Below are 144,179 nucleotides of genomic sequence, written 5' to 3'. Positions count from 1 at the left end.
GATTTCATATTTCTATCTATTAATATTAAATATTGGTTATTTTGGATTTGTGAAAGAATTTAAAGTTTTATAGACAACTGATTCACACCCCCCCGCTCTCAGTCATCTGGACATTAAATAATTATTAGTTCTACTCACACACACACAATTTGGAATTAATGTGATCAACAATATATGCATTCCAATTATAATTACTTCATTTCAGCCTAGATCATATTCAATATTATCTATAAGTTGGCCACAATTAGGTTCCTTAATCAAACATGTAGTTAACTAGGTCCTAAAGCCCGCATATCGTACTAGGAGTGAGAACACATTGTGTCACACAACACCCAATCTATTGGCACCAATGAACATCCACATGCTTCATCCAACTGGTGTATAGTGCAATACTTCCGGTGCATTCATTTAGAACACCATAAATTACTATGAACAGGTCACAGAGAATATAAGCTCGACCTTAAATTTCCATGTTCTTGGTCTCCACCTCTAAAAAGTTGAATAGATTTGTCATTGTTTATAGCATTGCATATCCTCTAAATAAAAAACCATGAAATATCACTATGATAAAATGTGGTATAAATCAAACCACCAATGTATACATAGTTTTAAAGCAACAAACCTCGTCTAAACATACCACATATACTTTTGGATCTTTGCCAACAACTATAACATGATTAGGACAATACTAGTGACATAGTGCAAGGGAGAAATCTAGCATAACTTGACTTTGTTCATTCAACTCACAAATGCTCTATCATAACATTATAGTAATTAAAATTACTATACCTTTTGGAGAATTAAAATAGACAGAAACATAATGATAATTCACATACATCTATGACTAAATCTTTTAAATGATTTTCATGTCATTTCAAAAGTAATTAAACTTCAAACAACATCCTAGATATCTTGTCATTAGTAACAACATTGATTGCACCTTTGACATGAATGAAAACATAATGTTCAATAATCCCCTCCTTTGTCATTGATAGAAATAAACAAAATTCTACCACCAACAAAATGCTTGCCCTAAAAGCAATCCATGTATTTGTGCTACTTGAGAACTTCTCTGGAATCATCTTCCTTCTAGATCCTTTCTCTACAAATAACACAATATTTTGGCTTCCACTCTCCCCCTTTGAAAACAATGGCAAAGGGCCACACTAATTCTTCTACTATAGCTCTTCCTCCTTGTAAGATAGATGATTTGTGCAATGATACACTATGCTTTCTCGCAAGACCATCAAGTCTTCTTATGATATGGATTCAACACCCCCTCAACCCATACTCCCTTTTGATTCAAGAGGGAGCTACCGCTCCCAACTTTTGTGTAAGATACTCAAATGTCTCTTTTGAAAGGGGTTTTATAAATGGTGGGAAAATTAAGGTTTCACCAATTAAGATAATAAAACCACTAATTTCACCAAATCAACCATACATTTAAAAGGGGGTAAATCCAATAAACCAAGCCACAATTCAATTAGGGAAAAGTGTTGAGATGTTAATTAGATTTACTTATTTGTTGTCTCCTCTTTTAGAGTTGAAATTGGATTCGTATTGTAAATTTATAGGGTAAAACAATAGAGGATTGGAGTAAGATAATATCAACAAGTTGTTCTAGATGTTAGATAGAGCCACAAACAAATATCCGAGAGGAGGAAGTGAATCAAAACCTATAGCTGAAATTTAGGCCAAATTATCGAGACCAAGGTGGCAAGTTGCCTTAGTCCTACAACTTCTGGATGGGCAAATGGGATCTTTTTTGGATTAGGGAGATGCATAAGATTCACTATCAGAAGACGAAGCAAAATTCTTGAGACCAAGGTGGTAGGTAACCCTGGTCCTTTGCTTTTCGCTCTTGTAAAAGTTGAAGCTATTCGTCATAGTCTATTCAGTTAGAATATTTGATTGCAACTCCTGAATCAATTTCTTGCATGCAAAAAGAGAGAAAATGGGTTGTGGATAGGGGTTTGCCTTGGTTCAAACCATAGTTTAGGAATTAACCTTGAATTGAATTGAAGTAGGAAATGTAAATACTGAAATAAATACTAGAAGATATACCTCAGGTCTGCAATGGTTGATATGAGGATTGATGATGCAATGCTCTTTAGATGTGATCACAAATGTTGAATGCAATAACATAAAAAACCCATGAACAAGAATGACCTAATCAAACACACATGATTACATGAAGATTATTGTGAATTTGCTTCATTATGCTTGAAGGATATGGTGGGACAAAATGCTACCTTGAATGCTTGAGAATGCTTGATGTTGCATATGTGAATGCTATGGATGGAATCTTCTTCTAGGTCTAAAATGAATTGATAGGTTGTCCTTGTATAGGGTTCACATTTTAAATGGGCCATGTTTAAGAAGGACTAGGGTGGTATGGTGCCTTGGTCCAAATAGGGGTTCCACAATTCCCTTGTCCTCCAAAAGAAAGACATGCAACCGACAAATGAAAGGGGGGATGAGGTCTAGTTAGCTATCGAAATATGTGACATCAGATTTAGAGTAAAAGGGGGCCAAAGTGGGCCTAGAGGGAATGAAGATAGGATACACTAAAGTAGGAGCACAAATATAGGATGTGAATTGTACAAGGTTATAATTTACAATGCTACATTTAGCCCCCACTTTAACGAGAGTATGAGACTATGCAAATACTTGTAGTAAAGTAGAAAGATGAGGAAGAGAGAGAAGAGAAAGTAGGATTGATATTACAAAGAGATAAGATATCACTAATTTCGAGGAACCAAGCTCCCAATCTTAGGATCTTAACTCACACAATCACATGCAAGGACACACAAAACAAGACAAAGACACAATAAATCCAAGTAAAGATAAATGAAAGGAAAAAGACACACAACACAAGGGGTTAGTACAAAATACAAAATTCTCCAAGTCAACTAGATGAAGAGACCTTGATAGTTAAAATGTCTTAGCCACTAATCTCATTCTCAGAATGTTATTAAAAGAACACAAGTGGTCACATGAAAATAAAAGGAGCATGCATCGAGTGATGAACCATGATCTAACAAGTAGCAAATTTATGATCTCATGGGAAGGATAAAATAGAGAACATGGATGCCATAGGCTAGCAAGATGTGTTATTCTAGGTGATCCATGAGGAGAAAATCAAGAGAGATCATGGAATCCATAGGCTACCAAGTTGCATTATAATAGGTTATCCATGAGTACATGAATATTCATGGGACAAAAAGTTGTGTTATATTGTGTGATTCATGTAGAGAAGGAGAGTTGGAATAGTCTAGCATTGTGTTATGCTAGTTCCACTCATCTCAAAAATGGCGCACAAGGAGGGTAGAATAGTCTAGCAAGTTGTGTTATGCTAGTTAACCCATCTTAAAGAAGTTGAAAAAGGAAGAGTTGAAAGGTATAGAAAGTTGCATTATGCTAGTCAACTCATCCTACTAAATATGTCATCATCTAGTTTCAGGAGTTAAACATCTCATCTAAGACTTTAGGTTTGGTTTTGAGCATGCAACAAACTATATAAGACATGAAATTGAAAAACAATATGTTTGGTTTTGAGAATGTAAAAAATCTTGTCTAAGATTTAAGTTTGGTTTCAATATTTACACCCTATATAAGACATACAAAAGGACTATGTCTAGTTTTGGGAATGAAGCATCTCATCTAAGAGTTCTAGTTTCAAGAATGCAACAACCAATATGAGACATATAAAAGGACAACCAAGCAAGGCATTATGCTAGGAAATCCAATCGAAAATATGGTACAAGGAGGGTGTGATGTATGCCCCCCCTCCCACCAACCCCCCCCTAAAGATGTCAACATTGTAGTATATTGATGTATTAAGGAAGATAGAAACAAGGATACCAACATCTTTTCTAGTTTGAAGGAGAAGGAGGAAGAGATCTTTGCTCAAAGAGATCTCCTTTGAACAAAGATCTCTTTGAGTAAAGGGAATCTTTTGGAGGAGAAGGAGGAAGATATCTTTTCTCAAAGATACCTACCTCCAAAAGGAGATAACATCATTGACCAAAATAAAGGAGGGAGAACAAGAATTCATACCTTCTATATATTGTTAGGTAAAGGGATTCTTGATGAAGAATACCACACTTTTGACCCAAAGTAAGGGGTTCATTTATAATAGACATACATCATCAATTGAAGAAGAGGTTTTACTGAAGGATACACACCTCTTTCACTACAACCTCTTGCATAACAGATAATCCTTGAGAAAACAAACTTCACACAAGGAATGATATCCTATCCTAGGCAAACACCACTTATCATAGAAAAAGTGATTCCTTAGAAAGGATGGGATATAGAAGATAGAATCAATTCCCCCAAGCATAGGGACAAATCGAAGAATTTCACTCCTTCTAAAGAGAGATTATACATAAAAGATGTACCACTTCAAGAAAATAATGGGTCCTAACCAAGGAACACACATGTACTCGCATGAAGGATAATTCAATGCGAGAAAAGACATCAAGTTATGATAAATACAACTCAAAAGAAGAGGCAATCTTAGAAAAGGAGAGAGAGAGAGAGAGAGAGAGAGAGAGAGAGAGAGAGAGAGAGAGAGTTGAATATACAATCCTTTCTCCCCGAGAAAGGAAACAAAGAAAAATTATGTTGTTGTCCAAGTATAATTAAAATTGAAGATGCATCACCACACATGACAAATATCCCTCAATAAAGTTAACTTACTAATGTTATAGGGTAAGGAGTGTTGGAGTTTTTTCATTGATGAAGGAGAATGTTGTTTTGGCTACCGATTGTTATTGATGTCAAAATATTTATATTGACTTGTTCTAGTTGTTGCTCGAGTATTTTGGTGATTATGTCCATCATGTTTTTCTCTGTGTTGCTCTGTAGTTGTAGATATGGATATGCAGTTTGGGTAGTACACTCTTGCATATTAGAAGTACTTGTATTCTAGATTTCACATGTTTTAGATCTCCAGAAGGTGAGATAGTTGGTTCAGCAATTCAGTCTATTAGTTGCTTTGTTCCTCTAGAACAAAACAATTGGTTTTGACATCCACATTTATTTAATTGATTGTCTCTGATCTTGCGATTTTGGGACATGGTTGAACATTGTGGATAACGTGTGTATCTTAATTGGCATTAATTTTTGTTATGTCCTTGGTCGACCTATATAAGTGAAACATTTGAAGCATATTGTAATAGCATGTAAGGCATATATGGCTGACTTGAAATATGAATCGATATATATATATATATATATATATATATATATATATATATATATATATATATATATATATATATATATATATATATATATATATATATATATATATATATATATATATATATATATATATAGGGAAATGAATGAAAGAGAGATATAGATACAAAAGTGCGACATAGTGATCAAATGTGATTGAAGCAAATATTTGAAGAGCAAATGAAAAATGAGAAGTCTGTCTATTGAGCTTAATTAGAACTGTAATTCATGCATATGTAAGATACAATCTTAGCAATTCATTTTTTGTTTGTTCTCTTTTGGGCAGTAAGCCCTCTTGGTAGTGAGCCTTTTTTATTTTTGGCAATGAGCCCTATTAGAGTTATCTTGTATTAGCTAATAATTATTTATTTAATTATTAGTCTATTATACTCTACGCTTAAGCTAAACTTAGGCATTTAATAATATTGTAGGTATTTAATAATTATTCTAATTATTAAAAACTCTTTATCCCTTTAGAGTTTCTTTAGGGTTTCATATTCTCCTTTCATAAGGATTGTATTGTAATTTTCTTTTTCATTCCCTCTCTGAATGATAATCTTTTTCTTCAGAGCCTTTATTGTGTTTTTGTCTCCAATCTTCTCTTGTGATATGTATTTTTCTTGCAGGTTCTCTTGGGATCTTAGAAGTTGTATTTTCTCCACTTCTTCATGGTACCAGAGCCTACATTTGCTACTGCTTGTTCCTGATTTTTTTTCAGAAGATTTTCTCTGGAGGCAAGGGTTTTAGTTTTTTTTTCAAAGATTTTTAGGTTGGATCTGGGTTACCTCTTTTTTTTGGGCACTTTGAGCTCAAATGGACCTCACCATTGAGCTTAGAACACCCCAAAACCCCCATTTTCATATAAAATTTGTCCAATTTGGACAACTTTGGCTCTAGATTTTTTATTATTATTTTGGCCCTTAAATGGCACGCTTTTCAAGACTAAAATAAAATAAAAAATAAAAAAAAATTCGATAGTTTAATGGCTTGCCTACGTCGAGCCATCACGCGATGGTCTGTGGAGCTGTAGGCGGTCTCCCACAGCTCGTTGGCCGTCACCCTCCCGACAGTCGCTGTGGTTAGCAAACAGCAACCACATCGGTCTTCTAACCGCCCGACCACCTGTCGCTTGCCGCCCACCGCTTGTCACCTGGCTGCCACCCGACATCCACCGCCGCCTAGCCAACAAGCCACCTCTACCCAGTCTCCTCCTCTTTCTCCTCCTTGAAAACTTTATGACAGGGGGGAGGTTTTTTTGTCATAACTTGGGCAAATAGAGTTGGATTTTTTAAAACGAATAGGCGTCAGAAAGCTATTTTCGAGCTCTATTCAGATATGGAGGTGAGATTTTCTGATTTTTTCATCTAGTACCTATTTTGTTCCATCCAATTCAATGATTTTTTCTACACTCTGGGAGCCATAACTTGGGCAAACGGACTCTATTTTGGGAAAACGAATAGGCATCGAAAACGTCTTGGAGAGCCCTACTTATATTTGGAGTTATTTTTTCCATAAAAATCACCAGGTACACAAGATAGTGTCTGACGCATTTTTTAGCTCTTGTCTTCTTTTCTGGCTCTCAGATTGTACTAGTATTTTTGTTTTACATATTGTGGGGGTGTTATTTTTTACTATTTTTTGTAATTTACTTCAGAAAATCAGAACACCTAAAATAAAAATAAATAAATAAACTCCTTCTGCATCTTCTGTCTAGTCTGAAAGATCACTTAATTAAAAAAATCAAGAGCAGGTTCAGGTTCAGGTTCAGGTACATGTACACATGGCAGATTCTTCAGTTGAACTTCTTACATCCCAGAACTATCACCTCTGGAAAGTTCATATGATGAGGCTTCTTGGATCGAGAGGTTTGTGGTCTTGTTTGGATGCGAATCAACCTCTATTGCACTATCCTTTTGAGATTATTCAGCTCCAGAATAAGATGGATGAAGCTATGGGTGTCATCTCCTTACATGTTTCAGACAACTTGCTTTTTCACCTTGATGATTTTCTCACTCCTCAGGCTATATGGTCCAAATTTGAAACTCTCTTTAGTAATATCAATGAGTTTAGAGCATTATAGATTGAGGCAGAGCTCTCTTCCTTGTTGCCTAAGTCCTTTCCTCACATTGAGGACTTTCTGAACAAGTTTAAAACCACCAGATCTATCCTACACAATTGTGGTAAAAATAAAACAGACACGAAGTGTATCTATTTGATTCTCTCTAATCTTCAAGGTCCCTATTAGATATTTGCTTCCACATTTTATTCTACTATGGATGCCTTGGGTACAGGCTTCACCATGCCTACTTTTGATGTGTTATGTGATTGCTTGACTAGTGAGCAGACTCACCTCTCTCAGTTGGACACTCTCATAGGATCAAAGCAGAAAGCATCGGTTGCTCAGACATCTAAAGAGAACAAGAAGCAGAAACCAAAGCCTAAGAAGGATCCAGCTAGTAGTGATCGTCCCTCCAAGCCACCACCTAAGTCTGATTATAAACTAAAGTCTTATCCCAAACAAGACCACTCTTCTAAGTCTGGCGAGTCTTCCTCCAAGACTAAGAAGAAATCAGATGAACTTTGCAATTTATGTGACAAAGAAGGTCATCCAGTTTCTCGCTGTTGGAAATGATTAGAGGCTTTGGAGGAAGTCATGCAGCAACATCACATTTCTACTCCTCGGCCTCCATCTTCCTCTTCTATTGGGAAAGGACATGCTCTTTCTGCATGAGCTATTCCTTTTGCATCCACTTGGATTATTGATTATGGGGCTTCTCACCACATGACACACTCAAAGTAGCTTGTTACCTCACTTGCTCACAATAATACTTTACAGATTGCAGTTGGTGACTTAGCATAACTTTCAGTTTTAGGTTCAGGTTATGTTCCATTGAAAGGTGGTTGTTTTCAAGATGTTCTTTTGGTTCCTAACATTTCGACAAACCTCCTCTCTGTCTATTAGATTTATCATTCTGGCTCTAGTAAAATAGTTGAGCTCTCACCATATGATGTAGTTATTAGAGAGCTCCATGATCCTGATTTGGTTGTGGCTACTGGCGGTGTTGAGCCCGATTCTCAGTTATTCTAGTTTGATGGCTTTGAGAGTCCAGATGGTTTAGGTGTTTCTCTTGTAGCACATGCAGATTCAGTGAGCAGACTTTGGCATGAGTGTTTTGGCCATGTCAATTACAAATACTTACAACAGATGAGAACACGGGCACTTATTATTGGGCTCCCTCAGGTATCGTGTACTAATTGTGTATGTCAAGGTTGTGCACTTGGAAAGCATCACCATGATCCTTTTCCTACAGGCAGAGCCACATGTGCTAAGGCACCCTTGGATTTGATACACAATAATCTTATGTCATTTCCAACTCCATCTTTTTTAGGGTCCAAGTATGTGCTCACTTTCATTGATGACTTCTCCAGATGTACATGGGTGTACTTTCTTAAGTACAAGTCTGATGTATTTGATTCATTTCGAGTCTTTAAGATATTTGTAGAGTAGTCTGGTTTTTTTGTAAATAGGATACACACAGATAATGGGAGAGAATATGTAAATCAAGCTTTTATAGATTTCTGCATAAAGCATGGTTTGTAGCATCAGTTATCAGTTCCTCACACCCCTCAGTAGAATGGTGTTGCTGAGAGAAAGAACAAAACACTACGAGAGATGTCCAATTGTATGCTCCAGTCACGTTCTATGCAGCCTACTTTTTGGGCTGAGGGAGTTAATTGTGCCACTTATATTCATAATTGGATGCCTCATAAGGCATTGCGCCAGTTGACTTCTGAGGAGGCTTGGTCCCATGTCAAGCCTGATATTTCTTCATTCCAAATTTTTGGTAGTGAGGCTTGGGCATTTATTCCAGATTTTCAGGAGGAAAGACATGGAGAGGAAGAGCTGACCACTCATTTTTGTTGGCTGCTGTGAGGATGTTAAGGCGTACAAGTTGTTTGATCCTAATTCCCGAGAGGTCCTATTTAGGTGAGATGTCTAGTAAATGATGATCGTCTTCCTTAGATGGATCCTCCATCACCAGCTTCTCCCTCACTGCCTCCTCCTCCCTCTTCATATTTTGAGGATTCCTTATTCTTTGAGGATGATGTAGATGATGGTCCACGATCACCACCACCACCACCACCCGCAGCTCAACCTTTGCCCAAGTGGACCCGATTTACAGTTGATGATGTTGGTTATATGGCAAGTGATCCTTTTGACACTCATCATACTCGTGCACATACATCTGGTTCTAGTCTTTTGAGTCATGCCATTTCAAATGATCCTAAATTTTTTTCAAAGGTGACAGGTCACCTAGAGTGGGATAGGGCCATGGATGAGGAGTATTCTTCCTTGATGAAGAATCATACTTGGGATCTTTGTACTCTTTTGAAAGGAAGAAAGTTGGTTTGGTGCAAGTGGGTGTACCATACCAAGTATGTTGCAGATGGTTCTATTAATAAGTATAAGGCTCATCTTGTTGCAAAGGGGTTTTCTCAGGTGGAGGGGTATTGATTACTCCGAGACCTTTGCTCCTATCACCAAGATGAATTCTATTCGCTTTGTACTTTCTCTGGCAGCTTCACAGGGATGGACAGTTTTTCAGATGGATGTGAAGAGCGCTTTCTTGCATGGAGACCTTCATGAGGAGCTATATATGGAGAAGCCTTAGGGATTTATGCAGGATTCCTCTTTGGTTTGCAGATTTCAACGTTCATTATATGGTCTCAAACAGGCTCCTCAGGCCTGGTATGAGAATATGGACTCCTTTCTCTCCACACTCTTTACACGTTGTCATTTTGATCCCACAGTATATATACAGTGTTAGGGGTATGATATAGTTATTCTTGTGCTCTATGTTGATGATCTTAACATTATCGATAGCTATTCCTCCTTGATTCAGGATATTTAGAGAGCCTTGATGGAGCAATTTAAGATGATAGATCTTGGCCTTCTGCACTATTTTTTGGGCCTATAGGTTATTCAGTCTTTCGATGGGATTTCCATACTTCAGCAAAAGTATGCTCTTGATATGCTTCATAGATTTGACATGCTTACTTGCAAGCGTGCACCCACACCATTTCAGTCAGGTGTTGTTTTGTCTACCACTTGTTCTACACCTTCTGTGGATCCTACCTTATATAGGCAGATGGTTGGCAATTTGTTGTACCTGACACATACGCGCCCAGATCTTTCTTTTGTGGTTGGTCTTATCTCTCGACTTTCCCATGATCCTCATGATAGCCATTGGCAAGCAACCAAACGTATTTTGAGGTACATTCGGGGCACTACATAGTTTGACATTCACTATACTTTAGGATCTCCTCACATTGTTGGCTTCACTGACTCAGATTGGGCTGGTGATGCTCATGATCAGAAGTCTACTTCTGGCTTTGTTTTTTACCTTGGTTCTGGTCCTATCACATGGTCTTGCAAGAATCAGTCTGCTATTGCATTATCATCTATAGAGGTTGAGTACCAAGCAATGGTGTTATCTAGTCAGGAGGTTTTATGGCTTCTACAATTGATGATTGAGTTTGGGTTCCCTCCTATAGTCCCACTATTCTTTGGTGTGACAATTAGAGTTCCATTCACCTTTACCACAACCCAGTGGAGCACCAGAGGTCTAAACAGATTGAGCTTCACATGCACTTCATAAGACAGTTGATTCAGGATGGCTTTCTCATCTTGGAGTACATTCCTACAGAGGAGCAAGTTGCTGACATCTTCACTAAACCTTTTGCATCTCCGCGCTACCTTAAGTTGCGCTCTATGCTTGGGGTAAAGGAAGTTGTCCTTAGGGTGTCTCATTGAGGCCTTCCTTCCTTCATGTTTGGTTTTGCATATTTTTCTCTATTTCTTTGTTTCATAGATATTTGGTTGTGATTGGGTACCTCATCAGGCTTTGTTGCCGGGACCCAAATTTTGCCTTCTTCATGTAGTTGCATTTTGCTTTCTTGCATTTAGTTTTTTAGCTACTCCCTAAGTTCATCTTAAGGGGGGGTGTTAGAGTTATCTTGTATTAGCTAATAATTATTTATTTAATTATTAGTCTATTAAATACTTTGTGCTTAAGCTAAACTTAGGCATTTAATAAAGTTTTTTTTTTTGAATAAAGGGGTAAAAACTTTATTAATAATCAGAATACAACATTACAAAAGAAAACCAGAGCCCCAAAGCTCCAGAAGAGTACAACACTCCCAACCAAGGATCAACCAACTTCATAACTATCCATATCCTCAACAAAGATCTTATGCAAAAACCGACAGTAATTTAGGGGGAGATGCTCCCAACCCTCAACTTTCCAATCATCACCATTCCCTGAGGCCCACTTAGCTAAGCAATCGGCTACCCTATTCCCAAGGAATGTGGATGAAGGACACCTTCTCCATAATAGCACTAATTTGCAAAATCTGGTGAACAACCCTTGCTAGCTGCCAATTAATCCCACTCACCTTTCACTCATTCAATAGGTTAACAATAATCTATGAATCTGATTCGCAGATAACCTTACGCCACCCCAACTCAAAAGCATGCTTCGGGGCATAGAAAATTGATAATCCCTCCATAAAATTATTAGATTGCTTCCCTTTATGAACTAAAAAGAAGAAAAACACAAGCCCCATACAATCCCTACCAACCCCCCAATCCCAGCAGGGCCCAGATTACCCTGAGAGGAGTCATCAGTGTTAATCTTTATGAAATCATCCCGAGGGGGCAACCACCTTCCCTCCATTTGGACCTTCTACTTAGCACATCTACCTCTCCTGGAACAAGATGAGATAGGAGACATCTCCTACAAACCCAACCTACTCACAATATCAACCTCTCCTCTATCTAGAGGAAAATTCACCTCACATTTAGCTTCCACCATCTCTTGGATCATGCCAATGATTCTATTCCATACCTGCTGAACTAATAGTCTGACATCCCTAAAGATCCTCCTATTCCTCTCTAACCAAATCTGCCACAGTATAAAAATGGGCCCAATGTGCCAGACAGTCTGGAGAAAAGAGGACAAAATAGGAGACCTGCCCAAACTGCTCCAAAACTCCACCAAAGAATCTGCATGAACACAGAGGTGCTTCCACACCCCCCACCAGTAATGCCAAAGAAGCAACAAGAAAGGGCATCTGAAGAATAGGTGAGAGGAATCCTCCTCTCCATTACCACACAAAACACAGATGGAAGGACCATGGAACCCACGCTTGCGACTATTGTCCCAAGTGAGACATCTATTCCAAGCCAAAGTCCAAGCAAAACAATTACACTTCGGCCAAGAGAAATTGTTCCAAACATATTTCCACCAGTGCACCTCCCTCCCCTCCAAGCGATGGAACAACAGCTTCCGGTATCCACTGGCAACAGTAAAAACACCCTTAGTATTTAGGGACCAAGCAAGTCTATCCCTATCCTTAAGGGAACTACAATGTCTACTAGCCAAAATGCCATAAAGCTCAGCGCAGTCTTCCTCCATATCAACAACCGATCATTCATTAGGAACCTTCCACCACACCATCTCTAGTTGCCCATATCTATGACTAGACTTAAAGTCACTCACTCTAGACCACCCTACATCCAGGAACCTGTGGCAAAGATTCACTAAATGAGGAAACTGATCAATAATGGGCGGATAGCCATCCCAAGAATCAAACCAAAAAAGCACCTCTTCTCCCTTTTTACAGATCCAAAAAAGATGTTCTTTTATTAGTGTAGCCCCTTTCTTGAGAGTACTCCAAATTATAGAGCCTTAGACAAAATCCTAGCCCAACTTCAATCTTGTTCAGCACACCACCTCCAGTACAATTTAGCTGCCAAAGCCCCCCCAAATAAAGAAAACTGCGTTAAGCCAAGCCCCCCTATCTGCTTTGGGCTACACACCAAGTCCCAATTATCAAGACTCCATTTATGGAAGGACAGGTTGCTTGCCCATAAGAATTGCCTTACCAAAGAATCCAATTCCTTCACAAACCACTTTGGGGCCACTTGGAGCATATACCTATAAATCGAAAGAGCATGGACCACCGACTAGATCAATTGAACCCCCCAACAAAGTGTAACCATTTATGAGCCCAATGTTCAACCTTCCTACGAAATTTATCTAGAATACCCTGCCAAAACTCTTTGGGAGGATTACTAGTAGAGATAGGAATACCCAAGTAAGTCAAGGGAAGAGACCCAACCTGGAATCTCAAGATATTATCAATCCCCCTCCGAATAGTTATCGTCGTATTGAAGAAGATAATGGAATATTTATCCTCGTTGATCAACTGGCCCGAAGCCCCAAGATAGACATACAAAATTTTATGCAGATTTATAGCTTCACTGATCCTAGCCAGTCCCATTAGGGCCATATCATCCACAAAATGTAAATGGGACTGAGGGGGTATTCCATTACCCCAACTCCAAACATGAATAGTACCAAGCCCCACATTATACTTAATCAATCACCCCAAACCCTCATCGAGGAGAATGAATAAGTAAGGGGAAAGAGGGTCCCCCTGACAATGGCCCCTGGATGCACCAAACAGCTCCGTATGATCTCCAATAATTAGCACCGAGAATGAGGTAGACGAAACACAACTCATAACCCATGGGATCCAATAATCAGCAAAACCAAATTCCTTAATAATCTTTTGGAGAAAGGACCATCAGACTCTATCATAAGCCTTTGCCATGTCCAACTTGATAAGCATAGCTTTTTCCTTGGAAGCTGCCATAGAATGAATGGTTTGAGTAGCGATGACCACTCTATCCAATATTTGATGGCCCTGCACAAACCCATTCTTCTCTTCTGAAATGATGCCTTATTGTCTACTCATGGATGTTCCTACCGGGGGAGGAGACAGATAGCTTCAGTCGATCGAGGGTGAAGGATGTGGCCCCCCCAAGTCAATTCTTCAAGCTTTCCGCTATCAACTTAGAAATAATCTTATAAATCACATTACAAAGGGAAATAGGATGGAACTGGCTTAACCAGTCAACTCCATCACACTTGTGGATGAGCGCAATGAAAGTCACATTCAAAGCTCGAAGCATCTACTTACTCCTCTGGGACTCTTGGACCACCTCCAATAAGTGAAATTTGATAATATCCCAAAATTCTTGATAGAACTTAATTGGGAACCCATCTAGTCCCGACGCCTTCCCCTTCTTCATATGAAAAACAATCCTCTCAAGTTTGTCCAACAAAATGGGGCCCATTAGCTGCTCATTCATCTCCCTAGTAACTAGAGAAGGGATACAAGTAAGAGCTTGAATTTCCTCTTCCAATTCCCCCTGAGAATCCTCCCTAAAAAGGGATTGGAAATACTGCATAGAATCCCTAGAAATATCTTGCAAGGATAAACACTGCTCACCTCTATCATTAACCATGACAGAGATGGAATTGCCATGCCTTCTTGCTTTCACCGAATTGAAGAAGAACACAGTATTCTTGTCTCCTTCTTGAAGCCAATCAATCTGAGCTCTTTGTTTCCAGTAGATTTCCTCCCTAAGCTCCCACTCCTCTAAAACCTTAACTTCCCTAACTTCCTCCCTCAGCAAGGCTTCTGACAATCCATGCTCTCTAATCTCTCTACTAATTTCATTCTTCTCTAATTGAGTGGTTATCTTAACATGAGAGAAATTACCAAAACACTGATGATTCCACCGCTTAAGTTGAAACTTAACAAATTATAGTTTCTTGGCAAAAGTGTACATGGTAGTGCCATAGGCTGGCCTCCCTTTCTTCCACCACTCTACAACTTGAACCTGCAAAGAAGAGTCCCACAACCACATAAGCTAGAATTTGAAAGAAGGAGAGTGAGTGACCTGAGCAGAACACGACACCAATTTGATGAGCTAGTGGTTCGATCCTTTCCAATCTAAAATCTCAGAGAAAGTGGACCATCCCCTACCAATCCAAAAATTAGAAACCAGAAACCGATCCTGCCACTCCGCAATCCAATACTCCCCTAATCTCTTGTTGTTCCAAGTGAGCAGACCATTACTGGGCTTGATGTCAACAAGATTCAAGGTTGATAAACTATCTCGAAGAAGGAAGGAAGAAGCCTCCAGCCGCATAACACCTCCCTTCTTATCACTCAATTCTAAGATGTCATTGAAATCACCTGCCATAATCCACAGATGAAAAGGAGCAAGCCCACGCATAAAAGTAATATGAGACCATGAATTCTGCTTACTCTGAAGATAAGTGGGGGCATAAATGTTAGTAAGTAGGATATATTCCCCAGTCTCAAGACAAGAGGCCACCCCAGATAAGGATGATCTGGAAGAAACCCACCAAGTAGGGAGAATCCTCAAGGGGTTCCAAAGATAGACCACACCTCCAAAGGAGCCAACTACCCCAATACACTGACATTTGCCTCTACCCCAAAGCTGAGGCACCAGACCCAACATACAATCTACTGAAAGTTTAGTTTCTTGCAGGAAAAGGACATTAGGAGAATGACTCCTAATCAATTCCCGAACAAATTTTTGTCTAGGGCCACTGTTCAAGCCCCTCACATTCCATGAAAGCCCAATCATTTCGGGGGATTAGAAAAATGAGAATCTAGAGTCTTTACTGACCCTAACTCAACCAACTTCTCCCCCATCAATTTAATCTTGTCCAAATCCTTCTTTCTTCCAACCTTCGTGTTCTTCTATGTTGCACCTTTCTTGATATCTTTCTGAAGAAGACCCAAGTGTAAATAGATCTTATTACTTTTAACCCCAATAGAGTCCAATTTATGTATTGCACGAGAAACATCCCCACCAGCTATCTTCATTCTAGCACTAGAGATGGGTCCCATCTAAGCCAATACCTGCTGATCCATCTCCATTTGTTGACTTCCAACCTCCTGCAGACCCTGGGTAGGATCCAAGTTCACACTATCAGGCCTCAACGCAATTGCACTATGATCCAAGGGAATCAACCCTGGGTTCACCTCCTGCTGACTAAGGTCATCCAAAGCTGTTAAAAGTATCCTCTTCCTGATGTTCCTGCAGAGATCTCTTTTGTCCATGGTTCCTATTCTTTGTCTTAATTGGGACAAAGCCATCAGCTTCCATAGTCACACCAGACACATGAGCTTTACCTTTATTAGCCCCATCAAGGTTACGGGATGGCTGTTGAGGCTGATGCACAACCGATTTAGACCTAGGGCACTTGCGCTGCAAATGACCATACTCATGACATAAGCGACACCGAAATGGTAAGGTCTCATAATCCAGCTGTTGGACCCAAGAATAAGAGCTTGCACATATATCAATAACATCTGGCAAAGGCTTACTAAGATCAATTTCAACACAAATACGAGCGAAGGTCATTACCTTTCTCCCCAAGGTTTGTGATGAAGATCCAACAGGCTTCCCAAGCAATGAAGCTATCATCTGCAACACATCCTCCCGACAACATTCCATCAGAAAATGAGGTAATCTAACCCAAACTGGAACCCAATTCGGGAGTTCCTCCAAAGGGTTAAATACTACATGCCAGGTTTGATGAACAACCCCACCTGGTTATAAAAATTTGGGCCTCCTTCAAAGACCCTATTGCGATCCTCCATGCAATTGAATGTAACCATGAAGTAATTCTTTGCAAGCAACATGATATCCATTTCCCCTTCTGACGCCCAATTCCTCTAAGCCCAATTTTCCATAAATTGCAATGAAACCCTCATCCCCAAAAAGTTGCAGTAAAGTGAATGCTTTGAAAAATATTCAACATCCTATGTAATCATCTCGGGTGGAATTACCAATTTCGGCCTCTCTTTGCATCTCTCCAGACAACCGTAAAAATTTGAAATCTGGGATCCATTGGATACACCAGTGTCGGTAACCCCTGAGTTGGGAGCAAAAAGATTATTATCAAAAATCTTAATGCCATGATTTAGGGATTTCAAACCCAAAGTTGCTCAAAAATCCAAGCTAGGAGAAGCCTCTGAAGCTACTTCTCACAAACCAGCCATCATGCACAATAGAAAAACCCCCACCCCAAACAGAAATGGGAAATGAAAAACCTCCTCTCTGAAAATACCCACCCCTCTCTCCTCCCAATCTGCACCAAAGAAGGCTCCCAAACCCGAGCCCACCCAAACCCCGCCTACACTACCAACCACAACAACAGACTGAGACTCAGGGACCAAACACCTCGACACCCCTAACCTACCACTTGTAGCAACCAAAAAACTAAAGGCACCCCCTCACTACAACGACACTCAGAATCCCCCTACATGAAAGCCAACATGAGCTAGGGCCCAGATGCCCTAGCTCAGCCTCTATAAACGCCGACCTTGCATACCCTCACACACCATCAAAATGTTTCATTCTTGTTGATATGGTTAAGCTTGTCTTTCCTTGTAGTTTCATTTTGGTATTTAATAATATTGTAGGTATTCTAATTATTAAATAATCTTTGTCCCTTTAGGGTTTCATATTCTCCTTTCATAAGGATTGTATTGTAATTTTATTTTTTCATTCCCTCTCTCAATGATAATCTTTTTCTTCAGAGCCTTTATTGTGTTTTTGTCTCCAATCTTCTCTTGTGACAGGTATTTTGCTTGCAGGTTCTCTTGGGATCTCAAAAGTTGTATTTTCTCAACTTCTTCAAGCCCTACAGCGAGAACTTGTAATATTTTATGACTACTTATATTATATTGAGAGTTAACCCTCTCTCTGGTTTTTGCCTAACGGGTTTCCACGAAAAAAATTTGGTGTTATCTTGTGTATGTGGATGTGGATGATATCTATGTTTTGTTGTTCATTTAATCACTCATTATTATCTAATTGAAATAAATTTGTAAAGTAATAAAAGATTATTTTTAAAGATATTCAAGGAATATTGATTCACCCGCCCCCCCCACCCCCCCCACATATTCCAGTTGTTCAACAATGAGAAACATAATAATGAACATAATAATGTGAACTAAGTGCTAAAGTGCTACCTCTTCACCAAGAAACATTGCAAGATCAATTGTAAGAGCTATGTGAGGTCGATCATATTGTGCTTGAAAAAATTCTTTAAAAGCTTTGCAATTTCCAAGAGAATGAGAATAACAATGTTGAACAAGACAATACTCATCACCTTCTTTGTTCTTATTATTATATTTAATGAAAGGAAATCTAACATGCTTATCATACTTCAATCTCCAAAAGATTCTTGTAGCTATTTTTTCTTGATTGTCAATATGGCTAGGTCTTGTCTCTTGAGATGTAGGACAAGTTGTGCTAGTGGAAGGAGAAGGATTGTTTTCTTGAGGCAAAAGAATTAGTAAAGGAGGAGGACTATTTGATGTAGGAGAATGTTTGGATGGATGGTAGTTTTTGTCTTGCAAAAAAGTCTTTAAGCATTTGAACCTTATGAGCATCCTCTATAGATGTTTCAAAATTAGGATATCCTAGGCCTTCCTTAGTAAATTGAGTAGGAGGATCTACAAGGATCTTAATTCCTTGTTCATGTTTTCCAAGTCCTTGTCCTCTATAGCCTTGTTTTGAAAACATATCATATCCAACTTCATAATATGTTCTCAATTGTGAAGGAGAATGAATTTCATTGTGAATTTCTTTAAAATTTGTCGTGTAAGGACACATCAAAGGGTAAAAGAGATAATTAGATGAAGAAGGAATATCCCTTGTGAGGAGATTCTCCTTTCTATCATCATTATTCATGTCCTCTTTGGTAGGTTGGAAAGAAGGATCCTTATCATCTAAGGCTTCATCTTTGCTTAATGTTATGTTAGGATAAAGAACATGAACAAAATGCATAACATCATCTTTCTTACAAATATGTTGATGATTAAGATAAGCCCTAGTGTTTTATCAACAAGAGCTTTACAAGGAGATCTATAAATTAAATAACAAGCAGTACCAAAAGCTTCTGTCCAAAAACATTTATCTAGCTTATCACTACTTAACATGCTCTTGGGTCTTTCCATTAATGTATGATTCATTCTTTTTGCTACCCCATTTTGTTGTGGAGTGTAAGGTGTATTCTTTTGCCTAACAATTCCTACATATTTGCAAAACTCATCAAATTCCTTAGAGCAATATTTACCCCCATTATCAGATACCAATACTTTAATCTTATAATCTGAATGTTTTTCAACCAATGCCTTAAATTTCTTAAACTTAGTGAAAATTTCAAATTTTGAATGCATAAAATAAATCCAAGTATATCTTGAGACATCATCAATGAAGGAAACATAATATCGAGATCTATTCAAAGAGTCATCATCCACTGGACCACGTACATTTGAATGAATAATCTCTAAAAGTCTCTTAGCTTTATTAACTCCTTTAGGAAATGAAAATCTATTTTGTTTACCAAACACACAATTCTCACAAAAATCACTAATGCCAATAAAATAATTAGAAATAACCTTAGCTAGTTTCTTATCTAGAGTGTTCTTAAGAATTTTTTCACCAATGTGAACCACTCTGTGGTGCCACAACATAAATGCATTTTTTAGTCCTTGTTACAAAAGTTGAATTAGAAAGAGTAGAAGCATGCAACTTAAACAAATCCCTATTTGAGATCCTTTAGCAATTACCAAACTTCCCTTTACCAACCTGCAACTAGACTTATCAAATGCCACATGCATTCGAGAATCACTCAACTTGAAAACCAAAAGTAAAATTCTTGCAAGATCTGAAATATGTAAAACATTATCAATGGAAACAATCCTCCCATTACTGAAACACAAATTTACCTTTCCTTTGCCAATGGTCTTTACTAAGGTGTCATTAGCAAGAAAAACTTCTCCTCCATCATAACCTTTATACTCAAGAAACCACTCGTTATGAGGAGTCATATGGTAGGAAGCACCTGAATCAACAAGCCAAACATCATTACTAATAAAGCTAGCTGAAATAAATAGAGCATCTAAATCACCATCATCTGAGGACGTATCTATGGAAGTATCAGTGCCAATTTCCTTGCTTCTATACTTTTTCACATGCCCTCTTTTACCACAATTTTAACACTTGATTATATGCTTTACGGGGGTCTTAAAACATCCTTTTGACTTATCCTTCTTTTTATCCCCTTTAGGCCCTTTCTCCTTATGCCTTCCTCAAACATGCAATGCATCTTGGGAGCCAACAATCATGGTATTTCTCTTCATCTCTTCCAAAATAAGTAAGGGAACCACACTATCTATCTTAGGCTTTGCACCACCACTACACATGGCAATAGCTATATTTTCCCAAGAATTAGCTAAAGAGAAAATCAGTAAGATAAATTTATCTCCATCTTCAATGTTAACATCTATTGAAGCAATATAACTTATAATCAAATTAAATACATTTAGATGTTTAGCAATAGAATCACCTTCTTTCATTTTTAGATAATACAAATGTCTTTTCAAATACAACTCATTGGACAAAATCTTAGTTGAGTAGATTTCACCTATTTTCCTCCATAGATTTTAGGTTGTGTCTTTCGTAGAGACATTGAGGAGGAAAAAATATGTGAGACACAATTGAATGGTTCCCCATGCTTTGTCACTTTTCTTCCATTCTTCATTTGACAACTGAGAGTTGGCCAGTTTCTTTTCTTAAAAAATGCATACAACCACTGATCTCTTTCTTTAAGGAGATCTTCAACTTTCAACTCCACATCTTGTAACCAATGCCATTGAACTTCTCAATATATTGATGAGAGGTGGAGGCCATGGTATACAACCTTTCTCAAATTTGCAAAAAAACCCAAAAAATAAAAGTTCCCACTGCAATTAAAAATCTTCAACACCTATAGAGAAAGGTGTCCCTCCCTCAATAGAATTGTTATCTCTCATACCAAATATTGTAAAACAAGGTGAAACAAGATTGAAATATGAACTTTAAATGAATATTATTGAAAATATGAAACTAAAGATAAACCCTTGACAAAATGATTACAAAATCAAAACAAGAAGAAAAAAACCATAACACACGAAACACCAGATTCATTTGGAGAAACCCTTTTGAGAAAAAACTCCACCACCAAAGAGGATACTCGGTACCCCAACCAACAAGGATAATTGGCATCGATGCCCTACTCCCCCCACCTCGGGCGGTTGCCCGTTTGTCCTTTCCTATCCTATTAGTAATGAGAATTATTTCTTCTCCTATTCAGCCTGCCCTGAAGGAGATGAAGCGGTTGGGGATGGCCGGAGATGCTTGCAATGCATGAAATTAAGAATCATAGTTCCCCGGATCGTGAATCAATCTCCCATTCGATGCCATTTGATTCCTTAATCAAATGAAGATTACAACAACAATACACTTCTCTTGTTGATCTCTGTAATATCCAACAACACTTTGTTATCTTGCAAATTGAACAAGACTGAATGAATAACTCTAGCTTAAGCCCCCAATTTATAGAAACTTGTGAGCATGAATACCACCATGGTATCACCAAACAATAGGATTCAAAACCACCTAGAAAAATTCCCATCTATCTCCTTGAAATGAGTAAAAAATACCCATAATAGCCTCTTACAAATGCTCTTGCAATTTTCATAAGGCATCTCTCATGCATGTGCACCTACATAAGGATTTTCTCATAAATATTGTAATAGAATTAATAATGATTATCATAACCATCATAGGTACTCTTACAATCCCTAACAAGTGTCCAACCACCTCAAAATAGAAGCTTCCAAAAGGGCTCGCCTAGCTATTTCGTCCTTTTCCCCCAAGACAAATAGTAAAAGTAACTTTGCCTTTACATGATCTCTTTCACTATTGTTGGTTAAGAGCTTTAATCTCTTATGGGTAAATTACAAAATATATCAGGAAAATGATAAAGTAAAAGATTTACAAGGTTGATGGCACATAAATCCTAACAAATGTGTGGAGGCCTCTAGTTGCTTATGATCTCATCTAAGATCACTGTGCTTTTTTCAAACTTCAATTTTGGCTTATTGTTTTCTTTCTCCAAATCCTTTCTTAGGGATATAATTTTTTCTTCAAGTTTTTCAAAGTCCTTATCTCTTGTTAATAATCTTTCGATCACAACATCCTCTATCCTCTTTTCTTCCTCCACTTGTATTTTTAGATCAAAGACCAACTTTTTCTTTTTCAAGATTCTAAGATAACTTGGCCTTATCATTTACTTCCTCCATAATTCTTTTCTTTAGTATTTTTATTTCTTGGTTGGCACATTATAATTCTTCTATAATATCCACTTCATCCTCATCGCCTCTAAATTTTATATATCCTGCAATACCTAGGCCTTTTCTTTTTCACCTTCATTCATAAAGGTGCATTGATAATGTTCGTTAGATGAATAGATTTATTTATTAGAGAAGAAACTTTTCTTATTCTTTAAAAAAAATTCTTCTTGGGTATAGACTTCAGCCAATTATTTTGATCTTCATTATTACAATCTCTATATGGACACTTAGCCATGAAGTGACCTACTTCACCATAATTAAAACATTTGAAAGGTAACTTACTTTTGTAATTTCCATAACCTCTTTCTAATTTTCTAACAAAGTGTACTTCCTTCAAATCTGATTAATCATCGAAATTCAGATCTTCAAATTTCTTGGATGCCTTAAATGTTGAGCCTCTTTACTTGAAGGATTTTTAATATCAAACCTCATCTCATACATAATAAAAATTCCATGCAACTCATCCATAGTTAGAGTGTTTAAGTCTTTTGTTTCTTCAACTACAAAAATTGTTCGATCAAACCTTATTGTAATGCCCCACCTGGAAACCTCGAAGGGATAAAGCTAAAATATAAAAATAGAGTGCAATTTAAAAAAAAAAAGTTAAAACAGAATAATGATACATTAAATTATCATTAATTTCATAATTACACAATGGAAGACTTAAATAACACCTATAGAGTTTCCCAACGTGATTACTTGATTCAACACTTAACTCAACTCACACTAATTAATCCAATTAAGTTGATTAACTTAATGACATGATAATACTTAAAACAAGGATAAATTCGTTTGGTAGGTTAAAATATAGATAACATGATTAAGTTCCTCCATTACAATTTAACCATTCATTATGTTCAAACTTACAATAAATCATATGTCATGCATCTAATTTCCTTACACACTTGAATAGCATTAAAAACTAATGAATACTTTCCATTATACCAACCTACATGCTTCATGATCCAAAATACTACATTTAATAAGATGACTACATACATGCATTTAATATCAACATCATCTAATCCATATTATACATTTTAACCATAATACCATCCATACACGCTAAAATAAAAAGGAAACAAAAGAACATAATCACCACATAACACCGAAATGATATCGGAGTTCACCCCTAGTGGGCTACATCTCCGAGTTTGCTTAGCTGCAAGACTCCTCTGATAAATAATAGGGTAAAGAATACTTAAGGTTCATATCATTTACATCCTGTCATCTAGGTGTACATAAACCAATAATACATATGACCACATCGATCCAATAGATACCTAAATGATCCCAGAAAAAGGAAAAGGATCCATCAAAAACATGATAAGAAGCAATTACAAAAGAACAATTGGAGAACCCACGAGACTAGATCTTCGCAACCCATCATAAGCAACCCATGGTTTAACATAATTATCAGGTTCTCACAAGGGCATAAACAACCAGATATGACTCCACAACAATGCTCCTAGCGAAGACAACACAAACTGTACACTAGAGAATATAAGGGACAAGTGTCATTACATAACTTGGTATGGTTACTCTGGCAAGCCTCCATAGGTTCCTACCCCATCTACTGGGTTACTCTGGTAGCCTTTCTTGAACCTCTGGCCCATCCAAGTCTCATGCTGATCCAACACATCCTTTCATGAAGACAAGGTTGTTGGTTTGCCATTTCAGGCCTTCTCAATGCATGTCAAGTCTATACTAGCCCTCAACCCATGTGTGAGGCACAATTATTTTACTTAGCGATTCCATTAACTAACCTCTCAAATAGGCTATTAGGTTATCACTTATTTAGACACATTTTCGATGGGTTACCTTGCAACCACTTTGGGCACGACCCCCACTCGAAAGCCACTTTCCCATATGGCACTAGACCATAATCAAACGAACTCCTGAACCAAGGAATACACCAGGGCAAGCATTTAGAGTTCAATACAGTAGGAATACCTACTTGGCCAAACAAGTCCTCATACGAGGTGCACTGACTGACGGTTCTCTGACTAGAGACATGATCGGCTTCAGTCAACCACATAACAACAACCAACACTAGCAATCAAGGACATGACCAGATACAAAACCATCACATGAAAACAATCAATACTCGAGTTCAAGGACATAAGCTGATACCAAAATAATCATATGACAATATCTGACAATTACAATCAAGAACTTGCCATTTCTTAATCAAATGCGAATACAAAAAATTAACCACGCATAGACATAAATTTGAAACGACAATCTTTTTCCATATTGTTAGAAATACAAATCGATCAAGTTTTCTAATTGATCTAAACTTCCATAAACAGTTTTGGACAAAATCACTATTACATAGCAATTTCACTACCAAAATTGGAATCATATGATCGTGCCTATAATCCAATACATAAAATAAAAACATTATTAAATGTATTTTCTCATCATATATCCATCTATCTTCAAATTTTCCAAATAACATATTATTTAATCTTAGAAATATTCAACTAATATATTGTTTAATTTCCAAGAATTAACAATAAATGTAACATTTCTTTTTCCAATTTCAAATACTATATTATTTCCTTTCTAAGATTTTTCAAATAATATAAATATATCATTTCAATGCTTTGAAATTTACTAAATAACATAAATTAATTTCACTTTCTAAAGTTACCAAAAACCATATGTTATTTATTTTTAACGAGCTATATATAAAAATATATAATTTAAATCTCAATTTAAATATATTTTAATTAAAATTAAAATATCTATATAAAAAATATTTGTTAACACCGCAAGAGGGATTAGTGGGGGGCAACTACCTATCGGTAGTGCTGCTACCAATCGGTAGCAGACACTGCCCTATGATAGCAGTCACTAACCGGTAGGGTAGCAATCACTACCAACCCACGTAGTGGGTATACCCTGCCACGTGGGTTAACATAACATTATTTTATTTTATTTATTTTTTATAATTTCTTATTAAAATAAAACCCCTCCGATCCGCACAGTCTCATACCGAGACAAAGGAAATAAATTTAAATTTCTAGATTACCCAGGATTCCCATATCATAATTATTGTTTTGGTATAACCAGTCCCAGAAAGTTAAAAACTGGGAAGATTTTTCCAACGAAATTCCATATTGGGCAAATGGAAATCAATTTATTCACAATCATCCAACTAATTTGCCAAGCACAAACTAATTTCACAATTCATGAGCCAAAATAAGAGATTAAAAAGGAAATTTCTTAATCAAAACCTACACACCCATTTTCAGTATGAAAATCAATTTGAACAAATAAGAATTGAACTGGAGGTAGAGAAAGAAAACAAGGAGATTTTAAATTTGAGATTTAACTACTACTCTTCCTTATTCCACAAATCTGAAAGATTTTTCCAACAGATTTCTTCCAAATCAAAACAATCTATTTTAGCAACAAAAAAAAAAAAAGAGATAAACATGAATCCAACCTTTATCAACAATTCTGGAGAATGATTTGATGAAGAGCCCAACTTGCAAGCTCAAGAAAATCCTTCTCCCACAAATGCCCATAATTTTCCATTCCACAAAATAACTCCCCAGAAATATTTTTCAAACCTAGGTTAAAAGGGAAATTTTGACGAAAAGTCCATTTTTAGGTTTAAAATATTTTTAATCAAATAAAAAATCATCTCCCGATAAATTTAATATGCACAAATTGCTTTTCTTCCAAAAATAGATTTTCTCAATTGAATAAAAACTAACACTTCTATTTCAAAATGTCAAAGAGGGTAAAATATTAATTTTCCAATTTCTAATTAACCTTTCTTTCAAATACATACAAATGAATTAATGCACATTTAAAAACAACCATTTAATCAAACCTGCTACAAAAATGAATTTAGCAATCTGATTAATGATTAACCACACAGAGGGTCCTATTTAATTTAGTCCCTTAATTTACTAATGCGTAAAAAAACATTTAATCAAATTAAATACTCAAATTAACCACACGCAAAACACGCAACCCAAGAAAGCCAACCAGATACACGACCCGCATACCCAACCAAAGGGGAAACTGATGAACGACTGATGACTCTCACTTGAGCATGACTAGGGTAAAACGTAGGGTCTTATGACTACCTAATCCAATTACTTTGGACCAGTAAGGTACACTCAAACCTGCGAATCCAGGTGGAGAGGAACCTCGTACCTACATGGTATTGTACCTACAATCTCCTACAACCATGAGCCACACATGCATATATATATATATATATATATATTCCATGAAAGTGTTAGCCCGAGGTTAATAACACAAATCTAAAGAATGACTAATCATACATAATAATTGATGTGAAATCAACATTTACAGGTACACACAATAATCATAATACCTAACTTTAACATTACAACCCGGTAAATCAACCATTCAAGAATGCCACTTACAAAGTCAACCAAGGTCAAACCAGTTTTAAAAATCTGATTAGGGCAAGACTACTACATCCTCCCCCCCTAGGTTCTGACTTACTCCTGGAAGTCGCAAGGCTAGAAGGAGACATGCAACACACATAAGCCCTGAAACTCGTATAACAAATGTCAAATTGCACATATGCATCCTTTGACAAATAAATGAAACATCATTGCTAACTCCTTTATGAATGCCATTATCCAATGGTAAAATACATCCAAATTCATACATTTCTTATAACATTCAAGGAACTATCTATAATATTAGTAGTGAAACAAGAATTTTTTTCCTTTCATCACACCAAATTAAAGCATAAAAAGAGGTAAACAACAATTACCATACTCATCTACCAAATATGACAAGAAAATATGCCATCATGGTCAATTTCTTTTACCAATCCATACTCTTCATAAAATTTTATCGCATAGAACTAGCTTCAAATTTCAAATTCTACAACCAAGTTAACTTTCATGAAGTAAGAGCAACATAAATAACACAATTGCTTACACTTACCAAACATATAAAAACCTTTCCAAAGACTATGTCCCATAACATAGTGACAAAAGAACACATTTAATTCCAAGTTTACACATAAGATCCATCAACATAACTGGAATGTACAACTCATAAGGCCACATGCGAGCATTTCTAATGCTCAGTCATAGATAATATGCACAATCAACATCTCTATGCCCGATCTCAAAATAAATAACATGATAAAAAATATCCAACATCTCACTCAAGGGCTTGATGGTGCTAGGGCACACCATAGCAGTGCTACCTTCCATACAAGACCCTCGTGAACATCCCTTGTTGAGTAAGGTGGTTAGCCTCCAAGAGATAGTCACCACACATAGGTAGGTAGTGGATCCTAGTTGCATCACAACCTCACATACCCCCATCCTCAAGGTTCCCTATGCCTACTTCCTCGTACACACTCAACCATGACCATCTCATACTTCCTTGGAGAGGAATTTACATTTTAACACACGACCAGCATACAAAAACAATAAGGATAAACCAATTTAGCCACCAAAATAAAAATGAATAAAGATAATAAATCATCAATTCTAATAGTAAGGCAAGAAAATTCCAGAATTGCAACAACAAATCAAGTAAGCAAAAGATTGCAAGATCGTGGCTAAACCTTCAAAGTCAAAATAGAATAAATTGTTGGTCCATAAAGAAATAAATAAGAATATCATAATTGCACATAACATCACTATGTGATTAGCATCTAGCCACCAATGAGGAAGGAGAGAACAATCGTCTAGCTATCACAGTAGCTCATCATGTGGTGCGATATAGTCACACTACCCACATGGCATGGCGGTGTGCACCTTGACATCACCCTGCATCACCTCGTCACATGACTTGGCTCTACCCTAAACAAGCCGGTAGGCCGCATGGTAATGCCTACTACATCCTACATCGTGTCTCAACACGACATGACAATACTCCAAGCGGAGAAGGAACACAATGGATGCATCCCGCATGGAAGTGTACCTCACAAAATAAGGCATGTGTAGGTCACACCCCACATAGCGACATACCTCTCAGGATACTCGTCATAAGCCAATGGTATACATGGATAAGGTCCACCCACATGTCTACCAACGCCTGCCAACTGGTAGCTCATGTGGAAATAACATACCTTTCATGACGACAAGGCAAAAGATCTTCCAAGATACACCATCACTATGCTCAAGAATTGCCAACAATATGCTCAAATAAAAGAGGGGAATAGGCTGGCACACATAAACCTTATAGATTGGTTCATCAAAAAGGGAAAGTATTGAGTACACCTTTAATACAGTTTCATTATATAACTATATTTTTTCTCGAAATAGAGAAGCTAAAGTCACTTCGCGTTGACATTACTCGTACTATGATCCATACTATTCAAGGAATAGTAACTTCAGTACTACCCTTTAACATACTGAATTAACAACAATCTGGGGTTTGGTACTCAGTAGGGTAACAATTAAGAAACATCACATAAACAATATGGTTTCCCATACTCATAAGTAAACATATCCTCCATGGTTGATTACTTCACCATCCCATGGGCACATATAGAAAGCACTAGTTTCTTACAATACACAACGAAAGCACCAGTACTAGTTTATTCACATTTACGGGGAGTACTTTTCAGTACCCTATCATCTACTCAAGGAAGTTTTTAATTATGCTTCCCACATGAATAACTGAATAAAATCTATTTTAGAAACAAGTACTAAAATTTCTTTACAATTAAAAATTAAATGAGTAACGTCATTCCTATATCTTTCACTAATTCCACTAAGCATTCATATTTACATCACTAAGCATGCAAATTTCTTTTCAAAGCTCAAGACTTCCATCTTTCAATATGAAGCCAAAATGCAAAATTCTAATTTCATATGCTTAATATACATTCTATTTAAATCAATGCATTCTTTAGTAGCATTTCTAAAAATATTATAATCTAGGTAGGGAGAAGGGAAAGAGAGTTTGATAGTCAACCCATTTCATACATAAGCACAAAATCAACAAGTTCCCACAACATGCTAAAATTTCTCGCTATAAGCCTATCATCTTAATTGAATGGTTTTCATTTCACTACCGTTTAGAAGAATGCCAATTGGCCTACATGACATCTCCAAATATTATGGTAGCAACAAAATGTCCTAGTTTTCCAAACAACAGAAATCAAGATAGACAATATTTCATTTATGCAAGACCTCTTGCGAACACTCCCTACTCTTAATTGATATGAAATATATCATAATCTACAACCTTTCATAAAAAAAATCAAAGTACGATAAGAAGGTAAAAGAGGAGCTATCAACTAATTAATACATATTTATGCATGCACATCAACAAGCTTTTCATTTGCACTTTCTATTCATACTAAGTCAACTATATATATATATATATATATATATATATATATATATCCAAAAGCAAGTTCAATTTAGCATTGTTAAAATAGGTCCTCAATTGAATCGATATTATGAAACACATAAAGAAACCTTTCATGGAACACATTAACACACTCTTAGCCACTATAACATGTTCCCTTTTTATACATCTTATTACAAACAAGTCAATTTCACATATCAATTATTCGCACAATATTGCACATTACCTAAGATAGAAATTCATTATGTTACTCTTACAACACACACATGGTGAAATCCTTATGAAAACGTACAATTTTCCTCCCCATAACAAGTATGATCTTTTAAACCCATAGCCCTTTTATTATTCCAATACACAGAAGAATCATTAGGATTACGCAAGGGTTCATGAAGTCACAACCTTTCTCTCGCAATAAGAAAACTCACATAAGTGATAAATACACATCTAACAACCATTTTAATTTTCTATAGAGAAAGAGGAGAAAGGATGATAATCATTCAATTCGCTACATCATAAGCATTCAACATTTACCATACAAGTCCTTCAGATTAACAACACCAAGCTAAATCATAATCTCTCTTACAAGCACATTTCATACTTTCAGATTCAAAACAAGCATTGACCAACCCAAATGGATTAGTATAAAGAGTACAATAATCAATAAGGGAGGTACATATGACTCTCTCTGAATAAGAGTAATCATAGACCAAGATATCAATTAGGCAAACAAAGCACATTTAAACACTCAAAAGAACCAACATCAAGAAGGTGAAAGCAAGTTGTGAACACACATGCTACACACAATTAAGGTTTGCTTGAAAGAATACGCAAAAGAATAGAACACGAGTCCTTAAGATCTTCACGATCCTATGCCTAAATCACACGCATACAATAGGAGGACAAACATACAACATAAGGTCTATACACCTCACACCAATTAAGGGCACAAGTGACACCAGAGATCCCAGTGTTTGCAACATTGGCTCTGATACCAAATGTAATGCCCCACCAGGAAACCCCCGAAGAGAAAGCTAAAACACAAGAATAGAGTGCATATATATATATATATATATATATATAAGTTAAAACAAAATAATGATACATTGAATTATAATTAATTTCAGAATTACACAACGAAAGACTTAAATAACACCTACAGAGTTTCCCAACATGATTACTTGATTCAACACTTAACTCAACTCTCGCTAATTAATCAAATTAAGTTGATTAACTTAATGAGATGATAATACTTAAAACAAGGATAAATTCGTTTGGTAGGTTAAAATACAGATAACATGATTAAATTCCTCCATTACAATTTAACCATTCATTACGTTCAAACTTATAATAAATCATATGTCATGCATCTACTTTCCTTACACACTTGAATAGAATTAAAAACTAATGAATACTTTCCATTATACCAACCTACATGCTTCGTGATCCAAATTACTGCATTTAATAAGATGACTACATACATGCATTTAAGATCAACATCATCTAATCCATATTATACATTTTAACCATAATACCATCCATACATGCTAAATTAAAAAGGAAACAGAAGAACATAATCACCACATAACACCGAAATGATATCGGAGTTCACCCCTAGTGGGTTACATCTCTGGGTCTTCTCAATTGCAAGACCCCTCTGATAAATAATAAGGTGAAGAATACATAAGGTTCACATCATTTACATCCTACCATCTAGGTGTACATAAACCAATAATACATATGACCACATCGGTCCAATAGATACCTGAATGATCCCAGAAAAAGGAAAAGGATCCATCAGAAACATGATAAGAAGCAATTACAAAAGAACAATTGGAGCACCCACGAGACAAAGGAAATAAATTTAAATTTCCAGATTACCCAGGATTCCAATATCATAATTATTATTTTGGAATAACCAGTCCCAGAAAGTTAAAAACTGGGAAGATTTTTCCAACCAAATTCCATATTGGGCAAATGGAAATCAATTTACTCACAATTATCCAACTAATTTGCCAAGCACAAACTAATTTCACAATTCATGAGCCAAAATAAGAGATTAAAAAGGAAATTTCTTAATCAAAACCTACACACCCATTTTCAGTATGAAAATCAATTTGAACAAACAAGAATTGATCTGGAGGTAGAGAAAGAAAACAAGGAGGTTTCAAATTCGAGATTTAACTACTACTCTTCCTTATTCCACAAATCTAAAATATTTTTCAACACACACACTCGGATTTCTTCCAGATCAAAACAATCTCTTTTAGCAAAAAAAAACAAAGAGATAAACAAGAATCCAACCTTTATCAATAATTCTGGAGAATGATTTGATGAAGAGCCCAACCTGCAAGCTCAAGAAAATCCTTCTCCCACAAATGCCCAAAATTTTCCATTCCACAAAATAACTCCCCAGAAATATTTTTCAAACCTAGGTTAAAAGGGAAGTTTTGACCAAAAGTCCATTTTTAGGTTTAAAATATTTTCAACCAAATAAAAAATCCAAAAATAGATTTTCTCAATTGAATAAAAACTAACATTTCTATTTCAAAATGCCAAAGAGGGTAAAATATTAATTTTCCAATTTCTAATTAACCTTTCTTTCAAAATACATACAAATGAATTAATGCACATTTAAAAATAACCATTCAATCAAACTTGCTACAAACATGAATTTAGCAATCTAATTAATGATTAACCACACAAAGGGTCCTATTTAATTTAGTCCCTTGATTTACTAATGCACAAAAACACATTTAATCAAATTAAATACTTAGGATTAAATACTTAATTTAACCACACGCAAAACACGCAACCCAAGAAAGCCAACTAGATACACAACCCACATACCCAACCAAAGGGGAAACTGACGGACGACTGACAATGCTTACTTGAGCACGACTAGGTTAAAACGTAGGGTCTTACGACTACCTAATCCAATTCCTTTAGACCAGTAAGGTACACTCAAACCTGCGAATCCAGGTGGAGACGAACCTCGTACTTACGTGATACTGTACCTGCAATCTCCTGCAACCATGAGCCACACACACACACACACACACACACACACACATATATATATATTCCATGAAAGTGTTAGCCAGGGGTTAATTACACAAATCAAAAGAATGACTAATCATACATAATAATTGATGTGAAATTAACATTTACAGGCACACACAATAATCATAATACCTGACTTTAACATTACATCTTGGTAAATCAGCCATTCAAGAATGCCACTTAAAAAGTCAACCAAGGTCAAACCAATTTTAAAAATCTGATTAGGGCAGGGGTACTACACTTGGGGGAAGGGATTTGAGTGCCTTCTTCATGCTCACTATATCTTTCGTCTCTTCACCAAGTCATGTAATGGTATTAACTATTTCATCAACCCGAAGCAAGAAAGTAGCATTATTTTCTTCTTCCTTCATTTTTAGGCTCTCAAACTGACCTCAGTAGGTTTGATGCTTTTCATGTTTGACATTGTCATCTCCTTCATAGATATTATGCAATTTTTCCTTTATATCGTTTGCAGTTCTACAACGCATTATCTTTACAAAATTAGAATTAGATAAATCACATAAGATAAAATGTATTGCCTTGGCAATATTATGACAAGCCTTCTTTCCTATTTGACCTCTCAAAGGATTATAAGGAAATTCATAGTCATCCATAACTGCTTGCCAAACATCAAACCCTATAGCCATCAAATAGGATTCTATCCTTACACTCCAATATGCATAGTTTGATCCATCAAAAAGTGGTGCCTATTTTAAATAAATACCTTCTTGAGCAACTAAGTGTGACATCTCAGATCTGCCTCAAGTTGTTAAGATTCTTCCAAGGAGCTTAGCTTTGATACTAATTATTAAACACACAAATATACTGAGAGGGGGTGAATTAGTATATGTTGATTTCAAATTAATTTAACATTAATTATCATCAATAACTTCTCCAAGCATCACAAAGGTAGCTAAGTAAGAAACAAACACACATCATCACAAGGAACACCAGATTTATGTGGAAACCTAGAAGGCAAAAGCCATGATGAGAACAATTGCATGGATCTACTAACCAAATCCAACCTCGTAAAGAGTATTAAAGGAAATTATAATATTCAATAGGCACTAACCTATTGGAGATACTGATCCCCAAATACATTTGCAGGCACAAGCCTATAGGAGACACCAATCCCCTAATCTAAGATCTAAGCACCAACTCATAATATGAGACACTAATCTCAAATAGATTGAGATATAAAAAAGATATGCTATGAAGACCTTCAAGGATGAACCCTCAACATCTTGATATGATAAGCTTCAGAACACTAACACAATGTGCATGAGATGTTCAAGTAAGTTTGCACATTGAACATGAATTAATTAGACAATTTGATCAACTTTTACTAGTTATCAATTCTACTCTCACATGATAAATACACACAATTGAAATTAATCTGATCAACAATATATTTATTTAAAATTATAATTACCACTTCATGTCAACTTAGATCATATTAAATGCTATCCGCAAGTCAGCCACAATCAGGTTGCTTAATCAAACGTGTAGTTGACTAGGTCCTAAAGACCACACGTTACACCAGGAGTGATAAAATGCTATGTGTTCCTCAACACACACTCTATTGGCCCAAATGAGTATTGACACACTTCATCCATCTAGTGTATGGTACAATAATTTTGGCACATTCATCTAAAACGTCAAAAACGTCTGTAAACATGTCATAGAGAACAAATGTCAATCTTAGCTTTCATTTTTATTGATCTCCACCTCTAAAACTTGAGGAGATTTGTCTTCGTGTATAGCCTTACTTATCCTCCAAACTCAATCTATGAAACATCACTGGAATAAAATATGGTACAAAACAAGTTGCTATTGTATACATATTTTTTGAGCAACAAACCTTAGAAACACACCGCATATACTTTTAGATCTCTTTCAGTAGCTAAAACATGATTAAGATGATACTAGTGACATGTTGCAAGGAATAAATCCAACATGGATTGAATCTATTCATCCAAATCATAAATGATTTGTGATGACATGATAGTAATTAAAATTGTTGTACCTTCCAAACACTTTAAATCAAGGGGAACATAATGATAATTCACAAACATCCACGATTGACTCCTTTAGATGTTTTGCATGTTATGTCAAAAGATTAAATTTCCAACAACATCCTAGATACCTTATCGTTGGTAACAACAATGATTGCACCTTTGGCATCAATCTTGGATACCTTAACATCAATAACAACACTAACTACAACTTTAACATGAATGACAACATAATGTTCAGTATTATTATGTTACCAAAATTATTCTATAATTCAACACTTGTGTAGTCCTCGAAGGTACTTACTTTGCAAGCGTATGTAATCAAATTGTTTTGGATTAAGATAAAAATAGGTTTTGAAGGCACCTCAAAACCCTTTACAAAATGATTCTAAGAGAAATAGAATCAAAGATTAAAATGTAATCAAATTGTTACTATAATACATTGCCGAGGATTTTAGAGTGTGTAGTTTTTCTTTTGAAAGGGTTTTCCCATGTAAATTTTGTGTTGTGTGAATTTATTTGTGGTGATGTTTTTATATTTCTTTTAATGAGCACATTCTTCATAATAATTGTGTAAAAGTTTTAAAATAAAAAATTGCACAATATTTCCTTAGTAATTGGTGTAGGAAGTTGTTTTTACACACCTTGCTTCCTTTCAAATATCATTTTGTCTACATCTTTTAAATAGATTATGAATCAATTAAGAAAAGTATATATTTGAAACACATCTTGAAAATAATTTACTAGACATGTGCAAGTTGAAAAACATGGTGTATTTAAACTCATAACTCTCTATATAAAATACAATATAGTTATGGCTTTAAGATAATTTTGAATGACAATGACTTGTCTCATCAAAATACCAACCTCTACTCAAAGTTGTGTTGTCTACAAGTTTTCAACACATTATGAATCAATTAAGAAAGTCATACATTTGAGAGGCCCCTTAGAAATCATAAACTAATAACGTGTAGTCGAAAAACACAATGTGTATTCCAACTAGTAACTTTATATACAAAATCAAATGGTAACATAGCAAATAATATCTATATAACAATACAAAACATAAGATTAGGTTGCCATTTTAGTTGGGGTGTACATAGTTTCATTTGTCATTGATACTTACACCCTCGTTGAGATCTCAACTTAGAAACCTAGTGAAACATGGGAAGACCTCTCAAAGTGTGGGCTTTGATAGATAGAGGTCAACCTCTATAGAGGGTTAATTCCCTATTGTAATCACCTAAATTGACTAGCTACTATACTACATACTTAAGACTCCAAAAAGTTTCCACAACGTTGCAATTCCCTATTGCAAAAGTATTTTATAACTAGGTTCAATATACTTAAGACAACTCTTCAAAGGAGATGAAAAATTTCCCACAACTTAGACTCTATCCCTAGGTGGCTAACAAAAGTCATAACCTACATAGAGACAATGAAAATGAGACAAAAACCAATGACAAAAACACAATCACAAGATTACATCAATCATCTTAAATGAAATTGCACAATATAACAGCTTTGAGAGGGTAAAAAAGCTGATTTTTATTGATAAAAGGTGTTTACAACAGCTCTATAAAAATCTAAAATGTTTACTTCTCAGTTGAAACTAAGTTACAATACACAATAGACAATAAAGAACCTTGTTCTAGGTTACAATTTGTAGGCTAAACAACAACAACTAACTTGAAAATGAAACCTAAGGATGTTTTATAATGTGCAACAACTTGCTACAAGAAAGGAACATGTGTTGAGAGAACAAAAGACAAGAGAAGACGTGTTACATTACTTGCTTGGTTAAATCTTCTTGGGCATCTAGTTGATGTGTTGCTACTTTGAGGCCCCAAAAGTGCTCCAAAATGGTGGGAGAGTGAAGAAAATTCTCCTACTTTGACCCATTCATTGATGAGGGCAGCCTTCAATTAGCTCCCAGATGCTTGGATGATGCTCAAATTGAGTTAGAAGACCTCCAAAATCCTCTCAACTACTTGAAAAACTTACCAAACTGCCCTATATTCTCTCTAATGTTTAACAACTACCTTCTATTTCTCCTTGATTGTTGCAACTCTTTTCAGTGGTCATAGGACATGTGATTTTTGGGTGGATGGAAAGTAATTAGGCCATTTAAGGCCTTCAAAACTAATTCATACTACTCTTTAATGGCTTAGAAGTAACCCCCTTTACACCTATTACGCCTGCAGGGTCCCTACACATGTCAAAGTCTCAAGAAGGCATCCAAAATTTGAAGTTGGTATCTTTTGAAAATGACTCTCCTAGCTGCAATACCTCATAAGACCTCCATATAGTTGTCCTTTGTATGGTTATCTCTTCATTATTCTCATGAAATTTAGCATGCCACTGATTTCCTTGTTACCTTCTAGGGTCTTCTTGCATTTGAAAGTGAGACAAGAATTTTACCATAGTCACAAACTTGTGATTTGTCTAAACCTTTTACCATTAGATGTATTGACTCTTCTTTGTCATATTTGTTCCAGCTATGAGAATCTCATCTTGACTTTCATCATCACTCAATGCTTTTATTTTAAAAATTCTCTATTTCATTCACTAGTTCATATGTAGACGTAACTTTTCAATATAACTGTCATAGATTAGTTCTCATGACTCTCATTCATTCTAGACATACATGACAACTATAGGGCAACATATAACTTTCACAAAATATTCTTCTTGTAAACTTTCAATATCTCATGTTTCATATACCTTGAGCATAAGTGAGAAGGGAATACAAGTTACTTGTTACCATTTCTTTATTCACGAATTTCATTAAGGTATCCTAGTCTCTATAATCTCTTCACACCTCTATGACATCCCATTGTATACCATTCCTTACACATGAACATGATTGCCATCACTTGATTGCGCATTATAGACTTAGATATCATGTCTTTAGGTTCCTTTACCTGTCTAAATCCCTTTTGTTCTTTCCATAACTCTTCCTTGAGTTTTACTCGTTCATGATTTTTCTGTTATCGTGACCATGCTCTTAAGCCCTTCTATGAGCTCTATCAAACTCTTTTCTTAATTCTCTTTTGACTTAAGGAATTTACCTATGTACCTTGCCACCAAAACCTTCCCATTGGCTACCTATTTAAGGCTTCACTCTCATGACTATTCTTACATTTGTTTTTTATGACACACATGTGAATGTTTCTATCATATTAACCATCTTTTCTCACTATATTTTACATAAGGGACCTATGGAACTCAAGTATGCATGATGAACTATCCTCTTCTTCTCTCGTGGCTCTCTAATATTCTTTCTAGCTAAGAAGTCTTCATGATCCTTTGAGGATCATTCTTCTTGGTATCTTCTCTGTAATATTCTTTATAAATCATGAACTAAACATTGTAAATCAAATCTAATATATATTTTTTATGCAATAATAGAAAACATAAGATTAGGTCACCACTGAAGTCAGGGTGCACATATCTCTATCATATCAAGAGAAAGGTTGTGAAATCTAGCAATGTCCTTGAAATAACCTCGAGTTACAACCACTTATTGATGCCACCAACCTCAACTAAATACCACATTATCCACATCTTTTTAAAATATATAAATCAACGAAGAAGAATAGAATTGAAAGAGCTCTTACGAATCATGAATTAAGTATTAAGCTGAAAAATAAAATATATTTCATTGTACAAATTTTTATACAAATAAAATTGTAACTATTGGAGTTGAGGAAAAATCAACTCTACAGCTCCCAAAGATCACCTGCATGCAAACCTGTCATAGAAGGAGAGAAGCAAAAAAGCTATGGAAGCTAGAATTCAAAGATCCAGAAAAGAGGAGTCATATTGATTGTGCAACAAGAATGCAATTCAATAATTACAGTTGTTATGAAAATACAAAGAGAGAATCCTTATAAGAGGATACTCGAAACCCTACAGGTGAAAACCCTAAAGAATTATAAGATTCTAAAGTTTAGCTTAAGCATAGAGTATAACAGACTAATAATTAAATAAATAATTATTAGCTAATAAAAGATTACTCTAACACCCCCCTTAAGATGAACTTAGGGAGTAGCTAAAAAATAACTAAGGACTAAAAAAGCATGTAAAAAATGTAGGAAAGTAACAATGGGTCCCGACAACTAGGCTTGATGAGGTACCCAAGTATAATAAAATCTCTGTAAAGTGAAGAAAAAAAGAGAAAACCCTGTGGGAAAAAAACTCCTCTCCAAGAAAAGATGAAAGCTCAAGTGAAGGACTAAGAATCCTCCAAACAAGAGTGTTCCAGAAGATAGGAATAAAAAAGGAGAGAATGAAGAACACCACTGAAGCATGAAATAACTATAAACACTGTCAAAAAGTAACTACTGATCTGAAGAACCTCCACTGAAATAGAACATGACTAGGTAGAGAAGACTGTAATCTGCATGAGTGCCCTCAAATGACACTACTCGAATCAGATGGCAAATAAAGGCAAACAACTGAACTCGAAGATACAAATAGCATGAAACACCAAAGCCTGAAGAGCTGATCAATCGAACCAAGGAAGCATTAGAACTAACAAAACAAACCTCCCCATAATGATGAAAAGGGAGAGGGACAAGTACATTGAAAAGAATGGCCAACAAGAACTGCATGATGAAGAACCAGGAACATCGAAGGTGCCGAGAAAAAATATAGTGTCGTGGAAGGAACACTCACTTGACACACATGATGAGGCTAATGTCATGGAAGGAACACTCACGTGACAAAGGTAGATGACAAACAAAGGCAAACATCAACCCCTCCATGACACTTTATAAGTAGTGCATGTACAATAAGGCACAAGATATGCAAGATCCCAAGTATACAATGTATGATGGCACTTTATCTCAGTGCGTTTGCATAAATAAAATGCTACAATGATCATAAGAGACAAAAGACTGGAAACAAAAAGAATAGCCAAATACGAGACATCCTACTCAAAGAAAGAGATCCCAGGACTTGAAACATCCAAGATATTCACCAAAGTATTGAAAAGAAAAAAATGGAATAAAATATACCTGGATCAAAATCTAGAAAGAAAAATCATATGACTGAAAAGTACACAGAACAAGCTTTCCAACAATATAAAGTTTTCAAAAAACGAAGTTTGGATGCTTAAGTTATGTCTCCCGGAGTGCAAAAAAGAACCTCTGACTTTGACATAAAAAAACACCATCAAAAGCAAAATCAAAAGTTCAAACCTCCAGATCTGGATAGAGTTCGGAAAGAGCTTTCCGATGATATAAGGTTTGTCAAAAAATGCCTCTGTATGACCAAGTTACGGCCAAAAGAAAAAAAAAACCCTCTTTTAGGGCATAAAGAGGGTAAAAAAAAGAAAGAAAATTTTGTTTGACGAAAATTTTCTAACGAATTTGTAGGGACTGCCGTACGGATTTTAGTGCCTCAAAAAATGTGCCAACAAAAATCATGTCCCAGATGCCCTTGTCACCAAAAATAGGCAAATTATATATCAAAATTCATGGAATTAGCCTTTTGAATCCAATTGTGAGGTCCTTTTGGCACCAAAATGTACCAAAAAATCAGCTACCCCCATAAATAGAAAAAAAAACAACTGTACAAACCTCTGAATACACATATCTGAAGAACAAGACCCAAAATCGCTCATGAAGAGAATAAGGGCATGCAAATTTGGAGCTCTGATACCATATTGGAGTTGAGAAAAAATCAACTCTACAGCTTTCAAAGATCACTTGCATGCAAACCTATCACAAAAGGAGAGAAGCCAAAAAACTATGGAGGCCATAATTCAGAGATCCAGAAAATAGAAGTCATATTGATTGTGCAACAAGAATGCAATTCAATAATTACAGTTGTTATGAAAATACAAAGAGAGAATCCTTATAAGAGGATACTCGAAACCCTAAAGGTGAAAACCCTAAAGAATTATAAGATTCCTAAGTTTAGCTTAAGCATAGAGTATAATAGACTAATAATTAAATAAATAATTATTAGCTAATGAAAGATTACTCTAACGGTAACACAACCAATCAAATCTAATAATTTCTACACAACCCTACAAAAACATAAAATTATGCAACCACCTTGTTTGGGGTGCACATAACTCCATTACATTAAGAGAAATGTTGCGAAATCTAACCATGGATTTGAGATAACCTTGAATACAACAACTTGTCTTATCAATGCCACCAACATCAAATTAATATTGCATTGTCTAATATCTTTCCAACAAATTATAAATTAATATACAAATAAACTAAGAGAGGGTTAAGTTTAAAAGACATGTTACAAATCATGAACTAAATTTGTGGAGGTCAAAAATAAAATATATTTTAATACAAAATGAAATTCTAACACCACAACTCAAATATGATAATTTCAATACAAGCCTACAAAACATAAAATTAGACAACCACTAGTTGGAGTGCATATGGCTCCATTACATCAAGATAAAGGTTGTGAATTCTAACCATGGCTTTGAGATAACCTTGAATGACAAATCATATCATTAATGCTACCAACCTCAACTTAATACACATTGTATACATATTTTCAACACATTATGAATCAACTAAAAAAAGGAGTAATTTTGAAAGGTATCTTGCAAATCACGAGCTAAACATTATAAGGTTGAAAAATATGAAGCGCATTTTTATATACAATCAAATTGTAACACAAAAAAGTAAATCTAATAATTTATATACAAAAATACATAACATAATATTAGGAAACCGCTTGCGTAGGGTGAACATAGCTCCATTACATCAAGAGGAAGATTGTGAAATCTAACTATGTCTCTAACATAACCTTGGATGCCAATGACTCATGTTATAAATGCCATCGACCACAACTCAATATTGTGTTGTCTACATTATTTCAATAGATTATAAATCACTATATGAGTTAACTAAGAAAGGAATAAATTTAACAGACATGTTACAAATGATGAACAAAACATTTGCACAAAGTGTATTTCAACCAACAACTTTCTATACAAAATAAAATCATAACACAACAAAAGAAATATATTAATTTTTACACAATAATACAAAACATAAGATTAGGAAGCCACTTTGGTTGGGGTGCTCATAGCTCTATTACATCAAGAGAGAAGTTGTAAAATCCAACCACGCCTTTTTAACATAATCTCAAATGGCAATGACTTATCTCATCAATACCACTGATTTGTGTTGTCTACATCTTTTCAACACATTATGAATCAATAAATAAATCAACTAAAATAATAATTTGAAATACATAGTTAAAAATCATGAAATAAACTTGCATACCTTGAAAAAACAATGTATTACAACTTGAAAATTTCTATACAAAGTAAAATTGTAACACCAAAATCTAATCTAATAATTTGTAGACAACTCTAAAATCTAGAAAATTAGGGAACCACTTTGGTTGGATTAACACAACTCCATCACATCAAGAGAAAGGTTTTGAAATGCAAACATGCCTTTAACATAATCTTGAATGACAACATCTTGTCCCTTCAATGTAACCAACCTCAACTAAATACCACATAGTCTAATTATTTTCAACATAGTGTAAATGATTATATGAATAAACTAAGAAAGATTAAATTTAAAATACATGTTACAAATCATGAGCGAAATTTGTGCAAGTTGGAAAAAAAAAGTGTATTTCAATCAATAATGTTTATACAAAATAAAATTCTAACTTAACAAATCAAATAGATAATAATTTCTATACAAGACTACAAAACATAAAATTAGGCAACAATTTAGTTGGGATGCACATAGTTCAATTACATCAAGAGAAAATTTGTGAAAACTGACCATGGCTTTGAGATAACCTTGAAGACAATGACTCATCTCATCAACACCACCAACCTCAACTCAATACTACATTGTCTACATGTTTTCACATTATGAATTAACTAAGAAAGACACTACCTTAAAAGAAATGTTGCAAATTATAAACTAAACTTGTGTAGATTGAAAAATACAAAGTGTATTTCAAACTAAAAGTTTCTATACAAAATAAAACTGTAACACAAAAACTCAAATCTAATAATTTTTATACAAGCCTATAAAACATAAAATTAGATAGGCTACTTTAGTTGGTGTGCATATAACATTTTTACATCGAGATAAAAGTCATGAACTCCAACAATGCCTTGGACATAATCCCATATGACAAAAAATAATTTCATCAATGCGACTAACTTAAAATTAACATTATGAATCAATGTACAAATCGACTAAAAAATGCCCAAAATTAAGACTTAGAAATCATCAAATAAACATGTGTAAATTAAAAAAACACAGGATATTTCAACCTAATAAATTATATACAAAATCAAACCCTAACACAACAATCAAATTTAATAATTTGTGTACAACCTTATAAAACATAAAATAAGGCAACCCCTTCAATTAGGACTACACTTGAGTGCAAAGCTTCATTACCCATGAGAAAGATTGTGAAATCATATAAGAGTTTATGGAAGAGAATGGATGTCTAGAAGTCTCATTTTATTTTGAGTCAAAATAAAATGAGACCTTTAGACATAAAAAATTTCCAAATCAAGTGATAATTTGATAGATTATATAGAGTAAGTAGGTTTTAACTATTTAGTTCTCATTTTATTTTGTATGAAGAATGGACACTTCTTGCAAGATTGGCATGGTTGCATATTTAAAGTGACTAAATTAGCAAGTAAAATAAACCAAATTAGCTTTTACCTACAAGGATATTGTTGGTGTAAATAATTATTCATCATGGATATTATTACACTTACTTAAGTTTACTTAGGATAATGCATTTCATAGTAGTTTGGATATGAGACACTTGGGTGTTTGTGCCACATTGGGATAGTGTGTGTAGGAGAAATTCCACCTCTTATGGTGTTGATCTTGTTATTACACTATCATATCCACTTATTGTGGAGTGATAATTCCACCTTCGGTGGGTGATCCACCTCATGTGGAATATTATATTATTTCTCCTACCTACCCACACCTATTTCCTACCTACCCTTGTTTCTTATTGAGCCACATGTCATGTTTGTGTGCTCATACATATCCCTAGCCTTGCCTATATAAGCAGGCTCATCTACATTGTATGAAACTAGATAATCCAGTTGATTATTGATCATTTTCTATTGATGAGAATACAGTCTATTCTTATCCCATATTATGTCTCTTTCATGTACATTTCAATGACTTCTTGATCTTGGCAAAATCCAACATGGTATCAGAGCTATTGGAGTCTCATTGATTCGTCTTGAAGAGGCATTATTGTGACGTCAAGAGGCAGATCTGAGGAGCATCGTCATTTGGAGGCGTCCTAGACCAGATCCGACCTCGCCATTGCGTCCGGAAGGCCGTTTCCATGAATTTTGGTTATAAAGTTGGCCTATTTTGGTGAGGAAAATTTTTTTCCCCAATTTTGCTTATCGTACGGATTTTTCGAATATTTTATATATATTTTTCAAAAAAAAAAAATTTCATTTTTCAGAAATTTTTTGAAAAAATTGAAAAATAAAAAAAAATTCAAAAAAATTCAAAAAAAAATCAAAAAAATTGAAAAGTTTTGCAGAAAGAAATCAAAAAAAAAAACCTGCTTTTTGGGGGGTCCGCAGACCCCCCCCCGTACCGGTCGTACCTGCATTTTGCAGGTACTCTGCGCAGTGTACGCTCTGTCCCGCGGCCTGCACTACACCGAAACCTGCGCCCTCTGTCAGTTCCCGCCGGCGCCTCGTACTCCAGCGCCGCCTGTCGTCCTAGCTCCGAGCCGCGCAACGCCGAACTCTGCTCGCCGCTGGTCTGCGCACCTCCCGCGAGCGGCCCCCGCCCAGCGGCTCCTCTTCGGCACCCAGCTCCACCTCCTCCCCGGACTCCGGCGCCTCGTCCACGACGCCGACCGCGTGCACCTCTCGCCGCTCCGCCTCGGCCGACGCTCCCCGCTTCCACCTCCCTCCGCATACCTGCGCCACATCAGCACAGCCACGCGGACAGGACGACTCCTCCGCCACGCGGCACATCCGTACCGACACGTCGATTTTCTGTACTGCCACGTGGAAAACCGTACAGCCACATCAGCAGCCACATCGTCTGCCACATCATATTCAGTACAGTACGGACTGTACAGCCAGCTGACCACACAGTCTGTCCGTACGGTACGGACGCCCAGTCAGCCAGGCAGCGAAGTTTTGGTGACGGTCATACGGCCGTCAAATTTAAGACAGTGTTTTGCTGACGTCAGCGCCACATCAGCAGGGTTTGGAAATTTTTTGACCCCCTCTCATTTGCATTTTTGATTTTGCAGTTCAACTTCAAATGGCCATAACTTGCTCATTTTTGCTCCTTTTTGGGTGCAATTTTTTTTGAAATGGGCTAGAATTTCGTGCTCTCCGCAGTGGTGAAAGAATTTTTTGATTTTGATGCACGGATTTTTCAGAAAATGCAGTTTTTGGTGACTGTCCCTGAGTAATCCCAGTTTTTGCAACTTCAGAGGCTTCGTTTGGGGTCATCCGACCTCCTTTTCATGTGCCGTTTTTTTTGAAAGTGCGTATTTTTTCATCTACTTTCACATGATGCTATCAGATTGATGTCATTGTAAGTAGAAATTGTACTTTCAGATCTTGGCCATTTTTGGCTCTCTTGGTACTTGTATATTTGCTTGAATCTCAGTTAGATTCATTGCACTATTGATTGAAGTCTCTTGTATCTCATTTGAGAAGTTGTAAAATTTGCATCATAAGCCCACTTTGCCTTGTTTTGCAAGTGGCTCATTGTAATCGCACTAAGTATAAAGTGCCAAAATCATCACTTTTGGGGGGGTACTTTGATTGATTGAATTTGGGGGGTGTCTCTTGTGCTTTTGTGCTCTTGTGTCCTTCCTTTTTGCTGCTATGGGTTCTTCTAAGTTTCCTCTCTTAACTCCACATAATTATGCTACTTGGAAAATTGATGCATGGAGTAAACTTATGGAAAAAGGACTCACTCATTACATTGATGGAACTATTGTTGCTCCAGCTGATCCTAAGGCTGATCCAGTTGGTCACTTAGATTGGCTCACTAAAAATATCATGGCAATTGGTACCTTAAGAAAGTATGTATCAAAGGATCTCATTTTTCATATTGAGAAATGTACTCTAATCAAGGATGCTTGGCAAAAGTTTCAAGACTTGTATGGTCAAGTTGATGAGATTAGGGGATATCAAATTGATAGTGATCTCACCATGTTAGATCCCAAGAACTTTGATACTATACAAGATTATGTCACTAAGGCAAATGAGTTGAGGGCACAACTCAAAGATTGTGGCATTGATAAAAAGGATACTCAATTGATATTCAACTTGATAGGGAAGCTTCCACAAGAATATGCAGCATTTGTTTCTAGTTTCCAAACTCATAGGATGACAATGGGTTCAAGCTACAAAATGCCTACATTTGATGCTTTCAATGAAATGTTGATGATGGAACAAACTAAGTTGATAAGCATGGGCATTCTTAAGACTTCTTCTAAGTCTCAAGCATTGGTGGCAAATCAAGGAAACAAAGGAAATCAAGGAAAGGACAACTCAAACAAGAAGAAATGGCAATCAAAGCCTAAGGATAAAGCATCATCTTCTCCACAACAAGGAGATTCATCTTCTTCCAAGAAAGATAATTCACCAAAGAGAGAGAGACCTACTTGTGCTTATTGTAAAAAGATTGGTCATGAGGAACATCGTTGCCATACTAAGAAGATTGATGAGCTCACACATATCATCAAAAAGCATAACATTGATTTGCCTAAAGTCTACAAGAAGGATGATTCATCAACTTCCACTTCCTCACATTCAAAAGGAAAAGGGCAAGCATTCATGGCTTCTACAAGTGGAAAAACTCACTCTTTTGGAACAAGAAAAGGACAAGCTCTATGTGCTACAACAAATCCTACTTCAGAGAGATGGCTTCTAGATTCAGGGGCTTCTCATCATATGGCATCTTCACAATCTATGTTCTCTACATTTGAGCCTTGCACCATGCCACAGATTTTGATGGGCAATCATACATACATGGATGTGATTGGGAAAAGATCTATTGACATTGGGGATAACTCCTTCAATGATGTGTTGTGTGTACCCCACTTGACAAACAATCTCCTTTCTATCTATCAAATCACACATGGCGCAACTAAGAGAGTTGTGGAGTTCACACCTGACTCAGTTTTCATTAGAGACATGGAGACTAGAGCTATCATTGCAACTGGGGTGGTTGATCATGCATCTCGGTTATACTCCTTTTCAGATTTTGTTGATGATGATAATTTCACATTTGATGATTCTACACATGATGATCACACTTATTGTGATGGTTCAGATTTTGAGGAGAACTTTGGACACTTGAATTTGGGGATTCTCACATGTAACCCAGTTCTTGAGTCTTGTATTTCATCTTCTCATATTGATATCACATCACCTATTGTACCTGATGATGCAGATAGTGCGACAGTTTTGCCTACATGTGATTCAGTGCAGCAGGATATACATTGTCTTCCAGCTTTAGATTCATGGGATGTTTACATGACAGATATTGCAGGTTTGTTTGTGGAATCCTACATTGTAGATTTGGGAGACATCATTGATGACATACATCTTCTCTTTGATGAAGATGATCCTTCTTTGATTGTTGCGAGGGCACACTCTGACCCTCTTGTTCATTCTCTACATGATCATTCTTTCGAGGTTGACATGATTGTGGATACTTATGTACAACAGTTGGAGGAGGTCTCTTTATGCTTTGAGGAGACACATGAGTCTTTGGATATTGTTCTCCATCCATCTCCACTAGATGTTGGAGTTCCTTTTTCAGCAGTATGGCACAGTTTACCATCTTTGGAAGGGGTATCTTTCAGCATCGACATGGGGACACTTGAGCAGTTTTCAGAGATTCCTTTCATCATGAGTTTTCTTCATACATCTTCCCTTCATGATTGGGGAGACTTCATGGATACACCTTTGGTTTTGTTTCTTCCTAAGGGGAGGAATGTTGTTCGACGTTCATGGAGCAGTTTCTTCATACATCGAGCTTCTATCATTGGTGCAGATTCTTCATTGAGGGATGATCACAGTTTGACTTCTCTTCTTCTCTCATATGGGGGGGACTATTTCCTCACATGGGGTTTTGTTCCTCACATACTTCTTTGAGAGTTTTCTTGTATAGCTTTCATCTCTCTTTTGGGGGAGGGTTTTTTCCCATTGGGTTTTTCTCTCTTTCCCCACTTTGTGAGAGATTTCATTGCATTGGTTTGCATGCATTTGCATTTGTGCATGGGTACCTAACATGGCCTCGTAGCCGGGACCCATCTTGCATTGCTTAGTTGCATTGTAGACTTAAGTGCATTCCCCTAAGTTGCACTTAAGGGGGGGTGTTGGTGTAAATAATTATTCATCATGGATATTATTACACTTACTTAAGTTTACTTAGGATAATGCATTTCATAGTAGTTTGGATATGAGACACTTGGGTGTTTGTGCCACATTGGGATAGTGTGTGTAGGAGAAATTCCACCTCTTATGGTGTTGATCTTGTTATTACACTATCATATCCACTTATTGTGGAGTGATAATTCCACCTTCGGTGGGTGATCCACCTCATGTGGAATATTATATTATTTCTCCTACCTACCCACACCTATTTCCTACCTACCCTTGTTTCTTATTGAGCCACATGTCATGTTTGTGTGCTCATACATATCCCTAGCCTTGCCTATATAAGCAGGCTCATCTACATTGTATGAAACTAGATAATCCAGTTGATTATTGATCATTTTCTATTGATGAGAATACAGTCTATTCTTATCCCATATTATGTCTCTTTCATGTACATTTCAATGACTTCTTGATCTTGGCAAAATCCAACAGATATATATAGAGTAGATAAACCTAACAAGAAGAGAATGATGGTCAATTGAAATTCATTTTTGGCTTTCGGTTGGTTGCAAAATGTTTTGGCTTTTTGTTGACTGCAACTCATTGCTTATGAAGTTGGTGGAGTCATCTATAACTCATCCCTTGTGAAGTTAGCAATGTCATATACACCTTGATTTTAATTTTGAAACAAAAAATAACACACAAATGCTTGAAAGCTACATATATTTGAACGTTCTACCTAAATGTGGGTCCCACAATGGAATGCCAAGAAATAGGATAGCAATCAATGCTTCATTGTGACAAAAAAGGTGGGTAGGATCATTAAACACTAACATAGTGGTTGTTTTGGATCCTATCGTCGATACCATTTTGTATGGCTAACATGGTCATGATGTCTTATGCATTGTATCTTACATGTGTATGATGTCTTACTCATGCTATTTTTATGGAGAATAGCCACTATGTGTATGATGTCTTACTCATGCTATTTTTTATGGAGAATAGCCACTTACCAAGCTAAATCTTATTTAAATTTTGATGGCTATGAAAACAAAACTTGCTCCATGTTTAAATACAACATAATATGCATACCTCAATGGAAAGATATCTCAAGCTAGATATTTGAACTACTAAAAATGGATGATTTTCCTCTCGAGTCTTAAGCAATTAGACGTGGATGCACCTTTATGCCTTAACCTTGAGCATGTGAACTATTGTGATGGATGTGTTTTTAAATTTACTAGGTTTGAGATGAAATTAGACCATGAGAGAGACCTCTCAATAAAGGTCTTCCCTTCTGACATCATTGTTACCACTTGAGACATAATTAATCTAATCAATCTAATTTTGGGTATAGTTTGTGTACAAATGAACCACTTTGATGAATTACAATGCTTCTCCCTTCAACTACTCCTCTAACATTGAATTTGCCAACTCTAGCTATTTGTTCTTCTCATATAAATACATGTACATAAAAAAAATTGTACTAGGATGACCATAAATGAATCTTTTGAATTCTAGATCATCAAAACAAAATAAGAAAAATACACAAATTTTGCAAAATGAAGATTTACTAAACCTCAAACAAATGTTCCTCTTCAAATTCTTCTTCCAATTGTTGGTATGTTGCCATTTCATTATAGAACTGAAATTGAAATTAAGAGTTTAAAGCCTTATTACCAGTCTTATACATTATTTTATAAAATAGAGGTTTTGTCTAAATGAACAATTAGCAAAACATAAATTTTAATACTTGCTCTTAAATGATATAAACATTCAATGCCAATCTTGATACACAGTTTCGATACATGCAAACAATGCTAACGCATGTGAGCCAACCAAACTCAAAATCCTCACAAAGCTTTGTCTCTCACTTAGATGTAATCACTTTACTCTTTTGTAAAGAATCTTTCTACCTTTGATAGATAGATTCTATTGCCTAGAAAAGAACTCTTCCCATTACATTTGTTCCCTAGGTCTTGTGCGATATTAATATTGCTTAAATCAAGATAGATAATTGTGATTTACAAACACCAAACATACTAAGGAGCCACCAAATCTAATGTTTCGGAAGATTTCAGATCCCATTTTGAGTCACTGGAATGCATTGCATACACCATTCGAATGGCATTTAAATTCTCATGGCTTCAAACTCAACAAACTTGCTCCCCATTTGGACACAACATAACATGCATACCTCAATTTGCTGATATCTCGAAAAAGATCTTTGAAACGCTGAAAATGGACGTCAAGGTCCCTTAATGTTGGGATGAAGGCTTTTACGATGCGCCTATTTTCAAATCTTGTAGGTCTGAGATGAAACCAGGTCGCGAGAGGCGCTTGTTGGCAAAGGTTTGCCCTTCTGAAAGCATTGTTACGACTTGAGACATGGTCGGTCTGAATGTGGGTGTAGCTTGAGTGCACCAAAGAGCGACCTTAATGAACAGTAAGGCTTCTTCTTCTGGGTACTCGTCTAACCTTGGATCCACCAACTCTAGCAATCTGTTTTCCTCATATAAATCCCACGTCTGTAAAACAATTATACCAGGATGGCCATGCATAAATCCTTTATCAAAACCTAATCAGAGAAGAAGTAAACAGAATCTTAAAACGAAGACATAATGAACCTAAGACTAGTTTTTTTCTTCTAAAATCATCTTCCAAGCATAAATTTTAATTGTAGGTAAGTTGCCATTCTATTATAGAACTGAAATTGATATACGGGTTTAGCTCCTGTTACCTATCCTGTACATTATTTTAAGAAATTTGGGTTTCGTCTATCTGAGCAACAAGCAAAACATAAATTTTATGACTTGCTGTAAACTTTGATGAATTGATTTTATATACATTTTATTATTATAAAAAATACAACATTTTTTAAGGAATTTTTTATTATTAAATATAGTTGTAACTTGTAAGTAATTGTATGAAAAGATGATTAATTGCAATGAAATGTTATATTATATATATTTTTTTAATAGTTGAAATAGTGTTTTGTAGATTTAAAGATCATTGTTTTTAATAGTATATTAATTAATTAATAATAATTGAATAAAATGTATTTGCTAGATCTGGAAAAAGAATAAATCATGTGATGTCACATTGTCACACCAACAAAACATGATTTTACCCACAACTAAAAGAAACTTTCTTTAAGATCTTTTATGGCATTTCAACAAAAATATTGAGATGATGGGGACCTAAACATCCTCTACAATGAAAAATGTCATGATGATTGAAGCCTGATTTGGATACAAGTTTTGGATGAACCTTTCCTAAACAGAATAGAGGTTAAATCAAAACTATTATTAATAATTAATTCAGTGTTCCACGGAAATGTGTTTCCCCCCTCCAGGCCAAAGTCCCCCCGTCCATGAAACCCGTCCCCCAAACATTTTCCCTTTGTCCCCCATCCCCGAAGCCCGTCCCCATATCCCCCCGTCTCCCTGTTCCCAACGACCGTGGAACAATGATAATTATGTATGCCATGTTGTGTCTCATCATTAAGTTGTGCATGTCTCAAATATGCGCTTGGCATGCTGATTGCTTGGTATGCTGATTGCTTGGTCGACAATTCTACTCTCACCAATACACTAGACTAAAGCATCCTTATTTTAAGTGTGACTAAGATTTGTTTGTTAAGGTTCATCCAATCTGGTCTTGTCCCTACACTTCCTATCTCAATGTTTTCTATTAAATGTTTACACAAATTCTGCAATTCACATATGCATGTGGATAAGGGCCCGTAAATTTATGGTAAGTTTAGAGGTTTGATTGTAGATATGAGCATAATGTATTTTATAGCAACCTAAGTTACTAGGCACACAGTAACCAGCCCTTGTACCTAGCTTGAAGGGGCCTGGGTTTAGGCCTTGGGACCTCTTGGGCACATTTGCCTGGGAGCAAAATTAAAAAAATGCCATGAGGCATAGGAAAGCTCAGCTGGGATAGACCTTGACCTTGAGCAGCCCTCTAAATTCCTTCACCTCTGCTGCCATGCCTGCCACACTCATAAATCTACAACTGCAAGAGTATTCTTTCTTTATTAATTTGTTTGTTGTTGTGCGAAATCTTTTCCTAGCTTTTAACCTACTCTACACATTACAAACAGAAAATAGATAACTTGATATATCCTGATTAAAAAGTAAAAATTAAAAATAGTCACGTATTTTTATATTGGTGTATTGGTAACTCCAGAACTAATTTTAGTGGAGTAGCATGACGTTCACTAACGATCTATTAAGGACTTGTCTTCTTCTTGTACGATAATTATCAAGTTGAAATATATCTCCGTTTTTATTGACTTAGGTATTTCTAAAGCTGAAATAGCAGCTATTTTGTTTATGATTATTGGATGAGTATTCAGTGGATTATGTAGGTGAGGATGTTAATCATTCTGATCTTATGATAAATAGCTGGCTGCAATATGCAGGTGACCTATAGAATATAGAATACTAAAAATTAAATCCAATAAACCTTAAACTATAATTAGTTTGGGTTGAGGAACGTTGAATAGTAAATCTTCAATGAGGCCATGAACAAAGATTGTACTCAGTTGCATTAAGAGGCTTGGTTTTCTTGATTATTATATCAGTTGACCTGGTTCAGCAACACTGATAATGGATGTGTTTCTTCATGTTATACTTTTGTTTAGCCAAATCCTAACCTGTGTTCTCGCATATTGTTGCTAGAATACAAGCATTTATAGGTATTGATTACAATCAACTCTAGTTTTTACAACATAGATATTAGCCAAAAGAGTCATCGTACTTCCAACTGTTACAAATTTGAACAAAAAGTAAAGATAAAAAAAGTGATAATTAAGTACAAATTAGCAACTTTTAAGTATTCTAACAAGGTGTTAACTGTAGACTTAAGTATTAGGAATTTAGAATTAGATACGTGCAATACAGTATTCTTACAAACACTCCATCTTTTCATGAGTCAGCTGTATGCAGTCAATCATCCTCAATCAGAACTAGTATAAAGAATAAACTGAAGGATATAATCTCCAAATCTATGTAGGACGTCATGTTGATGATAATGGCTCCTAAACTGTACAGAAATTCATGTTCAATATTTCAACTCTGCAATTTATGTGATGCAGGTTGACCCCCAAATGCTGCAAATCTTAGGTACTACAAGATTGGCAGTTGCGAGTCTATCAATGTCCACTATTAACAAACTCTATATCTTTTCCAAGTGAGAGCACCATACACTGTCACAGTGGATTACTTATACTGTAAATCATAAGGATCCATGAACTTAGCCAATCTCTGCAATATCGGATTACTCATGGTTCATTCTAGTCAAGGGTCTGTATAAAAGGCCTTACTACGGGAGGTGAATCTCCTCTAAGTGCTCCAATCCCATTAAAAATTCAAAATGTCTGATCATTCAATCAAGCTATATTGATAGGCCCCTAAACTATCACCATTGTGGTCTCTACACCTGTTTATAAACCAGCCGTCACTGTTTGGAATTTCACCAACAATCTCTCTCTCTCCATCACAACTCTGCATCAATCATATACCCATCCTGAATTTTCCAATGTATGCCTGTGTTCCATATCCATGTCTGAAAGTCAATTCAATAATGTAGGCCATAATATGGTGTATCAACACAGTTCAAAGTATCTCGATGAAGAAAAATTGGTTGTTCTAAACTGTGACGATGTGCAAGTATGCACTATAAAATCCAATCTCTCTCAATCAATGAAGCTAGATGCCTAAAGATTTCCAACAGTATAAGTTTTCAAAACAACAATATCTCTTGCAAATGATTCAACTAACCATGTGCAAACAAACTCTGACAATGTTATAGCTCTACCATAGTAAGATATCAAACTTGTTAAGTTTTATGATCGGATTAGATAGAAGATAATTCAAACACAATTGCACAAAATATACCGTAGGAAAACCTTCCAACTTGAAGGTGAAAAACCCAGCAACAAATGTCTTGTAATATATTAGAGAGGATAGCAAGATGTCTTTACAAAATGCTTCACACTTTGAAGCTATATGACAGAGTAGATTTGACCTAGATCTCAGTGAATGCAGCCCAAACTTCCAAAGAATGGTGTATAAGTTTGATCTGCCTTATATATGAACACGACCTGCTGAAGAAGGAATCAATATGCTGAAGATGAAACACGATATGCTGAAGATGGTATACGATCTGCTGAAGGAAGGTATCGAACTACTGAAGATGATACTTAATCTGCTTATATATACTGATTTTCAATGATCTGGAAAGAGAGAGAGAGTCGATCTATATGTACCCATACGTGGGTGACTCCAAACAGCATGTCTTTTCCAATAGTCAGCTTGTCATTAACAAACACGTCTCTTAACTAACATGACTTATCACCAAGGTGGTGGGTTCTATAATTAGTTATATTTTATTAACAAACCGCTTCATGAAATCGCCAATATAAAGTATGAAAGTCGGCAAGAAGTTTATTGTTTAAATCGATGCACATAAATGTCTAAGGCCGATAGGCCACTTAGACATTTACATCGGTCTGAAGGAATCCGACCGAAGCTATATAACATCAACATTCCCTCTTAGCTAGGGAGGAGTCCTTCTCGATCTTTGTAAAGATATCCACCATAGCTACTCCCAGAGGGTGGGTCCATCATGGCTACTCCCATGAATGGAAATGCAAATGAACACAAGTGCTCATCACGGAATCACTCAACGTGATGTCGCCATCTCATCATGACGTTCACCATGGCTATTCCCAGAGGGTGAATAAACACAAGTGCTAAGTCATGGAGTCTCTCACATGACATCCACCATGGCTACTCCCAGAGGGTGGAACAAGGGCTTTCACCTCAAACTTCTCTCTCACAGAGAAGAATGCATTAACAAGGGCTTGCACCTCAAACTTCTCTCTCACAGAGAAGAATGCATTATAGTACATCTCAATAAATTACTGATGCTAAGACTCCCTCTCAGCCAGTGCTTCATTCTCCACAACTCCAAGCTTGTCTCGAAAATGCACAAACTTCACTTTGGCAAGGGGCTTGGTGAGAATGTCAACCGTCTATTCCTCAGTACAAATGTATCTCAACTGAACAACATTCCTATGTACCATATCTCTCATGTAGTGGTATTGGATCTCAACATGCTTTGTTCTATCATGGAACACTGGATTGACCGATAGCTTCACACAACTTTGGTTATCACAATGAATAACTGTAGGCTCCAACGATTGTCCAAACAATCCTACAAGGAGCTTCCGAAGGCACACTACTTCGCGAGTTGCCACACATGCTGCAATGTATTCTGCCTCTGCGGTGCTCAAAGCCACCGAGGATTGCTTCCTGCTACACTAGGAGATCATAGCAGATCCCAAACTGAAGCAACAACTAGAGGTGCTTTTCCGATTAGTAACACTCCCTGCCCAATCAGAATCAGAATAGCCTTGCAGATTTAGGTCCACACTGGAAGAATATTTTAAGCCATATCCAATTGTGCCACGCAAGTATCTCAAGATATGCTTGGCTGCAACTAGATGTATCTTCCTTGATTCACACATGAACTGACTAAGTGCACTCACTGCATAGAAAATGTAATATCCCTTGTCCAATTATGACTGAGAACAAGGAATATTCTGCTGTCCCAACTGCGTGTTGTGTGTTTTGCGCGTTATGCTGTTTCTGCTGTCTCAGAGTTTTTAGACTGAGTTTGGAACATTTACCACTGAAGACAACTGAGTTGTGACTTGCAAACAACTTCAAAGAGATATATAAACATTCCTTTGCTCATGTAAGTGAAGAATTGATAAATTTTCAACACAAGGAATTTTGTCAAATATTTCACTTACAAGTCACAGTCTGCTGGTTGCTGTTTCAGACTGATACAATTCATGTTAATGATGCCACAATACCAATAAAGATTGCAAATGATCTGTGTTTGAACTAGAAACATATTATATGAAGTTATGAACTACTTCAATTTGATCTTTCCAATGCATATACATGATTTTCAGGTAAGAATATGCATCAACAGGTGTCTGTCATTTTATCAAACAGTTTGTAGGCATCTAAGAGATTGAAGTTACCTCGTAAGATTAAAATACAATCTTATTCCCCCCCCCTTATTTAGAAAAGCACATGCTTATTACACGGGTTCAAACACTCAGCAATTTATTAATGATTACTCAGAATTTTCTGAGAACACAAGCAGCCATCATGGTTGAAATACAATATGTAACTACTAAGAGAATTATGCCCAAAAGAAAACCTGATTAAGGTCGCCTTGCCTTGGGGATGAAGTAGCAATCGATATGACCAATTTTGGAGCTATCCCTTGCCAAAATCGAACTTTAATCAAACCACCCTTGCTGCAACATGTGTGAAGTCTGATCTCTGAAGATGATCAGTTAAGAGTCTTTAGCTTATCCCCTAATAATGATTGACGCCTCTCTCCTATTGTAGCGCTGCCCTCCTGAGTGTATTTAGATGCATGAGACACACAAATCAACCAAATCCTAAAGTCGCCCCTGCTACAGACTGCTGTAACTGACAATAATTAATTTTCGGCACCTGTAAGCTCCTATCAGTCCTTGGACTAATCGCTGTCCCCTTCTATCACCATGCTGGCAACAAAGCCCAAGTTTGATGCTTGAATTAGGAGATAGGAATACAATCGTGGAAGAAGGGAATAAGTTCGAACTCCTTCAGACTTGTATTGTCAGCTGCAAACACCATCAATTCACCTTCAAAACGCTGTTAGGACAAATCGCTTTGAGTTCCACAATAAATAGAGGCCAATGTAACCTCTCATGAACAAGTTGTGGATTTCACCTAAGCCATGGCTGGTCTCAACAAGTTGGCCTTTGGCCACAAATTAAGCTCAATAGGAAAACTGTAATATCTCCCTCTCAACTGCAAATTTGTCTTCGAAGGAAGACTCACAAATTTGGTGCTGATGTAGACTCCGTCACGAATCTACTCCCAAGGAGAAGAACTAGGGTTTCGTCCAGTCCTTCAATTAATCTGCTGAAAGTTTGTGTCCTCAGAGATTCTACCAATGCAATGCATTAGTCATGTCATCATATCCAAATAAATCTCCAATCTCCTTGATCATCAATCACCCTCTTCTATTTATCCTTTTCATAACCCATCATGAGATTCCTTCTAGAAGAGGGTAGGTACACTTTATTATTTATTATTATTATTTTAAGTGACTTTATAATTTAATATTTTATTTTTAGTCACTTTTTAATTAAATTAATTAAATATAAAATCACTTTTTAATTTTTAATTTATATAATGACTTTATAAGAAATTAATTTAATTAATTTCTCCTTATTTCTCCATTTAGCCAAAAGGCTAAGACTTCATAAAAGACTAGAAAAAATGAGGACATTACAGCAAATATCCGGTCTAGTGTTAACTAGATACATCAAGGATCCAATCAACTACCTGTACATAGTGGGATCCACAAGATCTGAACTAGCTGCAGATTCCCTCAATTTCTTCAAGTTTGTTTCGATTGATGTAGACATAGACTTGCAATCTAGCATTCCAAATCTCTTCAAGATGTCAATGGTGTATTTTCCTTGGCTCAGGATAATCTCATTAGGCCTCTGCCATACTTTCAAACCTAGAAAGAAATGCATGAATCCTAGGTTCTTCATCTCAAATTTTGAAGTCAACTCCTTATTGCATCTAAGGATGAGGTGATCTTCCCCGGTAAGAAATAAGTCATCAACATAGAGCACCAAGATTAAAACATCACCATCGAATACCTTGAAGTAAAGATTCGGATCAACATCATTCTTGCAGAAACCCAAACTCACCAAGTATTTGTCAATTCTTTCATACTATGCACGAGGAGCCTGCTTAAGACCATATAATGCCTTTTTCAATTTGCATACATGAGACTCTTTACCATGAATCACGAAGCCTTCAAGTTGCTCAATGTAGACCTCTTCTTCAATCACACCATTGAGAAAAGCTGTCTTCACATCCACCTGATGTAGCTTCCATCCCCTAGTTGCTGCAATGTCAATGATGGTCCTGATGGAAGTATAGTGAGCAACATGAGCAAATGTTTCTTCATAGTCTATTCCTTCTTTCTGAGAGAAACCACGAGCCACAAATCCTTGTACTTCTCAATGCTTCCATCAGCTACATGCTTAATCTTGTATAGCCACTTGGAAGATACAACTGACTTTCCTTTAGGTCTAGGTACAATATCCCAAACATCATTTTTGATAATGGATTGATATTCTTCATCCATAGCATCTTTCCATACTTGCTGTTTTGAGGCTTCCTCAACACTAGAAGGTTCAGTCTCAATAAGATTACACATCACTGTAACATAGCTAGAGAATCTCTGTGGTCTTTTACTTTCTCTGAATGTGCCTCTAGGAGATGCGAACTTGTTTGCCTCTTGCATAGTGTTTCTTGCCTAAAGAGGTCTCTTTCAATTCACAATAATATCTCTAGGCCCATCAATAGGATCCAAAGGTTCAATTGGATCATCATCTGCTACATGTTCAATGGACTCCCTCTGAATCTTAGGAGTATGATCAATGTCCATGTCTTAAGGAGTCTCATGATTTTCATCATCTATCTCCATGCATGAACCTTTAGATTTTCTGAATGCAACATCTTCCTCAAATGTAACATCTCTGCTCACTTCTATTTGCTTTTGACCGGGATTGTAAATTCAGTAGGCTTAGAGGTTTCACTGTAGCCCACAAATATTCCTCTCTTTCCAGAAGGTTCTAACTTGGTTCTTTTGTCTTTGGGTATATGAACAATTAAGAAAGGCATACATTGAAAGAGCAAAAGGCACAAATAGAGCAATTGGTACAGTTTATAAAAGGAATTACTTAGAAGGGAGATACTTCACAAAAGATTCCAACTCATCCAATATTGATGTCAGAAGAAGAAGCTGAAGCTGTAAGTACTCTAAAGCGTAAAGAAGAAATGGTGGATGAATGGATTGGAGAAGTGTTAACTCATGCTAAGTCTTCACTAGAAGTAGCTATGGCTAGGTACCTTACATGGAACAAGTTGATTAAAAGGATAGTTTGGGCCCAAAGTAAGCATGTAGAGCTAGTTCGGGCCCAAAGCAAGCATGCAGAGCTGTTGGAACAAATAGAAATGGAAAAGATTAACCTACAGATAATAGGGGATATGACCACAAAAGAAATTGTAGAGCGGGGAATAATGACTATGAAGCAACTGCTTGACCTAAGGATGTGGATTGGAATTAATACATGGCAAGTAGAGAGATTGCGGGTAGGTATAGATAAATTGCAGAAGTTGAGAAACGAAGCGACAAATATTCAAGGTCAGAATACAATGCTTATACAAATACTGATGGAGAGACTAATCGAGGATGCAGTCAATTTAGGTGAAGGAGTGCTCGTGGAATTTGAAGATATGTGGGGCCAAAGGTTGTTTGATCCTAACAAGTATGATAGTCCGTGAATTTTAAGAAACATGGGACAGGTTCAAAACTTAGTAAGAGACTATGACGAGAAGGTCACTTCATAGGACCAAAACGCGGAGCCTTTGCAGATTGCTTGTCGTGTACAGGAACACAATTTGTCTGGGGTAGAAGAGTCAGAAAATGAAGAAGCGGCCCGAGCATTAACAAATCTTGAGAATTATTTAACACAGAAATAGGATGCTCAAGAGTCCGATGTTGAAAGGCCTAATGTTGACCAAGTCCAGGACTAATGCTAAGATGGCAAACTTTTGTCTTTTCCTTGTAAAACTGCTATAAAAGAAGAAAGTGTCCTTCATTTTCACAAGTTTGAGAATTGTAGAATTTGAGCGAGCTTTGTTGTTCTAGAGACTCCGTTTCTTGGTTCTCTTACACATATAGTTGTCATAGTAGTGTCTTTTCTTTGCAAGTGACTGTTATAATGAAGTTTGAAGGTCAATTGATAATACAAATCAGACTGTAAATCATTGTGGTTGATGAAGAAATATATGACTTTGCGCAGGTTTTTTTTGGTGTCATATTCCTCTCTGTGTCAATTGCAATATTCTTTGAAAGATTGCACAATTTTATGAGTAATTGAAAAAGTTTCTGATTGTTCATGAAATTGTTCTTCATTATTACAAATCATTTCAGAAAGGCATTAAACTATGAAACTACCCATAGATAGGAATTTATTTCATTTCCTGTATGTTTTTTCTTTTCTTTTGTTTGTTCAAAGAGAAACAAGTTAAAATAATTACTCCAGAGCGTGAAAGATTTGTTCATTCTAGAGAGATTAGTTGGAATCCCCTCGTGAAATAGTTGATGCATGCTTACTGAACTCACATCAACAGTAAGTGCTCTACTTAAAGTAGATGAAGTGAAATCCAATGTGTTTTGTATGTGTGGACCATGAAGGGAGCCCACTATGCCTTCAAATGTCGCATCTTCATTTGTTTTTGCTTGTACCTAAGGACCATGACCACTAGCTATTGAGGCTACTATGGATGCCCTCGTCAACTCCCTTTGTAATTTTTTCTCTTTTGTCAATACAAGGTGTGCATTCATCTCTCGTTTTATCTCTTCTATGGTTTTGGTACAGATCTTGGCATCACGATGAGTACTACTTGCAAGATGGTATTTGAGGCAATTTATGCCTCCATGATATAGGTTCTAGCATGTAATGCAAACAATTGTCCTAGGTGTCAGTCCCTATATGAAATATTTCTAGACAAGGTCTCTAGCTCTAGGGGATGAGTGTCTTTAACTAGAATCAATTAGGCTGAGCTTAAGCCAAAGCGTGATCCAAAGGGCTTCTCTATTTGCCATTATATCTAACCTACAAGTACAAAGTGAAAGTACAACATTTTAATGTTTAAATACAAAAAAATTAGTCTATAATTAAACATAAATTACTATAAATCAGCATAAATTTAGCTAAAATTAGTATACATCAACATAAATTAGTTTAAATCAGCATAAATTCAATATAACCTGATCATTTTATTTCCCTAAAAAGGTTAAAATCAAAAAAATAATTTGTGTATACAAAAAAATTTAAACGGTGAATTCATTAAAAAAATCAGTATAAATGAACAAAAAATGTTCACAAATCCAAATTTTTGGAAGTAAATTTCAGATTATTTCTAAGTTATGAATTATGATTTTTTTTAACCTACATGCTAGCAACCAAAATGAATTTAAATGCTTACCAAAAAAAAAAGAAGAAAATTACTAACCCGACCTTGAAAATTTCCAAATATTCCCTTAAAATCTGCCTAAAAATCCTTGCAATTAGCTCAAATGAATGCAAGATTACCATGTGACATGTTTGGAGGTGTGTGGTTGCATTTATAGGGTGAAATAGCAAGGCTTTTCCATGTTTTGGCTTGTTCTGTTCTTTGTCCTCATCTTGTGCTGATATTGTATTGTAACTGTTAGTATATTGGAATGCAAAGTATTGTGCTTTTGGAGTGTGGGGGTTTTCACCCGAAAGGGTTTTCCTCATGATATATCTTGTGTTCATTGTGTTTATCTTTATGCATGTTCATTATCTACTTTTGAATGTGTTTCTGATTCTGCAATAGTTAAGATTTGTGAAGAAAATTTGTGCTATCTCCCCCACTAGATTAGTGTTAGGAAGTGTTTTCCGCACCTTAGCTTCCTTTCGCAAAGGAGCAACAATTTTTTAAGCTTTTTCACTGTATCATAAAATATTTCAATGTAGCTATCTTCAGCAATACCTTCTTTGTGATTGAATGAGTTGAAATTTTGCTTTGAGATTGTTTTGGAGGCTTGCTTATGTCTAGCATTAGCTTATTACAATTTTTTTTGTGTTTTGCATTTTCAGTTTTCTAAGCATTTGTTAGCAAGGGAAACATCATAAACAATTTCTTACAAGTTACCAAGGAGAGTATGTCAACCCATATAATTTGTACAGATTAGTCAGCGATGAGCATTTCAAGGCAGCACTTTTAAGATGCACAACATATGTATAGCAACCTAAATGACTTGCACGAGAAAGCATTCATGTGTTCTTACAAGCTCAAAAAGCTTAACTGAGTTTTTGGACACTTTCAAAAGAGAATTGCTTTTGGGTTTATGGTTGAAGCACTTTTAGTTGTTATTTCTGCCAGAAGTTGTTAGATTGCATATTTTTGAAGGAGACAATAAGTGCTTGTTATGGGAATCTTCAGCAAAATTGGAATGCAGTTGACAATTTAATATTAGGATATATCTTTGCCAAGCTGGGAAAAATTTTAAAATTAGTTATTTTCATTAACCTGGTTCCAAATCTGCAATGAGTTGCTGACAACTTTCTTCTCTTTATGATTTTATGCCACTTTTTTTTCTGTGACATTGTAATTTACAGCATATGCCTCTAGCTCTATCCAACCATGGCAGTTGTATTTCGTTAGAGGAACTGAGGTATTAGACTGTTTATATTGGGTGCATATGCTTATATAGCCACACAATTTCTGAGAATATCTGAATACAGCCTCTGAACTTGACCATGCCTTGCATATGCTCATCAGATGCAAGGTTTCAATCACCATAAGATAAGAAACTGTTATTTAAAGAAAAGGGTCATTTATTGCCCTTACAGCTAAGCATCGAATGCCATCAAGTCAAAGAGCAAATAGACATCAATGTTCTTGTCAAGTGTTTTCTTGCCTGTGCAAGCAAGAAACTGAATATTGTTTTCATATTGTGAATGTTGCTGGACCACTCCAATCATGAATTCTATTGAGACATTGGAGGATTCTGTTAGCAAAAGGCACCCCTTCCACATCCCGTTCCCCGTCCCCGTCCCCCTTTTCCTCATCCCAGCAAAAAAAGAAACTGTATGATTAGAAAATAAATTTTAAAAATGTACCTTCAATTATCTATTGCAAAAGATCAACTGAAAATCACTTCAACAGAAAAAATTGAAAACTTCTAAATCCAAATAAATAACCCAAACCTTGAATATCTACTGTATAGATTCATTGAGAAAAGGAAGACGACAGCTCCAACAAGGAAATCTCAATGGTTAATTCTGATTTTGATGATATGCAAAATTTGAATATGATAGGAAGGACGTACCCCTATTTTTATGAATTTACTTGCTTTGTGAGTATATAGTGCAGGTTTCTATTGTTTACATGGATAGTAAAGTCTATGAGGATCCAGGCGTATCCTCAGGTTACAATCATCAGTTTTCTACTGCTGCTTATGATGGAAAGTCGATGTGAACAATGCAATTCCATGCATAATTTAAGCCCAGATTATATTATTTTCAATTCTAAAATGCTTAAATCGTATGTTATCTAATCAGCCATACAGTTTGAAAGGGAAAATTCTAGAAAAAATTCTTAATCCAAGACCAAGACTTCAAACAAAATTCGACAATCCCCTAGTCCTTTATTAAATGCTTTTAAGGTCATGCGATATTTTCTCAATATGACATGCCAATCAACTGTTTTTAACTAACATATGAAGTGGGTATCAATGTAAGGAAGACTGTTCATTAAAAAAATTAGTACATATTTCCAAAATCTAGAGGACTGGGTAAACGTATATTATATTTAACCAATTTTTCTAATATAAAGGCTAATTGATACTAAAATAATCAATTAGCAATTAAATGCTGAATTTTTGTGCCTCTAGTTGCCCATACTTTTTGCAACACAGTTTGTAATTTATATATTCCCAGGCATCATAAAGGTCACGGTGTCTATGATAAAATATATATCTCATTCTTGGTATCTAGGACTAGCATCTTTAACTGCTCAATCATATTTTATAACTTGCAACTTTACTCGTTATTGATGCTGGATTAGATACTATTTAAAAGCAAATAGAACATTCCCTTCTAATACTAAGCGAGCACTAATTTTTTTTAATGAGGTCTCCAGGAATCACAACACAACATCTCATATTTTTGGAATTCCCACATGGAGGATAATTTTAACAAGAAAGTTCAGATGCTAAACTTCAAAAGCAGGAATCTCATAATGAAAGATTTCTTGTCATTACCATTTCCAGAAGGATTTGCTCTTCACCTGATAGGCTTGTGTTCATATTGCGTCTGCCACTGATAATTTCAAGTACAAGTACCCCGAAGCTATAGACATCTGCCTTTCTTGTTAAATGCCCACGCAAGCCATATTCCGGAGCCAGATAACCACTATCCAGGAGACAACCACAAAATACAAAATTATTTGTTGGTCTTTGGTTTAAACACTTGTTCTATGACATTGATAAAATTGATCTTCTTTCATGGATTTTGCATAACTCTATTTAAAAACTAAGCTCCTCCCTATATATAATTTATTTTGTAGGTGATTTAGCATCTCATATTTATAATTTATGATGAAATTAAAGTAGGATAGAATAAGAATTATAAACTTTATTTTGAGTTCTACTTCGTGCATTAATTGGATTTGCTATTTTCTGGCATCTTTACTATAATTGCAATGATTAACGAAGAAAGACAAGCCCATTAATGTACCGAGGCTTCATTTCTAAGACTAAAATTTTAAACAATACTTACATTGTTCCAGCAACTCGTGTGCTAACATGTGTAATATTATCTGGGAAAAGTTTAGCCAGACCAAAATCTGCAATCCTAGGATTCAGATCCCCATCAAGGAGAATGTTGCTAGCTTTAATATCTCGGTGTACAATATAAGGTGCAAGTTCCTCATGAAGATATACTAAACCGCATGCAGTTCCAATACAAATTTTGGACCTTGTTTGCCAATCCAGGTTTATTGCACCATTACTGGAACCTGATATGTTGCAACCAAAGTCATATTAACAGAGATCTTCCTTTAAAAATACTTTTTTAAAAATAAGATTGTTATTTCTTTCTTAACTTTAAAAATACTTTTTTAATCTCTCTCCAACGAACACCCAGAGAGACATAACCAGACCCTCCAATGCATCTTTTAAAATTGATCTAATAAACATTATTTCTCAGGATCATAGTTATACCAAATAAAGCATGTGAAATGCTATTATTCTCCAGATATCCATACACCAAAATCCGATGATCTTCTTCTATGCAACACCCATGTAGCATGACAAGATTTTCATGTTTGATTGCAGAGATTGTAGCTATCTCGCTTAAAAACTCACGGACACCTTGTTTTGATACTGCAGAAAGCTGCTTTACTGCAACCTCTGTACCATCCTTCAAGACTCCCTGCAATTCAAGGGGAGTGTCAGTGAAATAAATGAAATCACTAAAGGGAAACACTATATTCCTTAATCGTCTTATACACACACACACACACACACAAATATATATATGCTCATTATTAGTTTTATTATATAGGTTGTAAATGAATGGATTAATCATGCTGGATCCACCGTTAATGATGTGGATCGCCTTTAATGCAGGCCCTTCCGCTTCTGTCACCTTTGTGCTCAGATTGTTAGGAAAATTTATTGTGAATGTCGTTTGTGGATTCGTAACTCTATTGTAGTGGGTAATTTAGGAGTTTGTTTTTACTAATTTTAGCAGTTCTTTGCAACTGCCCAGCCTTTAGTGAAACAACTGTTATCTACATTCTATTTTTAGAGTTTGAGTCAAAACAGGGGTGTTACTTGGTGATGTCTTTTTGGGTATAAATAACAACACTTCTTGGTTAGATAAGAGATGGTTTTTTAGATTTGTAAATATTTTCCTTTTCTAATAAAATGGTTTAATTATCTATACTCCATGTCTTCTTGCTGATATATTCTTTTTTGTCTACTAATTCTAATTCTATAGTGAGTTTAACAGGTTGGAGATCAGAGGCAAGGAGTTGTTTTTCAATTAGGTATGTTAGGAGAAAATAATTCATGGGACAGCCTTAGTTGTTATTGAGAAGAGAATTAAATATTTTAGAGTAGAGCTGTGCTATGGTTATAGATGCAGAGGTGGTGTTGTCATGATGTGAAAAGAGAAAACAAGACAAAAGATGAGACCAAAACAAAGAAAAAACAAGCAAAGGAAGCTGCAAAGATTGGAGTTTGTGTTGGAGGAATCATGGTGGATGTTGGAGCAATATGAGGTTAGCAAAAATAGGAAAGCAAAGAGAAAGTTGAAGCAAAGGCATTCAAGGGATGTGAGAAAGTGAAAAAATTTGGTGGAAATAAATACCAGAGTTACAGGACCCGCAGAGTTTGGCCTAGACTTGGCGAGTCTCGAGGTGGGTCACCTCTACCGAGGCCAGAGGACCTTGGACTTGGACTTGGCAAGTCTCGAGGTGGGTCACCTCTACCAAGGCCAGAGGACCTTGGACTTGGACTTGGCTGAGTCTGGCCAGATCTGCGCAGACTCGCGAGTCTGTCAGACTCGGCAGACTCGCTGAGTCCTGAGCCTCAGACTCTACCGCGCAACAAGTAAAAAAAGGCAAAAAAAAAAAGGTCAGTGTAGTCTTCATTAGAGACAAATTTCAAGGACGTGAGGAGTGATAAAGCCAACGCAAACCTTGGACTTTGATGGATATTCTACAAATATTATTTTATGAGCATTAGATATCAGCCAATAGAAAAAATAACTCCTGACGCCTTTAGAAAAAACCTTGTGTTGCCCCTTGACCCCGTCTTGGGGGCATTGCCTCCAAACCCCCGTTGAATAATTTGGGGGGAAAACTGGGCCAATAAAAGTGGAGAAAATTTAACCTTGGAGTCTGATTAGGCTCCATATAACAACATTGGTCAATATTTATATCAAACTCAAATTGATGAAATTATCTATTAAAGATATTTCTACAAATCTGTCCGGTAATATTTGTTCATTTATTATAATGTAGTTGCTATTCAGTGTGCAAATATCTTTGTTTAGTTGAATAAGATTGAATGCAAATATGTTGGAAGACACAGCTGATAAGGTGCACCATGTTGTAATACTTTTGAGTTCTTATAAAATGTCAAGCTGGTTACAAACCAAGTTTGCTCTGCAAATATTATTTTTTGTGCATTAGACATTTTGCAAATGTTTGTTATAATTGTTTGGAATATATTACAAGGACTTGGCGTGAAATCAGTAAGGGTATCTCACAGTGGTATCAAAGATTTGACCCTACCAGCTTGTCGAGTTAAGAGTTGCAGTTGTCAGACAAAGATGAAGTCCAATCAGAATCACATTGAGGAATTCAATACAAAGTTTATAAAGTCTTTGTAGGTGTTCCACAAATATCAGGAGGATTTTATAAATTAGATTCATTAGATTTCCATAGTCCATGTTGTTGATTTGAATTATACTTATGTGATCAATGTGAACTTGTGTATGTGCTTCTATTTGATGAGATTATTGTGTCTTTAATGTTTATTTATTAAAGGATGGATGAAAGAGGTTTTAAATCCTCAAAAAAAATTGCATTTCTTGGGTTTTTCAATTTACCGAGTCTTGGCCGAGTTTGGGTACCGAGTCTGAGTCCGAGTAAAAAATCAGCTTGTCGAGTCCGAGCCTTGTAACTATGATAAATACTCACCTTGTGAGCGATAGCCATTTTCAGAGAGGAAAGCCATAGAATTTAGGATTGACCACAAGATAGAATTGTTAGAACATGGAAAGCTTAAATCTCTTGAGGAGTTGATAAAAATTAATAGTAGATAGAAGACTCTTAAATGTGCTATTCAAAGAGTTTCAGAGAGAGGAAATAGATGAATGGTGTGGAGATGAAGAGGATGAATGAAATGAAGACGTTGAACTATGGGGAAAGTATAGATGATCATCCTAGAAGAAGAGAAGATTCAAAAGATTACAATGAAGAGGAATTTAACCTATCACTAGAATTGTCCCAAGATGTTGCAGGTGTTGAAGTTGTCCACATTAAAGATGAAGCAACAAAAGAGGTAGAGATCTCTAGAGACCCCATATTTGACGAGGGAGAAGAAGTCTTCGTAACGGCGGATGACACTGTGAAGAATGAATGTGATGGGCATTGCGAGCATGCCAAAAATGAATATGGCAGCTAAAATAAATGAAGAGGAAAATCGAGTCTTGATATTTTGTTATAGAGCAACAAGCCATCAAAAATATAAGTTAAAGCATGCCTAAATGTCATAATTTAGAGGGGGAAGCACCTATGGAATTTTTTTCTTATATTAACTTGATTTTTATTTTTCATTGTTTATATGCAAACACAACAGAAAGTTGGGCAAGCAATGAGAAGAGTCATAATCGATTTCATTGGAGGAGTACTACTAGAGGTGGGTCTAAGCCCATAAGAAGCTAAGAAAATAGAAATAATTCAAATTGGTAGAGGACCAACAAGTAGTTTGAAGCAAAGCAAGAAATACGTGTAAAATTCAAAAGTACCCAAACATTGGTGGAAAGGTAGCCCATGGCAATCACATTTTTGAGTTCTTTGAACCAAATTTCTAAAAGATGGGAAGGCCATTGTGAAGTGTCTTTAATGCAGATCCATCAACATCCTACAATTTTGTGCTTAGGTTGTTAGAAAATGTTATCGAGTGTTTTTTGTGGATTCATAATTACAATAGTAAGTTATTTAAAAGTTTGTTTTACTAATTTTAATAAATCTTTTTAATTACTTACCCTTTAGGGAAACACTTGTTATTCATATGCTATTTTCAGAGTTAAAAGTGTTAGGGTTTCAAGCAGATCCGAAGCAAATATGAACTAACAATTATATGCAGATTTAAATACAAAAGATAAAAAAATAAAACAAGACATAGATAACACAGAGATTTAACGTGGTTCACCCAGAATGGGTTACGTCCATCATACACAGTCGTCCAATCTTTCTTATTATCCAGCAAAAATAGTACATCAACCTTACAATGCCTTAAGCATCCCAACCGCTTATAACATGCGTTTTTAGGGCAACAAACAAAGTCGGCCTTTTTAGGGTTTTATTACAATGTCGGTTTTCATCAACGAAAAACGGCAAAATTTTTTTTCTCGGGGGCTGCCACCCCCAAACCCCTGCCTAGGGCCCAGCCCGGCCTCAGATCCCGACGAGGATACGTGCTGAGTGTACAGTACTTTGCTGATCAGTCGCCACATTTCAACAATCTCCCACTTGGAGACTGATCAGCTCCACACCAAACAATCTCCCACTTGGAGACTGATACTACACGACACCACTGTACATGCAACATCCGCTGGATAAAACACTAGGACTTGATTGGTATAAATTCCACAATTATCAATCAAGAAGACCAACAGAAATTGATGAAGAAATCAGCTTCTCCTGTGGAACCGCCTTTGTGAACATATCGACAGGATTCTCACTTGTGTGAATCTTCTCAAGCTGTAACTAACCCTCCTCCAAAATAGTCCGGATGAAGTGGTACCTGAGCTGAATGTGCTTTGTCTTTGAATGAAAAGCAGAGTTCTTCGCAAGATGAATGGCACTCTGGCTATCAGTATACAATGGGCTATCCTTTTGTGTTTGACCCAATTCCTTCAGAAAACATTGCAACCAAATCATCTCTTTGTTGGCTTCTGTAGCAGCAACATACTCAGCTTCAGTGGTTGAAAGTGCAACAACCTTTTGCAGCCTAGAAATCCAACTAACTGCAGTTCCCCCTATAGTAAAAACATACCCTGTAGTACTCCTCCGTGAATCAATATCACCCGCCAGATCAGAGTCAACAAATCCACTTAGAGCAGCATTAGATCCTTTGAAACATAATGCCTTCGTAGTAGTTTCTTTCAAATACCGAAGAATCCATTTCACAGCATTCCAATGTTCCATACCCGGATTACTCATAAACCTACTCACAACTCCCACTGCATGTGCAATATCTGGCCTTGTGCATACCATTGCATACATCAGACTGCCAAAAGCTGATGAATACGGGATGTTAGACATTTTATTAACCTCTTCCTGTGCCTTTGGGCACATCTCCTTAGTCAATTTGAAATGACTAGCCAAAGGTGTACTAACTGCTTTTGCATCCTACATGTTAAATCTTTTCAACACCTTCTTTATATACTCACTTTGGGACAAATTCAAGGTTTTATTTTTCCTGTCCCGTGTAATCCTCATACCATGAATTTGCTTAGCTGCACCCAAATCCTTCATAGCAAATGATCTAGCTAATTTCTGTTTAAGATCATTTATATGTTGCATGTTAGACCCAGCAACAAGCATGTCATCAACATAAAGCAACAGGATAATATAACTGCCATTATCAAATCTCTTAAAATATACACAATGATCAGAATGACATCTATGATAACCGTGTTCAACCATGAAACTATCAAATTTTAAATACCATTGTCGGGGTGCTTGCTTTAGGCCATACAGACTTTTCTTCAACCTGCACACCAAGTTCTCCTTACCTTTGACCTCATATCCCTGTGGTTGCAACATGTAAATTTCCTCCTCCAAATCTCCATAGAGAAAAACTGTTTTGACATCTAATTGTTCAAGATGTAAATCATCTGCAGCCACAAGACTAAGTACAGTTCTAATTGAAGTTATTTTTACAACTGGAGAAAATATTTCATCATAATCTATACCCTTTTTCTGTGCAAAACCTTTTACCACAAGTCTGGCCTTATATATTTTCTGACCTCCTTCCTCCTCCTTCAGCCGATAAACCCATTTGTTAGGCAAGGCTCTTTTTTCTGCAGGTAAAGGGACTAAGTCCCAAGTCTTATTTTTCATCAAGGAGTCCATCTCCTCTTTCATGCCTAGCTGCCACTGTTGTTTGGCATCCACCTGCATTGCTTCTTCATATTTTTCTAGTTCACCAGAATCCATTAATAAAATAGAATACAAAGAAGGAAAAAATCTTTCAGGGGGTCTACTTGTCCTCGTAGAACGTCTAACACTTGCAGGAGTTTGTGGGACAATCTGTTGTTGTTGAGCATCAGGTACCTGTGGCATTTCATTTTCAGGAATTTCATCCAACACCACATATTCTTGTTTGTCCTGTTCATGCTTCTTTTCCTGCATCTGTTCTTTATATATAACCTTCTCATTGAATATAACATCTCTACTTCTAATTATTTTCTTATTTTCAAAATCCCATAACCGATAGCCATATTCATCTATCCCATATCCAATGAAGGTACATTTATGAGATTTAGCATCAAGCTTGGTTATATTTTCTTTATCAACATGGACAAAAGCTTCGCAACCAAAAGTTTTTAGAAAATAATAATTTACCTTTTTACCAGTCCATGCCTCCTCTGGAATACCACCATCCAAAGGGGTTGAAGGTCCTCTATTTATCAAATAGACAGCAGTATGTACAACATCTGTCCAAAAATGTAAGGGCAATCCAGCATGCAATCTCATGCTCCTCGCACGTTCCATGATGGTCCTATTCATTCTCTCTGACACACCATTTTCCTGTGGAGTTTCTGGAACTGTCTTCTGCTTTCGAATCCCATTTAAGGAACAGTAATCTTCAAATGCTTTGCTGCAATACTCACCTCCATTATCCGATCTGAGACACTTCAACTTTTTTTCTGTCTCATTCTCAACCAAAGCTTTCCATTTCTTAAAAGTTTCAAAAACATCTGATTTTTGTTTTAGGAAATATACCCATGTTTTTCTGGATGAGTCATCAATAAAAATAACATAATAACAAGAGCCACCAAGAGATGATACCTGAGCCGGTCCCCATACATCTGAATGTACAAGCTCTAACTTCTCACTTTTCTTCTCTTTCCCAACCTTGAGAAATCTGACTCTTTTCTGTTTACCATAAACACAGTTTTCATAGAACTCTAAATCAATCTTCTTTAGTTCTGGCAATAGATTTTTGGAGTGAAGGATTTTCATCCCTTTCTCACTCATGTGCCCAAGCCTATGATGCCACATTATCGAATCTGTTCTTGCAACATTTATTGTTGTTGTCCCTACAGTAACTTTATCTGTAGCAGCTAAGGTAGAGTAAGTGTTACCAGCACACAGATATAATGTGCCTACCTTCGCACCTTTAGCTACTACTAATGATCCTTTAGTGACCTTCCACATACTGTCTGAGAAGGTAACTATGCAACCTTCACTACCTAGTTGCCCTGTAGAAATTAAATTTCTTCTTAAATTAAGAACATGTCTTACCTCCTGCAGAAACCAGTCATTACCATTCTGCAACTTGATCTTTATCTTTCCTTTTCCAACAATTTGACAGGGCTCATCATCACCCAAATATACCTGTCCAAAATCACCTTGAACATAATCTAGAAAATATTTTCTATGGGGTGTAGCATGAAATGAAGCCCCAGAATCTATTACCCAAGAATCATTAACATTATCCAAACATAAGATTAAAGCATCTTGTAAAGTATTACTTGCAATATTAGCTTCCTTACTGTCATTTTCATTTTTGTCTCATTCTTTGTTTTTCCGAGACCAACAGTCTTTCTTTAGATGACCAGGCTTTCCGCAGTACCAGCAATCTTTCTTTCCTCTAGATTGAAAGCGTCCTTTCTTTGACTTCCCTCGTGACTTCTCATTCCCAGGGCCTTTTCCTCTTTCCTTTGATCTTCCTCTGTTCTCCACATTCAAAACACTACCCGATGATGTTGGAGTCTCACCTATGCTTTTCCTTCGCATTTCTTCGCTTAGGATAACACCAACAATATCATCAAATACCAAAGTATTTTTACCAGAGATAGAGTTACTTACAGCCATAACCAAGCTATTCCAGCTTTCTGGCAAAGAACATAAAATCAAGAGAGCCCTAACCTCTTCTACAAAGGTAATTTTTACCGAAGACAATTGACTGGTAATTGTATTAAATTCATTTAAGTGCTCCGCTACAGATCCTCCCTCACTCATTTTCAAATTAAACAAATGCTTCATAAGAAATACCTTATTCGAAGCCGAGGGTTTCTCATACAACTTAGCCAATGTTGCCATCAAATCTACAGTCGTTTTTGCTTCTGTTATATTGAATGCTACAGACGATGCAAGGCACAATTGAATGGATCCCAGTGCCTTTCTATCTAAAATGTCCCACTCTTCATCTGATATTGTGGTCGGTTTCTTTGCCTTTCCTTCCAATGGCCGCCACAAATCCTTTTGATATAGGTAATCCTCCATTTGCATTTTCCATAACTGATAATTCCGGCCGTTAAACTTTTCGACCTTGAATTTGGAATCCTCCATTGCTTCCACTCAAATCTGAAAGTCCCACCAATTTACAGAAAACCTTGCTCTGATACCAATTGCTAGGGTTTCAAGCAGATCCGAAGCAAATATGAACTAACAATTATATGCAGATTTAAATACAAAAGATAAAGAAATAAAACAAGACACAGATAACACAGAGATTTAACGTGGTTCACCCATAATGGGTTACGTCCACCATACACAGCCGTCCAATCTTTCTTATTATCCAGCAAAAAATAGAACATCAACCTTACAATGCCTTAAGCATCCCAGCCGCTTATAACATGCGTTTTTAGAGCAACAAACAAAGTCGGCCTTTTTAGGGTTTTATTACAATGTCGGTTTTCATCAACGAAAAATGGCAAAAAAAAATTTCTCAGGGGTCCCCGCTTTTCTCGGGAGCTGCCGCCCCCGAACCCCTGCTCGGGGCCCAGCCCGGCCCCGGATCCTGGCGAGGATACGTGCTGAGTGTACATTATTTTGCTGATCAGTCGCCACATTTCAACAAAAAGAGTTAAAATAAGAGTGTTCCTTGCTGATGTATTTTTGAGCTTAAGTAGCAACTCTCATGGGCTAGATAAGAAGGGTTTTTGAGATTTGTAAATAATTTTCTTTTATAATAGAAAAATTATTGTCTATGTTTTTCTTTTTACTTGAAGGTTTATTTTTCTTTTAAGTTGGAAGATTTATTTTTCTTTTAGATTGGAAAATTTAATTATCTATGTTCCATGTCTTCTTGCTAATATCTTTTCCCATCCATTGTGCTTAATTCCGATTATGTAGTGAGATAGTAGGTTTAATAGGTTGCAAAGCAGAGGCAAGGAATGCTTGCGTGAGGTAATTAATCGATTAACTCATCAAGGCTTTGGTTTCATGTGAGAGCAAAACGATAAATAGCATTTTGGAATGTTGAGTTGGATTTCTCAATAATATATAAGCTCTTGTTCTCTTAAGAACAAAAAGGCTTGTTCTCCATTAATTAGGTTTTCTATAGAAGGTGAATAATTCCTGTTTTTCTCCATCCATACGACTGACACTACTTGGTGAAATTCCAAAAAAGAGTTTATAGCCAAGAATGTTTTGCACGACACATATTACCTTAAAAAATTGACTCTACCTCAAGTGCATATTGTTGGAATGTGAAGTCCAAATTGGATTCCCATCTAGCAATGGTTGAGTCATCTTGTATTCCCATCTAGCATTGGTTGAGTCATCATGGATTCTCATTAAGTGCGCTGCTAGGTGCTTGTCGTTAGGCATCCTGTCGGAGGTGCAAATTTTTTGAGACTTAACTATAAATAGAAAGTTTTGTTAGGAGACTTACTATAAATAGTAATTTCGACACGTGTTTAACTTGTAGTTGTGCGAGTCATACTTACTATATTTAGTAAGTTGTCTTCAATTAGGACTCTGCAACTCGGTTGTTTTATGCAGCTCAAAGTCATGTTTTGATGTATAGTTTTTGAAGATTTTTGTAACTCTGTAATTCCTGAGAATCAATTTGAAAGATATTTTGCCCGTAGTTTTTTACTGGTATAATTTTACCAGGTTTTCCACATAAATCTTAGAGTTATGTGCTATTGTTCTTCTCTATAATTTCTGCACTTGTTAATTTTCTTTTACATATTTCATGTCATTCTTCTTATAAAAGGTGCAAAATGGCTCTCAACTAAGGTTTTCAAGTCTATCTTCCTTGAAAACAAAATAGGTGCATATGACAGTTGGTATCAGAAATGTGAAAGGGAGAAACAACATATATAATAATATATATCTACCACAAAGAGCCAAGAGAGTAGTTATGATTGCAAACAAAAAGCCTTTCAGAAAATTTCTGACCTATGATTACCGAAAACAAAGGTTATCTAGGTATGCATACCTAGCCAAAAGTGGCTCACACCCAAAACATATTCGTATTGGGTAAATAGGTGTGGGAAGGCAAACCCCTTTTTGCATCCTAGACGTGCTAGCTGCAAGCAGGTGCATTGGGTATTTTCTATCCTAATTAGAGCACACATCCCATTGAAAAATAGAATAAATAAATAAGAACCAAAACTGTTTGCTTAAGTGTAGTTGCCAAAAAAAGAAAAGTCAGTCAAGAAGGATGTTAACAATTCAGTAGTTAGAACTGGTACTATTGTCTAGGGCTCTCTAGAGCTGTGTGTGTTTCAGATGCCTGATTGTCCTGTGTGTTTCAGATGCCTGATTGGTCTTTTGTTGTGCAGTTTGGAGGAAGTTTCTTCTTGTGTGTTGTATTTGTACTCATAATTGTTTTAGGACAATTAATTATCATATTTGATCTTTTCAAATTTCTTTGTAAAAAAGTTTGGACCTTTTCAAAAATATAATTTTATCTATTAATATTACTTTTTAAAAATACAACCACACAAAAAGAACATCAGAATGTGAAATCACAACCTAAAATTTATCTAATATCTATGAAATTTGATCAACCCAACTTATTCCTTGTTGTCAACGGCCACTTTTCTCTTTATATTGTTCACAACAAACAACGTTTTTTTAGCATATCTGACAAACAAAGCTGGAAGGGCTCACCTCCACCAACAAAGAAACTCAACCAGCAAAAAGAGATTGACTTGCCTTGATTCATAAGCCTTCTACTATATTTTTGTCAAGGTCCGATTTCTAATGACAAATACGTGTTTTTGTAAATTTGATTTATATGTTTCTTGACATTTGGATGTCACAATTTTTTTTATAATTGGGTCGCATGGTGATGTATTAAAGTTTATGATATATTGATGGAGAAGCATCCCAGGTTAATCCGCACGATCAGCATCAACCAAAAATATTTCCGTTATTTGTTTCAATTTTGGTTTTTCTTGGCTCTGTTTGGTATCTCTCCATCTGTTTGCAAAAGTTTCGTTTGAAGAAGCACCTACTGACGATCTTATGGATCTTATCACACAAAAATGTCTGATCTTTTACTTCCTTGATTTAGTCTTTTGTAACTCACAAGAAACTTCAGTTGCATAAGCATCTGATCACACTGGAGCATTGGGCCTGTGGAGTCTTGAAACAGGTGTCAAAGCATAATGGATTTGAGAATTTTGTCAGTTGCGACTGCCCTGGTAGGCATGCATGTGAAATGTGGAAGCACATATGATATACGCAAAATTTTGACAGAATGCCCCAAAAGAGACGTCTCTTGGACTACCACGATCACTGGATATGCGCAAAATGGATTTGTTTGAAAGCCTTTAAACTTTCAAGCAACTGCAAATTGGCGGGCATAAAGCCAAATAGAATTTGGACATCCATCGAACCATAAAGAATCTTTTGTCAGCTGTTGTAATTGCAATTGCCATCGTAGACACGTATGCCGAAATGGAAGCATAGACAAGTCATTTGAACTGTTAGCTCGGACTGCAATGATTGGAGGAATTGCACAAAATGGAATTAAGAAACTTTCGAGCAAATGAATTGACAGGTGTAAAGCCAAATTCCGCACCCTTTGCCAAAAACCTAATGGCTTGTGATTGCCTGAAATTGCTAGGTGAAAAGCCAAGTGCAGAGACTCTGTATGAATGGAAGGGGAAAAACAGAGTTGGGGTCGAACATAAGTTACAAAGGCTTTAGGAAACGCTCCAAACAAAAATTCAGAGAAAGCAATATAAGAGGGAGGCATCGTTTATTGTGATGTGTGTGGCTGAGCATAGAGGCATCGCAAAAGGAGAGGATGCCCAAGGAAGGAAGCGACCAAGGTAAAAGAGAGCGTGGGTTGCTGCTGAAAGAGGAAGACTGTTGGAATTCAATCAGAGATCAATAAGGGATGTGTGCAGAGAAAGAAGAGGTATATTTGCAGAAAATTTGGAAAAGAGGTGTGTGTGCGTAGAGGAGAGTAAATTTGTATAGAGAGGAGGTGCTAAATGAAAGGCCATGACCGTTTTTTTTTTGTTTGCAGATATGATATGAATTTGTGTTTATTTTCGTTGCAATCTAATATTGAGTGAAAGTTAAAATTTAGTGTAGAGAGTCTCTGCCAAGTTTTGTGTTTGGGTTTGTAGTTTGCAGGTGCATCATATATCAAAATGATATGATATGATATTCTTTGAGAAGGTCCTCGCTGGGCTGGCAGCTCGTGGGCTTCATGGTCTGAACCTCCATCTAAAAATAAAAATAAAAATAAATGAAAAATGATTGATATTATGTGATTTAAACTTTACTGTGAACCATGATGATTTTATGTTACAAGATTCAACTTTTAAGTTTGATTTTCTTAGTTTTAATATTACCCTGCCTACCAAAATTGAAATGGTCAGCACCCACATAGCCAAGTTCTGGAATTTCACACTTAATGCTGCATATCCACACTCTGTATCACTGCCTACACCTGTACACCCGTGTGGCTTTGGCAAACATCAGGAAAACAGTTCCGAATACTAAGATCATTTGAATAATCTTGAATTTGTGAGCTCTTAAAGTTATACAGAGATCACTTTACATTTCCTCTTACACCACAACAGAATACAAAATCGATAAGCTACTGCTGTAAACTGCAAAAATCTATTTGCACAAATTAGGTACATACTGAGCATTGAACATGTTCCTAGATAACATTCTAGGTTGTAATATACCTTATACACAATTCCAAATCCCCCAGCACCTATCTTGTTGTCTGGATGAAAATTCCTTGTTGCCAGTTTGAGATCCTTATAGGAGAAAATGCGAACACCCTGAATGATAGAGAATTCTACTTGAACGCGAAATCAAATATACTATATATTAGTATTTACTAAAAGAAAGAACATCTGTGCTTATAACTGCATTATAGAAGTAACAGTCTAGACCAATACAACAACAAAACACTCCAATTTAAGAAAGGAATGAAAACATGCCATAATGCAAATGAAAATGCAACGAACTTCATACCTCCTCCATTTTTCCGAACGCTATCTTGGGATTGTTTGTACCCTCTGAACATTGCACTAAAACAATTCAAAGATGCAAACATCTCCTACCGCCCTTTTAAGTCACCAGGAAGGATATTGATCTAAGTATCCTCTAAATTGCGATACAAGTTCATAAGTAGCAGGTATCCAAGCGAGCATATTTCCAAGCATCGGATAGAATTGCACAAACTAATTATATTAAATATAATTATATACAAATAGACTTGCACAAGAAAAAACTGATATTTAACAACCATGGAAGAAAACCAGAGTTGAAATCCACGTCAGACTTGACTAATGGGGAAAGCTTTTTTCATTAATCTTTATAGAGTCAATCATGCCTAAATTTGATGGCCGTATGTTTGTATTCAAAATATCTAGCTGCAAATTAAATTAAAATTTCAAGATTATAATATTAAAAAATAATCATCAATATTAAAAAATAATTTTAAATAAATAATCATCATAAAAAATTGCTTGAAAGGTAGAGTTGACCATGAAATTTTGATCCAATCTTATCCAGAGATTATTAAAAATCACAAGTAATGATTAGTGAAAAGCAATTGTCCAATTATTATTGGTTTCTCAAGCTAACTAAACAATAAATCAATATTGACGAGTGTTTAATATGGCTCTTTAATCCCACTTTCAAAATAGTGATTAATATAAGTCATATGTAATGATTAGTTAAAAGCATTTGTCCATGCTTCAAATTATTATTTATTTCTCAAGCTACCTAAATGAATATTAATGAGTGTTCATTATTATTATTAGATCTCACTTTAAAAAAGAGATTAACAAAAGTTATATGTAATGATTAGTGAAAAGCATTTGTCATGCTTCACATTATTATTTGTTTCTCAAGCTACCTAAATGTATATTGATAAGTGTTAATTATTAGTTCTTACTAAGGTAGCAAAATTTTGCATTCAATTTTTTTAACAATTTAATCAATCATTGCATATAATTAAAAAAATTGAATAAAATTTTTATCGTTATTTTTAATTCTTTATTAGTTCATGTCATGGTAAGAATACTAACGCATTCACTCAAATCTATTAAATGTAAAAGCATCAATAAATCAAAATAAAAAATAAAAATAGATTGACCAAATTTCCTAATGTTTCTATTTTTTCTAAATTTATTTCACAATATACAATTTGCTTTATCTATTTTTCTATTGGACAATAGTCCTCTATAGTCTTATTAGGATGATGTCAACATTTCAAATGTTAAAGTATCAACCAATGAGAAGCAAGAATTAAAATAGGCTGACCAAATCTCATAAAAAGGTTAAATGTATAGTTTTAATTGACTCATTTATATAATGATAAGATAATTAATTCTTATATAATATTATATAATAAATAAAATTATTAGATATAATATAATAACTAATAAATAATAATGTAATAAGATAAATATTAAAAGTGATATTTCTATGAAAAAAACATGGTGAGGGCAACAAAATTTTTCTAAGTATGCAAAGTCTAGAAACCCTATCGAGAGGAAATCATCGGAGGGTCAGTACATTCAACCAGAAGGTGAAGTTGATAGAGATGGGGAAGCCATAGATTGAGCCCGAAGGTGAGGTATCAGAAAGTTCCCAAAGCAAGGCTTTGAATTTTGTTGATTCGGTGATGGACAATCCAGTTGAGGAATCAGATGAAGAAAAAAATTGAAGATGCCCTCAGAGCAGATGGAAGTAAGGTGTCGGGGATCAATGAGGTTGGCTTTGATACGACAAGATTTTTTAAAGGTATACTGGGTAGCAACAATGTGAAGGGTGATTCTGATTTGGGAATTGAATTTATCCCAAGGTTGGTATCAGAGGATGACAACCGAATTCTATGTGAATCCCACTACTTTAGAGGAAGTAAAAGTTGCATTATTTCAACAGCACACAGAAAAATCTCCAGGTCCAAAAGGGTTCCCTGCTAAGTTCTTTCAAAACTACTGGCAATTCCTTAGACACGACATTTGGAGGCTCATGGAGGACTTTCGCATCTGAAAGAGGTTTGCCAAGGACAAATTAACAATACTGTTATTGCACCGATTCCTAAGAAGCAATCTTGCAGTTCCTTCAATGATTACAGACCAATATCTCTATGTAATACATGTAGAATTTTGAACCCGGCCTATCCTCTCTAAACCAGCTGATTAGCAAACAATAATAGCAAAAAGAAGAAATTGCAAAAAGAAATCACAATTCAGAATAAAAAACAAAGTGCCTTATTTTTTTTGGAATTGCACACACCAATATCTTTATTGAAGCTTATTAAAAATTACATAGAGGCTGTATATATAAAGAATTTGCAGTCTAGAAGAATTAATAATAACTGTAGTTCTAAATATATTCCTAGCATTGCATGGAAAGCTACTAAGGCTCTCAAACTAAAAAAAGCAAACTACTCCCTAAATTAAGAATACAATAAGTGCATGCACAACATGCTTTATTTACTAAAAACAAATTCATGCAAAAAACAAAACTAAAAATAGTCCTAAGGATTAATGCATGTTGGAGTACATGCTTTATTTGCATGAATAAACAAAAAACTATCAACTAAACTAATCTAGCTGCATGCTAAAGCAGCATCAGTTATCAACATACTCCCCCTTGATGCTGAGAGGGCTCACAATCTTATCTTGTAGTGCTATAAACCGAGCTTTCGCAACTACTTTGGTGAATATATCTGCAAGCTGATCTTGGGTGTTGATGTGCTTCAATTCGACATCCTTCTTCTGCACTAAATCTCGTATGAAGTGATATTTCAAATCAAAATGCTTTGTTCTACTGTGATCAACCGGATTCTTTGCTAACTTGATGGCACTCACATTGTCACAATAAATTACAGTAGGCTGAATTTGTTTTTCTCCAATTTCTTCCAAAACTTTTCTGAGCCAAAGAGCTTGTGTACCTGCTGAGGTAATTGCAACATACTCTGCTTCTGTAGATGAGAGGGCAACAATACTTTGTTTTTTTGAGCTCCAGGTAATCAAACTAGAACCAAAAGAAAAACAATTTCCAGATGTAGATTTACAGTCAAACATACTACCTCCCCAATCTGAATCACTAAAGCCTACTAGATTGAACTTTTCAGAAGAGTAGTAATGAATACCAAAACTTAAATTCCCTTTCACATACCTCAAAATCCTCTTGGCTGCCTTCATATGTATTTCAGATGGATTTGTCATATACCTTGAAACAAGTGAAACTGAATAGGCAATATTAGGCCTCGTGTGGATTAGAAACATCAAGCTCCCCACAATACTTCTGTAAGTTGTCTCATCAACTAAATCAGCACCATCATCTCTACATAACAAATTTCCATGAGCACTTGGAGTGGAGGCAGGGTTACAATCAGTCATATTAAATTTCTTCAGCATATCCTGTGCATACTTTGTTTGACGAATGAAAATCTCATCCTTACTTTGATAAACCTCCATTCCTAGAAAATATTTCATTAGACCAAGATCTTTCATCTCAAATTCTTTCATCATAGCAGCTTTGAATTCATCTTTCATCTTAGAACTACTACCCATATACAAAAGATCATCAACATACAAACTTATGATGAGAATATCAGTACCTTCTTGTTTGTAGTATAGGGTAGTGTAGCGTCGTAAATTGTACGCACTTGCTAGGGTGGTACAATTTCAAACCTAGTTTAGCACCCGCCTTGGCGCATTTTGCATTTTGCATTGCATTTCCCCTTTAGCACTTAATTAATTAAATTAATTAGGTCTAGGGTTCTATTTTATCATCTCCCATATCATAAAGTTGGGCCCTTTCATTAAAGTGTGGCCCTTTCATTTTATTCTTCCAATACATCATTTAATCAAAAACCCTAATTAGGTCCTATTTTGAACTTGGGGGCTTGATTTCGGGGGTCAAAACATCTCAAAATCAGCTGTAACTTTGGGATTCTCTCTAAAATCATCATATCCGACGACCCTGAAAAATTTGGTGAAAAGTTGTCGGGACCATGGCGCCCGGAGAGGACCATGGCGCCCGGCGTGCACATGGTCCCGGACATTTTTCCCGAAATTTTAGGGGCACGATCCAATCATAAAATAAAGCTTAACCCCAAGAAATTGGTGGGAGATTCAATCTCTAGGTCAGCCAAAAGTTGAAATTAAGACCTAGGGTTTCATATATAAGAGCTCTCTTTCTTCATTTGAAAGGATCGGGGAATTTTGGTTTCAAGGACCTTCTATGCAGCGAAAGAGAAGATCTTTGAAGACTTCAACAACATTCAACATCCATCCATCAAGCATTCATCAATTTCATTCATCCATTTAGGGCTTGGAAGACATTGAAGAGCAATAGGAGATTACCGACTGAAGATTGGCTTGTACCCCTCCCTTGGGGGTTGGGTATGATTTCATGTTGTTTTCATGTCTTTGCATAAGCTTCAATATATCATTTATTCATGCTTTAGATCACTTTGCATCTTGATTTAGAGCATTTACATTGTCATTTACAAGCAATTAGGGTTTACTTTCTAGGTTGCTCTAGTTTGCTTACTTGCATTTTAGGACCTTGCACACACACTAGGTCTGCACACATAATACATTTTACAATACAACTTGGCTATTCGTGTAGGTGGAAATCACCGAAGCGGGGGTTTGACTAAAGCAAAACCCTATATAGCCGCCCACAACACCTTTTCAGATATAAGTGCAGATTTCGGGATTTAGACGACGCTGCAAGTTGCAGATCCAAAAGAAGCAGACTGAGACAGAACAACACACCAAATTGCAGAGCAAAAGACCAGGATAGGGGCATGGGGCGCCCTGGTCCCTGGGACAGGGGCACTGGGTGCCCTGGTCCTTCTGTCAGACAGCAGTTTTCAGCATTTTTGATAGCTTTCCAAGTTGCAAAACAACAGTTTCCGGAGCAGTTTCAGGGGCATAATCAGGACAGTGGCGCCCGCGCCCCCGTCCCGAACATTTTCACTCAGATTTTAACTCCGGGTACGCATTTGCATTCTTGTCTTATTCTTGTGTTTATAGCTTTTCATCACTTAATCTCAATCTTGCAATCTTGTTACTAGTTCATAGTTGCACTCTAGGGCTAGTAGTTGAACTTGCATCATTTTATCTATCATTTGCAACAAAGGAATAGAAATCCTAATAGGTAGCCCGTGGCTCTCTCTTCCACAAAAAGAAGTAGCCAATTGTGTGATGCCTCTAGGCTCTTTCGTATTCCACAAGTGTGTGATTGAAAGTGAGATTAGGGCATGTTTGCTTAGTGTTACTTTTTCCCCTACACATTTTGGTGAACCCGACGTGAATTCCAATCTTCTCTAATTCTGATTTATGTTTTCAAATTTGAGTGTTTATGCTATTTCAAATTCAAATTTGTATTTACAAGTTTTAATTTCTTGCAAGATTCAAAAATTTAGAGGAAATTTTTGCTAAAACCCTAATTTTGTTGAACTTGTGGATAGCTTAATTGGGATCACTAATTTCAAATCTGATTTAGGAACTCATTTGAATCATAAATTTCATTTTCTAAATCTACATTCTAAGTGCTTGCATTGAACATTTCCTTCTATTTTGCATGTGTTATCATTTGAAAGAGGAAAATTGTTGTCATGATGCATTCATTTCATAGATGTGATAATGGGTTAGCTTCCCTTGTTTCAATTTTTCGTTTTCCTAAAGAACCTCCCCCCATCTATAATAACATTTTAGTGCTTAAAAGAGTTGCTACCAATCCCTTTGAGACTCTCCCATGCTCTAAGGATGAAGACTTTAAGAGTGATCTTGACAATTCTCCTAAAATGTGCCCTTCCTATTTAGCTATCCTAAAGGAAGAGAATGATATCATAAACACCTTTCTTAATGTTACTTCACCCTCCCTACATGATGCCTCTCTAAGTGAAAAAGTATTGATGGACATTGACTTATTTTCTCCTAAAGTTGGTCCTTCCAATGGGGGCATGTTAGTGCAACAAGAGGTTATGAACACTTCTTTCAAAGATCTCCTTCCTAAGCATGAATCTTTGGAGAAATATGTTCATGTTCCTCCTAAAAAACACTCCCTTCATGAGGATCCTTTTGTGCAAGAAGATGACATTATCCCTACATTTCCTAGTGATGGCATTTCCTTTTCCAACAAAATTCCCACTAGAGATGATGAATTAATGATAAATGCTTACCCTTCTCCTAAAGTTTGTCTTACCCATAAGCATCCCTTAGAGAAAGAAGATGAAATAATAAGCAATTTCCTTAATTCTCTCTCCCCTAAGGATCATATTGAACATATTTTGAGGAAAGAGGATGAGTTTAACACATCTATTGATGCTCTCCCTCCTAAGGATGAGGAATTAATAAACAATGTTATCTCCTCTCTCGAAATTGACAATACTTCAAACACTCCTTTCAACAACCTCACTATTTGGGATGAACCATTAGAAGAAGGTGTAGATTATTCTCTTCCCCATGAGAGAACCCTAGCCAAAGGGGATGAAATCAAGATTGAAAACTCCCTCGATAGTTTCTCACCTTCCTTGAATCTCAATTATTCTCTCTCTAAAAATAAAGCATCTCCCCTCCTAAACTTGGTTCTACTCATAAGGATACCCTAGTTCAAAGCAAGATGGTTAACATCTCTTTCAAAGATCTCCCTCTCAAAAGTGAGACTTTAGAGAGTAATGTTGATCTTTCTCCTAGAGAGTTTATTCCCCATGTAGATCCTTTGATGATAGAGGATGATATGACCTTTCCTAGTATTACTTTTCCTACTAGAACATCAATGCCTACCCCTTGTCTCTCTCCTAAAATTAATTTAATCCATGATAAGATTTTAGTGCAAGAGAAGACTATCAATAATTCTTCCAACACTTTTGTTCATTCCTCTAAACCATCCTCAATCAATTTGATACATGTGAATGAAACACCTAACAAACCTCTCTTCACTGTCCAAGGTGCTTGTCCTTCTCAAAATTCTCAACCTTTAAATAAGCCTATCTTAGTGGTTCAAGGTGGTTATGCTAATGATTCTTTTTTCACTCCTAAGAAACCTATTATTACTGTGCAAGGAGGTTATTTTACTAAGAGCCCTTATGAGTATGCTAAGCAACTGACTAGAGAAAGTTATAATGCAATTGCTCATACCTATAACACAAGAAACAATAGGCAACCTAATCCTCCTCCAGTTATCCCAACTTCACTTCCTCCTTCCCAACCTATTCTTTCTCAAGCTCCTCGTATTTCACAAATGCTTAGTAAGGACTATGATCTTATTAAACAACTTAAAACTACTCCGGCAAAGATATCCCTTTGGGATTTGATCCAAACTTCTTCCGCTCATCATGGAATGTTACAAGATGCCTTGAAAGATTTGAATGTTCCTCCACCTAATACATCTAGTAATATAGTGTCTTTGGTTAACTCTGTGATGAATCCTAAAGCTCAAATTGTGTTTACTCAAGATGAGTTGCCTACAAGTGAAATTCAACATCAATATGATCCCTTGATGATTGTGGTTATCATAAATGACACTGCTATAAGACGAACACTGGTAGATAATGGTTTTGGCCTTAATGTGTGTAGCATTAATCTATTGCATAAGATGAATGTGGATACATCCCTTATTGAGCCTGACTCTCATCCCATTCGAGGCTTTGATAATGTGGCTAAGTCTTCATTAGGTATTATCACCTTACCCATCACAGTGGGACCTGTTACTTTGCCTACTCCTATCCATGTTATGTCGGGAAAACTAACATACAACTTGTTATTAGGGAGACCTTGGATTCACAGTATGCAAGCTATCCCCTCTACATTGCATAGACAAGTTAAATTTATTTATAATAATAAGACATATACCTTGATAGGTGATACTAATTTTCAAGCTTGTTTGCAAACATCTACTTCCAAAGGGAGTTCTTCTAAGCCTTCCTCTTCTAGTGATGATTCGTTAAACAAGATACCTATGGATGAATCATCACCCTCTGATAATCAAAATTCTTTGGATGAGTCTAAAGTTCCTGAAGAAGATTCTTCTCAACTTGAATCTACACATGAAAAGGCTTTTGATCCTGAGAAGGTTCTCGCAGAAGACGATTGGGGATCTCTTGATTTTAATCCCACCTTTGTAGGTGAGTATAGAGTTCCTCCTAGAAAGCTTAAAGTTAAAAAGAAGGAAGAAACTAGAGATCAATCAGTCTTACCTGAACCTATGAGCAATAATTTTGTGGCCGCTTCTCAAACTTCTTCTCCTCACACCTCTAATTTTGAAGAATTTGATTCTTTGTCTTATGAAAAACCACCTTTTCTTTCTGAAATGGCTGATCGTTATGGTCGTGGTTTTCACATTTTGGCTAAGAGTGGCTATAGTGGAAATGGTTGTGGCGCAAATGAACAAGGAATTAAAGTTCCTTTAGAACATAACATGCATGAATATTCATTTGGACTTGGATATAATCTTTCTAAGCCCACCAAAGCATCTAAAAGACCATCTCTCAGTGTGAATGCTATATTCAGTAGTAATGATGATCTCACTTCAACTAAATCATCTTCTACTTCTATCAACTCTCATTCCCCTCATAAGGAAATCTTGGCGATGAACAAATCTCTTTATGACTCCCCTCAAATTTCTAAACCCACTTATGAATCTTTATCTCCTATTCATCATAAAGTCCTTTCCTCTAGGGATAAGGCTCTAATAAATTACACTCATCTCTCTTCTAAGATTTCTTGTGACTTTCCTTCTTCAAATTTTATCATTTTATACATGTTTTTGATCTCACTTATAGTTGAGCATTTAGCATGTCATATTCAAATACCTCATTTAGTCTATCATGTCTTTAAATAACATTAACGGCTATTATGTTGCTCATCATTATGTGACATTGGTAGCTCATTTACTGGGGGCTCATTGTCATTCATGATGGTACAATTTCAAGTGCAATCATATTTTTGAAGCAACATAATAGCCTAATTTTCTATGTTATCTCTTGTTCCTATGGGGTAATAATGTGGAAATATTGATCATCTTTTCTTTAGAATCCTCTTTTCTTAGATATGGGAGAAGATGTGTATTCTCTTTCTTACCTTACCCACTTCCTGTGAGGAGCATTTTACATACACTAATGTCTTGCTTGCATGAACTCATGTGAGTATGTAGTACATTTTGCTTATGTCTAAATCTCTCCCTAGAGGATTGTGTAAGTCCTTCTCATTGTCCTTATCCTTGGGAGGCAATGATCTTTCCTTATTTTTATCTAAGGATCCACTTTTTCCTATTTCGTGGATGGTGTGAACTTTATCATTTGATGTTATTCCTTGTATGCATTTGTTGTTGTTTGTTCAAGGATTCTCTCTTACAAGAGGTGTAAGTCCTTGACTACAACCTCTTTTGCACTTGGTAAAATACATCCATAATGAATTCACCCTCCCAATTGGGTTAAAAAGAGCGTCATCCTTCATTAAGAATCACTTTCACCTCGCAAAAGAAGGAAGTATTGCATTCTTATTCTCTTCTTTGTATTATTCTAGAAGATGTTATATTTGTCTAAGACAATTCCTCTCGAGGATAGGTGTCTTTTGTACAAAGATCTCTTCTCCTCTAAGGATCTCCTTTACACATACTACAAGATATCCCTTTTCAATTATCTTATCCTTGCTTAAAGAGTACAAAACTCTCTTGCTTGGATCTACGACATTGTTGTATTTTTGGGGTATCTTCTTTTGTGATGAAGGTAGGTATCCTTGTTCTACTTTGCTTATGACATAAACATGACACTTTTTGAGCAATGGGTCATTCTCAGAACCAGAGCACAGACTCTTAGAGCGAGATGTCACGCTTTTGTACTATACATATGCAGGTTGTAGCATACTCGGGCATAGACTCCTATGAGGTGCTTCTAACCTCCCTTACACACACATGCACGAGGTTGAGTGGAACTAGCGGCATAAGGCTATACTTTCTCACTCTCCTCCCTTACATGGATCACCTAGACAGACTCTAGGGGCTATTTTTCCATTTCCTTTTTCCCATGGATCACCTAGACAAGGTCTAGGGGCGAGAAGTCCATGTTTTCTCTCTCACTATTCTTCTCATGGATCATCAATGTGTGTATTCATGCTTTTTTCCTTTCTTTTCTTCTCTTTGCATTTTGTTTCCATTTACATCCTTCATCTTGTGTTAGAGAACTCTCAAATCCTCACACTCTTTGTTGTGTTGGAATTGAGATTTAGTCCTCTTTCTTACCAAATGATTCTCCATTAGTTTTTGATCTCATATCAAATCTTCTTGTGAGCATTTGTCATCAATATTCTTTAACAATTCGAAGTGGTAAACATGATACCCTGTTTCAACTCACTAAAATTAGCAAGCCGAAACAGGGGGGGGCATATAGCTACCCTCGAATTTTCATCACCTTCCTTAGTAAGCATTAGGTGATTTTGTGATCTAACATGTGGTTTTGTAGGTTGTGGTTCTTAACTGAGTACTGCAGATGCCGCTGGGGGCTTCATCCGACAACTTATGGATATATCCTTTTTCAAATAATGTTTACTTTTCTGTACTTTAGCTTGCATATGCACGTAGTGTTCATATGACCGCTAAAGTGGGGGCTAAATGTAGCGTCGTAAATTGTACGCACTTGCTAGGGTGGTACAATTTCAAACCTAGTTTAGCACCCGCCTTGGCGCATTTTGCATTTTGCATTGCATTTCCCCTTTAGCACTTAATTAATTAAATTAATTAGGTCTAGGGTTCTATTTTATCATCTCCCATATCATAAAGTTGGGCCCTTTCATTAAAGTGTGGCCCTTTCATTTTATTCTTCCAATACATCATTTAATCAAAAACCCTAATTAGGTCCTATTTTGAACTTGGGGGCTTGATTTCGGGGGTCAAAACATCTCGAAATCAGCTGTAACTTCGGGATTCTCTCTAAAATCATCATATCCGATGGCCCTGAAAATTTGGTGAAAAGTTGTCAGGACCATGGCGCCCGGAGAGGACCATGGCGCCCGGCGTGCACATGGTCCCGGACATTTTTCCCGAAATTTTAGGGGCACGATCCAATCATAAAATAAAGCTTAACCCCAAGAAATTGGTGGGAGATTCAATCTCTAGGTCAGCCAAAAGTTGAAATTAAGACCTAGGGTTTCATATATAAGAGCTCTCTTTCTTCATTTGAAAGGATCGGGGAATTTTGGTTTCAAGGACCTTCTATGCAGCGAAAGAGCAGATCTTTGAAGACTTCAACAACATTCAACATCCATCCATCAAGCATTCATCAATTTCATTCATCCATTTAGGGCTTGGAAGACATTGAAGAGCAATAGGAGATTACCGACTGAAGATTGGCTTGTACCCCTCCCTTGGGGGTTGGGTATGATTTCATGTTGTTTTCATGTCTTTGCATAAGCTTCAATATATCATTTATTCATGCTTTAGATCACTTTGCATCTTGATTTAGAGCATTTACATTGTCATTTACAAGCAATTAGGGTTTACTTTCTAGGTTGCTCTAGTTTGCTTACTTGCATTTTAGGACCTTGCACACACACTAGGTCTGCACACATAATATATTTTACAATACAACTTGGCTATTCGTGGAGGTGGAAATCACCGAAGCGGGGGTTTGACTAAAGCAAAACCCTATATAGCCGCCCACAACACCTTTTCAGATATAAGTGCAGATTTCGGGATTCAGACGACGCCGCAAGTTGCAGATCCGAAAGAAGCAGACTGAGACAGAACAACACACCAAATTGCAGAGCAAAAGACCAGGACAGGGGCGTGGGGCGCCCTGGTCCTGCCAGGACAGGGGCGCTGGGCGCCCTGGTCCTTCTGTCAGACAGCAGTTTTCAGCATTTTTGACAGCTTTCCAGGTTGCAAAACAGTAGTTTCCGGAGCAGTTTCAGGGGTAGAATCAGGACAGTGGTGCCCGCGCCCCCGTCCCGAACATTTTCACTCAGATTTTAACTCCGGGTATGCATTTGCATTCTTGTCTTATTCTTGTGTTTATAGCTTTTCATCACTTAATCTCAATCTTGCAATCTTGTTACTAGTTCATAGTTGCACTCTAGGGCTAGTAGTTGAACTTGCATCATTTTATCTATCATTTGCAACAAAGGAATAGAAATCCTAATAGGTAGCCCATGGCTCTCTCTTCCACAAAAAGAAGTAGCCAATTGTGTGATACCTCTAGGCTCTTTCGTATTCCACAAGTGTGTGATTGAAAGTGAGATTAGGGCATGTTTGCTTAGTGTCACTTTTTCCCCTACACAGGTAGGATCACTCTTACTTCTCTGGAAGCCATTCTCCTGAAAGTATCCATCAATCCTGGCATACCACACTCTTGGTGCTTGCTTGAGGCCATACAAAGCCTTCTTCAACTTGTAGACATAATTATCTTTTCCTTCCACTTCAAAACCTTGTGGCTGCTCCACATATACTTCCTCTTCTAAGTACCCATTCAAGAAGGCACTTTTCACGTCCATATGATGTATGCTCCACTTCTTCTGAGCTGCTAATGAAATCATCATTCTTATGGTCTCTTGTCTTGCTACTGGTGCAAATGTCTCTTCATAGTCAATTCCATACTTCTGTGTGAAGCCTTTAGCAACTAATCTTTCCTTGTGTCTTTCAACACTCCCATCACTGTTAAATTTGGTCTTGTAGACCCATTTGGTGCCAATCCTTTTTTTGTCATGTGGAAGTTCTGTTAACTCCCAAGTGTCATTCCTGTGAATGGAATCCATCTCTTATTCCATGGCTTTCACCCAAACCTCATTAGTACATGCATCTTCAAAACATGATGGTTCAAAATCAGCCTTGGCTAATAAAGCAAAATTCACTGTCTCACTTATTGGGTTTTCTTCATGTACTTGATTTCCACTCTTCTGGTAGATATCACTCAATCTCCTTACCTTCCATGTAGAACTTGGAGAAGAAGCTGGACTTGAACTTGGTACTAAAGAACTTGATGAAGGGTTGCTTGGTGGAGTTAAACCACTAGATATAAAAACATTAGTTGGCTGCTCATGATCAATATCAACAATTATATCATCTTTCAAAATAGAGTTTGGCTTCTCAACATGGCCTTTTTGATGACCATAAACTCCCCCTTCATCAAAAATCACATCTCTTAAGACAATAAGCTTGTTAGTGAGGGGATTATACAATCTATAAGCCTTGCTTTTCTCACTATATCCAATAAAAATTTATGACTCACTCTTTGCATCTAACTTCTTCCTATTTTGATCAGGTACATGCACATAAGCCAAACAACCAAAAACTTTGAAATGATTAACATTAGGCCTTTTACCATACCAAGCTTCATAAGGAGTCATCTTTTCTAGTGCACTGGTGGGGCTATGGTTGAGGATGTACACAGTTGTAGCAACTGCATCTCCCCAATAAGAATTGCTCAATCCCTTGGTTTGTAACATGCACCTTGCCATTTCAACTACAGTATGATTCTTCCTTTCAGCTACTCCATTCTGTTGAGGTGTGTATGCAGTAGTAAGTTGCCTCTTGATGCCATTAAAATCACAATAACTTTGGAAAGCCTTTGAGCAAAATTCTCCTCCATGATCAATCCTTAAGCACTTGATCTCGCACCCTTTCTCATTTTTCACAAGGGCTTTAAACTTCTTGAATGTATCTAAGGCTTCATCTTTGGCCTTCAAAAAATATACCCAACAATTTCGTGAGTAATCATCAATAAAAGTGATGAAATATGATGACTCACCCAAACTCTTAGTCTGCATAGGACCACATATATCTGAATGAACAAGCTGAAGTGGGTGATGAGCCCTCCATGCATTGCCCTTTGGAAACTTTTCTCTTGCATGCTTTCCTTTAGCACAACCTTCACAAACCTCCTTGTGTTCCTCAACCTTGGGCAAACCAGAAACTAATGCATGCGAGGTTAGAAACTTCAAACTATGAAAATTTAAATGTCCATACCTGAGATGCCATAACCAACTTGAATCCTCATAAGCCATATTTGCCAAATTGTTGTTATGTTCACCAAACCTCAAGGGGAACATCCTATTTCTTGTCATAGGAACAACAGTGATCACCCTATTATCCTTATTCTTATCATAGATAGTACAAGTCTTATTCTCAAAGACTACTTTATAATTTTTCTCACATAGCTGCCCAACACTTAACAAATTGTGCTTCAATTGTGGAGTATAATAAATATCATGAATACTCTTTATACCTTCTTTTGTTTGGACCTCCATAGCTCTTTTGGCAGCAACCTCCAATGATTTATCATCACCAAGCTGGATCTTGGATTTGAAACTTTCATCTTTTGTTGAGAACAACTTCTCATTCCCTATCATATGGTTAGAGCATCCAGAATCTAGGTACCAAACATCTTTGCTAGTATTTTCACCCTTTGCATAAGACAAAAATAAGTGATCAGGAGGATTCTCACTACTTTCTTGAGCATAGTTAGCACTTCTACCTTCTTTCAATCTGCATTCTCTTTCAAAGTGGCCATACCTATTACAATGGTAACATTGAACATTTCTCTTATCAAATCTGCCTCTACCTCTTCCTCTGAAACCACCACTTCCTCTTGAGCCACCTCTTCCTCTACCTCTTGAAGAATTTTGGCTTTGCCCTTTACCTTGGCCTTGATTGATTTTGGCACTGCTGCTGCTTGCATCTTCATTTTTTGTGATTAACAATTTAGAGGAAAACACTTTCTCTACACCTTCTAAAGAATCTTTCAATTTTTCTTCATAAGACATCAGGGATCCAACTAGTTGATCAAACTGTAGTTTTGTCAAATCCTTGATTTCTTCTATGATGATTGCTACATGATTCCATCTGGGTGTCAAAGATCTCAACACCTTTTTTTATCAAAACTTCATTGCTTACAGTTTCCACAAGTGTAGCCATTTTATTGACCACATCTTTGACTCTGACACAATAATCTCTTATACTTTCAGCTTCTTGCATCTTCAAATTCTCGAACTCTCGCTTCAATGTCTAAAGCTTGACCACTTTAACTTGATCACTACCCTGGTAAGCTTCTTGTAGAGTCTTCTAGGCATCTTTGGCAGTTGTTGCTCCTGATATTCTTGGAAATAAGCTCTTACCAAGAGCTATCTGAATGCTCAACAAAACTTGAACATTCTTTTTCCTTGCTTCCTTTCTAGCTATTTTGTCATTGGCTGTAAGAGCATTCCAATCAGTTGGCTCTTCATAACCTGATTCAATAATCTCCCACAAATCTTTTCCAATAAAAAAGGTCAGCATTTTAATGCACCAATAATCATAATCATTCCCATCAAATTCTAGAACGAGCATATGGTTAGAATTCGACATGTTTAACTTTGGCGAAATTCCAACAATAAAACTTTAACCCAAAACAATTTTACCTGCTCTGATACCACTTGTAGAATTTTGAACCTGGCCTATCCTCTCTAAACCAGCTAATTAGCAAACAATAATAGCAAAAAGAAGAAATTGCAAAAAGAAATCACAATTCAGAATAAAAAACAAAGTGCCTTGTTTTTTTTGGAATTGCACACACCAATATCTTTATTGAAGCTTAATTAAAAATTACATAGAGGTTGTATATATAAAGAATTTGCAGTCTAGAAGAATTAATAATAACTGCAGTTCTGAATATATTCCTAGCATTGCATGGAAAGCTACTAAGGCTCTCAAACTAAAAAAAGCAAACTACTCCCTAAATTAAGAATATAATAAGTGCATGCACAACATGCTTTATTTACTAAAAACAAATTCATGCAAAAAACAAAACTAAAAATAGTCCTAAGGATTAATGCATGTTGGAGTACATGCTTTATTTGCATGAATAAACAAAAAACTATTAACTAAACTAATCTAGCTGCATGCTAGAGCAGCATCAGTTATCAACAATACAATATATAAGGTAATTACCAATTTTTTTACAAATAGACTAAAGAACATACTTGGAAATATTATTTCAAAAGAACAAAACGACTTTACTCCAGGGAGAGACATCTCAGATTGCATCATTTTAACAAACGAAGTTATCCACACAATGAAATCAGAAAATAAAAAAGGAATGATGATTAAATTAGATGTTAGTAAGGCCTATGACAAGTTTGTTTGGAACTTTCTATTTCATGTTATGGAGAAATTCAGGTGTTTCGGCCACTGGATAGATCTCATTCGCTTTTGTGTATCTACTGCAAGATTTTCAGTTTCTATTAATGGTGCCTTATTCAGATTATTTGAAGCTACGTATGGTATCCGTCAAGGAGATTCTATGTCTCCCTTCTTGTTTGCTATTATGGCAGAGGCACTAGAAAGGAAAGGGGAATGGAAAGGCATTAGGGTGGTTGGAGATTGTGAACCTGTCACTCATGCTCAGTTTGCTGAAGACACATCCTTATTCGGTGAAGCCAGTATGAAGGAGGTTGAATGTATCAGAGATACACTAGACAAATATGCGAGGCAATCTGGTCAAGTTATGAATCGACAAAAGTCTACCATATTCTATTTTAATACTGAGAAGTGCTTGCAGAGGAAGATTGTGAATAAACTTAGCTTTGCTATTGCCTCTCTCCTAACTAAATATCTTGGGGCTCCAATAATTGAAGGAGTTTGCAGATCTAAACATTGGGAGGAGGTAGTCGAGAAATGTAGGAATAAGGCCACATCATGGAAGCATAAATGGCTATCACTGACTGCCAGGATGGTGATGATCAAGTTTGTGCTCTTTGCAATACCCATTTATGCCATGTCCTATTTTTCAACCACCCATAAGATCGAGAGCAAAATCAGAAAGCATCTTAAATAATTTTTTGCGGGAAGGCTCCAAAAAAGAAAAGAAAATTCCATTGATTGGTTGGTAAATGACATGTAAACTAAGATTGGAAGGAGGGGTTGGCTTGAGGAGGGCTAGGATGCAAAACGAGGCTCTTGGAGCCAAGATAGAGTGGAAAATGTATCGGGCCCTAACTGAATTTGGTGTCGTATTTTTCAAAGGAAGTACCTTGATAATGACAACCCCAACCATATTCTGACTATCGCAAACACTAGCGGTGGTTCGACCTTTTTGAAATCTGTGAAATTGTAGGCACTTGATCACTAGTCATCTTCCCTAGAAGAACAATAATGGAATGTCTGCGGAAATTTGGATAGACTTATGGAACGCCCGTATAATAGACTAGTGGACCTTTTGGATATTGGAGAATATGTGGATGGGTTGATTGTTGAATTCGGCTCCAAGGTGGATCCAAGTATGTGAAATGGGAATATGGCACACATATTTGAGTATTCTCGAATCAACAACTCTTCCCTTCATTTACCTTAGAACCTCTAGAGAGCTCTAAAGGAGAAACTCGATGCAAGAAGAATTGTCCTCAGCAACTCCGAAGACAACATAATTTGGTGTGGTGCCAGGTCTAGTGAATACACGGTCAGATTGGGGTATTGGATTCAAGAGGCTCGTGTTGAGGTGGGTGGTTGGCCTGCCTCTTTATGTTGGGACCAAGTTGTTCTCCCCAAAGCATTGCATTTCCTTGGGTGGCATTGCACAAAAGGTGTTTGATTACAGATAGATCAAACAGTGTTGGCATTGCGAGCCCCTACCACTCTGTCTTATGCAAAAAATATTTTGAAACTGTCCACCACTCATTTTCTAACTGTGATTATGTTTCGATCTGTTGGGATTGGTTGCTTAGATCCTTCCTCCAAATGGGTCCGAGACAGAACAACTTGGTTAAATTTCTTCAATGTTGGCCTCTCCCATACAAAAATTCTTTGTGGATAATCATTTGGACCATCGTTCCCTGTATGCTTATTATTTGGAATATTTGGAAGGAGCGTAACATAAGGATATTTAGGGATTCGAAAATGTTGTCGGATGGTCTAATTGGAAAAATTAGGAAAGAAATGTGGAAATTCCAAACTCTCATGTTCAGTTTAAAAGGAATACTAGGTTTTCTAGATGGGATGAGTGGATTTAGAAAAAATGGCAAGATTTAAGAAGGTCGACTATTATTTCTCTTATTACCACAGTGGATAGGCAAACAATAGTATGGAAATGCCCCAAAATGCTTGGATGCAAATTAAATTTTGATGGCGCCGCTAAAAGCAACCCTGGCCTGACGGGTGTGGGTTCTATTGTTAGGGATTGGAGTTTTGAATGTGTTTGAACCACCTCCAAGTGTTTGAGATTGGTGACAAACAACAAAGCTAAATTCGAGGCTCTGGTTTTCGGTTTGAAAATGTGCAAAGAGAAAAACATTGAGATTTTGGACATCGAGGGCAAATCTCAAATATGTGTTCAAGATGTAATATGTGGGGAGACTCCTAATTGAAAATTAAATAATTGGATTAGGATTGCCAAGGATATTTTGGTAGATCTCGTGGACTATTCTATTTCCCATGTTTATAGGGAGGGTAATCGAGCTATGGATTTGATTGCAAATATAGGGGTGGTACAAGTGCATGATGTTCTCTCTTCTCAGCTACTTCTTGTTAGCTTGGGATTTAAACAACTATTAATGAAGAATGTATTGGGAGATTGGATGACCTGATTGGATCTCTATCATAATTTGAGGCAATGGGGTCCTGTGATCCTTCCTTGTCCATGCCATGCTAGTTTGTAGTCTCCTATCCTTCTTGGGCTGGTTACCATGGTTGGGGTCCGACACCCATGGAAGGTACTCTATGCATTCCTTTGAACTGTTGGTCATTTGCATGTAGGTGCAACCACTTCGGACATTGATGAGACAAATTTACACAATTCGACTGCTTCCTAAGGAATGTTAGATTGGGTCCCTATGACATACCTCTGATTTTTTTTTATCACTGAGCATGGCTATGGCTATTGGTGTGTTTGTGGTCTTGCGTTGCTATTCTTTCAGAGATTTTGACTCACATTTTTGGGTTGAGTTGTCTCTGCAAGCAGAAGAGCTTAGAAGTGCAATGCCAAAGGTTATTCAAGATTGACAGTGAGGAAGTTTTGGTGGCTCTAAGGAGTATCATCTCTACTGGCTTCGGTGAGGACTGCCATTGGCATGATGGAGAAACTTATGAAGTTGTCTTTTGCCCATTAGAAAACTCTCTAAGCTTGAGTGAGACATGCTTTGAGATCGGTGATGGTTTTGTGGTTGACTACAATTAGACGACTGTGGCTAACACCATTTTTGAACTAGCCATCACAAATTGAACCTCCCATTATGGGCCTATTTCTCAAAGATCAAATACTGACAAAGATGAGGAGATTGAGGGGGGTGGGGGGTGTGTGGTAGAGAATGATGAGGGTACTTTGGAATCCACTCGAAGAAAGCGAAAGGGTAAGAATGAGAACTCTATGAATGCATCTTGGAATCCCTTTAGGATGGGAGTAATGAAGAAAGATTTCTCTGTGCTGATTTAGCTATTCATGGATCGAACCAAAACTGGATTTCCAAGTTTGGTGCATCCAAGGTTTTTGATAAGGGCTATTGTCATAGGCTTTGGGAATAACCCATGCGACACCGACGATCCTAACCGATTCACAAGCAAATTTGCCTCACGAAACAAGATCTTGGACTACGCCTCACCAATGCGCTTATGCAGAATGCGCTCAGAACAGATCAGTCCCAATGCAAAACAAGACTGAACAAAACACAGACCAAGATATGGGTGGGGCGAGTTGCCCAGATTCCTTTATTATATGCAAAAGATACAATACAAGGATAGGATGCTGTATTGAACAATACAGATCACCCCCAGATAGATTGACCCTTGTCAAAACAAACTTGACACAGATCGGATTACAATGGAGCCCTTGGCTCATGAGAAAGTAGCCTCGCAAACCCAAGAAGCAGCAGGAGAACCAAGTTTGCTCCTCTAATCTAAGTCTCACCGCTGAACTACTTCTCTCCTTGAATGCTTCCTTGATTTGGAATGTGTGATTGTATCACTGATGATGTTTGAATGAATGAGCGCAACCTCCTTATATGGAGGATAGCCTCAGACCCAATTCCGCATAGGTTAGGTCCTATCTGTCCTAACCGCTAGGACCCAAATGCCCTAATTCGGATAAATTATGAAGTCGACCTGGATAGGTCAGGACCCATCTGATTCAATCGCATCAAATAAGTTTTACCTGCCTGGACCCAAATAAATCCGCTCCAACGGTTATGTCGGTGTCGACCCCAAAAGTGTGCAAACTTCGATGCAGAACTTAGAATAAACCCCACCATGGGACCTATTCGTCCATGCTAAAAAACAATGCCGGTTGGCCTAACTCGACCAAAGTCCAGACTCGTTACATCCTCCCCCACAAAACTAGTGGCAGCGCCGTCGACGCCAATGCAAGCCTTCTTTGCACCCGGGAGGAACCATGACTGAATGCCTAACTCTGTGAAGAGGAACTCCCTCTATTAAGGAGCTCGGATTCGCCAACTTCCTCAGGTCGGACTACTTCCTTCCTTGGTACTGTCTCTGCCAATGTCCCTCAGTGGCTCATAAGGCATAAGCTCATGATCATCCCATGTCCAATGTTCTACAGCTTGTGAACATCTTGCCGAGATCTTAGAAGTTCTTCTGCATCTCTCCAGGTCAGACACATCTGAGTTGTCTCCTAGGTTCATCAATTCTCCATAACGAATGAACCCGCGCTGGTCCCAATTCTCCAGGATTCCGTCCTCGTGCAACTCATTATTGAACCCAATAAAATCTTGGAATGTATCAACATAGAGCTAAGTTGATCCATCTCGAAGTCGCCTGGAAGTAATGGAGCTTGCATGAGGTTTTGGAGGCGTGCTAGCTTGAACTGCACTGTGCGGCGAAGTCCCTAACTTGCCCTCATTTGCATCTTCAAGACGAGCAGTCACAAAACCCACGTTGTCGTCCTCAACTTTTTGCTCCACAATTCATAGGGTGTTCAGCCTCAAACTGGCACCTGCCCCATGTTGGATCAGATTGACCACTTCTCTGCCTGAAATGATCATCACATCATCCAAACAAACTGATTCATATGCTCTGCTAAGTCTAGAAAATAACGCCCAGACTTACTCACGAACTCATGTGAAAGCAACTCAACTAACTTTGCAAGTCTGCTAAAAATCGGCTCGGATGTTGCATGCGGCTGATCCATCTAGTCCCACCATCCAGTGGCTTCTGAGAAGTTCGACAAAAGAGCTAAGGCATTGTGATGTCCTCCGGTCCAAGCCTCATCGCTGTATCCAAGGATCATCAGATCTCTTAAGGAGATTGATCCATTCCGCTCCCACCTGTCAAAGATGTCTTCTTTCGAGAAGATATTTGCTGAGTCTGAAAGATGGTGTTCAATTCTAAAATCCACGTACAAGCTTGCTGAGCTGCCTCTCATATGCCTAAACTGAATGGTGGCAGTATAGATGCTAGAAGGGGAATCGCCTTCTTGTGGACCTCCAATCCATCTCGCAGTAAGCACCCCATTTCTGCCCGGGCTCTCAGCCTTCCAAAGACTTAGAGCAAGTGTGTTATCATTGAAATTAGATTCATCTAGAATTCTCACTTCCATCAAGGATAAGTTTGGCTCCTCAATCAGCTTCTCCTTCAATGAATCAAATTCCTTCTGTTGCTTCTCTCCCCATTTCCAACTTTTGTCCTTCTTCAAAAAATCAGTGAGGGGACTTGCGATCCTGGAATAGCCTCCAACAAACTTCCTGTAGCAGTTGGCCAGGCCGAGGAACTGCCTCACCTCGTGAACATTACAAAGTGGCTCCCAATCTAGAATAGCTTGCAGCTTCTCCGGATCTAGGCGGATTTGACCACGTCCAACAATATGGCCAAGGAACGACACTTCCTCTTGTACAAATGCACACTTTTCCTTCTTCGCATAGAGTTCATTCATCTTGAGCATTTTGAACACTTCCCTGAGGTGTTCCTTGTGCTCATCTAAATCTCGGCTATACACAAGTATATCATCTAGATACACTACTACGCAATTATCTAATAATGGCCTAAACACATCATTCATCAAAGTGCTAAATGTAGCAGGAGCATTAGTCAGTTCGAAAGGCATGACTAAGAATTGATAACTTCCATACCTGGTTGTTATAGTAGTCTTCCCTTCGTCGCCTGGTGCAATTCGGATATGATAGTAGCCTCGTCTCAGGTCCAGCTTACTGAACACTCTTGCATCCACTAAGCGGTCAAAGCTATCCGCTATGAGGGGTAGTGGGTACTTGTTCTTGATTGTGAGCTTGTTCAATGCCCTGTAGTCGACACACAACCTCAGTGTCCCTTCCTTCTTGCACTGAAACAAAACTGGAGCTGCATAAGGAGATCTGGATGGACGCAAGTAACCCGCCTCAACAAGTTCCACCAACTGTTTCCTTAGCTTGGCCATCTCAGGTCCTGAGAGACGATAAGGAGCCTTGGCAGGCGGTCTTTCTCCAGCTTCTAGCTCGATCTTGTGATCTACATGTCTCTTTGGTGGCAAAATAGCTGGAAGCTTGTCAAGCATGACATCCACGTACTCCAATAAAACATCTTAGATGGCTGAGGTGTTAGAGCTTGTGGATGACTCTCCTTCGTCCCAACCTCCAAGCAATGTAGCTAAGAATAGATCATCCTGATCACTCTTACAAACTTGTTTCGCACTCAATGCATTGAGTACCCAGTCCGATTCCTTGCACTTCACCGTGGGGATAATACAAGGTCTGCTCGGATCAAATATCAAGACACAACCCATGTGTGGCACCACTGCTGCTGTAGCAATCCTTAGGAACTCCTATCCAAGGATGAGATCAAACTCATTCATCTCGATGGCAACCATGTCTACCGCACCCTGCCAAGATCCAATTCAGATGACCTCCTTCTGGATCTCACCACTTACTTTCTGTGCAGGTGTTTTCATCACCTTGAAGTGTGATGTCATAGGCTCCATCTTCAAGCCAAGCTTCTTGGCTCGACCGACTGATATGTAATTGCGTGTCACCCTTGAATCAACCATCGCCATTACCTTCTTTCCACCGAAGAATGCCTCAACATAGCAAAGCTCATGCTTGTTGGCAAAATTGCTTTTTGTGGAATTGTGCATCGCGTTGAGGAGCTACAAAGTGCTCATCCCGGGCATCTTGTCCTCGACTAGCAGTGCATTAATCCTACTTCGCTCTGGATAGCTCCACGCCTAGTGATCATCTTTCCCACAGATGAAACAACCCGGATCACGATCTTTCTTCTTTTCAGTAGGGGCCTGATCCTTCTTCTTGAAGTTATTTCCTTCATAAGTCTTTTTAGCCTCCTTACTCTTCTTATCGCCATTCTGGTTCAAAGGGGCACCTCCCTTCTTGTCATTGTGACGAAACTGCCTCTTGTAGTTCTCAGATCGGGCACCTCCAAAGCCTTTGGTTGGGTTGCCTTTGTAGTCGAGCAATCCATCCGCAATGGTGATAGCCTCAGCAAGAGTCTACACCTTTTGACGCCTCAATTCGTCTTTCACTTAGGGTGGCAAGTCTCTGATAAAAAGGAATAGTTTCTTGAAATCATTCAACTTTGAGCACTTGAGATCCAACACCTGGAACACCTTCACATACTCACGGATTGTGCTTGAATGCTTCAACTTGTCAAAGCGGGATCGGATGATCCAATCCGAGTTCCCTAGTCTGAATTGATCATGCAGGGCTGCCTTCAATTCCGCCCAAGACTTGATCAATCTCACAGGTTTGCCAACACGTTCATCGACCTAATGAGTCTTCCACCAAAGCTTCACACTCCTAGTCAAGCAAGTTGCAATCTCCTTGACCTGGGCCTCATCAGATAGTTTCAGTGCGTATGACAGATACTCTTCCACATCCCAAAATAATTTATCCAATGCCTTGTTGTCGCGATCACCATCATAGATGCTGATTTGAGTCGCCTTAGAAGCCTGTCCGCCTCCTTGCAACAATGAATGATAAATCTGCTGACCCTCTTTGAGGAAATGGACTTCTTCCTTCAAAGTATCAACCTGATCAGTCAGCTTAGACCACTCTTTTGTCTAGCGCTCTTCCAACCTTTCCTCCATGTTGGATTGCTCCAACGCCTCGATTCGAGTCTCATGGTCTTGCAACCAATCTCTATGCTTCAGATCCTTGGGTCTCAAAGTTGCCTTAGCAACTTGACCTGCTTCCAGAGGTAACGAAGTCTCTGTGTTGAACTGGTTGTCCGCATCACCCATGTTTCTACTCAGTCACAGATTTGTTCACCCAGTCAAGAGTTAGACCAACTCTTCAACTCGCTCTGATACCAACTGTCACGGGCTTTGGGAATAACCCATGCGACACCGATGATCCTGACCGATTTGCAAGAAGAGTTGCCTCACTAAACAAGATCTTGGACTATGCCTCACCAATGTGCTTATGCGGAATGCGCTTCGAAAAAATCAATCTCAATGCAAAATAAGATAGAACAAAACATGGACCAAGATATGGGTGGGGTGAATTGCCCAGATTCCTTTATTATATGCAAAAGATACAATACAAGGATAGGATGTTGTATTGAAGAATACAGATCGCCCCCAGATAGATTGACCCTTGTCAAAACAAACTTGACATAGATCGGATTACAATGGAGCCCCTGACTCATGAGAAAGTAGCCTCGCAAACCTAGGAAGCAACAGGAGAACCAAGTTCGCTCCTTTGGTCCAAGTCTCGCCACCGAACTACTTCGCTCCTCGAATGCTTCCTTGATTCAGAATGTGTGATTGTATCACTGATGATTTTTGAATGAACGAGCGCAACCTCCTTATATAGAGGATAGCCTCGGACCCAATTCTGCATAGGTCAGGTCCTATATGTCCTAACCACTAGGACCCAAATGCCCTAATTCAGATAAATTATGAAGTCGGCCTAGATAGGCTAGGACCCATCCGATAACTGCCTGGACCCAAATAAATCTGCTCCAACAGTTATGTCAGCGTCAACCCTAAAAGTGTGCAAACTCCGGTGCAGAACTTAGAATAAACCCCACCATGGGACCTATTCGTCTGTGCTAAAAACCAGTGCAGGTCGGCCTGACTCGACCAAAGTGTAGACCCGTTATAGCTATGGTCTTGCTTTCTCGTACAACAAAATGGCTCAATAAATGGTGTGGTCCTAGGTTTAGGTTTCATATCTATCTTCGTTGCGGCAGGAATGGTTTGAATGCTATGTAACTCTTCTATGTATTTTTTATGATTAATAGAGGGAGGTATCCCCATAAAGATAACACTTATCTTAAAATTAATAAATAAATATTAATGAAATATAATTTATATATATCAAAAAAATAATTTTAATATATTAATTATATAAAAAACTATATTTTTGAATAATAATACTTATTATATAGTCATTAATAATAAATAATAAAATAATTACTATGAAAAATAATAGAAATTAAATTATTATAATTAATATTATATTAAGTTATTATTATTATTATTATTATTATTATTATTATTATTATATAGATTAATTATTACATGTATAATTATACATGATACTAGTCATCAAAATGATTATTATATTTCATTAATTAAATAACATTTCTAAAGCTATTATAATTATATAGTTATTATAATAATATATTGATTAATTGGGGATGACCCCACAATGCAGTGGTTAGCTACGAGCCTCATACATCGGAGGTCTTGGGTTCGAGTCTACTTGACTGATTCTTAGCTCTAGCGAAAAGCTAAAAAATACCGCTTCGTTTGTGACTTATCAAAAAAAAAAAATCATTAATTTTAATTTAATGATTAAAAAATATTGTACATGGAACTTTAATTCTAATTTGACATACTCTTATCTAGTCTTTGTTACACATAGAAATCATTACTGTTACAATGTTGTTTAATTAAGCAATATGTTATTGATTTTACTAATGAACTAGATGCGTTGCATCTTTGTTTACCTACCAAGGAAAAACATTTTATGTTTTTAACATTTAAATAAAGATGCTTTGAGGCTAAACTTTCCTCAATACTATTTGTCAAAAGTTTTACTATATTATTGCTACAATTTTATTTTTTTGGTCAGTAATTGCTTTTGACTAGACCTTTGAACCAGTGGGGGCAGAACATGGGTTTCAACCCTAAGGTCAAGTCGAGGCATTAACACCTCTTTTTTTTCTTGTTCTTCTCATCTTCGATCTCCCTCTTCTCCTTGGATTCCTTTGGTCTTCCTCCTTCTCTCCTTGTTTCTCCTCTACTCGGATCTCCCTTTCTCCCTATTCTCCTCAATCTCCTCCGACCTTTTCTTTCTCCCTATTCTCCTTGATCTCCTCTGAACTTCCCTTTCTCCCTCTCGTTGTTTCTCTCTTTTATCACTTCCTCCATTTATCGACCCCTTCATTGGGTATGTTCACCTTCAAATGCGAGGCTTTTGTCTTGCTCTTTTTTTTTTTCTCCCTCCAAGTATTTGATGTGGCATTCCCACTGACTATTACTCCCTTCCTCTGTTCATCTCCTTCCTTCTTGCCTACCTCCATCATCTTCCTTTCTCCTCTCCTCCATCTTCTTTCCTTCCTCTTCCTCCATTACCCTCCTTCCTCATCCCCTTCATCACCTTTCCTTCCTCATTTCTCGTTCGTCACCCTCCTTCATCCTCTTCTTCATCTCCTTCCTCCACTCATCGTCCTCCTACGTCTACCTCCATCTGTCACTATCTCCTTCATCTTTCCTTCTTTTTCGAGTCCTGCACCACCTACACACCTTGATTGTTGTGGGGCACATGCTTCCATGTGTCATCCTCTCCCTTCATTCATCTCCCTATCACGTACTACTCTATTCACCACCAGGCTATCTCTTCATCAGTTGCACTGTACTGCCACTGTAGTGTCCAAGGCTTGTCTATTGATACTATATCCATCTTCTGTCTAGATCAATATTCCATCATGCATCCACCAAGAAATGGTCTAGGCAAGATTTGAACCAAGGAGACAACATTAACACTGTCCTTGCAACTACCTTTGCATTGCGGGGTCAACCCCCTATATTATTGCTAAAAGAATTTCAAATTATTAATTAACAATGTCAATATTTTAATATTATTAATACAATTCACAAGTTCAAGAACAACTTTAATACAAGAAGATTATGACAGGAACCTAACACAAATGCGTCTCTTGTTTTAAATGATTTTAAAATTTTCATTTATTTGTCAATCTATTGGTTTATATTATAAACACCAAGGACAATTTTTTTCTCTCTTTAAAAAAAAATGATGTCTTAAAGCATTTAATTCATTTGATCAAATATCAATGGTATTGATGGATTGAATTACATGATCACTATTGTATTAATGGCTCGAATGATATGATACACACTTTATTGTGTATTTTTCATTGGTTGATTTTAGTTGCAAAAATAATTTGTCATTCTATTTTCTTAAAAAATGTGAGGCTTTAGATTTTGTGGTTTAATTGACAACCCTATTAATTTTTTTAATGATAGTGCAAGTGTTATAGATAAGCCACGATGGCAAAATAATTTAATTTGAAAGCTATTTCACCTACAATTTAACAATTTGCAATTATTTTGTTGATTTCAATTCATCCACAAACATATGAATTTTTCCATTAGATTTTTTAATATATTAAAATTATTTTGGTTATTTTCATATTTGTATACTCCTGAACTGATGTATCTTTTTTTGGGAATTTAATCCTCAAAAGCTAAAAACTTAAAGCAAAAAAAATTCCTAATATTTAGACTTTTTGAAAAAAGTAGTGATTTCTAACAAATTAGTAAGCAAATCCTTCTTTGTGGTCTTAACCCAATTCTTTTGAAAATTTATTTAGAAGCCCTTAATCTTTGGTATCTTGGTCCACTTTGCAAAACAATGTAAATTAGGTTTGTTCTTTAGGAACACTAATTAAATCTTCAAACTAACACAAACAATTACACTATTGTTAGGAACTTGAGACAATGTGTATCTTGTTAGTTCCTGCCATAGGTAGGAATACTAATGCATTCACCCAAAACTATTAAATGTCAAAGTATCAACCAATCATAATTAAGAATTAAAATATGCTAAATTTTTTCCTAATGTTTTTATTCTTTTATATTTATTTAAAAATTAAAAATTTCTTTTATTTGTGACTCTACTGGCTAATAATAGTGTACAATAATATTAGGATAATTTTATTTTTTAATTGTTTTGTCAAATTCTTTATGCATTTTTATGGTTCTATTGACTAATATTTAAATATGGACAATAATGTTAATTTTTTGAAAGTCTTCATTAGTTTGACATAATGATAGGTGAGCCATTTGTTTTTTTGGAACCAACTAATATTTTTGAAATAATAAAATTATAACTACCTTTATAATATATTACATTACAATATAACATTATAAATTATAATAATATAATAATGTGTATACTATCAAAAATAAATTTCAAAAAGCATCCTCACGTACAATTAAACTAAGATAAAAACAAATCAAATTTGGATACGAATGGATATCAATCTTTGTCATACATTAATGTTAGGATATAGAATAAACATAAGAGAGGTAGATCATTTGATATGATATATACTTTTTGTCTATTTGTATAAAGATTGTCATATGAAATAGACAATCAATAACAAGATTTTTCTTAAAATTTGTGATTTCAATGTTCCAAAAAACTAACATTTCTAACACTTTGACATATATCCTAAAAAATAAAAATGCAATTATATTGATATTTAAATACCCTATTCATTTTTGTGTGCAGATTTTTTCTATTCTAATAGACTTAAATAATTAATACTTATTGTTAGTTCCTCCATGACAGGAATACTAATGCGTTCACCCAAATCTATTAAATGTCAAAGTATCAACCAATCAAAATAAAAAATTAAAATAGGCTGACCAAATTTCCTAATATTTCTATTTTTTTCAAATTTATTTCACAATATACAAATTGCTTTATCTATTATTCTATTGGATAATAGTACTCTACAATCTTATTAGGATGATGTAGCATTTCAAAATACCAAAGCATCAACCAATGAGAGGCAAGAATTAAAATAAATTGACCAAATTTCCTAATGTTTGTATTTTGTTTGCATAGTATTCTACACTCTTTTCACTAAATTATGTAATAGTAACTAGTTTTGTCCCATTTCTTTTGACAATGCAATGTATGATAAAGTCACTTGATTTTTTATAATAAATTTTAAAAAATAAACATTAAATATAATTATTTCAAACATATAAAAAGGTTAAATGTATAGTTTTAATTGACTCATTTATATAATGATAAGATAATTAATTCTTATATAATATGAGATATTAATAAAAAAATTAGAAGATAGTAATATAATAACTAATAAATAATAATATAATAAGATAAATATAAAATTTATTCATATGAAAAAAAGATGGCAAACACAACAAAATTTCATAGAGTATGTGAAGTTCATAAACCGTAACAATAGGAAATCATCGGAGGGTCAGTACATTCAACTAGAAGGCTAAGTTGACAGAGATGGGAAAGAGGAATATGACGATGCTCATTTCATTGATGTTTCAAATGAGGTTAAAACTGACATTGAAATCATGAAGGACTTAGTAAGCTTTTTGTAGATTCATAGGAATAAAACTTGATAGAGTTAAAATCAGGCATTGGATCAGGGACAATTGGAATATGAAAGTTATTTTGAAATTTCTCCCAAAGAACTTTTTCATGGTCATATTCACAAATGAAGAAGAGAAGCATACTATCCTTTAGGGTGGATTTTGGAAGATGGGGGATTGTCTGTTGTATATGCAATTGTGACATCCTAATAATTTCAATCTGGCAAGTTTGAAACCACACGACAAATCAATTTGGATTTGATTATATAATTTGCCAATGGAATATTGGGCTATGGATTGTTTGGAGAAAATTGGTCGATCTCTTGGAACAATGTTGGATACTGACATGGATTTGCTGGAGTGAGATCTAGGCGAGCATGTTGGGCTACAAATAACGGTTGTTCGTTGTATGCCTAATCAAATTGCTTTGTGGGTTGATAGAATAAATTGGTATCAAGATATTGAGATCGAGAAGGATATGAAGTTCTATGTAAAATGCAGGTCGAGGAATCACATTGAGTCTGACTATGATCGCAAACCGAAAATAAAACTTGTCTGGAAAGTCACGAACCCTAATGGCTCCAAATTGGTGGAAGCATCGACTATCGCTAATAAGGAGAATTCTCAGAAGGAAAAGGGTGATGGTAGGGAAGAGGCTCTGACATTGGTTAATACCATAGTGCAGCCTTAGACTGAGCCTGAAGGTGAGATATCAGGAAGTTCCCACAACAAGGCTATGCATTTTGTTGCTTCAATGATGGACGATCTGGCTAAGGAATGAAATGATGAACATGACAAGGATGATATGGACATTATTGATGATAGATGTATATCTCAGTCAGATGCAAGAGCAATGAAACTTTCAAAGCCATACCAAAAAGGAAAGAATAGAGAAAGGAAGTCTCTGAAATAGTTGAGGGAAGAGGAGGCTTCAGAAAATAATTTTACCACCATCAGGAAATTTTTGTCAAGTACCAAGGGAGGAGCGCCCTCCCTTGGGAAGCAATGATGATAATCATTTGGAATGCCAGGGGGTCTTAGGGCTCCTAACAAGCTAAGCTTAGTTAAGTGTTAGATCCAATTAATGTCTGGTGACATGTTCTTTCTCCAAGAGATGAAATTATTTGATGATGAAGGGAAAAGGTTTCTTTCTTACTGCAGATGGTAGAATGGCTACTTGCAACATTCCAATGGTTTGGTTGGGGGTTTAGGGCTTTTATGGAAAGACAAGGAAACGACGGTTAACATTATGGATTCCAATGGAAATTGGATTGCTGCTATTGCATATAATTTATCCTTGAACGAATGTTTCATTGTGATTTGTGTATACGGGCCCACCAAGATGAACAAAAAGGTTGAAACATGGCCGACTATTCTGAACTTTATGGAAGAAAAGAGAGACTCCAAATTCAGTGTTGGAGGGGACTTCAATGCGATATTGGACTTGTTAGAAAATTATGTGGGCAACCCAAAATTAATAAAAATATGGTGGACTTCGAAAACTTCACATCAAATGTAGGACTGATGGACTACCCCACATCGAATGGAATCTTTACTTGGACAAATCTAAGGAGGGATTTCATGAATATCGTTGAAAGGCTTGATCACTTTCTTGTTTCTCTTGAATGGTTAAACGATCTATCTCTCTGGATGCTAAGATTCTCTCAATTTTAGCTTCGGATCACTTCTCGGTGGAGCTTGTTATTAGTGGGAGGCCTTGTATCCTTAAAACTTATTTTAAATTTAAAAGTATGTGGTGGCGTGATAGTAACTATATTCACCTTATCGAATCTTGGCGGAAGGAATGCAAGGTAGGTGGTTTGTGTAGCTTCATGTTTCTTAAAAAATTGCAATATATCAAAAAGAAGCTCAAGGATTGGAATGTTAAGGTTTTTAAAAAACATATTCGCAGAAAAAATCATAATTGAGCAAGAATTGGTAGATCTGAATGAGATAAAATTTAAGTTTGGCATGTTCAAAGAAGATTTTGATAGAGAAAAATTATTAACTGAGGAGATTAACGAAATTCTTGCGAGGGAGGAAGTTTTCAAGAAAGACAAATCTAGAGAAGCTTCGTTGAAGGTAGGTGACTCTAACACTATGTTTTTTCACTCTTCCGTCTATACTTGCAGAGCCACAAAGAAAATTGAAGATGCCTTCAAAGTGGATGGGAGTAAGGTGTCGGGCATCAATGAGGTTGGGTTTGAGGTGGCAGAATTTTTTAAAGGTAGCAACAATGTGAAGGGTGATTCTAATTTGGGAATTGACTTTATCCCAAGACTGGTATCAGAGGATGACAACCGAATTCTATGTGATCTCACTACTTTAGAGGAAGTAAAAGCTATATTATTTCAACTACGCCTAGATAAATCTCCATGTCTAGACGAGTTACCTGCTAAGTTCTTTCAAAAGTGTTGGCATTTCCTGGGAAATGACATTTGGAGGTTCGTGGAGAACTTTCACATCCATAAGTGGTATGCCAAGGACATTAACAATACTATTATTGCATTGATTCCTACTTAGAAGAAATCTTGCACTTTGTTCAATGATTATAGGCCAATATCTCTATGTAATATAATATATAACGTAATTACCAAAGTATTTGCAAACATGGACTAAAGAAGATACTTGAAAATATTATTTCGAAAGGACAAAACGACTTTACTTTGGGGAGAGACATCTTGGATTGCATCATTTTAATAAACAAAGTTAAAATAAAAAAGGAAGGATGATTAAATTAGATGTTAGCAAGGCCTCTGACAAGATTTTTTTTTGGAACTTGCTACTTTGTGTTATGGAGAAATTCAAGTTTTGCGGCCATTGGATAGATCTCATTCACTTTTGTGTATCTACTGCAAGATTTTGAGTTTCTATTAATGACACCTTATTTAGATTCTTTGAAGCTATGGATGGTATATGTCAAGGAAATCCTATGTATCCCTTCTTCTTTGTTATTATGGTAGAGGCACTAGGAAGAGCGATTAAATTTCCTAGGAACTATGGGGAATGGAAAGGCATTACGATGGTTGAAGATTGTGAACATGTCACCCATGTTTAGTTTGCTAATGATTCATCCTTATTTGGTGAAGATAGTATGAAGGAGGCTGAATGTATTAGAGATACACTGCATAAATATGCGAGGCAATCCGGTCAAGTTATGAATTGGGAAATGTAATACCATATTCTCTTTTAATACTAAGAAGTTCTTGCAGAGCAAGATTGTGAATAAACTTGGCTTTGTTATTACCTCTCTCCTGACTAAATATCTTGGGGCTCCAATGTTCGAAGGAGTTTACATATCTAAACATTGGGAGGAGGTATTCGAGAAATGTAGGAATAAGGCCACATCATGGAAGAATGAATGCCTATTATAGGCTGACAGGATGGTGATGATCAGCTAACAGGATGGTGATGATCAGGTTTTTGCTCTCTGGAATACCCATTTATGTCATGTCCTCTTTTCCAATTATCCATAAGATTGAGGCAAACTTGGAAAGCATCTTCAAGAAATTTTTGTGGGAAGGCTCCAAAGAAGAAATGAAAATTTCATTGATTGGCTGGGAAATGGTTTGTAAACTTAAATTAGAGGGTGGTGCTGGCTTCAAGGTTAGGATGCAAAATGAGGCTCTTGGTGCCAAGCTAGTGTGGGAAATGTAACGGGCCCTTGACCGACTTTGGTACCATATTTTTCAAAGGAAGTACATTGATTATGACAACCCCAACTACATTTTGACTATTGCAAACACTTCTGGTGGTTTGGCCATTTGGAAATTTCTATGGAATTGTAGGCACCTGATCACTAGTCATCTTACCTAGAAGATCAATAATGTAATGTCTACGAAATTTTAGATAGATTCATGGAATGGGTAAATAGACTGGTGGATCTTTTGGATATTGGAGAATATGTGGACAAGTTGATTGCTAAATTTGGCTCCAAGGTATCCAACTACGTGAAATGGGAATATGGCACACATAGATCTGAGTATTCTTATGTCAACACCTCTTCCCTACTATTACCTTAGAACCTCAAGAGAGCTCTAAAGGAGGAACTAGATGCAAGAAGAATTGTCCTTTGCAACTCCAAAGATGAAATAATTTGGTGTGGTGCCAGGTCTGGTGAATACACAGTCATACTGGGGTACTAGATTCAATAAAAGGTGTTTTACTGTAGAGATATTAAACAGTGTTGGCATTGCAGGCCCCTCATGCTATGTCTTATGCAAAAAAATATTTTGAAACTGTTGACCACTTATTTTTGAATTCTGATTATGTTTCAATCTATTGGGATTGGTTGCTTGGATCATTCCTTTGGATAGGTTTGAGACAGAACAATTTGGTTAAATTTTTTCAATGTTGGCCTCTCCCATACAAAAAAATCTTTGTGGACAATAATTTGGACCATCGCTCCCTCTACGCTAATTTGGAATAATTGGAAGGAGCATAACAAAAGGATATTCAGGGATTCAGAAATGTCACTGGATGGTCTAATTGGCAAAATTAGGAAATAAATTGTGGAAATTGCAAACTCTCATGTTCGATTTAAAAGGAATTCTAGGTTTTGTAGATGGGATGAGTGGATTTAGAAACTATGGCGAGATTTAAGGAGTCTAGCTATTCTTTCTCTTACTACCACAATGGATAGGAGGGCAGTAGTATGGAAATTCCCCAAAATACATAGATGAAAATTGAATTTTGATGGCATCACCAAGGGAAACCCTAGCCTAGTGGGTGTGGGTTGTATCATTAGGGATTGGAGTGGCGAATGTTTTTGGTCCACCTCCAAGCATTTGGGATTGGTGACAAACAAAAAAGTTGAATTTGAGGCTTTAGTTCTAGGTTTGAAAATATGCAAAGAGAAAAACATTGAGATTGTGAACATTGAGAGAGACTCTCAAATATGTGTTTAGGTTGTAATACATGGGAAGACTCCTAATTGGAAATTAAGTAATTAGATTTGGATTGCCAAGGATATTTTGGTGGACCTTGGTGACTATTCTATTTCCCATGTTTATAGGGAGGCTAATCGAGCTGCATATTTGATTGAAAAAGTAGGGGTGGTACAGGTGCATGATGTTCTCTCTGACTTAGATACTTCTTGTTGGCATGAGATTCAAACGATTATTAATGAAGAATGTATTGGGAGATTGGATGGCCTGATTAGATCTCTATCATAATTTGAGGCAGTGGGGTGTCGTGATCCTTCCTTATCCATGACATGTTAGTCCATAGTCTCCTATCCTTCTTGGCTAGGTTATCATGGTTGGGGCCTTACATCCATGGAAGATACTCTATGCATGCCTTTGGATTGTTGGTCATTTGTGTTCAAGCACAACCACTATGGACATTGATGACACAAATTTTCATGATTGGACTACTTCCTAGGGAATGTTAGATTGGGTCACTACGACATATCCCTAATTCTTGATCACCGAGAATGACTAAGACTATTTCAGGATTGTGGCATGATATTGTGTTTGAAATAAGAATCAATATAAATATTATCTTTTGGGATGAGTTGTGCATCTTTGCCTCATGGTTGTTGGTGTGTTTTTGGTCTTGCATTGCTATTCTCTCAGAGATTATGGCTCTTTTTTGGGTTGAGCTATCTCTGTAGGTAGGAGAGCTTAGAAGTGAAATGTCAAAGGTTGTTCAATATTGAAAACGAGGAAGTTTTGATGGCTCTAAGGAGGATTATCTCTACTAGCTTTGGTGAGGACCGTCATTGGCACGATTGAAAAATTTATCAGGCTATCATTTTCCCATTAGCGAACTCTCTAAGCTCCAGTGAGACATGCTTTGATATTGGTGATGGTTTTGTGGTTCATTACAATTGGACAACTGTGGCTAACACCATTTTTGAAATTGACATAGACAAATTGAACCTCTCATTATGGGCCTATTTCTCAGATTAATGTCGACAAAGATGAGGAGATTGAGGGGGAGCTGATAGAGAATGACAAGGGTACTTCAAAATCCTCCCAAAGAAAGTAGGAGGCTAAGAATGAGTTATGGATGCAACTTTGAATGCCTTTAGGATGGGAGTAATGGAGAATGATTTCTCTATGTTGAAGTTATTCTTGGCTCAGACCAAAATTCGATTTCCAAGTCTCGTGCGTCCAAAGTTTTTGATATGGGCTATGGTCTTTCTTTCCTGTATAATAGAATGGCTTAATAAATGGTGTGGTCCTAGGTTTAGGTTTCATAGCTATCTTGATTGTGACAGAATTGGTTTGAATGCTCTGTTAATCTTCTATGTATTTTTTTATGGTTAATAGAGGGAGATATCCCCATAAAGATAACACTTACCTAAGAAAATAAAAACAATAATAATGAAATATAATTATATATATCAATAAAATAATTATTATATATTTATATAAATAATAAATATAATTGAATAATAATACTTATTATATAGTCATTAATAATAAATAATAGAATAATTACTATGAATAATAATAGATGTTAACTATTATTAATAATAGTTATAGCATCCTAAATTGTACCCCCTTACAATTTTATTCTCATTTGGGCCCTCACCTTGGCGTTCATGTCCCAAGGCTTGATCAGAGCCGTGATTCTACTCACACCATGCACCAAACTCAAAATTTTCATCATGCACACTTTCTCCCCCAACTTCCCGTGTCCTTGATTGGTCAAAACTAGGGTGCTAGCACCTTGGTCCTTAAGTAACAAAGTGCCCAACACTCTGGTTCTCCCAATTAGGGCCCACTTTGGGACCTCTTAACAATAACATGATTTGAGCAGGAACCTAGATCCCATGTTGTCTCATGTTAGAAAATTAAGTTGTTTTTTGATAAGCATGTATAAAAGGAGGTTTAACCCTCTCATTTTGAGATCATCTATTACATCCATCAAACAATCAACCATCCAAATTCAAGTGAGCAAGTAATCAGTCTTCTTTCAAGAATTGGAGTAGAAGTAAGGTCAAGATTTAGGCATTGGAGTTGACAAATTCATGTTCTATGTTTATGAAGACTACATGAAACCCTAATTCCTTATGGAGATGAACAAAACTCTATAAAAGGTTATATCATTAGTGTTTTAGATATTATTTAACATTTCCCTCAAAAGGAAACCATTTCCATTACAACAATTCAATTACATTTCTTTTCTATTTCACGGTTAATTCCAAAATAGGGTTTGGCCTAAGGGAAACCCCTATTTGGATAAGTGCACCAAGATGGTGAATAGAAGAGTGGCCACATGCAAAAAAAAAAACCAAATTTTTCATAACCTGTGCGGGTTCTGAAAATTCAAAAATGTGCTAGGCTTGGTAACACCAAGCCTAGCCAAAAACAATTAAAAAAACAAAAAGTTCCTCAAAACGCGTAAGGGTTTTGAGGAACATTATGTTTTATAATAAAAAATTAAAAGTTCCTCAAAACGCGTAAGGGTTTTGAGGAACATTATGTTTTATAATAAAAAATTAAAAGTTCCTCAAAACTCGTACATTATATTTTTTGGTAGCCCACAGGCTTTGGCCATTTTCAATGCCAAAATCCATGGAACAGTAGCAAAAGGAAGCCAAAAAACCATAGAACCCGCACGGGTTTGGAATCATTTTGGATTTTTCCAGCGTTAAGAGCAATTTCCAACAATGACACCCCGTCGAACAGGTAAGATTTGATTGGTTTGATTATTTTGTTTGCATTTTAATTGAAGTAGGGTTTTTTAATTGATTTAAGTTTTGTTTTTATTAATTTGATGTCATATTCTTCAAGCAATCCCCAAAAATGAAATAGACAACAAAGACCTCCTCCTACACAAGAAACACAAGCAAACCTTGTAAACATTGCACATGAGCAATAAGAAAACCCTCAAGACGTTGCTCCACAACCACAAAATCCTCAAAATGTTGCTCCTCAAGAAAACTTTAGAATTTTATACAAGAATTTGGGGCTACACCTGTGGACTGTGAATTACATCTTTGGGTACTTCTACTTGCTGGTCAAAATGGGTGGTAATTTAAACAAGAATGAGCCCCGAGGATGCAAAAACTGAAGAGTGAACGAAAAGTCAGGAGAAGGCTTCATAGATATGACTTTACTGACTATATGGAAAAGCTTCACGGAAGCAGAAATTCGGTGTCATATGGTTTTGCTAGAGGCTAGAATAACAACAAAGTCACCTTGTTCGGGGAGATATGGCAAATTGATGAGGAGCTGGTTGCAGAGGTCACGGGTCTTCAGAAGGAGGGTACTAAATTCTATAGAGACCGGAAGTATGCAGCCAAAGCGTTCAAAAACTTCCTGAAATCGGAGGATGAAAAAGGCAAGCTTGTTAATAAAGACAACATCTCCTACTACATTCCCCAGCAGATAAAGCTCTTTTGGCAAAATTTTTTAAGGATTTTAATGGAGTTTCTCACTGTTGACGGTAGATTTACTAAAATCTATAACTATCACTTTGCAATTCTTAACCACTTCCATCATGGGGCTAAAATTTCCCAGCCTTATTACTTAGCGTCCTCTTTGAATGAGAGTCTAGTTGATCACTCTAAAAAGCCTAATTCTTACCCTATAGCCCATCAGGGGCTCATATTGCTCATTTATGAATATATGAAGGATAAGGCTAGGGCTAGCAAAGATGATCCCCTGATCACCAATGCACATATTTCTAAGAGCTGCAAAGACTCTGATTCGGATGAGGATCAACCTAATGTACCTACCCACAAAAAAAGGAGAGTTGATATAGATAATGTGGAAACAAAGGTGCACGGTGATGTGGAGGAGGAAAGGGGGAAGGATATTGAGACAAAAATAGAGAGTGAGAAGGATGAGAATGTTGATGAAAAGGAAGAAGGGGGAAACTTTGAAAACCATCACTCTAACCCTATAGGCTCGGATAGTAGGAATGTCGCTCTGTCTAAGGAGGAAGAAAACCCTAACTTTGTGGGCACTGAGCAGGGTAGGGATTCTGCGAATACAATTCTGAATACTGCCTGTAACTGTGCTCTGGAATCCTTCAATTTCCATAAATGGGTTGTTGACAACATTACCAGTATGCAAAGTAAATAGAGGCAGTTGGAAAATAAGATAAATAATTTGATTAAGGATACAAATTCTGGGAAAAAGAATGAGGAGACAGAAACCAGTGAAGCCAAGGAGGAAGTCGAGATGGAGGATTGACTGGAAAAAGACCTGATCAAAAGGGATCTGAAACATCTAGAGGATGTTATCAGAATTTTGAAAGAACAGACTGAGGAGGATAAAGACAATATCAATACCTGGGTTGCCCGCACTGAGAAGGCTTTGAAAAGTTTCATGAACCATACTCTTCAGGTTCTAAAAGTTTCGTCATAGAATATGAATGCACTAGTGGATCACTTGGAGAGGAAAAATCAGGATAATAATTTCGTAATCATTGAAGATGTACCAACTTCTAGCTCCACTCATCAGATTTCCAGGCGAAGGACAAGGCAGAACACTACTGAGATGGAGACCAAATCGAGAGATATCCAGCTAAGATAGGAGAGCAATGATCTGAGGGAAGCAGCCAAGGCGATGATGCTTCTGGTTTAGAATGCTGAGGAGTCTATAAAAGTATTCAATTGATATGTAATGCTGAGTTTGGGAGGCCAATTTCTTGTTGGCTCCTTGTTGTCTTTTTGTCCTAGCTGCTAGTTTTTGTGCTGGTCTTTAGCAGCTATTTTGTCTTGTTTCTTTATTGCCTATCTTTCGTAATGTAAGTGGGTTTCGGGTCCCTTAAAACCTATTTTTTATTAATCAAAAACAACCACCGCCACCCCGAAACCCTCCACGTCCTCCATTAGATCGTGTAGATGCCACGAAAGAGGATCTCATCAATCACCTTACACTAAAAGTGCCCAAATTTCTATATTGGTGAATAGGTTGAGGTCCTCTAGGATCGAGCACCACTCAACCCTCGCCACAACGCTAGAAACAATGGCCAATAGTGCAAATGAGGTATCTAGGGAGGTTACAAAATGGGGTTCATGGAGGGATAGATGTCGAACATTTTATGTGGATGGGTTGTCATATGATCAAGTGAAAAAAAAGGGCGTACTTAAAGCTGACATATGTGCTCTTTTCACCGATCCTCTTACCAATAACAACCTAGAACTAAATACGAATCAGTTTCCTATACATTGGTGTGTTCATGCTAGGTTGAAAGAAGATTTTTTGGATAGGTGGTATATGGTCTTTGACCAACCACCTTGTAATAATTGGGAGGTGCTTCTATATTTTTTGAGAAATTTGTATTGTGAGTTTATCCTTGGCGAGAAGCCGACTTACTTTGACATTCGACAATTTTGGGGTAGAGGGAAAGGCTTTTCACAGGATAGTCCTGGGGCCCATAGGGTGGTATAGCCACAACATAGGATGCGTATAGATCCTAAACCCATAGATCATGTCACTCTCCTTATATCCTTGAAGGAGTCTATGGAATTACAGAATTTTTAGGTAGATGCATCATTGACTGATGTCATTGTTCAACATGGCACATAGTTGGTCGAAGTAGAGGATGTACTAGCACCTGCGACACCTCCTTCATCAGCAACACCTCCTTCATCAGTGATACCTCCTTCATCAGTGTCACCTCATGCATCATTTGGCAGGGGCCAACCCATTCAGCATATGTGCGCCATCTGCCAGGGTGTATGTTCTGGTGTAGACACTGACGCGGATGAGGATGGTTCGACATCTCATTCATGTACATGTTGTGGGAGTAGATGCCTGCTTCCACTATAGAGGATGTGGCCCTCATCGATGACATGATCAATATGTTGTTCCCTCACTATCAGACATAGGTGGGTTTAATTTTGTTTATGACATGTTATCAATTAAGTGACTAAATCTTATAAAAAGAAATGAATTTTAATTTTTAGAATAATTTAAAGTGATGTATAAATAAAATGCATTGCAGGGTGCAACAAGTGGTGGGAGTACACCACATACTTTTCAGTCGACTCCGTGATCACGATTAGTTTCGCCACCGGAGGTAATGATTTGTAAATTTGTTGAAAATATAATAATACATTGGTTTCAAAATATCTTTTGTTAATATATATGTATCATTACTTGGTGTTTTATAGGGCTTATCAAGGGCTTAGATGTCCCAACTTGATGATATCACACTTTTGGCCAAGATAGCTATGCAGTACCATTTAGATTTGTATATTTTTCACTTAAGTGATATATTAAATACATGCTCTTTTCCCTTATGTTAATTTTTTTCTGTTAGTTTACCCCACCTGCCTCGAGGATATCTCATGTGAGAAAGCCATCCTCCAGCACTCCGAGGTAGAAAAAGATATCCTCCCGGACACCCAAACGACATAAGGTAATTCAATACAATTTAAATTCATTTGATGAAATGTATTATGTTTAAACATGTATATGTAGATATTGATAAATGCACTTAATTTATTTGTTCTATATATAGAAACATATGGGGTTTAGGGAATTAATGAATGCACTTGATGTCGATGAGGTTCAATAGAGGGAAGAGGTGATATCTTCATATTCACTTTGGATTGCATTCTTACTTGTTAGAAATAACTAAATCCTTTTATGTCTATATCATATGTTATTATTTTTCATACATGAAATGGTAATAGCTGCATCAGATTCGACTAGGCCTCGTAAGGTTACAGGAGAACTATACGAGGCTTCGGTGTGCATTTGTTCTACATAAGTTAAAATTATTTGTTCTATCTAGTTTGTCAAAAACTTTGGGTTATTAACTTGTATAATTGTCTTTAACCTATTACAACTCCCTTCCAAACTTCCTACTAATGTTCTACCATTCCATTTCATTAGAAGTCCTACACGTATAATATGGGATCCAACATGACAAAGGGAAAAGTTATGTCTATCTTAGATCAACTCCTTTTCACTAAGTACACAATGGAGTTGAAACCCTCTTGTTAACTCCTTTTGGATCACTTACCATGGATATAGGAAATGATCGTAACTAATTCATCTGTGACTTTGCCTCCTACGACCATAGCACATCCATCTGAGGCTCTGGTATGCTTTAGTTTTTAGTCTATCATTTTTAGTCATTATGTGTTATTTGACATATATGTTATTAACTTGTATTAATGTTGTTTTTCTAGTTACAACCCCCTTCAGGACTTCCCACAAATCCTCAACCTCACCCGATTGCAGAAGACAAAGATGAGGTAATCAGCATTTCAACTTCAAACAATTTCGAGTTCAGTATTTAGTTATTTTGATGTTATATTGAGAAAATATATTTGATTCGACATTGGAATTGTCCTTGTGCAGCCACCTGCAGAGCCACGTACTTCTTCGAAGAGGATTGATTTTGATGATCCACCATAGTCATAGATACTGATAGAGACATATAGTTGTAGTTGTGGTCATTGAAGGACCAATTTTTTTTTATATTCAACAGTTGTATATGTATATATCGACTTTGACAGACATGGCACATGCCACATTTTTGTAACTATTATTGATTTGGCATCTATGCCATTTTTTGATATATATGAAACTTGATATTCCATCCAATTTGTTCATTGATATATATGAAACTTGATATTCTTGAAACTGAGTTATTTTCTATTGAAATGTGATCAAACTTGTTCATTGTGTATATGTCTTGAAATGTAATCCAAACTATTCATTACATGTAACTCATATGGCATATACTTTTAAACTAGGTTACTCATATTGTGTATACCCACGTACCCAAGTACTGACACCGGTAATGCTCATATTTTGTATTTTGATTGAGTGAATTTGCTTTGAGTCCTATTGAGGATTGATGAAAGTAAGTTGCATGAGTTTGAACATTTGAATGTGCAATGCAGTAATCTTTAGCTCTTTCTTAATTTTCCTCACCTTTGAGTATGTCTTGGATTTCAAAGTTTTACTTCATGACTTCACCTTTGGAGCAAACTTCAAGCAACTAGGAGCAAAATGCATATTTCAGGTATCAAAAGAGTTGAGCGAAGTTTCTTGCTTCATGAATCGATGTTTATGAGTGAAGTTGATAACTTTAAGAGCCGCAAGCTTCAAATGAAATCCTTTACTTTATGTTTGACCTAAGAGGAGCGAAATCATTCACATAAAGGGTTGTTGAGGAGGAACAAAATTGTTACTTCATGTGTTTGAGATAAGGAGCGAACTTTGTGCATGAAGAGATTGGAGTGAAGTTATTATCTCATAAACTCATGCTTAAGAGTGAAGTTTTCATGTATTGAACAAGGAGAGCGAAGTTTTATTACTTCATGAGTTGAGAGAAAACAAGATAACTTCGGGAGTTGATATTATGGAGGGAAGTTCATCATTACAAGAATCAATTAAGACACACCTATTCATCCAAATCGCCTATAAAAGAAGAGTTGAAGCAATCATTTTAACATGAAATCAAATCAATTATCTCTTCTTTCATAAAAAACCATCAGTGAGAGATGGAAAAATAGTGCATCTTTCGTTCTACTCATCGTGGGAACAAACCATTAGTGCAAGTGCTTTCAGGTGGCTGGTTTATGATAGGTGTGCCCTTGCCCGATTGTTCCGAGCCACCTCGTAGCGACACTTTCCTTTAAGCGCTCAAAGTGGAAAAATGGTCAAACTTTGACATCACGTACATCGAAGACCATGACACTTATGGATGAGCCATTTGAACCTATGGGGTCACGTTGTCACTTCCTAAAAAGGCCTCTCTTGGTTTCGGACAACTCGATTTCGGTTTCTTGTGGTGAGATTTTTTGTCCCATAAAAAACTGTCAAAAACCGTTAGTGAGAGGTGGCAAAAGAGTGCATCTTTCATTTTTCTTGTCATGGGAATGAACCGTCAGTGCAAGTGCATCCAAGTAGTCAGGTTTACATTAGGTTTTCCCTTGTCTCGCTCCCCAAGACGTCCAATTGTTCCGAGCCACCTTGTAGCGATGCTTTCCCTTGATTGCTCAAAGTGGAAAAAATGGTCAAACTTTGATGTTGCGTAACTCAAAGACCATGGCACTTATGGATGAGAAGTTTGAACCTAAGAGGTTGTGTTGTCGCTACCTAAAAAAGCCTCTCTCAATTTCAGACAACTCGATTCGATTTTCTTGTGGTGAGATTGTTTCTGTCGCATAAAAAATCGTCAGTTTGAGGTGGCAAAATAGTGTATCTTTTGTTCTACTTGTCATGGGAATGAATCGTTAGTGCAAGTGCATCCAAGTGGCCAGGTTTATGCTAGGTGTTCCCTTTTCTTTCTCCCCAAGACTTCTGATCATTCCGAGCCACCTCATAGCGACGCTTTCCCTTGATCGCTCAAAGTGGAAAAAACAGTCAAAATTTGATGTCGCGTAACTCGAAGATCATGACACTTATGGACAAACCATTCAAACCTATGGGGTCATGTTATTGGTTCATAAAAAAGCCTCTCTCGGTTTTGGACAACTCAATTTCATTTTCTTGTTGTGAGATTTTTTCTGTTGCATAAAAAACCGTAAAAAACCATCAGTGAGAGGTGGCATCTTTCGTTCTGCTCGTCGTGGGAACAAACCATCAATGCGAGCATGTCTGAGTGTTCAGTTTTACACTAGGTTTTTCCTTGTCTTTCTCCCCAAGATGTCAGATCGTTCTGAGACACCTCGTATCGACACTTTCCCTTGAGCGCTCAAAGTGGAAAAAATGGTCAAACTTTGACATCGCATAACTCGGAGATCGTGGCAGTTATGGACGAGCCATTTGAACCTATGGGGTCATGTTGTTTCTGCCTAAAAAATATTCTCTTGGCTTCAAACAACTCAATTCCGTTTTCTTGTGGTGATATTTTTCTGTCGCATAAAAAACCGTTAGTGAGAGGTGGCAAAATAGTGCATCTTTTGTTCTGCTTGTTGTGGGAACGAACTGTCAGTGCGAGCGCATTCAAGTGGTTGGGTTTACTCTAGGTGTTCCCTTGTCTCGTTCCCCAAGATGTTGTATCTATAATGTCGTAAATTGTAGACCCTTACCAGGGTGGTACAATTTCACACTTAGGTTAGCACCCGCCTTAGTGTGTCTTGCATCTTGCATTTCTAATTCCCCTTTAAGCATTTAATTAATTAATTTAATTAAATCCAAGGTCATGTTTCATCACTTTACATATTATAAAGTTGGTCCCTTTACCCTAAGCGTGCCCCTTTTCATCTTATTCCTCCAATGAATCATTTAATCATAAACCCTAATTATGTCTTATTTTGACAGTTTAGGCCCGATTTCGCATATGAAAACATCTCGAAATCAGCTGTAACTTTGGGATGTGCTTTAATATCATCATATCTAACGGCTCCAAAATTTTGGTGAAAAGTTGGTGAGACCGTGGCGGGAATGCAAATGGTCCTCAACTTTTTCCCCGAAATTTCGGGAGCACAATCCTATGATATAAGAATTCTCAACCCCAAAATATTAGTGGGAAATTCAAATCCTAGGTCGGCCTAAACATGAAATTAAGATCTAGGGTTTCATACTTAAGAGTTCTCTTTCTTCATTTGAAGAGGTCTTCTTCTAAGAATCTAAGAGCAGGTTTTTGGAGTAGTAGAGCCTTCTTTGCAGCGAAAGAGTAGATATTTGAAGTCTTCAACAACATTCAACATTCATCCATCAAACATTCATCAAGCATCGTTTTATCAAATGGGGGCTTTCAAAGATGTAGAAGAACAATAGGAGATCACCGACTGACGATTGGCTTGTACCTCTCCCTTGGGGTTGGGTATGGTTTCATGTTGTTTTCATGTCTTTGCATAAGCTTCATTTTGATTCATATTCATGCTTTAGATCAATTTGCATTGTGGATTTAGAGCATTTACTTTGTCAACTATAAGCAATTAGGGTTTATTCTTTAGGGTTGCTCTAGATTGCTTGCTTTCATCTTAGGATCTTGCACACACACAAGGTTCTTGCAAACACATTTTCAATATATTATCGACTATTTGTGGAGGTGTAAGTCACCGACACAGGGGTTTGACTAAGGCAAAACCCTATATAGCCACCCCAAACCCTATTTTTTAGCTTCAGGTACAAGTTCAGATCCGAGCGTCGCTGGAAGTTTCAGGTCCAGAAGTTTATGGGTTGTAGATCTCAACAAAAACCTTAAGGAAATGGGCGTGGCGCCCTGGTCCTACCCAAGACAGTGGCATGACGCCATGGTCCTTCCCTCTGTTAGCAAGATCTAGCAGAACCGTACCTTGCAAGCTCCAAAATCCATCTTGTCAGTTGCAACTCTAGAAGTGCAGAATCAGGACAGTGGCGTGGCACCCTGGTCTCGGACACTTCTGCTCAGATTTCAGACACATGTGCACCTCTGATTTTTCCTTCTAATTTGTACTTTTCAACAGTATATCAGTTCTTTGATCTGCATTCTCATATTAGGGTTTGCTTGCTTACTTGCATTCTAGGTTAGATTACATTTTTGCATTATTACTCTCTCTCATTTACAACAAAGGAATAAAAAACCTAAGAGGTAATCCACAACTCTCTCTTTCTCATAAGAAGTATCCGAAGTACGTTACCTCCCTAGGCTCTTTCATATTCCATGAGTGTGTATGAAAGTGGGATTAGGGTTTCCATACTTAGTCTCACTTTTTCCCCTACACAGGATCATTCTGATCCACCTCGTAGCGACGCTTTCCCTTGAGCGCTCAAAGTGGAAAAAATAGTCAAACTTTGACATCACGTAACTCGGAGACCGTGGCACTTATGACATCAAGAAAAGTGAAGAAAATGATAAGTTTCTTATGGAATATCCTTCAATACATAAAAAATCCTTCAAATGTATGTATAATCAAATAGTACAAATTTATAATCAAATAGTATAAATTTATTACAAATGTATTTATAATCAAATGGTACAAATTTGGGCTCTCAAAATTTGCATCTAAATATGCAAATTACATCTCGTTGTTTTTTTAATACAAAATTTAGTATATCTAGATATGCACATTACAACTCATTGTTGTTTTTTTATACAAAATTTAGCATCTAGATATGCACATTACAACTCATTGATACATTTTTATATACAAAATTTGGCATCTACATATGCACATTAAAACTCATATGCATATTATAACTCATATGCATGTAGAGCACATCCAAAAAAGAGAAGTTACAACATTTCGCGAAAGATATATACAAAATTGTCAAAATTATTCTACCATATTATAGAATTATTCTTCAAATTGGCCCAAAATCAATCAAGTGAACCTTCAAGATCATCTCTAACCCTTAGCGTCTCAAGTATTGCCTCATGGTCAGATTCACAAACTCTCCACGAATCCTTGTTAAGAGGTCTACCATGATATTTAATCAAATGAATATTTGTTGCAACAAGAAGGTTTGAGTAATGAAGAATATGTCTATGTGTCTCAAAGTCCTCAAAAAACCAGGCATTAGAATTTTTGATAGGGTACCTGCATTTTATAGAAGGATAAGTTAATGCCAAAATCAATACAATGAATGATAAATAAATGAGTTTAAGAGGTCTCAATACAACTCGACACAATAATGGTACCTTCTAAGCCTTGTCTCTATTACAACAATAGATCTTATTGGGTACTCAATACCCTCTCCATCAACTACTTTAGAAGTTACTTTCTTTTTGGCTTCAATACAATGACACAAAAAGTAATCCGCTCCTTCTTCGTTGTTCTCATCCGCAATAACTGCATATACATGACCTGCATTTAATAGAGGGATATAAGTTAATACCAAAATCATCATAAGTTAATACTAAAAAATTGAGCTTAAAATTTATTTTACCCAAGTAACAAATTGCAACCCTTTACTTGGTTCAACGGTGTCTGATACATGGTCAAAATCCACTGATGCTTCAATTTGGTTCATTTGTAGTGCTCTAGGAAGTTGATATGTATCTAGGGTTTTCAAAGGTCTAGAATACCATTGGTCAATCCACTCTTTTGATTCACATTCATCCCACACAAAATGAATACACAAAGACCAAAAGCATGCAATCTGTCTAGTATAAATAACTAGTGATGCTGCATTTGAACTTCTAAATAAATGTATGTCGCTTGATCCTGTAAGTGTAAAACAATCTAGATAGTATTCAATGTTAGATTCACTTATTAACCAAAAATATCTAGAAACCATAGACTTACCCGAATTACCTGGTCCCATCGTAGAGTTACAACATTACACAATTGTTTCTGCATCTATTAACATTGCAGTACCTTCATACTTCAATTCCTCTCTAGTAAGAGCTCTTTTCACACATGCTCCCGCACCATCATGCTCTCCCTTTCCATGCCCTACCTCTATGAAATTCCAAAAATGTTGCACACCACTTGTCACATGCATCCTAGTCAACCAGTAGAACATCCTTGCATTCTTGAATTGTGCGGTGCAATTGTCCGACCATATTAAGTGTTGGTTGTATCTTATATCTCTTTCCCTTAAACTACCATAGAAGACTGTAAAGTATCCTTGCATAAACTCTAAGGAATTAGTACGATCATCATTGATATAGAAGTGATATTCTCTTATAACCTTTCTATCCTCCTCGGTGCTATCATGTGCATGCATGAATGCTATGTGTACAAAAAATGTAACTTGTGTAGAGTGGTAATACATAGATTGTACTTCATTTTGCAGCTTTAGTGTATAATTCTCAACAAAATCAATGACAGAGACAATAGTGTCGAGGGGGAAAGTGTCCTTACACAACTTGAATTTCTCATCTAACCACCTAGCTCTATGTGTGTGACCTATGTACTCATACACTAGTTTCTCTTGAAACTTCTTCATAAAATCAGCTACGCATATATCCCTTTTCACTAACTCACAGCTCTTTAATTCTTTTCTATTTTTAACACCATATGTGATTGACTTGTATTTTCCAATAGATACTAGTTCCTTATCAATTTCATGTGTGCTATCCAAATGTAGGCTTCTATGCAACTATTGCAAACTGCCACATGTAGGACAAAAACCTCTCAAACACATCATCTTATAGTAATTGCACCCATCATCTCATCTACATAGTACACTTTAAATAAATTCTCTCGGTGAATTAGGAGGTGCTTGTAGACCACATTCCTACAAAACATTGTTAGTGTGCAAAGTACAACATATATAGCGATAAATATCATAATGCATGGAAAATTCAACATGGACCCTACAATAACATGTAGTACGTGCATGATTAATCTTAACATAAAATGGTTTTGTCATCTAAAAAAATATTTGACTAATTTTAATCTGAGGAAAGCTTTGAAGAAACCTTTCATAAAATTGTGTTCGAGTTATATCTAAATAGTGTTTTGGATGTGGCTCATGATTTCTAATTCCAATTCACCTTCTAACAACATCTCTTTGGTTGGATGAAACCATTGTGTTGTCATGCCAATATTTCTCAATTAACGTTCTTAGTGCATCAATAACAACCTTGTCCTTGCGTGGGAGTCTACCCGAGAATGCCCAAAGAGAATTATTGTTAGGATCCTCGATTTTCTCTCGCCTCTCTAAGGCATAGTGTAATGTGGTTCTACTTATCCTTAATGACTTGCTTGTTTTTCTTATTAAACGAGATTTTTTTATCTCCTTTCCTATTATGGTTGATGTGAGGAAATGATGAGTAACATTAGCATCTTTAGTGCGTGATTTCAAACCAATGGCTTGATATGCAACAAAAATATTTCTCACATTGGTTCTTTTACTATTATTTTCGGATGTTCTTAACCCCAAAATTTTCACTCTCTCTCTAAATTTCAGATTTTTAATCATTTCATCAACTAATTGGCATCTTCCACTTTGATTTAAGTTTTCAAAATAGTTATTCCAAATTATTCTAACCATTCTTCTATAAGTTCTTTCAGAAATTTTATCATGCATTGGCTTCACAATATTTTCATCAATGTCTATTAGGAACTTTGGTTTTCTACGAATTATTCTAAGAGGTGTTAAGATTAGTGCATGCTCTTCATTTTCATTAGGTGCACTATGTGCATTGATCACATCAAATTCAAATGGTATATCTTCTTCAATTTCATTAACATTTGCACTCACCAAATCATTTTCAAATGGTGTATGTTCATTGCATTCATTAGGTGCATTCATCATATCAATTTTAATTGTTGAACGTTCATCACTTTCATTAGGTGCATTAGATGGCATACCTTCACATAATCTCCTCATATGCTCCCTTTGTCTTTCCTTTTCTGCCTCTCTTGTTCTTTCCCATTGTCCTACACATAACATCATGATGACAATCCATAATCAAATGGCAAAAAAACAACAAATGATCATCATTTTGTTATAATCTAAAGTAACAATAATAAAATAACTTAAAAAAAATAAAAATACAAGACAAATCAATCATGATCAAAGCAAAAAAACAATAAATGATCATCATTTTGTTATAATCTAAAGTAACAATGATAAAGTAACTTAAAAAACAATCCAATATACGAAACAAATCAATCATTTCAAAGCAAAAGTGACAAAAAAATATGAAAACCTGACTGTTACTATCCCATAAAATCATGTGCAAAAGTAGTGGGGCCTTCAAAGAATTCGCAATGCTGGTTTTTAGGCCATTGGGACTAAAATATATTAAGATTTTCTCATAACTCGTATGGGTTATGGAAACCTAATGTGAACGTTCACAATTTCTCATAACCCGTACAGTTTATGTAGAACTAGAAGTTTTGGCCTTAGTTCTACATAACTCGTATGGGTTATGTAGAACTAGGAACCAAATAGGATGTGGAGAGAGAGAGAGAGAGAGAGAGAGAGAGAGAGAGAGAGAGAGAGAGAGGAGGAGAGGAATAGAATAGGATAAGGAGAGGGGGATGGAGAGAGAGTTAGAGACAAAGAGAGAAGGGGATAAGGAGAGGGGGAGGGAAGGGGAGAGAGAGAGAGAGAGAGAGAGAGAGAGAGAGAGAGAGAGAGAGAGAGAGAGAGAGAGAGAGAGAGAGAGAGAGAGAGAGAGGGCGAGGGCGAGGGAAAGAGAGGGGGGGAGATAGAGGAGATTGGGAGAGAGGGAGAGGGAGAGGTAGGGCGGAGATGGGGAGAATAGGATAGAGAGAGAGAGATAGATTGGGACTTTGGTTTTTCTCTCCCTTTCTCCCTTTCTCCCTCTCGTCGTTCTTCTCCTCTCCTCATTCTCCTCTTTTTTTTGGCCTTCCTATCTCTCCTTTATCACTTCCTCCATTTATTGACCCCTTCATTGGCAATGGTCACCTTCAATTGCGAGGCCTTAGAATCTCTTTCTCTTTTTCTTTTTTTTTCTTTTGAGCAATTAATGTGGTGCTCCCTTTGACTGTTATTCTCTCTCCATTCATCTCATTCTTTCTTGCCTACCTCCATCATCCTCCTTACTCTTTCTCCATCACCCTCCTTCCTCCTTCCCTTCATCACCTTTCCTTCCTCCTTTTTCATGTGTCACCCTCCTTTCTCCTCTTCTTTGTCTCCTTCCTCCACTCATCCTCCTCCTACATCTACCTCCTATTGTCGTTAACTCCTTCCTCTTTCCTTCTTCTTCGAGTCTTGCACCACCTACACACCTTGACTATTGTGGGGCACATGCTTCCATATGTCATCCTCTCTCTTCACCCATCTCCCTATCATGTACTACTTCTCCAATTGCCACTAGACTATCTCTTCATCTGTTGCACTATACTGTCACTGTAGTGTCTACGGCTTGTCTACTGACACCGTATCCATCTTCTGTCTATATCAATCTTCCATTTTACATCCACAAAAAAATGGTCTAGGTGAGTTTTGAACCGAAGAGGCAATATTAACACTGCCATTGCAACTACCATTGCACCGTGGGGTCAATCCCCTATATTATTGCTACAATTATAACTAAAATAATTCTAAATTATTATTTAATAATGTCAACATTTTAATATTATTAGTACAATTCACAAGTTCAAGAACAACTTTAATACAAAAACATTATGGAAGAAACCTGACACAAATGCATCTCTTGGTATAAATAGGCATTAATTATTAATAATATAATTAATTATGAGGAATAAAAAAAGATTTTAATAATAATTATTATAATAAATAATTATTACATTGCTATTATTATTATTGTATAGATTTATCATTACATGTATAATTATTCATGATACTAGTTATCATAATTATTATTATACTTAATTAATTAATTAATAATAATAGTAATATTACTATTATAATTATAGAGTTATTATTATAATTATAAAATTAATTTTAAATTAATGATAAAAAATTATTGTACATGGAACTTTAATTATAATTTGACACCCTATTTTTTTTTACAAAACCTCTACTATTCATATTGAGTTTTTGTCACATGTAGAAATCATTATTGTTACAATACGTCTTCTATTTACTTACTAAAGAAAAGCATTTTATGGTTTAACATTTAAATATAGATGCTTCGAGGCTAAACTTTCATCAATGCTATTTGTGAGAAGATTTACTAACTGGGAGGGAGTAGATGTAATATGTTTTTTGTTTACTTACTAAAGAAAAACATTTTATGGTTAAACATTTAAATATAGATGCTTCAAGGCTAAACTATCCTCAATGCTATTTGTCAAAAGATTTGCTATATTATTACTACAATTATTTTTTTAAGATGTCAAAATGTAAATATTATTACTACAATTTACATGAGTTCCAACTTTAATACAAAAGCATTATGATAGGAACATGACACGAATATGTCTTTTGTTACTCTTAGATCTCACTTTCAAAATATATTAGAGAAAATCATATGTAATGTGTATTGTCACTCCCTGATTCATCTTCCTTTTGTGCATTCATAGACTTGCTTAGACTCTTTGATGATGTTTTGATTCATACTTATGGTTGATCCTAGACATTTCTATATTGATATTTGATACATTATTGTCTATGTGGATGATGATATATCCTGGATTATTATGATGACTGGACTTACATTTGGAGATCTATATGCTTTCATTACTCATGTATGGATGATATTGTCTATCATGATATGATGACATCTCATTAGTGCTAATCCCACTTTGTGATTATATTGGAAGAGATGATGTTGTGGTTGTTGTGATTGTTTACTACTATATTCATGATAGAGACAATGTCATACCACTTGTCATGAGCATGGTATGACATCGTGATTCTCTTTCACTTGTTTGATTACTTTGTTATATGTGCATTGTATATGTTGTCTCAAGTGGTTATTGGTGGTTACAGGATTGCAGGTACTAGACATCGACTCCACTTGGTCTCACAGGTTTGAGCGTGTCTTTAATTCCAATGACAAGTTGATTATAGGTGACATGAGTTCCTTCTACACACTCTAGGCTTAAGTTGGTACCCTATCAATTTAGTGTCTTGGTGTGTGTCGTCTTGTTAGCGTCATGTGGTATGATATTCAACCCTATGTTGGGTTGCCTTGTGGAATGGTAATTATTAATTAAATAATAATTAATTGATTTATATAGTTTATTAATATTGAATTAAATTAATGGATGACATTGATATTTAATATTAATGTTTATTTTGTTATTTGAGAATTTACTATTTATTAATGTTTATATGAGCATTTATATTTATTGAGCTTTTGATTTATTAGATTTATTTATTATTATTTATTCTTGATTTTATATTATTGTGCTTTGTGGTTTTATGTTTATTTGGGCATTATATTTAATTGTGCTCTTGAGTTATTTAATTATTGGTTATTTGTATTATTATTTCCTTTTACCCATTTGATTTATTATTTCTTACCTACCCCCCTTTGTTATTGGCTGTGAGATTTGGAATTGGAGATATTAATATTTTATTATTATTTTACCTCGATTTTGGGCATGGTAGGTATGATTTATTATATTTTTAATTATTTTTGATTGACTGGGAGATTGTATGGTTTTTGGGTTAATTTTTATAAATAGAGCCTTTTGAGAATTCTCGAGGGTTCTTTTGGTTGAAGAAATATTTTTTTATTGTTGGGAGACTTTGATTTTTCACTTTGGATTTGGATTTGGAAATTGGAGCTTGGAATTGGATTGCGCTTCTTCAATCTTCATAGACCATTTTTGCTATTACCAGGTTGGAGATTTTATTATTCTTTGCATTGTGCTTATGAAAAGATTGTTTGGAAAAGATTGTCTGCGAGAATGAAATTTTGGGAATGGTTGTTTGTTGAAATATATATATATATATATATATAATGTAGATTTATTTCTATAGTTTTAAATTTTGAGAGGGCTTGGGCTTGATTCCTATGATTGTCATGAAATCCTCTGTTCACTGGTCTATGTTTGCCTTGAGGACTTTGAAGATTCTATCTTGTTGTGTTGATCTGTGCATTTGGTTATTCTTTCATCTATTCTTTTTTGATTCGTAAAATTGCACTGGAATTTCTTGTATCTTTATCCTGTGTCGGAGTTATTTCTTGAGCTTTGTCAAAAGATGTCTTTGTGAATGTTTCGGGAAGCTTAAGTCATGTTTTGCATTTGATTATTTATTTTGTAGTCTCTTGGATTATTTTATGTATTGCGCCCCTATTTGATTATTTTTGGCGTCGTTTTGATGGACTTAATGTATTTTGGGAATTTTACATGACTGTTTCTGAGCTTTTACTCGATGTTTTGAATGCGCTAAAGCATTTAGCATATGCACTACTTTACTTAACAATGCGCTACCCTGTCAGGTGAATGTGCTAGACTATAAATTGTATGCTCTATACTAGGTCGTATATGCAGTGTAGGTTTTTTGTATATGCACTATAATCCTAAGTGTATGCACTTTCTTTCTAAGAAAATGCACTGCAAGGTGTTGTAAGTGCACCGTTTTGTCCTCTGTAAGCACTAAACTGCTAAAAAAAAGCGTTGAACTAGTTTATGAAAGTGTTGAATCACTCTATATATGTGCTAGTCTACTGTCTTTTCAATATGAGTTGATTTTTGGCTTTTTGGGTCGATTTTTCTGATTTTTTGTTTTATTCCAAAGGCTATTTTTGGGTTCTTGAGATTTCTTATGATTGTTCTAGATTTGTATTTGTGCTCAGAAGTGGATTATTGACATTTTATGATTGAGAAAGATGTATTTGCCTTGCTACAGATAGTTGCACATTCTTTATGGTTACGACAAGATGGATCATGCCTTGCTGAGATTTATATGTTTTTCTATGAGGCTCTTGGTTATATTATGTGTTTTGGCATTATGGCCATTGATTCATATTTGAATAACTTTATATGTGGATTTTAATGAGCCTCCTTGTTATTGATATTGTATTGTTGTTTACCCTAAGGTCATGAAACATGGTTAGGGGGAGTGGGCTTTCATGAGTTGGTCAGGGTCATGTGAGATTAGGCCACCAAGAGGTTCATTCTAAGGATGTTTGTGGGTCTAGATTGCTAGGATCTCATTGAAAGTTTTTCTTGTTTAATCAAGTGATAATATTAATAATTAATTATATGGATTGGGTATTTAAGATTCATCTAATCAAGATAAGCAATTAGGCTTTGGTGCCCCATCTCATTGCCCTTGAGTGGAGACTCGAGATGAGCTTGGGAAGGCCATGGAGATGGTAAACTAAACTCCCTTGATTCTCACATAGGTAGAGACTATTCCACATGTCTATCAGGGGTGTCGGGACAGAGACCCATGGATCTCCCTTCTTTGTGAGGGTAGCATGTGATGATACTCCTCCCTACATGTGTTCTTGTTCCTTATGCCATGTTTGATGGATATCCTTTGGGAGTTTTATGCTTTTAATTCAGCCTTGTGATGTTATTTAGATTATTGTTTATTTGGTTATTTTCCAGTTGTGGTTATTGTTATATTTGTGTCCTTTGGTTGTTAGGTGTCAACCTAGGTCTTGTTGGTATTATGGATGACTTCGTCATGTGTTGCATTGGTTTTGTCATTGATGTCAACACTTATCTTCTTGGAGGTCTACATTATTGATTTGGCACTATGGTTATATTGGTTTATTATCGAACCAACACATTGTGTTCACCGACATGGTTTGTGACTTATGCACAGTCACTGGTATATGTTCACCAGTAGGATATATTGTTCATTGGCAACGATGATGACTTGTTATCATCTGTAGATCATTTGGTTATGTTGAAGCCATGGATTGGATGTTTGGATTTGGTGTTTTTCTTATTGGTCTATTCGGGCTGACAGATTTTCCTTTACTGGTAGATAGGTCTAGGTTATGGATGGGTACATGATATCTATTCTAGATCAGCACGACACATCTTGGAAATGGTTTATTGATTGGATAATGTGGTAAATGTATTGAGCTGACATATTGTATTGCATCAAGACTTATTTGTAATTGATTTTATTGTAATATCTTTAATGAGCCGACCTCATGTATAGGTCTTAGGTTTTGTATATATGATTGTAAGATCTTATTGAAGATCATGATATGGTATGAGTGTGTACAAATATTGAAGAGCAAAACAAGTAGATCCTTGTGTGAATCATGCATACATTATCTGAAGGTTGAAGGAAGGTTATGAAGGTGTTTGGCACTCATGTTCAGAGCTTAAGCTGGTAGTGAATCCAACATTGTAGATGCTATTCCAAAGCAACACATTGTTATTGGATTTAACCCTCCAACTATAGTCAATGTGACTCCTATTTTGTGATTGAGTAGTGAGCTCTAGGCAGTTGGCCTTTCTGCATGTGTAGACCCCATTTGTATACACTTACTATCTGCAGTAGTATAATCTAATTGTGGGTAAGGTTTCACACCATGGTTTTTCCCCTTACAGGGTTTCCACGTCAAAATATCTATGTCATGTGTTGTGGATGTTGTTTCTCTTTCTGTTTCATGCATTAAGCTACACCGGTACTGCTATAACTATTAATATGTTTTACCGACACTTAAGTTTGGTTTACCAACCCTGAGTCTTAAGTTGGAATAATCTGTTTTGATTTATAAATTATTGACAACTGGTTGATAGCTGATTCAACCCCCCTCTCAATTTTACTTCCTGGTTCCTAACAATTGGTATCAGAGAAAAGTCCTCTTTTTTGCAGAAGCCTAACAGCTTGAGGAGATCCTATGACAACAAATATTTTCAGGAAGGATAGTCTAAAATTTGATGGAACTAACTATGGTATATGAAAGATCAAGATGGAAACACATCTGAACTGCATTGGAAGAGATATATGGTATGTTACTAAGAATGACTATGTTGGTCCTACTCCGAATCAACCTCATCCACCGACATTGGCTAAGGACTTGGAGAATGATTGCAAAGCAAGAGAAGAACTTCTGAGTGCATTATCAGATCAACAAATCATGGGATTATCAGACCAATCTACTGCTAAAGCTATTTGGGATAAACTGGAAACATTAAATGAAGGAGATACCATTGTCAAGATTGCAAAATTGGAATGTTACCGGGTCAAGTATGAAAATTTAAAAATGGAAGAAGATGAGAGAATTTCTGCATTTATGGAAAGAGTTAATGTAATTGTTTTAGGAATACAATGTTGTGGAGGATCCCTAAGTGAAGATGAAATTGTGTCTAAAGTTTTAAGAGCTTTTCCACCGGCTTACAAAATGAAAGTGACTGCTATTAATGAGTTGAGAACAATGCCTAATACATCAGTATCTAGAGATACTTTGGTTGGAAAACTTTCTGCATTTGAGCTTGAAGAGTTTGGTCCTATTGCTATAGTCAAGACTGATTTAGCTTTCAAAGCATCATCATCAACATCATCATCATCTGATAAAACTGATTGGAAAACACTTTATGCAAAAGAACTTGAAGATATGAGAAGAGAAAATGAAGAACTTGAAGAACTTGAAGCACTATTTGCAAGGAAGATCCCTAAAAGTCTAGTAGGAAGTAAGTACGAAGGTATAGCACCTTTCAAATGTTTCAATTGCAATAAAGTTGGTCATATAACATCTAGGTGTCCTGATAAACATGCAAGATTAAGGGAGGAAGCAAAAAGAACATATAAGGCTAACCCTGAATATCAAAGATACAGATTTAAGAAAAATAGAGATAAGTCATGTTACTATGCATATGAAGGTGTCATAGATGATTCAGATGAAGATCCAATAGATAGTGGATGGGCTTTTGTTGCAATCAAAGAAGATCAACCGACACCTATTGTCACGGTAGAGTAGGCACTAGTAGGAAAAATTGAAGAAAAGGATGAATGGATCATAGATAGTGGATATTCACATCATATGACTGGTGATAAAAGCAAATTCTTATCATTACAGGAAATTCATGGAGATCTATAAAGATTTGGAGATGATAAAGCTTGTTAATCAAAGGAAGAGGCACTATATCTTTGGATGGTAAGCACAATACTGACAATGTTTATTATGTGGAAGGTTTATGTTACTACTTATCAAGTTGCCATTAGTTTTATATCCAAAGTCATTCTATATACTCTAGTCGGTCACTGCTACCGAAATATTCAGTCGGTATGCACAGTCCAGTTGGTTATAGAAGAAAGTAGTCAAGAGCCCATTATGCACCAAGCTGTCTACCGAGTATCATTCCATGTCTACCGAGCAGCAAAAATGACACACCGAGTCAATATACGCCGAGTGAAACGTGTTACCAGATTCATTGAACCTGGACATACATATGAAAACGTGTTACAAGATCAAGGAACATAGAAATGTTATCACATTGGAAATTGCACTTAAAGATTGTGTATGATTTCGAGGTCATCTAACCAATGAAATATTTTTCATGGTTATTCATTCGATAAAACATGTTTGTAAGATCGAAGCAATGAATGGATCACCGACATAAGAGATCTATTTATACAACATGGATTAAGATCAGATACACATGTAGTATGATAGAAAGGAAGATATAAAAATATATGAAGCAAGACATGTGAAAGCAATAAGTGTTATGACTATTACAGAGACACAGAGGTCACCGAGAAGGATTTCAGAGAATAGTCAAAGAACAGAGTAAACAGAAGGGTTTACCGAGTTACTATATGGGCTACCGAGGTATGCTATAAGCAAGGTAATCTTATTCTGAGCACATAGAATCTGCTATAACATTCCAGATGTAAAGTTGCAGATATTTGTAATGATTTTATTGTAATATTTTGAAGTTGTAAGAGAAACCTTTAATAGGGTAAAAGACTCTAATCAAGTCTATAAATTGTAAAGCCTCTAACCAGGTGCAACATTTAGATTAAGTGTTGTAAAATCCTTTAGCAAGGTAGATCTAACAGATCTTGATACTCCTAACAGGGTAAGCTATCAGAAATAGCTAAACATGTAGCTCTAACCGAGCAACCTTTATTATTGCAGTAGTGAAGTTGTGGGTGCCATCCCCACCGCAGTTTTTCTCTCTAACCAAGAGTTTCTGCGTAACCAAAATATATGTGTTATGGAGTGAATCATGTATGATTGTTATTTATTTGTTTTAGCATTTTATTATGTTACTACACTATTCAGTTTATGCATAACAGTAAAGATATTGTTAAGAAAAGGATTTGAAGTACTGATTCACCCCTCCCCTCTCAGTACATTAGCTTTCCATATTGGGCCTAACAATTGGTATTAGAGCTTCAATCTTGAAAAAGGGTTTAACTGCCTAAAGAGAAAGATCGTATCAATGGAAGGCTATAAAAAATCTTGGAGGATTGTGTATATGCAAGAAGAGCTAGATCATGCTAATCAAGTGATTGCAGACATGCAAAGGCAAATGCAAAAATCTCTGAAAGTGAGAAGAAGATTATCTGATGATTTGCAAGACTCTTAAGAGTTAGTGGAACAAATTGAGACATCATCTGAGAACAGTATATCTGAAGAGACTAAAGAAATGATTAGAGTATTGAAAGAAAATAACAAAGCATTGGCTAATCAACTAAAAGCAATGAAAAGAGAACATGAACATTTCAGCACACAGATGACTGAAAATCTTGATGCATTGAGGACAACCGAGGATAAAGTAAGAGATTTAGAAAGAGAGAAACAACAACTTGAAGCCTTAGTATCTGATAAGAATGATGAAATCACAAGGTTGACTAGAATTAAACAAAACGTGTCAAATCAACTAGGTTATGCACATCATGAAGCAAATCTGAAAGATGATGAGAATCAAGCATTGAAACTTGAAGTATCAAGGTTGACCAATGAACTTGAAACAGAGAAGAAATCCAAAGAAACATCGAAGAAGAGTTATGAAGCATCAAAGATGTTGGATGAGCAACTGAATACAAGACGACCCAACAAAGATGTAGGACTCAGTTACAAAGGAAAAGACGCTACCGAGAAGAGAATTCATACTACTGAGAGAGGAGAATCATCAAAGCAAGCTGGAATCAAGAAGAACATCAAAAGAAAGAAGCCTATTTGCAACTACTGTGGAAATCAAGGTCACATTGCCAACATGTGCCAAATCAGAAAAGGTAAGCAATCGAATGTCACTAAGTCCAATGGTTATTGTTACAATTGCAATAAATATGGTCACACATCTAATCAATGTAGGACAAAGTTTGTTAACAATTATCAGAAGGCAAAATTCAAAGGGTTTTGTAAAAACTGCAATAGATATGGACATAGTACCGAGAAGTGTTGGTATAAGCAAAAGAACTATATGTGGTATGCACACCGAGCAAATACTGGAAGCTACCGAACCCACATAGATCTTAATCGACAATATGTTGTAGTATCATGGGATTACAATACAAGGATATGGTGTGAATGTTGTGGAAGATATGGACATATAAGTGCCAATTGCTTTATAAGGTTTGGGATGAACAACCGAAGACCATGGAGAAATCCTGGTATGACATGTTTTCATTATTACAAAGTAGGACACTTGGCTGGAGATTGTAGAGATCAACCTAGAAAAGACACTAAGGAAATAAAAGAAAAATTAAAGATGATTTGGAAAAGGAAGGAAATTGTGTCAAATGAAGAAAGCACCTTACCTACCGAGTTAGGTGCTCCTATTCCAAATTAATCGGCAAAGGTATGAAGGGACTGCATTCTCTCAAGGTTAAATCTTAACAGTTCCTATTTTATCATGTACTTAATTCAAAATTTGCATAGTTAAGATGTAGTAGTAAGCTTGAAATTCTATCAAAGTCTTTTGGAGCATTGTACAGGAAACCTATCAAGTTGGTGAATATAGGAAACCTGTCAAGTCGGTAAATGAAGGAAGTTTGGTTACTTGGTTAAAGCACAAAAAAAGGGAAAGAAAGTTTAGTGGAACTGAGTGCATTTAATGTTTTTGACCTAACCTGCACGGAGCCCGATAAGGTATATTGTGTACTTAAAGCATTTACGTAGTCATTTTTTACTTACCAAGTTTTTGAGAGAGCAGAGCAAAGCAAATCAAAGGCAATCAAACCTTCTACAAAGCAAAATTCAAGGTATTTACATCAATCTCAATGCATTGTTAAGATGGTTTACCAATCTTATCAAGTTGTTATTATCTGCTAAGTGTGAAGCATCTGTCGTTTGAAAATCCTCAAACCCTAAGGATCTTTTGTTAGTTTTTATCTAAAATCTACAAATGGCACCTAAGATCCAAGATCCCATCATTGTTAAGAATGTTGAAAAGCCCTCACTAAAATACTCTTTAACTCCCAAAGTTGCATCTGAACCGGATGACAAAATCGCATTTTCACTCATCCCAGATAGAGTGTTATTAGTCGAGGATGTGAGATTCTTCACCAAATGTCGTGTTGAAGAACTCGGTCATGTTGAAATAAAAGACACCTATGATGAATTGTGCACTGATGGAAAATTGGATAGCAAGTATGAGCACATTAAGATCAAGGGATTACCTGAAGCCCTAACCTATCCCTGTGTGTTCAAACCCCAGTGGGTCAAGTTTGTTCTGAGCAAAGTTCATGATGACTTCATGTGGCTAGAAGAGAATCCGTTTAAGATTACCAAGGAAATCATTCATCTGATTACCAGTTACCCTATTTATGATCATGCCCGAGCTCAAAAGATGATATCACATAAGGAATTGATCAGTTTAACCGGAGTGGAATCAAATTGCAAAGGACTGAAATTGAACAATGTCACTGATGCAGAACTAAAATTTGCCATTAGAGTAATAGGTTACTATTTCTTCCAATCGGCAAGGGAAAATAGTGTACCTTGTGCAGCAGTAGACCTAGCATACAAAATTGTGAAAAAGGGAATGAAAATTGATCTATGTGAGGTGTTGCTAAAAAACCTGTTTGAGAATCTGAACACCATCAGGAAGCCAAAGAAGAACAACTTGGCTAATACACTAAAGTTTGGATCACTACTTGTATGCATGTTTTTCTATTTTGAAAAATTCTTTCCATCAGTCGGTAAAGTTGTTTGGGAACTACACCAACCAATCACCCATCAGATCAATGACTTCATCAAGAAGCTAGGTGATAATTTTAATGATATTATGGATGATTACTTCAGTAAGTTTCAAGAGAAAATGCATAACAGGTACCGGATTCCACCCAAGCTAGTGGAGAAATACAAAGATGACATATGTTTTGAAGTAGACACTGATTACTGTTATGTGAATGTTGTGGAACCAAGAACTCAATCTTTGTCACCTATGGGTTACGAGATTGATTTTGACATCACACAACAACAAATTAAAGCATTTCTTACATTACCAAGGCATGCTACCGAGCTAAGGTATGGAACCTATGAAGAAGTGAAAGAAAAAGTAAAAATGAGCATTGTAGTACCCAAAGCTACAAGAAAGGCAACAAAGATGATAAAGGCATTATCAGAGAAATTTGGGGAAGATTCTTCCTCCACACCTGTCAAAGGAACTATAGCCATTACCGAAGAGGAATCTGAAGCCCAAGAGGCAGCTATAACACTGAGCACCAAATTACCTAAGGGAAAAGTGTTGAAAAGAAAGAAACAGGATACATCAAAGGCCTCACTGACTCCTCCAGCAAAGCGACCTAACACTAGAGCATCTGCAACTTCACTGAGTAAGAAAACAAAGAGTGTTACTATTCCCAAGGTAACAAAAACTTACAAGAAATCTACTCAGAGGCTCATTTTGGCAAAAGAGTCTAGTGACACTGAATTTGAGGATGCAAGCAAATTTTAGATTGTCAAGAGCAAGAAGGTAAATGTACATAGTGTTGAAAATTTTTGTACTAATCTAAAGGAATATGGTGGATTTGGAGGATTCAGATATGTTAAGTATGAATCCAGAAATGAAGATGAAAAGAGACAAATAGAAGAAGCTGTCATCTGCACACTTCTGAAATTTCGATTGGTCCCATTAGAAGTCTCTAATTCTCTTCCAAAAGAATTATATGCACACATTGATAACAGGTGGCAATATGCCCTGGACTCGGAGAAACAAATCAGAGAAAGAAGTCTGGTACATCTCTTTCCTGACATGTCGGTAGCTGAAATAAAAGAACATCTGACAACCTACCACGCAAAGTTCCTTGTCAAACAAAAAGCCTTGAAACTGATGAATGGGCTGTATATTGAAGTGGAAAATGAGACAAAAGAAAAGTGGCAGGAAATCTTTAGAAACAAGGATGTCAGTGAGCAAGCTGAAGTTGAAATAGTTGATGTCACCGAGCAAGATCTTGATGTTATTGAGCAAGACCCTGTTGACACCATTCAAATAGATGAAGATATCATGGATACAGAGGCACCTGAACAGGAAATGATAGAAGGCAATGCATATGCAAAACTTGTATCCAGTGAATCAGTCTTGGAACAAGTTCAGCCTTATCCACCAGTCAATCAACCTATCTCAACTGAAGCCCCTCGGGATATGGATCAAGGCACCGAAGGTCACAAGTCTACAACGGGAGAAGGTACTACTCAAGAACAAATGTCTCAGGATCCTTCTAGCACTAAAAATGTTGCGATTGAGACACTGAGTACCGAGACATCAAAGGACACTACAGAGGCTAAAGAAACCAACCAAAGTGTTGCCTCTACCAAGCAACCTACCGAGGGTCATCAAGCCTCACAAGCCATTATCTTAGTTCAATTGGTGAAAGGAAAAGAAAAGAAGATGAAAAAGAATAGTTTCAAAGTAGATTTGTCAAAACCAATAGTGTTGCCCAATGTTGATATATCCAAATTAAAGGGGCAAGCACTCATTGATTTCGGTGAACTATTCAAAATATACAATGCAATGGTAGAGAATGAAACCGACAAGAAAATCAAATGTTTGAGATCTGATCAAGGAGGAGAATTTACATCTAGAGAATTTAATGCATTCTGTAAAGTGAATGGAATCAAAAGACAACTATCAGCGCCCCAGACACCCCAACAAAATGGAGTTGTGGAAAGGAAGAACATAACTATTCTAGATGCAACAAGAACCATGTTGATGGAAGAAAATCTACCTCATGTGTACTGGAAAGAAACAGTGAATATAAAGGTTTATACTTTCAATAGAGTTCACATCAAAAGTGAAACCGGTAAGACTCCTTATGAACTATGGTTTGGTCATACTCCTACTCTTAAATACTTCAAAATATTTGGAAACAAATGTTATATTAGAAGAGATGAGTATATTGGTAAATTTGATCCTAGAAGCGATGAAGGAATATTTCTTGGTTATTCTTCTAGAAGTAAAGCATATAGATGTTATAATAAAAGGTTGCAGAAAATCATTGAGAGTACTAATATGAAGATAGATGAACATTTAAGATGAGATTCAAGATCTATAGAACTGATAATTGAAATGATCATAAATGAACAGACACAAATTGCACCCGTATAGAGTGAAGATCCAGTCACCCCGACATCATCAGAAAACTCAATTGTGACTGAAGAACAACAACATGTGAATGTAAATCAAAATAAACTCAGGTATGTAAGATCGAATCATTTAGAGAATTAGATAATTGGAAATAAAAATCAAGGTGTTATGACTAGAGGAAGATTGACAAATGAAGAGGTATGTTTAATTTCTCAAGTTGAACCAACATCAATTGTTGAAGCATGTCAAGATAAACATTGGATAAAAGAAATGGAAGAAGAATTAGAACAGATTGAAAAGAATAACACTTGGACATTAGTTCCTCGGCCTAAAGACAAAAATGTAATTGAAACTAAATGGGTATATAGAAATAAACTTAATGAGGATGGTGAATTAATCAGGAACAAAGAAAAATTAGTTTGTAAAGGTTATTCCCAAAAATAAGGGATTGATTCTAATGAAACCTTTGCACTGGTAGCCAAAATTGAGGCAGTTAGACTATTTCTTGCATTCACAGCTCACAAGAACTATAAAGTTATCAGATGGATGTAAAATATGCATTTTTGAATGGAGATCTTGAAGAGGAAGTTTACATTGAACAACTTGATGGATTTTCATTGACAGATGATAAGGATATGGTTTGCAGGTTAAGAAAATCTTTATATGGATTAAAGCAAGTTCCCAGAGCTTGGTATGCTAGATTGGATAAATATCTTTTAAAGCTTGGTTACACAAAAGGTAATGCTGACAACAATTTTTATTACAAAGTTACCAATGATGATATTTTGGTTATTGAAGTATTTGTGGATGATATCATTTTTGGAGGTGAAGAAGGATTATGTAAAGACTTTGCTAACTAGATGCAAAAAGAATTTGAAATGTCTATGATTGGAGAGATAAAATTCTTTCTAGGTTTGCAAATTTCACAAATAGATAAAGGTATATTCATATGCCAAACAAAATACTTGAAGGAACTTTAAAAAAAATTGGTATGGAAAACTCCAAACCGGTAAGTACTCCTATGACTACAACTAATAAATTGACATTGAAGGATGATTCAGCTCCTATTGATCCGACAAGGTACAAATCTATGATTGGAGGATTATTGTATTTGACACAAACCAGACCTGATATAATGAATGCAATATGTATTGTTTCAAGATTTCAAAGCAATCCTAGAGAAAATCATGAATTAGTAGTAAAAAGCATTTTTCGGTATCTACAAGGCACAACAAATCTTGGTTTATGGTATCCTAAGGATGACAATTTTGAATTATGTGCATATATAGATTCAAATTGGATAGGAGATGTAGATGACAGAAAAAGTACCACTGGCGGTGCATTCTTTCTTGGCAGAAGATTGATTTCATGGATAAGCAAGAAGCAAACTTGTACATCATTAGCTACATCGGAAGCAGAATATGTTGCCGTGACAACTAATTGTACTCAGGTATTATGGATCAAGCAAATGTTGAAGGATATAAAGGTAAAATGCAAAGAACTGATAATTATTCATTGTGATAACTCAACAACAATTGATATATCAAAGAATCTGGTTTTTCATTCTAAGACAAAGCATGTTTCTATTAAGTATAATTTTCTGAAAGAGAATGTTGAAGAAAATGAAGTGAGATTGGTTTATGTGAATACTAAAGAGCAAATTGCAGATATCTTTACAAATCCTTTGCCTAAGGAAACAATTGAATATCTCAGAGAGAAGCTTGGGGTAATTTCCCCACCGACAGAGACTTGAATGATGAAGATTGGCATCAAACCGACAGAGACTAACATAAAAATATTTTTCCAGCTTTGATGAAGAAGAGCTACTGCTCAAGGGGAGTAGTTGGTTGTATGTTAAGTTCTATTTTTTATTCTTAACTGCTTTGGAATTTGATGT

The 144,179-nt window shown here is 36.3% G+C and overlaps 2 protein-coding genes across 7 annotated transcripts; one reads left to right on the top strand and one right to left on the bottom strand.

Annotated features, from left to right (window-relative positions):
• Nucleotides 1-50,153: 50,153 nt before the first annotated feature.
• Nucleotides 50,154-78,549, bottom strand: LOC131051519 (cold-responsive protein kinase 1). Of its 6 annotated transcripts, none has more exons than XM_057986086.2 (6): nucleotides 78,105-78,548; nucleotides 77,810-77,908; nucleotides 65,113-65,323; nucleotides 64,670-64,907; nucleotides 64,179-64,303; nucleotides 50,154-50,758 (listed from the first exon to the last, which is right to left on the bottom strand). In XM_057986086.2, exons 1-6 carry the CDS (start codon nucleotides 78,111-78,113, stop codon nucleotides 50,460-50,462), a joined length of 981 nt encoding a protein of 326 aa, XP_057842069.2. In that variant the 5' UTR covers nucleotides 78,114-78,548; the 3' UTR covers nucleotides 50,154-50,459. The 6 variants fall into 6 exon arrangements, with proteins under 6 accessions (XP_057842069.2, XP_057842073.2, XP_057842067.2 ...); XM_057986090.2 differs by having other exon boundaries at nucleotides 50,154-50,708; nucleotides 77,810-77,925; nucleotides 78,105-78,400; XM_057986084.2 differs by having other exon boundaries at nucleotides 77,810-77,925; nucleotides 78,105-78,394.
• Nucleotides 78,550-94,239: 15,690 nt separating this feature from the next.
• On the top strand, nucleotides 94,240-94,911 carry LOC131860313 (uncharacterized). The gene has a single exon (XM_059214710.1). The coding sequence runs from the start codon at nucleotides 94,240-94,242 to the stop codon at nucleotides 94,909-94,911; it is 672 nt and encodes a 223-aa protein (XP_059070693.1).
• The last annotated feature ends 49,268 nt before the right edge of the window (nucleotides 94,912-144,179 follow it).

The sequence above is a fragment of the Cryptomeria japonica genome, chromosome 11, assembly GCF_030272615.1.
Source record: "Cryptomeria japonica chromosome 11, Sugi_1.0, whole genome shotgun sequence".
Lineage (NCBI taxonomy): Eukaryota > Viridiplantae > Streptophyta > Pinopsida > Cupressales > Cupressaceae > Cryptomeria > Cryptomeria japonica.
The sequence above is the reverse complement of the archived record's forward strand: the minus strand, read 5'-3'. Positions and strand labels throughout refer to the sequence as shown.

Bases quoted from the DNA above. Each gene is read 5' to 3' on its own strand.
- LOC131051519 (XM_057986084.2), bottom strand. From the start codon at position 78,186: ATGTTTGCATCTTTGAATTGTTTTAGTGCAATGTTCAGAGGGTACAAA. The intron at 65,324-77,809 runs GTATATTACAAC...CTTGAATTGCAG, and splicing joins GATTTGGAATTGTGTATAAG to GGAGTCTTGAAGGATGGTAC. The intron at 50,759-64,178 runs GTGAAGAGCAAA...TTCTCTGATTAG, and splicing joins TATGAACACAAGCCTATCAG to GTTTTGATAAAGGATTTATG.
- LOC131860313 (XM_059214710.1), top strand. From the start codon at position 94,240: ATGGAGAAATTCAGGTGTTTCGGCCACTGGATAGATCTCATTCGCTTT.